General features: G+C 40.7%; 1 protein-coding gene and 1 long non-coding RNA gene across 9 annotated transcripts in view; one reads left to right on the top strand and one right to left on the bottom strand.

The window, feature by feature from the left end:
- The window catches only part of LOC126355837 (proton channel OtopLc-like), a 642,361-nt gene extending 640,722 nt beyond the window's left edge, over positions 1–1,639 (top strand). For all 7 annotated transcript variants that reach the window (XM_050006292.1, XM_050006296.1, XM_050006294.1 and 4 more), the window contains one exon: positions 1–1,639. This exon is cut by the window's left edge and continues 1,171 nt beyond it. The gene's annotated coding sequence lies outside the window, so the exon portion shown is untranslated.
- A 26,874-nt stretch (positions 1,640–28,513) lies between these two features.
- On the bottom strand, positions 28,514–102,089 carry LOC126355844 (uncharacterized). 2 transcript variants are annotated; one of them, XR_007565542.1, is made up of 3 exons: positions 101,972–102,089; positions 80,113–80,226; positions 28,514–28,719 (listed from the first exon to the last, which is right to left on the bottom strand). It is a non-coding gene; the product is annotated as an uncharacterized LOC126355844 (long non-coding RNA). The 2 variants fall into 2 exon arrangements; XR_007565543.1 differs by lacking the exon at positions 101,972–102,089 and adding an exon at positions 96,415–96,518.
- Positions 102,090–144,179: the final 42,090 nt, after the last annotated feature.

Raw genomic sequence — 144,179 nt, 5'->3', positions numbered from 1 at the left:
AGAAAACTATGTTGAATGCACATGCCTTGTTGAAATTGATGACTTTCATTTGAATATGCAATGTACGTATGTGCCAAATAATTAAAATAATATTATTGTATGGGCAGAATGAGTATATTAATGGGAAGGATAAAGTAAATATTCATTACCAGTACCACTTTGCTAAACACAACCACACCAAATGTTTCACTGTTTTTATTTCCTTTGTTGTCCGTTGTTAGTTATAATGTAAAACAACTGAAGCAGAGATCCCCTTAAATGCAGGTGCTGCCCACTTTATATTATGTAATTTTTTCTTCACTGTGTTGTGAACTTAATGGTTTCTGTGGAACATATAGTACTGAGCATGAGCTCGAGTGAAAAACACTTCCGTGACGACTTGATTGTTTTGTACCATAATACACAAAAGAAAATTTTAAAATAATAATTGGCTACAGAACAAAGGTTATACACAAAAAAATGTCATTAATGCATTACTAAACAAGAACTCTATATCCTACACTGTACAAATTTTTGCAAGCTAAATTAACAATTCTGTGAAATCACCAATGAGTAGACTTAATTAATACAGCAAAACAGATGTGCTTTGTTGGATGAGAAGTAAATGTGTGTCATAAATAGTTAAGCATCAAATATAAGAATAAATGTTTACAACTTCAAAATGTAAATAAAATGGTTGTTTTGTACATAATTTATCATTGTTCTTGATGTCTGTTCTAAGCCTGTACTCAAGTGAAATAAAAAGAAAACCATGAGAAAATTTCTATAGATCATGAAACATTGCTAAGCATGGTGCATACTAAATTAACTCTTATTGCTGTTATATATATATCTATATGTGGCTAAAGAGGCAAAAGGTTAGTAACACATTTTGTGTTGTTTCATTGCAGATACCTTCATTAGTAAGTACAAAGTGACAGACTTAGTTATGTAGTGGATGAAATAATTTGTTACTGCAGGTCTTCTCTAAAAAAAAAAAAAAAAAACATTTTGTTCCATTTTAGCAGTTTTAAACTTTGTGGGTTTTTTGGCCAGCTCTCGTCCTTTTTTCTTTCTTTCTTTTTTTTTTTTTTTTTTTTTGCCAATTGTCAGAATTTTTACACATGATGATATTGTGATAAAATTGATTATTATGTTTTCATTGTTTATTACATTTCCCTTATACATTATTTACCCATAGGACACTTTTTTTTAAGCTATGAAAATTTGTGGACCATGAAGTTCCAAAGAAACATGAAACCTGTTCAGCATTTACTATTCTACTCTTTTGCTTGACTTTAGAAAATGAAATAGTACAAAGTGGATTATAGATATCCATTACATATATTTTTTCCGATATATATCATGAGTTGTGTGTACATCTACTAATGGTTTGAAACTATATGTACATTCACTACAAATGTTTTCTAGACTCTTAATACAAAATAGCCAAATATTCTTTTAAAGTGGATTAATTAGGTTCTTTAGTATTGGTAATAACACAATGTTTACTGTACTTTACATGTGGTATGTGTGAGATTATTTGCAAGTACCAAATGTTTTTAGAGTTTTTAATGTGACCAAATTCATTTTTGGAAATTTGCTATGTATATATACACTGTCAAGATTCTCACTGCCAACTAATACAGTATGTGTGAACTGTAAGTTAATGTAACATTCATAAGCATCTTACAGTGATTCAGCAGACTAGATTAGGATCATTCATATTCCATAAGCATTTGACTGATGGCAGTGTTAAAGTTGTCATGAAATTAAAAAAAGAAAAGAAACAGTGCTTCTTCATTATCTGCATAGAAAACCATTGCCAGGTTGTGCAATTTTATAATCTCCCTCCAGTATACATTATATATATAGACATATATATTTAAAAAACAATGGAAAGTAGTAGTAATAGTTTTTAAAATTGAATATTTCCTTCTTACAAGTAAAATCAATGTTGAAAATCCTCACTTAATACATCTTGTGAATGGTCTGTTGTTGCCTCTATCTGGAATGTCAGATATGGCAAATTTTGAAAATATACATTCTGAATAGCTTCTGTTACAGTCAACTTTTGACATATCTTGCTTTATCAAAGGAAATTTATACTTACATATAGATGGGGTTTAGAGTTTTTTTACTTTTTATAAATGTCATAGAAATTTTTTGAGATTCTTCCAAGTTTATTTTATAACGTGTTTTGTACAAAATGCAAAGAATATATATTTAGCTGACAAAAATTCATTAATTCAAAATATTATTTCTGTAACTAAGAGAACTGTGAATACAGGTACTAGGTGTGTAACATGCATTATTTATTAACTTTCAGCTTCATATTCAATCCTCACATAACATATTTCCCACTCAAAGAGAATGGCTGTTGTTTTTAAATGTGGATGGACCTTTAAAAATACATAAAACTGTCTTACAAAGTTCATTATGTTTTTTTTTTAATCACTATTATTGCTACTACGGTTACATAGCTTACAACTGGATAATGGAGGCTGGTGAACACCACATAAGCCTATGCTTCATATGTGTTACTTGAGAGGAAGTTTTTTTTCTTTATTTTAATTTAATGGAAGCAGTAAATTTTTTTCACTAGGCGATTCAACACAATTTATGACTCAAAAGCTGCAACCTGACAGAAGTGGAATATTTGTGATCACTTGTTTCCTAAAAGAGAATACGGTTAAATTGGTTAGGGAAATATTGACCTGTTATTGGTTTTTAATTGAATTTTAATTAAGTTATTTTATGTATTTGAGGAATGTGTAATAGGATAATAACCTGGTGGTTAAAATCCTTCTCCAGAGTTAAACTGCAATCAGGCACACACATGAACCTCAAAGATGTTTGTATCCAATGAATATCTGTTCTTTTCCAGAAATTCAGAAGAGATAGAAAGCTCTCTCTTTCTTAGTTGCTACATGCCTATTGTGACATTTCATGTAGAATGCTCATTTGGGCTGATTAAGGTATTCATCCAGAGCTGCATTTGACATCCTCAGAGGTACTCTAGGCCCCACTGATTCTTGCTGACTGATGAGTCAGACATCTGAGAGCAAGATAAATACAATGATAAATGACTGCCTCTCTTGATCACTTTAACTCCTACCACATGGCTTTTTCACAGTATTTATGTTGCTCGGAGATGTCCAACCCTTCAGTCAGCAAGACTCCAGCAGACCTGGAGTACCTCTGAAGATGTTCAGGGCAGCTCTGCATGAAATGTAAGGAATGAAAAAGTATAATGACCTGGACTATATAACATGGAAGACTCATCTACGGCTAAGACATCTGGTTATGAACGCCTTCATTGTACGATTTTCTGTTACGTTGAGCAGCGTGTACTAGCAATGTATGGCCTAATTTCAAACTCGTGGGTGTTCATTCAAGTGGACAACACATAATGTGAACAGTGACTTCAGTCATGTCAGCAGAGGACCTAACAGTTTTCATAAATGATCAACATTCTTGTGATTTCTGGGATATAAGAGTGTGAATGTATGGAATATTTACTACACTTGGGCTATTGAGATGAGTTGAGTAAAAGCTGTGGTGATGGAGAAAGGAACAGGCATGGTACATCATTGAACAATTTCTTTTTCTCAAATTTTTCCTGGGATAAAATACTATTGTGAAGACTACTCCACACTGCAGGACTTGGGGGAAGACTTTCAGAGCTGTGGAAGACAGTAGAAGTCAGTTGTTCAAGGTGTTTAATTATGAGTGACAATTTACCACAATGAGATACAAGAAGATGTGCTGTAGGATATATGCTTGTGAATTGGACGAGATGAGTATTCCTGAACCATAGACACCTTGGTGAGAAGAGATGTTCAGTGAATTGTAAAACAGTTAGTGATTACTTGACACCAAAACTACAAAAGTTTTGGAGTGGAATAAGGAATAAGCAGGATGAAAATGTGAGCCTGAAACAGCTATAGGATATCTATCCTTTTTTTCTGGTAAATGTTGTAGCCTGAATGGATGTCCAGTAAGATACACATTCAAGTTAAACCATTGTGTAATATTAAATAGTAAGTAATTGTGTGTTTATCAGAATGAAATTAAAATACCTTTAAAGATTTTTTGGTTACCTAATGCATAGTGTCTTTTTACATAAAAAATGAGTACAAACGAAATAAAGTGTTTACCACTGTACCAGTTTCACTGTACAACAAAAGATGAGAATGTTGTTATTTTGTATTTTACAGTTTTACTTCAGTCATATTTGCTCTCATACAGTTTTGCCAAAGCATGAAAGCAATGGTTAATTAAATACAGCTTTATGCCATCAAACACAGAAAATGTTAACTGATTTAATTTCATCAAATTCAGACATCTTCATGCATGCCACACCAGCTGTGTGTGAAAATCAGCAAATAGATAGTCCATAGGATTCTACACAACAAGACTTAAGAATATCCCCCCCCCCCCCCCCCTCTCTCTCTCTCTATCGCCCCCCCCCCCCCCCCTCCCCTTCTCTCATTCAATGGAATGTTTCATCAACAAAAATGTAAATACATATTCACACTTGTCTGTCTCACCTGTGAGAAACATTATGGTCCAGCTTTCAGCCACAACATTGAGATGGAACTAGTGAGGTGGAGCTGATGTCCATTTCAACTATGAATCAGTTTACTAGAGGTATTTCATGAACCTGTTGTTATTATTTTATGATCATAATGAACAGCACTGCTAATGAATGATACAAAAGAGTTCAAGTAAGGAAATAAAGGTAATATTGTCAAAAGTATTTAACTGATCTATTAATGTAGTATCTGAATGAGGCCACCGACTCACTAGTTTTATAATTGGTTGCTTTTAGTGAACTGAAACTGAGGAACTAAAGCTAAAGCTCAATCTGCCAGCCCTGTTGGGCTATTCAGTACTTACTGCCACCATGTCATCCTCCATTTGGACGGGGTATGGTGGTTCGCGGGATCAACTGGCACCTCTCTCAGCTTCACACACCTTGGAGCCGGTACTTTTCCAATTGTTTAGCTCCCCGACTGGCATCACAAAACTGAGTGTACCCCATTACAGTTCTCCCACCAACGAAAAATACCTGACAGAGCAGGAATCGAACATGGATTTTCTGCATATCAGTCAGAGAAATGTACCACTCAGAGAAGCTTACCACTTAGCTACGGAGGTGGACTAAACCGAGGAGTGTACTCTGATCTGGTCTCCACAATAATATTAACAACAAAAGCAACTAATTGTGATTAACATAAATAATTCAAATGATTGAGACCGTTATGAACATACAAAAATTACTGAATGGTGAATGGAAATATGATTTCTATTTCCACACTATTGACAGTTACTCTTATGGGAAGAAATTGCTACAGATCCATTTCACAATGAGCAGACTTTTATCCCACAAAATTTCTTTGTCACATACAGCATATTAAGTTTCATGCTTCTATCTTGCATTTCAGAACATATACTGTTGCTGAAAAAAAAGTAATAAATTTACAGACATATTGAGTGAGCATATATATCACCTTTCCTTTTTTGTGTGCTCAGCTGACACCTCAACCTCAAAGCTTGTGCATTTCAGCAAGTGGTCTCTATCACTTCTAAAGTATTTACAGTTATCAGAAATTTCCTACTATAATATACAAAACATACACATAAACATAACATAACCAGTCTGTATGTGGCAGTTCTGGGTGTTAAGTTCAGGTGCATTGCTCCTGGGAAACTAATGAATGTCGAATAGTCTGCAGTCCTGTAGATCCTTGTTGCACAGGCCTACTTTCCTCAAGAGCATTGAATTTCAATTTAACACATTAACTGGTTACGAACTTTGCCCGAGATGGTGAAAAACTCTCGAGTTTCCAGCTGATTGGCAGTGTTAAAATATCAGTGATGAGCATGACACTCATCAAAATGTTGTCGTATTTAACACTGCCACCCTTCTGGTAACCCGAGAGCTTTTCACACTGGGAGACCTTACATTCACATTCACATTCACATTTACATTCACATTCATTTTCATTTGCCCTGTCCTGGAATCAGAGTATAGTCTTTTTAATCATTACACAATTCTCTTGAATTTTCAGCAAGCATTTCTGCAGCTCCACTAAAATGCAGATTTAATGTTGCTGACTGTAATGAGAAATGCTGCAGCCCTAGCCAATAACTCTATATATCTGGTGTTTTCATAGTCATCACTCTGTTCATGTGAAATTACGCTGATTATCTGGTGGAGCTGTGGTTTTGTGTTGATCTGGAGTCAAGATGGATATGAAGCTTTACAGAACTGTTCCAAATATCTTCAATGTTTTGCTGTTGCTTCCTCATTCAGCCCCTACAGGTCAACTGGAAATATCTGGTCTACCACCCTGCCATATGGATTCCTTCGCTGATTCACACCACCTAAACATGGCACTAGCGTATGTGCCAGTCTTCTATCCCCAATTCCCATAAGGGAACCTGCACCACCTGATGCACAGCAGAATCGCAGCAGTATTCTACCACCTGTCTATTTGTCACAGAGACTGGAATTGTGCATTCCAATTCGCATGCTACATAATGATGTGACAAATTGGAGAGACGAGGATTACCTTTATGCAGTCCTACACTGCTAAAATTCGATGCTACCAGTCAGTTTTAGGATTGTTTCAGGAGGTTTCCTCCATTCATCTCATCATATACTGCACTACACTTTACCTAACTGACACAAAAAGATATATCTTTCAAAACACATTTCATTCAACTTCAGTTGTCGCTGCAATGAAAGTAATGCAATAAATTCGTTAACGTGGACAGCTGTGAAGTTTTGCAACAAAATCAAATGCTATAGATTTCATCAAAGCTGAATAAGCCTCTTTAAAAGCTTATTCCTTGTTTCTCCACTTAAAAAGCTATTAATGTAGTATTTTTGTTGATGTCCAGCTGGGTTTCCTTAATCATTCTGCCTTTTTTTGCTGTTTCATATTTTTAATTTTCTGTTTCAACCTAACATTATGGGAGTGTGAATAAATTATTTTTATGAATATTTTCTAGCTTTCTTTCATAACTCACTGGATAGTCCAGATTTAATTATATGAAGATAAAATTTCAGTTTGTTGAACCAAAAAGCTGGCATCCACATTCACAACATAAAAAGATGTGCATTGCATATGAAAGTAATCTATCTTAAAATACTAAGTAGGGAACTATCAGCTGTTGAGATACAATAAGTTTTGTGTACTTCTTGTCAAATTTAATTCTTGGGACATGAGATGTTTTCAAACTTATACAGTCAGTTGTGAAATGCAATTTTGAGCCTTGATCCTTCTTGCAAAAATTTCTGTGGATGGTCTTGCATGTGACTGATGTTTTTGGAACCCAAAATGTTTGGCATGGAGTGGTCATTCTTTTAAGATACATCATTACATTTGAGGTCAGAATACATTCTGATATATTACAACAGATTAACAAATGGATGTCAAAGTTATTTTATTTTATTTATTTATTTATTTTAGGTTAAACTATATGTTGTGGTTAAGAGGTTGGTTGGTTGTTTTGGGGCAGGAGACCAGACAGCGAGGTCATCGGTCTCATCGGATTAGGGAAGGATGGGGAAGGAGGTCGGCCGTGCCCTTTGAAAGGAACCATCCCGGCATTTGCCTGGAACGATTTAGGGAAATCGCGGAAAACCTAAATCAGGATGGCTGGACGCGGGATTGAACCGTCGTCCTCCCGAATGCGAGTCCAGTGTCTAACCACTGTGCCACCTCGCTCGGTGTGGTTAAGAGAAGGGAGAACTCGGCTGCAAATTCCATATAAAATCTGACAGACACAAGTCTATATCATTCATCTTTGCCGTATTGCAAGAATTAATCTGGGGAAGTATCCCTGGATCTTCCTTTGTAAAGATAGCTTCAAAAATGGTGTACAGCATTTCTGCTTTTTCTTTAGTACCCTTAGTTTTAGTTCCTGTGTCATCCATGAATGTCTGGCTAGTAATGTTTGCGCCACTGACAGCCTTTACATAAGAGCAGAATTTTTTTGGGTTTTATAAGGGGAATTTTGATAAAATTCTCTACCTGGAAAAGCAGCTAAGACAGACCACATCAAACACGTTTAGAATGAGTAAAGATGTCAATGTAGTGTTAAGCAAGCTATAGTGGACAATATGGTGAATTTTCTGACTCACTCAAGTAATTTTTATTGTTTATGTCTGCCAAATCAACCCACAGTTGTTGTTTTTTTTTTTACGTAACTGTATACTTTTTCCGAGGCATTGTAAAGAGGCTTTGAAGAAAATTTCAACAAAATAATGTATGGAACTTGATTAATAGTAACAAGATAACGGTGCTGTAAATCACTGTCCTACCCTCAGGACATGATGTCTCCCAAATGTCTGCCCTGCTGTACAAAATGTGCAACTCAGGTATGGTAGATGTGTACATCATTGTTCCTGAAGCCCATCGGTCTGTGTCCCCACTGTTGACACAGATCTGTTTCCTTATTTGACTTACACTTTTAATCTGCCAGGAAGTTTCAAACGTGTACACACACTGCTGCAGAATGATTATTCGTACTAGAAATGAAGCACTGTTTACAAACTATGGGCATTTCAGTCTTCACAGTGTGCACTACTGATCAATTAAAATTCCATGCTGCCTGAGAGAAATGGATAGACAAAGAGCTTGTTCTCTCAACATGTGGTAGTGCACACTTCGCACCTCTTCAAGAAAAGTAGTAGGACAAGTATTAATAAGTATTAACCCATTTCAGTATTAAACTCACTCACCAAAAGTTTTGGAAAAGGCAATGTATTTATCAGTGGTTGACCTTATCTGCAAACATAGATTCCAAGTCAGTCACAATTTGGATTGCAGAAAGGCATACTGTACACATTTTCACTAATTGGGTATCAAAATATCTAAATTTTTACCCACCAAAATTATTTGTGATCTGAAGGCGAAGTGGACCGGGTTGGGAGGGGGGCGGGGGTGACTGATGATATCAGCTGCATTGAGACTTTATGCGCTATTGGCAGGGACAAGTGAAAGTTTGCGCTGGACTGGGACTCAAACCCTGGATCTCCTGTGTGCTATGCAGTAGTGTTAACCACTGTGCCATCCGAACATAGTGTGTGACACAAATGTACAAACTATATAAGCACACTCCCCAGCCAACCCATGTTCCCATGTAGCACCACCTATCTTTAGTTCTCGTCCATGTCCTCCATAATTTTTTAGATTCCTGCTGGAGATCAAACAATATTGTACATCCACACTGAAAGTTATGGATTCATTGCCCAGCAAAGCTTATAGCTTTTGAGGTATAATGTGTAAGTGATTCACTTTATTTAATTGATACCAAGGGAAGGGTCATGATAGGGGGAGGGAGCTCATGTAGCTCTTATGATGATTCTTCTTCTTCTTCTTCTTCTTCTTCTTCTTCTTCTGAATGGAGACAAACTACTACTGACACACAGGGCACAATTCGGGGACCACTCCTGTTTATAGTACATAGAAGTGAACTCCAACTAACACTGTAAAAGCTAAATTGTGTTCCTTTTTGATATGTCAAGCCCTACAGCTGCAAAAACATAATAAGCACCAAATGATGTATTTAAAAATATTACTAATTGAATCTTTGTGAAGGGTGTTATCACTCAACTTATAAAAACTACAGTTCATTTGAAATTGTAAAACACTCGATGTAACAGATCATTTTAGGGAAAATTATGGTTTACACTCTCTGTCCTTTTAAATGATCAAAGACAACAGTGATATATATATATATATATATATATATATATATATATATATACACACACACCTGCCGCACCCCCAGTTGTATAAGGCTTACTCAGGCTCTGTCTGAGGGGACCTTTAGTTCCCTAGCTGCTCATAGGACCGTAATGGACCCTTCGACCTCTACATTTCCCCCTACAAGTGGATTGGGTGGGCCACTGATAGGAAAACACAACCCATCGAAAAAGCGACTTCATGCTGCGAGTCCTCCAGCGCCTGGTGTTTGCTAGAGATTTATCAGACTGTCATAACACAGCACATGCTGATAATCAGAATGTGTTTTTGGTTATTAAACAGAAGGAGGTTGGCTTTGAGAGGGTTTCTCCGTTTTACATCCACAAGGGTCTTAAGAGAATTGCAGGAACACTGAAATCTCTTAAGCGACTGCGCAATGGGACTCTGTTAGTTGAGACTTCTAGTTCCCGTCAAGTCGCTGCCCTTTGGAAAGCAACCTGTCTAGGAGAGTACGATGTCGAGACTGAGCTCCACTCCACTTTGAATTATAGTAAGGGTGTTGTGATGTGTAGGGACTGTGTGGATATCCCCATAGATGTGTTAAAATCTGAGTGGACTGACGAAGGAATTGTTGACGTGCAGCATATTATGAAACGAGTCGATGGGGACCTCATCAAATCTGACTCGTTTATTCTCACGTTCAGTTGCCCGAGACTCCCAGAGCATGTTAAAGTAGGGTTCTTACGTTTGCCAGTACGGCCATATTTCCCCAACCCAATGCGCTGTTTTAAATGTCAGCGCTTTGGGCATACTACGTTGGGGTGCAATGGGATAGCCACTTGTGGTAAATGTGGTCAGCCTGCCCATGACGGAGCCGATTGTTCATCGCCTGTGAAGTGCGTGAATTGCTCTGGGAGTCACCCTGTCTGGAGCCGGATCTGCCCCATCTATCTCGAAGAACAGAAGGTACAGGAGATTAAAACATCTAAGCGCATCCCCTATGGTGAGGCCAAGAAGCTCTTTAAGGCCATGCAACCTCCTGTGTTTTCAACATCTTTCGCTTCCGCTCTCAAAAAACCGGTACAACTGGCCACTGTTGCTACGCAAACGGAGGTTGCTAGTGTTAGCACTAATACCTGCGCTTGCCAGTGCACTTGTGCTGCTGCGGTTGTTTTGCAATCTGCGGCTCTCCCAGCTACATCGGACAAGGCCGTGGTTGCTGACATTGAGGTACTTCCTGCCTCTCCCCATATGGCGCCTTCTGCCCAGGTGAGTAAACCTTCAACTGTTGACAAGGCTCTGCATTCCAAGCACCCCAAGACAAAGCCTCAGAAGGTGAAGGTTCTGCCACCTAAGGAGACTAGTCAGCGTCGGTCCGAAGACGAGGCCATCGTACTGTCTGACATCTCCCGTGGATCGTCATCGGAGCTTATGGACATTGATGTCGACCGGGGGCGATCTTCTCACCCCAGGAATAAATCTCCGGCCAGTAGGGTCTCTCCTCCAAATCACAGAGGCAGGGTGAAAGTTCAGCCACCCTGATCACTGGCTCCCATATTACAGTGGAACCTGAATGGGTTCAGGACGCATGTGGCCGAATTACAACTCCTTATACGAGAGTGCGCCTTGTGCTTATGTCTCCAAGAGACACATTTTCGGGCCACTGATGCTCCTTCTTTACAGGGCTATACCGTATATCGAAAAGATGATCTGACGGGGGAAAGGGCAAAGGGTGGTGTTGCGGTTTTTGTCCGTGACATGCACCCCTCATCTGAGCTCCCTCTCGTCAGTGACTTGCAAGCAGTTGCAGTTGACATTCTTGTGGGTCGGAGGCTCACAGTCTGTTCAGTTTATTTACCGCCTCCAGATGCGATAGACTCTGAGGCTCTCACGGACCTTATTAGCCAACTCCCCCGCCCATTTCTTCTTCTGGGGGACTTCAACGCTCATAATGTTTTATGGGGCTCTCCGACTACTTGCCCCAGGGGTCACATTCTGGAAAGCCTCATGATGTCTGAAGAACTGTGCCTCCTCAACTCTGGTGCTCCCACTCATTTCTGTACTGCTTCCGGGTCGTCATCGGCTATTGACCTTTCCTTTTGCTCTCCAGCACTCGCGGATTCTGCTCTGTGGGAGGCTGCAGCTAACCTCCATTCTAGTGACCACTTCCCCCTTTGGATTCGCCTCCTGGATGAGGCTGTGGCATTACCAGTGCCGCCCCAGTGGCACCTCTGCAGAGCTGACTGGACACTTTTCAGCCAACTGGCTGTTTTGGAACACCGTGCCAGCGTCCACGAATGGGTAGACCATGTTACAGCCTTGATCTCCCATGCTGCTGCATTGTCAATCCCACGGTCATCCGGTCATCCCAAGAGGCGTCCTGTCCCTTGGTGGACCACTGAGTGCCGCTCAGCCATCCGAGCCCGCCGTGCAGCTCTGCGCCGCTTCAAGTACCGTCCCTCAGCTGGCAATCTTGCGGCCTTTCGGGTGGCAAGGGCCAGAGAACGGCGAGTGATTAAAGAGAGCAAACGACGGTCATGGCAATCGTTCTTGAAGTCCATCTCTCGCTCCACTAGTTCTACGAAAGTATGGGAAGCCATCAGGAGGATTTCCGGGAAACTCAGCCAGCTACCTGTCACGGTATTGCTGCATCAGGGATGTCTCCTCACGGCACCGAGAGATATTGCCCAGACACTGGCCATGCATTTTGCGGACTCTACCGCCACTATTAACTGTGATCCAGATTTCTGCCACTACCGCACTACCATCGAAAGGGGTCACTTGGACTCTCTAAATTCTGAACCCTATAACTGCCCCTTCACAATGTGGAACTGGATTCTGCACTGTCTGTGGCTCATGATACTCCGCATGGTCATGATCAAATCCGGTACAGCATGCTGCGGCACTTGTTGCTGCCATCCAAGGAAGTTCTCCGGAACTGTTTCAATATGATATGGTTATCCGGCACGTACCCTGCCTCGTGGAGGGAGGCGATTTTGATTCCCCTCCTCAAACCCGGAAGGACCGAACGCATCCCAGTAGTTATCGGAGTATTGCTTTGACGAGCTGTGTTGGGAAGACGTTGGAACGCATGGTCAACCGCTGCATGGTTTGGCTGCTCGAGACCAGGCAGCTCCTTAGCCCCTCTCAGTGTGGCTTTCAGAGATGTCGTTCCACTATAGACAACTTGACCCTGCTTGAGGCTGCCATTCAGCAGGCCTTCCTACGTAACCAGCATTGTCTAGGGGTCTTCTTTGACATTAATAAGGCGTATGACACTACTTGGCGCCGCCTTATCCTCAATCAACTCCATGAGTGGGGCTTTCGTGGCCATCTCCCCATCTTCATTCGGTCCTTTCTTTCTCACCGCCTCTTTTGGTATTGGGTTGGTAATGTGCTATCTGATTTGTATGTGCAGGAGAATGGTGTTCCTCAGGGCAGCGTTTTAAGTGTCGCCCTCTTTGCCGTCGCTATTAACAGTATCACGTCCACTATCCGGAGTCCTGCCCAATGCTCCTTGTTTGTGGACGATTTTGCTGTTTTCTGTTCTTCCTCCAGTCTTGTCACTGCTAGTCGGCAGTTGCAGCTTACGATAAAGCGCTTAGAGGCATGGACTGCAAAGACGGGTTTTACCTTTTCTGCAGACAAATCTGTGTGTGTTCATTTTAATCGTTCTCGGCGTCTTTTTACCTCTCCTGAATTGTGTCTGAGGGACACCGTTCTTCCTTTTAGAGACACTGTGAGGTTCCTGGGCCTCACTTTTGATTCCAAGTTGTCGTGGTTGCCTCACCTTAAAGACCTCAAGGTGCGGGCCCTGAAGGCACTGAATATTTTGAAGTGTCTGAGCCATCCGTCCTGGGGAGCAGATCAGGCGCGTCTGCTGCAGTTTTATAGGGCTTTCATCCGATCGCGTCTTGACTATACTTGCACCGTGTATGGGTCAGCAAGGCCTTCATATCTGAAGATCCTTGACGCAGTACACCATGAGGGTATCAGGCTGGCCACTGGTGCCTTCCGTATCAGTCCCATCCCCAGCCTGTGTGATGGTGCGACGGGTGTGTCATTTCCTTGCCTGTCCTACCTCCCCTGCGTACCCTACCGTTGCCCCACCGCCTATGGAACGTCTCTTTTCCAGTCGTCCCAGGCAACGAGACCATTTGGGATTCGTGCCAAGCATTTGCTTGAGTCCCTTGGTGTGGAGCATGTGGCCCCCCAACGACAAGGTTTTACTCGCCTGCCTCCCTGGTTGCTCCAGAGGCGCAGCATCCTTCTAGACTTGTCGGAGAACTGGAGGAACTGCACTCCGGCGTTTGTTTTTACCTCCTTATTTTACGATATTTTAAACCAGCATCCGGACCATGTACCTGTATTCACAGATGGCTCTAAACAGGGGGACTCTGTTGGTTGTGCTGTTGTTTTCCCTGATCGAGTCGTCAAGTTATGGCTTCCTGCGGCGTTTACCATCCTCGATGCCGAATTGTTTGCAATCTCGTGGGCATTGGAGCAGATGAGATGTGTTCCCAGTCTTAAGTTCCTCATCTGTTCTGACTCCCTGAGTGCCCTTCAGACCATGCAACACTTGTGCCCAGCCGATATGGTCGTCCAGAACATCCATGATGCCCTACTCCACCTGCAACGGCAGGGGAAGGAGGTTACTTTCTGCTGGGTGCCGGGGCACGTGGGTATTAGGGGAAATGAACTGGCGGATGTGGCTGCCAAAGATGCATGTTCCCTCCCTCACGTTGTTGAATGTGCCGCCCCCCTCCATGCTGTAACCTCCCTTTTGCGTTTTCGTGTTATGCATCAATGGGAAGAGGAGTGGCTGGCAGTTACTGACAATAAGCTGCGTCTGGGAAAGGCCACTACGCAACCATGGCGTACGTCCTACCAGTCATACAGGTGGGATGAGGTTCTTCTCACTCGCCTCTGCATTGGGCACAGTCCCTTAATGCATGGTTTTCTACTCCGGCGGGAGGACCCCCTAATCTGCAGTGCTTGTGGTGTCCAGATTACTGTCCGCCACATTTTCCTTGACTGTCTTTTATTCTCTAACCAGAGGGCGGTGGTTTCTTTGCCACCGGATTTGCCATTTATTTTGCAAGACGACGCAGCGACTGTGGTTAAGGTCTTACGGTTTTGTGTCCTGTCCAATCTGTTGCCTCGGATTTTAGGGAGAGGGTTTTAATGTGCTGCTGGGTGACTGGCTCACCCAGGTTTTAGGTAAGAGGTCCGCCAGTCACAATTACCTCATTGTTTCCCTTCGGTTTCTGTTCTCTTTTCCTTGTGTTTCCTTTCCTTTTTTAGTGTGTTTCTTCTCCTCTTGTTTTGCCTCTGTATGTGAGCATTTGGAACTGCGTCAGGCTTGTGTCTTTTAGCTGTTCTCCTTGTGCGGTGTCCGTCTTCGTCCCTTCACTGCATGTGTTCCTGTTTCTATGCGTTTGGGCGCTGATGACCACGCTGTTTAGCGCCCAAAAAAAAAAAAAAAAACACACACACACACGCACACGCACCTGTCCTTTTTTCCCCCTAAGGTAAGTCTTGCCGCTCCCGGGATTGGAATGACTCCTTACCCTCTGCCTTAAAACCCACATCCTTTCGTCTTTCCCTCTCCTTCCCTCTTTTCTGAAGAAGCAACCGTCAGTTGCGAAAGATAGAAATTTTGTGTGTGTGTTTGTGTGTTATTTTATTGTGCCTGTCTACCGGCGCTTTCCCACTTGGTAAGTCTTGGAATATATATTGTATGGAAACATTCCACATGGGAAAAATATATCTAAAAACAAAGATGATGTGACTTATCAAACGAAAGTGCTGGCAGGTCGATAGACACAAACATACACACAAAATTCAAGCTTTCGCAACCAACGGTTGCTTCATCAGGAAAGAGGGAAGGAGAGGGAAAGACGAAAGGATGTGGGCTTTAAGGGAGAGGGTAAGGAGTCATTCCAATCCCGGGAGCAGAAAGACTTACCTTAGGGAGGAAAAAAGGACAGGTATACACTCGCACACACACCCATATCCATCCGCACATACACATACACAGACACAAGCAGACATTTGTAAAGGCCATTACATTCTCTGATGATTGATGTGTGAAATGTATTCACATTGTACGGTCTAATTAGACGAGACATCAATAATCAATTAAACAATAGTAACATGACTGTGTTATACCTATCTGGTGGGAGTTATCTGTGGCTGTAAGAAAAAGTTGAAATTTCCTTGGTCGTTACATAGTTCACCTAGCACTGAAGACACTGCACGACATAAGTAGTATGCTAAGAATAAGAAAAGTATGGTTATTCGGAACAGATTTGTAGGTTCAAATTCTAATTAATTAATGATATAGGTGACCTGAGGAACTATATTACACACCATTTACTGATCAATTAAAAATACAGATATACTTCAGTGCAAGATGTATCATCATCAATTACAATACAGCATGGGAAAAGGAAGCATGATGGGCAGCCTCAACAAGACAGTGGTAAGGTTACATTTATAAGTAATCACCACATGCATAAAGGTGTTTGTCACACAGAGAGACTCAGTCACTGCTGGATCCACAACCACAACCATTCTTGTATTTCCTCATGTGACTGAAACTAACATCAATGTGTGTCTTTCTTCAGGTCGCCAAAGATATGAAAACCACACTGCGAAGGATATGGGCTGCCTGAAGATGTTGCAGTGTTTTCCAATCAAACTGTTGAAACATAGCCTCCAATCGATTAGCAACATGGTGGTGGGCATTATCGTGCAACAGGATGGTTTCATCTGACAATATTCCTGGGTGTCATGACATTTGGCACATTGCAGTTTCTGAAAGCGTCTCCATAGCACTACACATTGATTGTGATTCCATGCTTGAGTAACTTGACAAGCATAGAAGGCATCCTGTTGCATGACAATACTATCCCCCACTCTGCTAATCAGATGGTGATTTGGTTGGGACACACTGCAACATCCACCTTAAAGCTTGGATCTTTTGCAGTATCTATGTCTCAATTACATGGCAGCAACCTTTATCAGCATTGTGTGTACTAACAAAAACCTCACAATACATTAACCCTCGTAACAAGTTGACTGCTGCACATGTAGTGATGGATGTTCCACCATCAGATAAGTCACTGCTATGGCTGCCAGTGGGCACACAGTGTCAGATGTAAGGCATTGCTGTTCATGCCGGCAGCCTGATGGCAATCAGTGGGTTAAGAAGTTTGTTGTGAATAATCAGGCTTAATTTAAAATAATAATAGCGTTCATAAATACAACACTAGGAACAAAAATTACATCCATTATCTACACCTTAAACTTACTTTTGCACAGAAAGAATCACAGTATTCAGCCATAAAAATGTATGACTCTTTGTCATGTGAAATAAAGGTGCTGGCAGACAAAGAAAGTTTTAAAAAGAGATTGAAATAATTTCTACATGACAACTCCTTCTCCATAGATGAATTTCTGAACAAATAGTGTAATAATGTAAGGAATGTTCTTGTTGAGAATTACATATTACTTAGGAATGAAGGAGATGACTCACCAAAAGGCAGAAGCACTGTCGTCAATGTGTACTCAAACAGAAGGTGCAGAACTTTCCTAGTATTTGGAATTTCAACCTTGTAGGGGTAAAAGTAAGTGCATTCCAAAAGCTAGCAAAGCTCCCTACCTTCTGTTTGTGTAACTATCAACAACACATTGCTTCTGCCTTTCAGTGAGTTGTCTCTTTTATTTCTGAATAATAAATAAATAGTACAAACGTGATTGAGTTAAATTTATCAAATTTTATTGTAGATTAAAACAAATATATCCAGTTTATTTTTAAATGCCAGTATGTTTCCACAGAGAAAATGTATCTTGTTTGTAAATCTACATGTTCCAAATGATGGCAAGTTGTCATGAGAGAGAAAGGGGGAGGGGGGGGGGGGCGCTGGGTGGTTTCCTGTTTTACTGTTTTATGGGGGGCCTCTTAATAGCCACAAGTAGCTACAGTTTGTAACAGATATGCTATCACACTTATTGGAAGACATCCAATAAGACATCAGGTTAATCAGTTGGTACCGAAACTCCGCACAGATAATTACAAACCTTAACAGATAATTTGTCCATGATTCGATCAGTTGATCAGAAAACACAAAATGACCTGAACGCTCTCCACACTTAGCTTGTTTAGACTTTTCTCGTCTATTAGTATTAGCAGTTTATTAAGACATGGTTCATTTTACAATGACGTAAGTCTTTTATACAGAAGAATCAGTCACCTCAGCCTTCAAGACTTGTTCATAAGCTCATAGGCACCTTGTTGCATATTCACAGCCAAGAGACACAGTGTAGCAGAAGCCAGCAGCTGATACTGAGTGTGTCAAGCCTGTGAGTAACAGCTGTGCTTGTGAGACTTGTACACACTAGATTGTGTCAGTTGCTAAGCTGTGACAATGAATGAGCACGTTTTAGTAATATTAGCATACAGGACATGGATTCTCAGAATAAACCAAAATAGTTCCAAATGTGATAGTTTCAAGCCACTAGTTGTTCACGTTTTGTAGGAATTTGTGTCATTTCATGTTAGCTGAGCAAGTTTCCCAAGACTATGTTATCAAGTCTACCTTGTTATTCTTTTGACTATTTTAAACAAGAGTGCTCCAGTTTTATTTTCACACGTCTTTTAGTATTTGAACTGTGGTGGATTAAAATTATAAAAAAACTGATGCATTTCTATTGGTCAATTTAAATTATACCAGCTAAATGATTAGCCACAGATGAAGAGTCAGAAAATTTTAAAAAATTAAAATGGAAACTAATTTTTGGGAATGGAATTAGAAAATTCGTTACTTCACTGTCCACCAAATTTCAGCTTCAGATCATTGTGGAAATAATAACCATAATATTTTCCTCTTTGTTTTTTTCTCTTGTCCTCTAGTTTCAGAAAAATCAGCTTCAGATCATTGTGGAAATAATAGCCATAATATTTTCCTCTTTGTTTTTTCTCTTGCCCTCTAGTTTCAGAAAAATTCAATTATTATTTTAGTGCGGTAAGAGAAAAAGATAGGAGCTGAATATGACAGAACGAATTTTTTGACAGCTGTTTCTAATTCTTGATAGTGGTTGAGAGGGGTACTTGCTCTCCTGTGGGTTATTTTCAGTGCAAAAGAGGATGATGTGAAGCAGTGTATGTATAAAAATACCTACTTTTACATTTATACTGTGCGAAGCACCATGAGGTGAATGGCGGAGGGTAATTCTCATTGTACCAGTTATTAGTGTCTCTTACTGTTCCATTCACATATAGAGCACGGGAAAAATGATTATTTGAATGCCTCTGTGCATGCAGTAATTATTCTAATCTTATCTCCATCATCCCTATGTGTGTGATATGCAGGGGCTATAGTATATTCATAAACTAATCATTTAAAGCCAGTGCTTGAAACTTTGTTAATAGGCTTTCTCAGGATACGCCTATCTATTTCAGTTCCTTCAGTATCTCTGCGACACTCTCCTGTGGATTAAACAGACATGTGACCATTAGTGCTGCCCATCTGTGTATATATTCAATAACCCCCTGTTAGCCCTATTTGGTATGGGTCCCCACACACTTGAGCAATATTCTAGAATTTGCAGTGTCCTTCATAGACTGATTGCACTTCCCCAGTATTCTACCAATAAACTGAAGTCTACCATCTGCTATATCTATGACTTAACCTATGTGATTATTCCATTTCATATCCCTACAAAGTGTTACACCCAGATATTGTACAAGTTGGCCAATTGCAACAGTGACTCATTGATATTATAGTCACAAGATACTACTTTATTTTTGTGAAATGCACAATTTCACGCTTCTGAACATTTAGAACAAGGTGCCAATCTCTGCACCACAGTGAAATCTTATCAAGATCTGACTTAATTTTACACAGCTTCTTTCAGATAGTAGTTCAATACAGGTAACTGCATAACCTGCAAAGAGCCTAATTTTACTATTAATATTGTCTGCATGGTCAGTAATATACAATATGAACAGCAAGGGTCCCAACACACTTCCATGAGGCACACCCAAAGTTACTTCTACATCTGACAATGAGTCCCCATCCAAGACAACATGTTGTGTCCTTCCTACCAAAACATCTTCAGTCCAGTCACAAATTTCACTTGATTCCCCATACTTTTACAATAAGCATAGGTGTGGTACTGAGTCAAATGCTTTTCAGAAACCAAGAAATACTGTACCTACCTAGTTGTCTTGATCCAAAGCTCACAGTATGTCATGTGAGAAAATTGTGAGTTGGGTTTCACATGGTCAGTGTTTTCAAAATCCATGCTGGTTGGCATTGATAAGGTGATTCTGTTCAAGATACCTCATTATGTTTGAACTCAGAATATTTTCTAAAATTCTGCAACAAATCGATGTCAAGGACACTGTATGGAACTTTGGTGGATTACTTGTATTAACCTTCTTGTAGATGGGTGTGACCTGTGCCTTTTTCCAAGAACTGGGCATTGTTTTTTGTTTGAGGGATGTACATTAGATTGTAGTTAGAAGAGAGACTAACTAAGCCACAAATTCAATATAGAAACTGACAGGGATTCCATCAGAGCCTTAAGCTAAGTTCAGTTTTAATGATTTCAACTGTTTCTAAACACAACTGACAATAATACTTATTTCATTCATCTTTTCAGTGGTATGAGGATTAAATTGTAGCAATTCTCCTGAGTTTCCTTTTGTAAAGGAACATTTGAAAATGAGTTCAGTGTATCAGCTTTTGTTCTGCTACCTTCATTTTCAGTTCCAGTTCCTGTCTCATTCACTAGGGACTGGACACTACATTTGTTGCCTTTACATATGACCAGAATTTGTTAGGATTCTGTGAAAAATCACTTGACAATATTCTGCTACGGTGGTCATTGAAGGCTTCACACAATGCTTTCTTGACAGCCAAACGTGTTTCATTCAGTATCTCTCTACCAATAGCACTCAGCTTTGTTTCACACCTATTATAATGTAATCTTTGTTTCTATCTAGTTTACCATATATATCTAAAAACAAAGATGATATAACTAACCAAACGAAAGCGTTGGTATGTTGATAGCGACACAAACAAACACAAACACACACACAAAATTCAAGCTTTTGCAACCCACGGTTGCTTCATCAGGAAAGAGGGAAGGAGAGGGAAAGACGAGAGGATGTGGGTTTTAAGGGAAAGGGTAAGGAGTTATTCCAATCCTGGGAGCGGAAAGACTTACCTTAGGGGGAAAAAAGAACAGGTATACACACGCACACGCACACACACACACGCACACACACACACACACACACACACGTAAAGGCAAAGAGTTTGGGCAGAGATGTCAGTTGAGGAGGAAGTACAGAGGCAAAGATGTTGTTGAATCTTGGCACAGTGTTACACTGTCCAGGTTATCTGGATACTTCCTATTAACACCAACCTATCAGAACTCCAGAGATGGGAACTTGCCCTTCAATATATCCTCTCTTCCCGTTACCCACCAGGCCTCAACCTCCGCTAATTTCAAGTTGCCGCCACTCATAAGTCACCTGTCATTCAACATCATCTTTGCCTCTGTACTTCCGCCTCGACTGACATCTCTGCCCAAACTCTTTGCTTTTGCACATGTCTGCTTGTGTCTGTATATGTGCAGATTGATATGTGTGTGTGTGCGCGCGCGCGAGTGTATATCTGTCCTTTTTTCCTCCTAAGGTAAGTCTTTCCGCTCCCAGGATTGGAATGACTCCTTACCCTCTCCCTTAAAACCCACATTTTATCGTCTTTCCCTCTCCTTCTCTCTTTCCTAATGAAGCAACCGTGAGTTGCTAAAGCTTGAATTTTGTGTGTGTCTTTGTGTTCGTTAGTGTCTCTATCAGCATACCAACGCTTTCGTTTGGTAAGTTACATCATCTTTGTTTTTAGGTATATTCTTCCCATGTGGAATGTTTCCCTCCTCGACCATCTCCAATTTTGATGAAATTTTTACAGGATGCATGGTGGGGCCACTAGACACCTTTTCATAAAGACTCATTTTTTGACGTTGCAACTGAAATGAATAAATGATCAACTTTGTTTTGCCATTGTTCAGGATCTAAGAGACCTTTCATGCTGAAACTTTGTGATCCTGTTCAACATTTTGGATACAATAGCTTAGTTGTAGTACAAAAGGTCAAACTATGGTGTGCTATCAAAGTGGCTCATAAATCTTGTCGTACCAAATTCTCGCTGTATTTTATTTTCTTGTATCTACTGAAAGAATAACTTTCTGAAGCTGATACTTAAGTTATCTGCAACCTGTCAGCATGCCATAAAGCTCTGCAAGTGGCATCCAGATTGCTCAAATAATAACTGAGATATCTGAGCTCACCTTGTTTGACCAGAAAAAGTTGTTTTTATTTTGGAGACAGATCAGTTTAGTGTCAGCAATGGAGTTTGGTAACATGCATCAAAAATCTGTCTGAAGCACACTGTTGTATAGTGAAGAGTGTTCAGATGTTGTGTGTGCCTTTTTAAATTATGTAAAGTGTGTTGTCATTACTGGATAAACATCTTTTGTTGGGAAGTAAAAATTACTTCAAGGTACAGGGTGACTATTTAGAAATGTTTATCAGGTTATTTAATTTTTTCTATTATATTCTCAAGGAAATTCCCATTATCTATGATTGTTTAATATGTTTCAGTTGGAAATATACACCACTTCTACTTTATCTAACATTGAAACGAACGGCAATTGGAAGCAAAAATTTAATTGTAGTGTAATGGATATCAACAAGGTTTCAGTACCATGGGTCATTGGTCTTGCAATTAATTTTGCTTGTCATCTGAAAACATACACACATCAACAAGGCTTCATTCCAGTCAAAGAATTTTCAGCAGAGCAACAGGAATTAATAAACCAAAGAAGTGAGATATGTCTTACTGAAAATGCACAAATATACTTTCATCACAAAGCAATGCTTGTGAACAAATATGACTTTCTACATAGACCTTGTTGTAATCCTTTTGGTGCAAAGAACCATTCTGTTAAAAAGGGTTTAGATTAGATTTATACTTGTTCCATAGATCATAAATAAGACACTTTGTAATGATGTGGAACGTGTCAGGTATGGATTGTCAATGTGGAAACAGCAAAGCAGTTACAAGCCATGAGTAAGAGCAACGTGAAACCTGGTCACAAGATCTGTCCAACTTGTAGAAAACAATTTTTAGCAAAGAAAACAGAAAAATCACAGTCAACTTCAAACCAGTCAGAAGATGAAGCATATCCAGAAATCTCAACTGATTCAAGTCTAACTACTTTTGGAGGCTCTCCCCTCTAAAATTTCAGAGAGTATCAAAAAGGGTTGGGTTGGGTTGTTTTTGGAGAAGGAGACCAGACAGCGAGGTCATCGGTCTCATCGGATTAGGGAAGGAAGTCAGCCGTGCCCTTTAAGAGGAACCATCCCGGCATTTGCCTGGAGTGATTTAGGGAAATCACGCAAAACCTAAATCAGGATGGCCGGACGCAGTATTGTACTGTCCTCCTTCCGAATGCGAGTCCAGTGTCTAACCACTGCGCCACCTCGCTTGGTATCAAAAAGGATGTGAAAGGTTATGCAAAACGAAAAATCAGCAAAGCTCAAATAGGCAGTTGCGAACAACATTGCTGCTGCTAGAGGATTCGCCCAAAAAGATCTTCAAACACCTAGTACAAGCAAAACATGTCCTGATTGTGAAAATTATAAACAGTTAATTAAATAATTGAAAGAGAAGTTACAATTGTCAAGGCAGCCAGAAAAATTGCAAATACTGACATTAGTACCATAAAGCTGGACTATAAAAGATACAATGCAAGAATGTGATGTTTCATAGAGGCAGAAAATGGTGTATTAGCTCTGCCATAGAACAAGTGTGGCAAGATTCCGGATGCGTTACAAGAAAGAGTGGTAACATTTTTTCGGAATGAAGCATTTAGCTGAATTTGTCCATGTAAAAAAAACTGTATCAATTAAAATAGAAGGAAAGAACGTTTTGTTGCAAAAATACCTCCTTTGAATAATTTGAAAGAAATGTTTGCTGCATATCGACTTCATCATGGGCCCGAAATTGGATTTTACAAATTTTGTGAATTGAGGCCATAATGTTGTGCATCACTGTGGGTGCTGCAGGAATGCACTCAGTCTGTGATTGCACTTTACACCAAAATGTGAAACTGATGTTTGCAAGAACTCCAATTAAAGAAGATCATAAGAGTCTGATTGCTAAAACAGTGTGCGATTTGGAATCCAAAGACTGCATGCTTCATCGCTGTGAAATCTGTCTGGGAAAAGAACTACTGGAACAGTGTTTAGAAAGTATTTTTGAAGACAGTGATCCAGATGAGAGCATTGAGTTCAAACAGTGGGTGCACAATGATAGAGATACATTAGAAACCAAGCAGATGTCCACTGGGGATTTTATTGAAGATCTGATTTCAAAAATTACCAAACTTTCCACTTATCATTATGTTGCAAAGCACCAGAGAAAGCACCTAAAATGCATAAAAGACAGCTGTAAGCCAACTGAACTGATCATATATGGTACAACAAGATTTATGAGCCACTTTGATAGCGCTCTAAGATGAATGTACCATAGTTTGACCTTTTGTACTACAACTAGGCTATTGTACCCAAAAAGATAAACAGGATCACAAAGTTTCAGTACGACAGGTCTCTTAGATCCTGAACAATGGTAAAACAAAGTTGAATTGTTTATTCATTTCAGTCACAATGTCAAAAAAATGTGGCCCTACCATACTATTTATGAAGCTGTAATTTGGCAGTGTTTCATGTAAGGTCTATATGTACATCCTGTAAACATTTCATCAAAATTGGAGATGGTCAAGTGGGGAGCTTGTCAAAATTTAGGCTACTTGACATGTAATGACCCTGTTGCACAACCACGCCATGCTCACTGATACCAGTTTTGATGTCAACATCTTCAAAGAGGTCAGGTGTATTTGTTGCCATTAGATCCAATATATTTCCATCATGAGACAGATTCCTAACTATTCTAGGTTGTTTTCAAAGATGGCATTTAGTAAAGTTTCACAGGATGTCTTATCATGCACACCACTAACAAAACTAATTTTCCTGTTTAATTGTTGGATGATTAACATCTCTGGTGATGATTATCGTATGACTGGGGAACTTAGGTACAAGTGAACTGAGGTTTCCTCTGAAGTTTTCAGTTACATCAAGAGATGAGTCTGGTGGCTGGTAGGTGGAGCCAATTATCATTTTATACTGTCCTCTAATACTGAGTCTTGCCCGAACAATCTCACATGCAGTTTCAGTTTCAACCTTGGCGCATTTGTTTCTCCTGTACTGCAACAAATATACCATCTCTATTTCCATTTGCCTATCCTTTCGATATACACTTAATTTTCCCCAAAAATCTCACTGCTATCAATTTAATATTTCAACCAGCTTTCTGTACCTAGTATTATGTGAGCTTCACTGTTTTTCATAAATGCTTCAAACTCTGACACTTTGTTGCGCATGCTTCACCATACATTTGACATCCACAACAGTTCTGATGAGTGATAAAAGACACAATCACTGACAAGTACATTCTAATGTTTGCATTGGATCTACAGTCCTTCAACATTGTTAGTGGAGAAGGGATATTAGTCTTTCACAAGAACTAATATGTATTAGTGCCAAATATGGTACAGTGAGTATATAAGAAATCTTGCCTAAAGCAAAGAAAGCAGTTCACCCAAACAAGTATGCTGTGATGTGCAACCTTTGGATTGACAATTAATGTAAAATACATTATCTTACATTGCATCCAGTATTACTGTAGATTCCGGTGACAGATTTGAACTGACGTAATGTGTCCATCCTAACAAAGTTTCTAGATGTCACAAAAAACAAGTGAAAATATTTTTATGGAGTTACATGAAAAAGTGTCTTGAGATAGATATAACTCATTTGCAATCAAGCAAAGTGACATTTTTATTGGACTTAGTTCTGAACATAAAATAGGTCAACACCACAAACATCTACTACATTCAGTGCATTGCATAAAACTAAGGCACGTATTGTATGAAAAGCTCCTTAGTGAAGAATTGGTAGACCTTCAAAACTTCATCCAGACGATGTGTAGAACTATAGGATGTATGAAATCTCTGGTTTCATAGCAAAAGTAGAAAAAGAAGTTACAGCAAGATATTGGGAACTAGACATAATAGCATCTACATGGTGATGAATTCATTCAATCTGTAAAAAAAGAAAAAAAAATCTGAGTTTGCTGTTTGTGAAACACAGGCAGGAAATGATATCTGCATACCAGTCTGATGCCACAGATGGGATAATTAAATTTCTGGAATTCTTTAAAGCAGCCATAGATGACCTGAAGAGTGAAACAGAAATGACACTTCATTTCATGGCCTTGCTGGCATTTGGTTTACTACATTCATGTCACAATGAATATGACAATGCAGTGCTTAAATTGCTGAAAGTACATGCAGAAATCTTCCTAAAGGAGAAATTCTATAGCAAAGTACAGCATTCTCGTTATATGGCCACATTTTTCATCAGTGTTTCAGGAAATTCTTTGTCCTGAGTGAGGAAAAGAAAGAAAATATTTATCAATCTTTCATCAGAGGTTAGACAGCACAGTTATGGAAGAGGAGGAAAGAAAGGGATCCAGCTCCCTCTCACAAAAGATGCAGGTGATCAACAACTTCTAAATGTAATATCTTAACATGGATGGTTCTCGGATGACTTCAAGAATGTTTTGTCTTTGTGGGAGGTCAATGCTTATGCCTTTCCCAAACTCTCCAAACTGGCAAAAGAAGTCCCAAGCATTCCCAAAGAAAGTGATATAAATTTTAGCAAGGTAGGCTTGGTTGTGGCCATAGCTTTATTAAAGGAATAAGTCCATCTTTTGTCTGAAGTAATTTAAGAAAACCTCAAAAAACCTAAATCAGGATGGCTGGACAAAACAAAAACCTCCATCCCTCCAAATCTGTGGCTAGTGTCTTAATAAATGCACTACATCATTTGGTTATACCTATCATACAGTTCTCTCAAGTTTGTACACGTCTGGAACAAGTTAGCTTAATAATGTAAAAAATAATTTTACAGTGTTTATCTGGTCTCTTCATGTTTTCCACTGCCCACAATCATTCACTTACAGATAACTTTAGGACTACCATCAAGCTGCCATGTATTTTGTTACATCTCCATGTCTCCCTTTGTCTGTCTGAGAAACGGGATGCTTCCTAAAGAACATTTTAACTATGTACTGTCAATTTTTGATCATAGTATAATTATTCCAGTCCTAGCAGAACTTTTGTTCAGTTTACGAACTATATAATTCTGCCCAGACTTTAACTGATTTCAGTAGGTAAATTACATATTTCATTCCTGTGGATGTTCATAGAGTTTTCGTTTCCTAGGCTAATTTTTCTGCAAATATAATTTTCCACTTACATGTCAATGTATTTTCACATCTTGACCTTACACTATGAAAATTAGTTGGTAAATAATTGACAACAAATGCTCTGAAAACACATCTTAAATCCAGACAAATCATATGTTTCTATTTATATTTTTATATTAAAAACAAAGATGCCAAGACTTACCAAGTGGGAAAGCGCCGGTAGATAGACACAATAAATAAAACACACAAACACACACACAGAATTTCTAGCTTTCGCAACCGGCGGTTGCTTATTCAGGGAAGAGGGAAGGAGAGGGAAAGGTGTGTGTGTGTGTGTGTGTATACACCTGCACCTGTCCTTTTTTCCCCCTAAGGGAAGTCTTTCTGCTCCCGGGATTGGAATGACTCCTTACCCTCTCCCTTGAAACGCTTATCCTTTTGTCTTTCCCTCTCCTTGCCTCTTTCCTGAAGAAGCAACCGCCGGTTGCGAAAACTAGAAAATCTGTGCATGTGTTTGTGTGTTTTATTTATTGTGTCCATCTACCGGCGCTTTCCCGCTTGGTAAGTCTTGGAATCTTTGTTTTTAATATATTTTTCCCATGTGGAAGTTTCTTTCTATTTTATTTACATCATTATTTATATTTTTATTTACTTTACTATCAATGTGTCATCTATATTACAACATAACTGGTAGTTTCTAAATTTTGTATTTGCAAATTTTGTAATCTTTGTTAAAAGATATTATTACTAAAAATCTTCACATAAATACATACTTTCAAGAGATGTGCAGTCTGGTTTTGTCTTATTCAAACTAGTGTATACTATTTTTACCTTGGTCTGAGTTAAAATCTAGAGAAACTCTTTGGAAATATGTAATGGAGACAGACAGTAGTAAGAATTATAATCCTTATCTTTTGGATTTTGTGAATGCAAGTGTGAGCTAATATGGAAGGATAAATAAAATTGATTTTTAACAGAAAAGCTTTTGACACAAAGTTGTGTCAACTAAGGACCCAAAACTCATATATGATATTGCACAACATGACATTACTGCTGAACACTGAAGCCTCCTCAGAGGTAAGTTAACTTTCCTATATAAATGTTTGACGCCTTATCTTCTGAACTTACAAATATATTGCTGCACAACAATTTTGTTTTTATGCACTGTCTACGATAATTATTTCTTGAAAGCTAAATCAAGGATCGTGTGTCATGTAGGGTGGCCTGATGACAATACTCTTTACCAAAAACTGCAGTCAGTGTGACTATAGACTAAAGCAAATAATTTTTTCAGTTCGTGTTGGCAACTGGTTCAAAGGACTGTATGTTGGGAATATGTAATGTGAGAAGTGACACACCATATACGTGAATATTGGTTTATTGACAATCCTGTTAGCCAGACTTGAACTCCGAAATTACATAATTTACTATCATAATGAGTTTTTCATCTCGTGGAATGTATGTTGCTGCTCCTTGCTCGTTATTATCAGGCTTTCTGGATTCAATCATGCAGTGAGCCAATAATGACAAATGTTTCCCACAGCCCAGCATACTTGCTACTTGCTCCACTGGTTGCATGCAGTTCTCTCACCAACACCCAGGAGCATCTGAAACACATTTAGAATCGGAAGAAGTAGCATCTTTATACAATGTATAAATGTTTGATATATTATATCTTTCTTTCTACCATACCTAAATGTTTGATGTACTGCACTGTTACATGACAAGTTCTGACCCATATGATGTATTTATCGCACATGACTTTCATGCCATCACAATATGATATCAAAAGGGCAGATCTGGTAAAACTAAACATGAAAAATTGCCCTGTTGGTATTTTCAGTGATCTTGCCAAAGCCTATGATTACATAGATAATAAAATTATTCTTGGAAAACCAAAAATAATACAGTACTGAGGGAAAGCCATTTGTATGGACATAACCATATCTTAACAGAGAACAGGGTTCATATTAACAAATTGTACCACAGGAAAAAGACTCAATTTGCAACAAGGAAAGATTAAATACGGTATCTAGCAAGGTTCAATACTTGGTACACTCCTGCTCTTAAACTACATAAATGATTTTCTCAGGACATTGGAGTTGTTGTTGTTCTGGTCTTCAGTTCTGAGACTGGTTTGATGCAGCTCTACATGCTACTCTATCCTGTGCAAGCTTCTTCATCTCCCAGTACCCACTGCAACCCACATCCTTCTGAATCTGCTTAGTGTAGTCATCTCTTGGTCTCCCTCTACGATTTTTACCCTCTGCGCTGCCCTCCAATACTAAATTGGTGATCCCTTGATGCCTCAGAACATGTCCTACCAACCAATCCCTTTTTCTGGTCAAGTTTGCCACAAACTTCTCTTCTCCCCAATCCTAATCAATACTTCCTCATTAGTTATGTGATCTACCCATCTAATCTTCAGCATTCTTCTGTAGCACCACATTTCGAAAGCTTCTATTCTCTTCTTGTCCAAACTATTTATCGTCCATGTTTCACTTCCATAGATGGCTACACTCCATACAAATACTTTCAGAAATGACTTCCTGACACTTAAATCTATACTCAATGTTAACAGATTTCTCTTCTTCAGAAACGCTTTCTTTGCCTTTGCCAGTCTACATTTTATATCCTCTCTACTTTGACCATAATCAGTTATTTTGCTCCCCAAGTAGCAAAACTCCTTTACTACTTTAAGTGACTCATTTCCTAATCTAATTCCTTCAGCATCACCTGACTTAATTCGACTACATTCCTTTATCCTCATTTTGCTTTTGTTGATGTTCATTTTATATCCTCCTTTCAAGACACTATCCTTTCCGTTCAACTGCTCTTCCAAGTCCTTTGCTGTCTCTGACAGAATTACAATGTCATTGGCGAACCTCAAAGTTTTTATTTCTTCTCCATGGATTTTAATACCTACTCCGAATTTTTCTTTTGTTTCCTTCACTGCTTGCTCAATATACAGATTGAATAACATCGGGGAGAGACTACAACCCTGTCTCAATACCTTCCCGACCACTGCTTCCCTTTCATGTCCCTCGACTCTTATAACTGCCATATGGTTTTTGTACAAATTGTAAATAGCCTTTCGCTCCCTGTATTTTACTCCTGCCACCCCAGAATTTGAAAGAGAGTATTCCAGTCAACATTGTCAAAAGCTTTCTCTAAGTCTACAAATGCTAGAAACGTAGGTTTGCCCTTCCTTAATCTAGCTTCTAAGATAAGTCATAGGGTCAGTATTGCCTCATGTGTTCCAACATTTCGACGGAATCCAAACTGATCTTCCCCGAGGTTGGCTTCTACTAGTTTTTCCATTCGTCTGTAAAGAATGCATGTTAGTATTTTGCAGCTGTGACTTATTAAACTGATAGTTCGGTAATTTTCACATCGGGCAACACCTGCTTTCTTTGGGATTGGAATTATTATATTCTTCTTGAAGTCTGAGGGTATTTCGCCTGTCTCGTACATCTTGCTCACCAGAGGGTAGAGTTTTGTCAGGACTAGCTCTCCCAAAGCCGTCAGTAGTTCCAATGGAATGTTGTCTACTCCGGGGACCTTGTTTCGACTTGGGTTTTTCAGTGCTCTGTCAAGCTCTACACACAGTATCGTATCTCCCATTTCATCTTCATCTACACCCTCTTCCAATTCCATAATATTGTCCTCAAGTACATCGCCTTGTATAGACCCTCTATATTCTCCTTCCACCTTCCTGCTTTCTCTTCTTTGCTTAGAACTGGGTTTCCATCTGAGCTCTTGATGTTCATGCAAGTGATTCTCTTATCTCCGAAGGTCTCTTTAATTTTCCTGTAGGCAGTATCTATCTTACCCCTAGTGAGATAAGCCTCTAATCTTTACATTTGTCCTCTAGCCATCCCTGCTTAGCCATTTTGCACTTCCTGTCAATCTCATTTTTGAGACGTCTGTATTCCTTTTTGCCTGCTTCATTTACTGCATTTTTATATTTTCTCCTTTCATCAATTCAGTTCAATATTTCTTCTGTTACCCAAGGATTTCTACTAGCCCTTGTCTTTTTACCTACTTGATCCTCTGCTGCCTTCACTACTTCATCCCTCAAAGCTACCCATTCTTCTTCTACTGTATTTCTTTCCCCCATTCCTGTCAATTGCTCCCTTATGCTCTCCCTGAAACTCTGTACAACCTCTGGTTCTTTTAGTTTATCCATGTCCCAACTCCTTAAATTTCCACCTTTTTGCAGTTTCTTCAGTTTTAATCTACAGGTCATAACCAATAGATTGTGGTCAGAGTCCACATCTGCCCCTGGAAATGTCTTACAATTTAAAACCTGGTTCCTAAATCTCTGTCTTACCATTATATAATCTATCTGATACCTTTTAGTATCTCCAGGCTTCTTCCATGTATACAGCCTTCTTTTATGATTCTTGAACCAAGTGTTACCTATGATTAAGTTGTGCTCTGTGCAAAATTCTACCAGGCAGCTTCCTCTTTCATTTCTTTGCCCCAGACCATATTCACCTACTACGTTTCCTTCTCTCCCTTTTCCTACTACCGAATTCCAGTCACCCATGACTATTAAATTTTCATCTCCCTTCACTATCTGAGTAATTTCTTTTATTTGATCATACATGTCTTCAATTTCTTCGTCATCTGCAGAGCTAGTTGGCATATAAACTTGTACTACTGTAGTAGGCGTGGGCTTCGTATCTATCTTGGCCACAATAATGCGTTCACTATGCTGTTTGTAGTAGCTTATCCGCATTCCTATTTTCCTATTCATTATTAAACCTACTCCTGCATTACCCCTATTTGATTTTGTGTTTATAACCCTGTAGCCACCTGACCAGAAGTCTTGTTCCTCCTGCCACCGAACTTCACTAATTCCCACTATATCTAACTTTAACCTATCCATTTCCCTTTTTAAATTTCTAACCTACCTGCCCGATTAAGGGATCTGACATTCCACACTCTGATCCGTATAACGCCAGTTTTCTTTCTCCTGTTAACGACATCCTCTTGAGTAGTCCCCGCCCGGGACTATTTTACCTCCGGAATATTTTACCCAAGAGTACGCCATCATCATTTAATCATACAGTAAAGCTGCATGCCTTCGGGAAAAATTACGGCCGTTGTTTCCCCTTGCTTTCAGCCGTTCGCAGTACCAGCACAGCAAGGCCGTTTTGGTTATTGTTACAAGGCCAGATCAGTCAATCATCCAGACTGTTGCCCCTGCAACTACTGAAAATGCTGCTGCCCCTCTTCAGGAACTACACATTTGTCTGGCCTCTCAACAGATACCCCTCCGTTGTGGTTGCACCTGAGGTACGGGTATCTGTATCGCTGAGGCACGCAAGCCTCCCCACACAAGCCTCCCCACCAACGGCAAGGTCCAAGGTTCATGGGGGGAGCACTTCAAAAACTGTGATGTTTGCTGATGACCCAATTGTACTTTTGAAGAGCCCACACATGTCCACACCATGCACAGACAGGAGAACAAACAAAAAGGCTTACAATTGGTTTACAGAAACCCCTTACTCTTACAGAAACTTGTGTTATACTGCTCCAAACAAATAAAAATGACTTCAGCTACAAAAAGTAGAGATCACACACAAATTTTGATCTTTGTCAGTATTTAGACATTCAGTAGTATTCTGTGTTAGCTTACACAAACACTTTGTTTGAAGTATTTGACAAAAGCAGTAACTGATTAGTTTAAGTGGCAGAGGGGAAGAGCAATGGCTTCCTTAGATTAGCTATTTTGCCTACATTCAGGATCCCTCATAAATCAGCATGTACACCATATTGTGGCAACAATGATTACCAAAGTACAAAGGACAACTAAAATAAACGCAAAGATATAAATGTTCAGTAAACCAGACAAAATAGCTGTAGTGTCATATCTCAACAAGGAATTTGAAACTTTTAACACAGGGCAGGAGCATGTAGAGGAACACTGATTCACTTTAAAAGACTAGTTAACCATGCACTGGATAGATATGAACCCAGTAGAACAGTCCATAATGAGAGGGAACCTCCTTGGCAGACATTCACAGAAAAGTAACTTCTAAATAAACAGAGATTACTGTGTAACAGGTGTAAAACAAAGTGTAGGGCTATAGACAGAGAGATGCTGTCAAGAGAGCAATGTATGATGCCTTCAATGACTACCACAGCAGAATATTGCCGAATGATCTTTCATAGATTTCAAAGAAATTAGTGGCAACAAAGTTAGTGTCCTGTCCCTTGCAAACGAGACGGGAACTGAAATTGAGTGTAGCAAAGCAAAAGCTGAAATGCTGAACTCATTTTCAAATGTTCCTTTACAAAGAAAAACCCAGGGGCATTGCCACAATTTAATCCTCGTACCACTGAAAAGGCGAATGAAATAAGTATTAGTGTCAATGGTGTTGAGAAACAGTTGAAATCATTAAAACTCAATGAAGCTTGAGGCCCTGACAGAATCCCTGTCATTTTCTATACTGAATTTGTGGGTGAGTTAGTCCCTAACTATAATCTAACGTAGATCTCTTGAATAAAAAACTTTGCTAAGTTCTTGGGAAAAGGCACAGGTCATACCCATTTACAAGAAGAGTAGTACAAGTTAGGCACAGAACTACCATCCAATATCCTTGACATAAATTTGCCACAAAATCTTGGAAAACATTCTAAGTTCAAATGTAATGAAGTATCTCGAATAGAATGACCTCCTTTATGTCAACCAGCATGGATTTCGAATAAAATTGATCACATGACACTCAACTCGCACTTTTCTCACATGACATACTGAAAGCTTTGGATCAAGACAACCAGGTAGATGCAGTATTTCTAGATTTCCAAAAAGCATTTGACTCAGGACTGTACCTATGCTTATTGTTAAAAGCACAATCATATGGGGGTATCAAGTGAAATTTGTGACTGGACTGAGGACTTTTTGGTAGGGAGGACACAGCATGTTATCTTGGATGGAGAGTCATCATCAGATGTAGAATTAACTTTGGGTGTGCCCCAGGGAAGTATGTTGGGACCCTTGCTGTTCATATTGTATATTAATGACCTTGCAGACAATGTTAATAGTAAAATCAGGCTTTGTTCAGATGACACAGTTATCCACAATGAAGTAGCATCTGAAAAAAGCTGCATATACATGCAGTCAGGTCTTGATAAGATTTCACTGTGGTGCAGAGATTGGCAACTTGCTTTAAAAGTACAGAAATGTAAAATTTTGCACTTCACAAAAGAAAAAATGTAGCATCCTATGATTATAATATCAGCAAGTCAGCCAATTCATACAAAGACCTGGGTGTAACACTTCATGGGAATATGAAATGGAATGATAACATAGGTTCAGCTGTGGATACAGCAGGTCGTATACTACAATTTATTGGTAGAATACTGGGAAGTGCAATCAACCTACAAATGAGATTGCTTACCAATCACCTATGTGACTGGTTCTAGAATATTGCTCAGCGTGTGGCACCCATACCAAATAAGATTAACAGGGATAATGAACAAATATAGAGAAGGGTAACAGATTTGTTTAATCCATGGGAAAGTGTCACAAAGATACTGAAGGAACTGATTTGGAAGACTCTTGACGGACATAAACTATCCCAAGAAAGTCTATTAATAAAGTTTCAAGAACCAGCTTTAAATGATTACTCTAGAAATATACTACAACCTCATACATATTGCTCACATAGGGATCATGAGGATAAGATTAGAATAATTACTGCATGCTTGGAGGCATTCATTCAAACAATCATTTTTCTCGCGCTCCATATATAAATGGAACAGGAAGAAATCCTGATAATTGGTAGAATGGGATGCACCCTCTGCCATGCATCTCACAGTGGTTTGCAGAGTATAGATATAGATGAAACAAAACATAATGACCATCTACTTAATAGTGTAAAGGTCCATGTTTGGAAGGTGGCACGTCATGGATTCATCAAGTTCTTAGTAGGTTTCCAGAAATATGTGATACCGAAAGTATATGCACAAGATGATGTAATTCTTGTAAATGACAGGTCAGCGGTTTTTGGGCATGGAGTTGGTGCCCCATAAGCATCCCAGATGTGCCAGAATGAGATTTTCACTCTGCAGCAGAGTGTGCGCTGATATGAAACTGCCTGCCTGATTAAAACTGGCTGCCGGACCGAGACTCGAACTCGGGACCTTTGCCTTTTGTGGGCAAGTGCTCAACCAACTGAGCTACCCAAGCACAACTCACGCCCTGTCCACACAGCTTCACTTCTGCCATTACCTCATCTCCTACCTTCCAAACTTCACAGAAGCTCTCCTGCGAACCTTGCAGAACTAGCACTCCTGAAAGAAATGATATTGTGGAGACATGGCTTAGCCACAACCTGGGGAATGTTTCCAGAATGAGATTTTCACTCTGCAGTGGAGTGTGTGCTGATATGAAACTTCCTGGCAGATTAAAACTGTGTGCCAGATCGAGACTCGAACTCGGGACCTTTGCTTTCACAGGCAAGAGCACTTGCCCGCGAAACTCAAAGGTCCCGAGTTCAAGTCTCAGTCCGGCACACAGTTTTAATGTGCCAGTAAGTTTCATTGCAGATGTGTTCCGTCAGGTTTGGATCAGGAGATTTCGGTGGCCAAGACATCAACACAAGTTCATTATCATCCTCTTCAAACAATTGCAGCACGATTCTGGCCTTGTGACATGACAGTTATCCTGCTGAAAGATGCAGCAATGTCAAACATGAAACAATAGAGGTGGCAAGCAAAATTGTTCACAGCCGTCATGGTTCCTTTGATTACAACCACAGGTATCATGGAAGCCCAGGTGAATGCCTCCCATAGCGCAATATTGTTCTCACTGCCCTCTGTCTGTGATGTGGTGGATCTTTTGAGCAGCTGTTCATCCAGATGATGGCTTGTTCAGATACAACCATCAATCTGGTGCTACAAGAAATTTAATCATCCAAGGAGGTGACAGATTTGCATTGGTCCACAGTCCAATCTCAATGAAACCCACCCTCACTGTGAGCATAACTGATGATGTCAATGGGTAGACAGTGGAACAGATAGGGGTCATCTGCTACTATTAAAGTTCTGTAGTGTGGTCAACAGAATAACACATCATGTCAAAACAAAATTAAAATCAAAGGATTGCCAAAATGTAAACAATAAACATGTAAACAATAAACATGTAAACAATAATTACAGAGGAGTGTTACTTCTGCCAGTGCCATACAAAACATTAGCAAAAGTTCTCCTAAACAGAGTTTAAGAAACTTTAGACAAACAACTAGGAGACAATGAAGGTGGTTTTCAAAAAGAAGATGATGCACAGAACAGATTTGAAACAACAAATAAAATCATTATCTAATTTCCTGTTGAACCAAAATTAGCAGATGTAACTCATAAAAAATACATAAAGTTAAATTTATGGGAAAAGTGTCTCAGACATTTAAAATAAAAATTGGAGTTAGACAAGGTGACAGCTCATCATCTTTATTGTTAATCTGAGTTTTTGAGGAAAAATGTAAGGATCTTAAATTTTGTGCAAAGTTATCACAAGACTGGACCAATGATTCTGGGAAGGAAAACAAATTGAATTAAGCTAAAGTGCCTGGTTTTTGCAGATGATTTTGCAATAATTTCATAAAAATTGGCAGAAGCAGTTACTCAGATAAATCTTCAGGAAAAACAGAAAATAAAAATGGTCTCCATATTTCAAATAAAAAAATATTTCAACTGTTTGCATAGTCCTTCCCCAACTCCTTAGGTACCCAACCCATGATGTGATGTGATCCATGCTGAGGGGTGCATGACTCGTGGGAAGGTGGGTTGTGAATGGAGCCTTAGGGTTACTGGGTGACTTCCTTGAGTAAGAAACCTTGCATTATGTGGCTTTTCATGGTGTTGACATGATAAACCCTCCATTCCAGTGAAACCAAAACGGAGAACACAAAAACAAAGGCCACGGGACTTGATGAGACTTCAAACAACCAAGCACAGGGGTTGGAACCGATGAAAGCTTTTTCTACAACTGTATTGGGTGACAGACCAGTCCAAGAATATGAAAGCATCACTGAGAAGTTGGACCAGATCAAGACCAAATCCTTGTCTGAGGCTCAGAGGATAAAGCTTCTCTGAAAATAAAAAGAGAAGGAAGGCAAAGAATGTCTTTCTAAATGTAAATGGAGGGAATTAAAAGGTCTTGAACCTACGACCTCCGAAGAAGACTGTCTCACAATGAAGAGGATATACAAACTCCTTTCACCTCCAAGACAGGGAACAAGAAAGGAACCTAATACACCCACTTCTCAGGATAATTTCACCCAGAAAAAGCCAAGGCTAGAAAGAGGAAAAACATACCTATGGTACTTCACACTCAGTTTTTAAGATGGCGGTTATCCGACAAGAGTATGCACTGGTCAACATCACCTCATAGTAGAAGCAGCTAGTTCGGATGGCTCTCTTTGGGAATGTTTGTGGGGCCGCAAGTTCAGGTCTCAAATTCAGAAGGATCTATAAAAACAAAGGTGGTCTAATCTTAGTCTATGACGAAATGGAAACAGTAGACTGGTGTAAGGAGGTGGTGCTGAAGATATCCCCATGGGAGGACATGAAGCTGATGGTTGAGACTGCAGCTGAACCCTTCAAGACTGCAAAGATATCATTTTGGATACTGAAACTTCTAAAGGATACTGCTCCAAAAACTGTTCAAGAAAGTACAGGAGGCAGAACTATAAAGTCTCGGCAGAGGACTGGAGGGTAATCAAATGAAAGGTTATATAGTTTGGCCGAACCCATGTGGTAGAAGTTTGTGATGAATCCCTGAGGACACTGCATGAACAGGACCGGAAACTATGTTTGTGAAAGAGGCATCTTGTTGAAAATATTGCATTTTGAGTTATTGTAATTTTTATTTTCAGCATTAAATTCTAATTAGTTCGTAAAGACATAGGTTTCTGTATCTACATTTAAGTAAGTTATGACAATCTGAATATTTGTGATTGAAAAGAAGTGTTTTGAGATAATGATTTTTAAAGTTTCACTTCATAACCACTGTTTAAATGGACATACTTAAGAAATAAATTCTGCATATATAGTATCCTTAAAATATCATTTGCCAAATGGCATAGAGGTTTTTAAGTTAACATTACATATTATGTTGTTAACTCCTAAAGAGCTATAGCACTTCACAGAGTACATAAATTAAAAATCAAGTAAACTGGCCCCAAACTGAGAGAAATTAGTGAAATGTGTGCTGTTTTCTTTTGGCAAAGTGTGGGTATTTTTATTCAATATTATGGCCAACTGCAAATTTGCAGCAACTGTAGGCATTTATAACTCTAATATAAAAAGGACCACTTGTCTTGTCTGACATCATTATATTCACACTGAGCTCCTTAAAAAGCGTCTAAAATTTAGGAGATGCTATTTTGTGAAGCATTGCCTACACAGCTGTGATATTTGAAAAGGGGCCTCTTGATGGGACAATGTTATTTCCCCATAATGACAAGAGATCTGTTTCCAGTACACTGACATTGATTGATTTTAATGTTGTTATTGACTTTTAATGGATAGCAAAAATGTTGAATTGGTACAGGTATTTACAGAATGAAGCAAATTATTATAGTACGCAAAAAACGAAAATTGATATTTTTGACATTATTGAACATTTTTGCTTGAAACAGAAATGTTGCATCCCTGACAAAGGATGCCTTTCTACTTTCTGTCTTGCATTTAGGGTTCTTACAGGTTTCCACCAATACAATTAAAGAAATCAGAAGTGACCATGGCAGCAAATTGAGGGCTGGCTGCATGTATTGCGGATAAATGTGCAACACAGTAAGAGGACAAGAGCCTCAGCATTTGAAGCAAACATATTTGCTCAGAAGCTGACTCTTTACAGCAATACACCACCACACTCACCTCAACCTTTAATGCACATAATTATGCCACCAACATAGTTCAAAGGCTGGTTTTCTGGGCCCTCACATCCAATCCTGGTACTGTTGATCTTTCCAAAAAAAAAACAGCTTTGGAACACACCACTTGTCACTCAGTTTCACCCTGGTTTGGAATGTGTTAATCAGCTACTTTGTTGTTGTTGTTGTTGTTGTTGTTGTTGTTGTCTTCAGTCCTGAGACTGGTTTGATGCAGCTCTCCATGCCACTCTATCCTGTGCAAGCCTCTTCATCTCCCAGTACCTACTGCAACCTACATCCTTCTGAATCTGCTTAGTGTATTTATCTCTTGGTCTCCCTCTATGATTTTTACCCTCCACGCTGCCCTCCAATGCTAAATTTGTGATCCCTTGATGCCTCAGAACATGTCCTACCAACTGATCCCTACTTCTAGTCAAGTTGTGCCACAAACTTCTCTTCTCCCCAATCCTATTCAATACCTCCTCGTTAGTTATGTGATCTACCCATCTAATCTTCAGCATTCTTCTGTAGCACCACATTTCGAAAGCTTCTATTCTCTTCTTGTCCAAACTATTTATCGTCCATGTTTCACTTCCATACATGGCTACACTCCATACAAATACTTTCAGAAACGACTTCCTGATACATAAATCTATATTCGATGTTAACAAATTTCTCTTCTTCATAAACGCTTTTCTTGCCATTGCCAGTCTACATTTTATATCCTCTCTACTTTGACCATCGTCAGTTATTTTGCTCTCCAAATAGCAAAACTCCTTTACTACTTTAAGTGTCTCATTTCCTAATCTAATTCCCTCAGCATCACCCGATTTAATTTGACTACATTCCATTATCCTCGTTTTGCTTTTGTTGCTGTTCATCTTATATCCTCCTTTCAAGACACTGTCCATTCTGTTCAACTGCTCTTCCAAGTCCTTTGCCGCCTCTGCCAGAATTACAATGTCATCGGTGAACCTCAAAGTTTTTACTTCTTCTCCATGAATTTTAATACCTTCTCCAAATTTTTCTTTTGTTTCCTTTACTGCTTGCTCAATATACAGATTGAATAACATCGGGGAGAGGCTACAATCCTGTCTCACTCCTTTCCCAACCACTGCTTCCCTTTCACGCCCCTCAACTCTTATAACTGCCATCTGGTTTCTGTACAAATTGTAAATAGCCTTTCGCTCCCTGTATTTTACCCCTGCCACCTTCAGAATTTGAAAGAGAGTATTCCAGTCAACATTGTCAAAAGCTGTCTCTAAGTCTATAAATGCTAGAAACGTAGGTTTGCCTTTTCTTAATCTTTCTTCTAAGATAAGTCGTAAGGTCAGTATTGCCTCACGTGTTCCAACATTTCTACGGAATCCAAACTGATCCTCCCCGAGGTTCGCATCGACCAGTTTTTGCATTCGTCTGTAAAGAATTCGCGTTAGTATTTTGCATCTGTGACTTATTAAACTGATAGTTCGGTAATTTTCACATCTGTCAACAGCTGCTTTCTTTGGGATTGGAATTATTATATTCTTCTTGAAGTCTGAGGGTATTTTGCCTGTCTCATACATCTTGCTCAGCAGAGAGAAATGAGATCCATTCTGTCTGAGATTTTGCCTGCCATACCTAGAATAGCTTCTCATCACACTCATCACACTCCCCCATCTCTGCAATATCCTTGTTAGACCCTTTGCTCTTTCTGCACCCATCCCCCTCACCCATGGCTCCTACGCTTGTGACCATCCCTGCTGCAAGACTTGCCCTATGCGCCCTGCTACCACCAGCCATATCAGCCCTGCAACTGGCAAAACATGTACTATCAGACAGAGAGAGCCACCTGTGAAATGACACATGTCTTGTACCAGCTGTTATGTAAACACTGTTCAGCCTTTTACATCAGCATGAGTACCACCAAATTATCAGTTAGGTTGAACAGGCATAGGCAGAGTGTGTATAATGGCAACACACAATATCCTGTTGCAGAGCATGCTCTACAACATGACAGTCGTGACATTGGTGCCTGTTTCACCACACGTGCCACCTGGATTCTTCCCCCAGACAACAGTTTCTCATAACTCCACTGGTGGGAAATAGCGCTACAATATGTCCTTGGTTCTCACTACCCACCTGGCCCTAAATTACATTAATTTCTTACGTCTCAACATTTCTTTGCAGTAACTACTCCTTTCTTCGCAGTGTTTTAGTTGTCTACATCTTTCATTTTCTTAGCTGTCTATTTTTCGCCATCCCCGTCCACCTCTATTTCATTTTTATTAACTTGTGCATGACGTTTTAGCAGTAATCTAATCTAGCAATGTAGTCGAATTAAGTCAGGTGATGCTGAGGGAATTAGATTAGGAAATGAGAAACTTAAAGTAGTAAAGGAGTTTTGCTATTTGGGGAGCAAAATAACTGATGTTGAAGTAGAGAGGATATAAAATGTAGACTGGCAATGGCAAGGAAAGCATTTCTGAAGAAGAGAAATTTGTTAACATCGAGTATAGATTTAAATGTCAGGAAGTCGTTTCTTAAAATATTTGTAAGGAGTGTAGCCATGTATGGAAATGAAACGTGGACAATAAATAGTTTCATTTCATTTCATTTTCATTTCATTTTATTATCTTCCTGTAAATCATTTACATGATGTAGGAATTGTCACAACAAAGTTATCATTCTAGTACAAGTACTCCAGACATAATAATGGAGTATCACTTTCAAGGCATTTTTTTTTAAAGTACAAGTTTAGACATATAAATTAATATTTTTGGCAATAAATTTACAGAGAATCAAAGTACTCATATATGTCATAGAAAGTTTTACTTAAAAGGTAATTTTTAAGCTCAGTTTTAAATTTTACTTCATCTATTATTTCCTTCATGTACACTGGCAGAACATTGTAAAGTTTTATTCCAAAATAACTTACATGCTTTTGGGTTTTTGTTGTCCTTACCCTTACTACATACAAATTCTTACGAGTTCTAGTATTATAATTATGGCAGTCCTCATTTGTGCGTAGATTTTTCATATGAGCTCTTGTACACAGAATGCTTTTAAAAATATACAGTGATGGTATTGTGAATATTTGCAGTTCTTTGAAAAGGGGCCTACAATGAGTTCTTGGAGAGTTATGTGTTATGATTCGTATAGCTTTTTTCTGAAGTTTGAAGATATCTGTTAAGCTTGATTTAGTTTTACCCCAGAACACTATGCCATAAGACACAATGGACTGAAAGTAAGCAAAATACACTAGTCTAGTACAGTCTGTGCTGCATACTCTAGATAATATCCTCAATGCAAAACATGCCGAATTGAGCCTGTGGGATAAGTACTTTTGATGGTCTTTCCAGCTTAAGTTTTGATCAATGTGCATCCCCAAAAACTTTGTGGTCTGTACACTCTCTATCTTCTTATCCATTAGTTTTAACTGGAGGTCCATATCTGGAGTTGCTTTGCCATTCTGTATATAATTTGTTTTATTTAGATTAAGTGTTTACTCATTAGCATTAAACCAATGTTGAATACATTTCAGGACTACATCAGTTCTGGTGGTTAATGATTTTTTATCATCACTTATAATTATGCTAGTGTCATCTGCGAACAACATTATTTTGGTAGAAATATTAGGACTTTTTATGTCATTTATATAAAGCAAGAATAATAAAGAGACCAAGAACACTGCCCTGTGGGACACCTATTTCCAATTTCTTTGCATCTGAGACCCACTTTATTTTCTGATTTTTATGTTCTGCGATGATTTCTACCACCTGAGTTCTATCTTGAAGGTAAGATTCAAACCACTGCTTCACAACTCCCCTTACACGTATTGCCTCCATCTTGTTTACCAGAATTTTGTGATTTACTGTATCAAAAGCTTTAGATAAATCTAAGTTAATTCCCACTACACATTTTTTTAGTGTCGAGACTCCTGACAATCTCTTGGGCATAGGCATGGATAGCTGATTCTGTGTTGTGGCCCGAGTGAAAGCCATGTTGATTGCAGTTTAGAAGTTTGTGAGCATCTAAGTAATTTAGGAGTCTGGTTTTCATTAATTTCTCTAGAATTTTTGAAGATTATTGGAGAACTGATATTGGTCTATAATTTTCTACCTTGTATGTATCTCCTTTTTTAAACAGAGGTCCATCCTTAGAGATTTTCAACCTCTCAGGAAACACACCTTCGCTGAAAGACAAATTGGCAAAATGTACCAGGGGCTTTATAATTTGTTGGGCAACTTTTTTTTATTATTGACACAGGCACTTCATCCACACCTGCAGACATTTTTGATTTTAGACTATTTATCACATTTAATATTTCATTATAATTTGTGGGAGTTAACAACATACTACTGTCTACTTTAGGGGCTGTTAATTTCTCATGCTTAGTAAAGTTTTTACTTAATGACACTGGTACACTTAAAAAGTAATTATTAATGTAATTTGCCAGAGTTTCATCTTTTAATTCAATATTTTCACTATTTTTGAGTACTATTTCCTGATCCTTGAGGCCCTTACCTGTTTCCTTTTTCACAATTTCCCAAATACTTTTTGAATTATTGCCTGATTTTCTTATTAATTTATCATTACTTAGTAATTTTGTTTTTGTTATTACTTTTCTATATTTTTTTGCAATATGTTACATGTTCTTTAAACTTGGGGTCAGTCCAACTTTTCAGTCTATAGTTAAGCATTTTCATGGTCCTGGAGGAATTTCTAATACCAGTTGTGATCCAGGAGTTAGCATGTGTATGCCCATATGTGTTTGTTTTGACAAGTTTCTTAGGAAAACACATTTCAAAATTCAACATAAACAGGGAAGAAAAAACATTATATGCATTGTTTGTGCTAGTTTGTAACAGTACTTCTGCCCATGATTGGTTAGTCAGTGTATTTCTGAAGTGACTGCAACTATTTGTGGAGAAGGTTCTTTTGTACATTTGGTATGAACTATTTTTGGTCACAGGGGCTATGGGAAATTTAAGGATGAGTCCATTGTGATCAGATATTCCTAGGTCTACATTTATTACATCTATATCTATGGCATCCATATTTGTGAAGATATTATCTATGAGACTTTTTGAAGAGTTTGTTATTCTTGTAGGGTTAGTTATATGTGGATACAAATTGAAGCTCTGTTAAACATTCAGGAACTGATCTTTGGATGCACATTCAGTCAATAAGTTGACATTAAAATCTCCACTTATAATTATTGTTGATTTTTTATGATGTAATATTTTGAGCAATGTCTCTAACTTATTTCTAAAAATTTCAGGATCAGCACATGGTGATCTGTACACTGACATTATTATTAATTTACTCTTTAGCATATTCAGCTGTATTGCTGCAGCCGCAAAATGTTTTCCTTCACTCAAGGATTCAGTTACAGTCATATTATTAACATTTACTCCAGGTTTTACATAAATGCAAACACCACCATGTCTTGTTTTCTTCCTGCAATAATGACTTACTAATTTGTATGGGGAAATGCTAATATTTTCTAGTTCATAACTCATGCACCAATGTTCTTGAATGTAAATACAATCTATAATAGCTTCACTGGCTGCAATCTCAAGTTCTAATATTTTATTTTTAATGCATTGTATGTTAAGGCTCATTATTTTTAAATTATTGAAATCAGATTGAGAGGAGTTTGTACTTATGTTTCCCAATGTTACCAGCTGTTCCTTGCTGAGGCTGGGTACCAGAAATCCTTAAGAATTACACGCTTCCCGCTCCTTGTATTTCTTACCCCTGGATGTGCCACCATACTTGTTGTATCTGTAGTTGTAGCTGCTGTTTCAGTGGATGCTGGAGGTGTTTCTGAAGCTGATGATTCTGTGGATATTGGGGATGCTGCCAGTTTTGATGCTGAGTCCGTTTTTGTAACTGATGTTCCAATTGATGCTGGAACTTTTGCTGAAACTGTGGACGTTGAGGCCGCATATGAAGCTGACAAATGATGCTTCGATGGTGTTGATTTTTCTTCTGTTGATGATATCTGAGTGCCATTTTGTACCACTGGTGTTGCCTCTGTTCTTCTGATTGATGGACTAGTCACAGATTCTGGACTTGATTTTGAACCTGCTGGGGAAGGTGGTACATCTGCTGCTGATGATAATGGTTCAGCTGTTTTTGACGATTTCGACACTACTGACAATTTGGCTGATGTGGCTGCTGTGCTGGACGACACTTCAGATTTTTTTACTTCTTCTAACGTCAAAGAATCTTCTGTTGCTACCAATGATTGTGGGACATCAGCTCTTCCTATTTCCACTAATGTTGACACTGTTTTCAGACAGTGTAATAGTGTTTCGTTCTACTTTAGAGTCTTTAATAGTATTTGATATTTCAGCACTCACGGCTTCTTTCCCTTTCATGTTTCTGTGAAGTCCATGCTCTGTAAAATGCTCTCTGCAGTCACTATTTATCCTAACATATGTAGCATTAGGATAACCTCGACATATCTTAGCGAAAAGTCTGTTGGTGGTAATAATCTCAGTATTCCATGAGATCATACCTATGAGGGATACTGACAACAAAAAATTTCACTTCAGGCATTTTACAAATTACTTGCTTTAAAACTGTTGTAGCACGTCTAGTTTCATTGTGGTATACATCGTTGGCACCTCCAATTATCACACATGTGCTGCCATTCGTCATAGATTGATTACAGCTATTTAAAACTTCACATAGTGGCACTCCTGGTTTGATTACGCTAGTTACCTTAAATCCTGTTTTCTTAGAACTCATAATTTCGGCTACACCTCTTCCATGGCTGTCCGCTAGAATAAGGATTTCATGTCTATTTTTCAACATGTGTTTTTTATTTTGTTTACAAACAGTAGGCCAATTTGTTTTGCTTTGTGAGCGCAATTTAGCGTTGATCACTGAACTGTCCTTGTGGATGATGGTACAATTTGATTGTTCTTTCTCCTCTGTGCTATTTTCAAGCACACTAAACCTATTACTTAGTTTTAAAGTAAGTTCTGCTGTTTTTGTTTCTGGTTGTGTGCTGCTTATTTGACTGGTATTTGAGAACTCTTGTAGGCTAGATATTGAGGAATTTCTCACACTTACTACCAGGTTTGCAAGCGTTTTTGCGTATTTTATAATATAATCGAGTTCTTTCCTAAGTTAGTTCTCTACATTCACTTGCAAACCTGCCCTGTGCATTTCACTGGCATTGTCCAGCCCGTTGCATTCCATACCGCAGTCGCACTTATTTAGAACATCCGATCGTGAGAAACAATGGGTATGGCACCACTTATGATTGAACGCACAATTTAGCGTTGTTCACTGAACTGTCCGTGTGGATGACGGTACAATTTGATTGTTCTTTCTCCTCTGTGCTATTTTCAAGCACACTAAACCTATTACTTAGTTTTAAAGTAAGTTCCACTGTTTTTGTTTTTGGTTGTGTGCTGCTTATTTGACCAGTATTTGAGAACTATTATAGGCTAGATTTTGAGGAATTTCTCACACTTATTACCAAGTTTTCTAGTGTTTTTGCGTATTTTATAATATAATCAAGTTCTTTCTTGAGTTCGTTCTCTACATTCACTTGCAAACCTGCCCTGTGCATTTCACTGGCATTGTCCAGCCCATTGCATTCCATACCGCAGTCGCACTTATTTAGAACTTCCGATCATGAGAAACAATGGGTATGGCACCATTTATGATTGAACATGCAAATTCTTAATCCATTTAACACAATTTTATGGCATATGGTACACTTCACTGACGAAATACCATCACAAATTACCGAGCGATTTGAAATTACATGTATACTCGCCGCCATCTTTAAGATGTTGCCTAAGACAAGAAGAGAATAGAAGCTTTCGAAATGTGGTGCTACAGAAGAATGCTGAAGATTAGATGGATAGATCACATAACTAATGAGGAGGTATTGAATAGAATTGGGGAGAAGAGGAGTTTGTGGTACAACTTGACTAGAAGAAGGGATCAGTTGGTAGGACATGTTCTGAGGCATCAAGGGATCACCAATTTAGTACTGGAGGGCGGCATGGAGGGTAAAAATCGTAGAGGAAGACCAAGAGATGAATACACTAAGCAAATTCAGAAGGATGTAGGCTGCAGTAGGTATTGGGAGATGAAGAAGCTTGCACAGGATAGAGTAGCATGGAGAGCTGCATCAAACCAGTCTCAGGACTGAAGACCACAACAACAACAACAACAACAACAACAACAAGAATCTGAGACCAGTCTGTCCTCCTTTCTCCAAATAATTTAGAAAAACTGATTAATGTGCACATTAGTTAAAGGAGGTACACTGATATGCTTTTACATGAAAACCAAAACAAATTTCTACAGTCAGAACTTTAATAAGAAATCCAATAGATTCTGAGAAAATGAGAGAACATGTGATGTCTGCCACTATGACCTCATACTCAGAAAATGGTACAACCACCAAGAACTGCACAAGCAGGAATGTACCTTGACGGAACAATAATACGGAATTGCAAAGAAGCAGATAACAATACTGTTCAAGGTAGCAAGAAGGAAAGCCAAACCATGTGAAACAGCACTTCAACAACTTACAAAGGAACAAAATACTAAACTTTTAGGAAATTGCTTTCTGCATCTTCCTGGCTTTTGTGGGGCTTTAACTATATGACCTTTTAATCCATGGTTAGAGTTGCAGGAGGGCATAATATTATGATCACCATATGCATGTGCATCAAGACCATGCTCAGTAAACAAAAAGTAGACAAGATGAATGAGAACATGTTGATCATCACCCCTGAAGGATGGTTGCAGAAAGGGGTTTTGTCACTACTGCTGTGGAACCTAGTGGTGAATGAACTCACTGAAGAGTTAAATAATAGAGGCTTCTCTCGCCAAGGATACACAGATGATTTGGTCATAGTAATAATTGTCAAGTTTGCTGGTACCATTAGAGCAGTGGCACAATATGCACTGAACATTGTGCAAAACTGGTGCAGGAAACAGGATCTAATGGTCAGTCCCAAGAAAACTGTTGTAAAATGACTCACAAAGAAGCATACCCAAGTCACATACTGGAATCTCAAGCTTTTTGACAAAACTTTAACAGTAAAGGGGGAGGAGAGGGGGAGGAAGACACAGTGAGGTATCTAGGAGTAATCCAGGGCCACATATTCAATGTGTGCTAGGCATGCACTACATTTGTCCAAATTTGTCCCTTTTATGAATACTTCTATATTTTCGAAATTTTTGGAAAATAATTAGAGGAAGGACAGAAAAGAGTTATGTGCTCTGCTCTGTTTTTGGACATGAGTATGACTGTGGCAGCAAATGAGCTCAGACACACACCTTATGAGACAAGGGATGACAGCCTTCCTGTGATCTGACATGGGGTTAAAGGGGAACACAGGTAATGTTGCCCACTAGCAGGTAAGCTGCACCATGTGGAAAGGGAAGCGTTCTATGGTGAGGATGCACTTGTGACTGAAAAATGTGGACAGGAGGGAGAGATTGGAGGGTCCATGCACATTCTGTTTTTGGGAGTGGGTGCAACTCAACATCACTGATGGTGTACAGTGAAAGCACCGCACTGCTTGCTTAGACCAGCGAGAACACTTTTGCATATGGGTGTTGTATATTCTATACATATTCACTATGATGTTTTTTGGTTTTTTTTTTCACTGTGGATGTTTGTAATCATTTAAAATACAGTGAATGGTTTTGTTTGAAAAAACAGACAGTTCTTAGTGTTTTTGTTTCAATTCAGTATTGACAATGGACATAAATGTAACTTTGAAACACTTGGTACAAAAAGCCATTTTCCATGAGTGCTAATCAAAAACAATTTGACAGGAAAGAAAGGCCAAAGCCAACATTACCTAATGTAGTTTGAGAGCATAAGGGCAAAAAAGAACACTACACTACACATTCTTCTATTTCACAGTATGAAAATGTTGATTGGTCATCCTGATTCAAATAAAACTTTCTTGTTGACCATGTTTGCTGATTTCCAGAACAAAATTTGCATGTAATAAACATTGTTTTTTTAGATATTTAAAACCACTATATCACATTCAGTCATTTTTACAATATTTTGGAAGGGCAGTGTTGACAAATTTTAGAAATGAGGCTACAGCAGATTCTGTGGGAGAAATGCTACTATTCAATAGAAGAATTCACAGAGGATGAATTAATAATTTGAGCAAGGGGTAATTAAGTGTTAGATTGTATTGTATGTATATATAACAAAATAGTATATAATAGAGGTAAGCATTCCACACGGGAAAAATATATCTAAAAACAAAGATGATGTAACTTACCAAACGAAAGCATTGGCATGTTGATAGACACACACACACAAAATTCAAGCTTTCGCAACCAACGGTTGCTTCATCAGGAAAGAGGGAAGGACACACACACACACACACACACACACACACACACACACACACACACACACACACACACACACACACAAGCAGACATTTGTAAAGGCAAAGAGTTTGGGCAGAGATGTCAGTCGAGGCGGAAGTTAGAGGCAAAGATGTTGTTAAATGACAGGTGAGGTATGAGTGGTGGCAACTTGAAATTAGCGGAGGTTGAGGCCTAGTGGGTAACGGGAAGAGAGGATATACTGAAGGGCAAGTTCCCATCTCTGGATTTCTGACAGGTTGGTACTGGTGGGAAGTATCCAGATAACCTGGATAATCATTATGCACTTGCAGGTTTTCATTCTTAGGGAAGAGTCGGATTATTCTTCTTTTCCATGCAGTGGGGTATATTCCATTCACGAGGGAAAAATTAAATAGGTCAGTTAACACAGGTACTTAGATATCTGCAACATTCTTAATCATGGTTATACTGATACTGTCATTATGAAAGATGGCGGCTAGTGTTGATATACATAGTGTTCGTGCGGAAAAAAGTGAAAATTACACTGATAAAAACAGCGTGTGCACGAATTGTAGTGATGAAATCAGAAAGTTAAATGATCGTTTAAGTAGTGTGCAACTAACCATTAACACTCTGATGAGCGAACTAAAAAAACTTACCACCGGAAAGTGTGAACCTACGTCAAACTTGCCTCACAGTAACCACGAAATTCCAGGCAAAGTGAAAAACAAAGTGCCTCATTCTCAACAAAGGTTATTGTATGAGCCTAATACCGCGTTTACAAGCAGATTCAGTGTGCAATCAACTGTGCAAGGTAAGAAACATTGTGCATGTGATAAAACTAACTTCCGAGCTGAATATGAAAATACAAATACACGGAGTGATACATCCAAAAGAATGCCTAACAACTCAACTACTGTTATGAAAGGAAATGAAACTGAAAGACCCGAACACTTGCGTGACACAAATATCAAGTATTTGTCCAGCGCTGATACTAAATTGTTTGGCCATAATGACGGTGCACCCTCTAAACAGGCAGAGAACCCTAAACGAAGAAAAGGAGTTTTGATGGCAGACAGTCATGGTCGTGGATTTGCTCACCTTCTGAGCGGTCAGTCCAGTTTACAAACAATCGCTTACATAAAGCCTGGTGCTTCTATGTCGGAAGTTTGCAATCATGTACGATCCACAGACGTTACTGACTTATCCTCTGAAGACTTTGTTGTGCTAATTGGTGGGTCAAATGACGTATATAAAAACGAAACCCACAAAGCAAAACAAGAACTAAAAAGGTGCTTAGGACAGTTGACACACACAAATGTTTTAGTGCTGAACATTCCACATCGGCATGACTTACCTTCTTGGTCATGCGTAAATAAAGAAATAATCAATGCCAACCAACAAATTTCATTACTTTGCAAACATTTCAGAAATGTAGAACTCATAAATGTTAATAATATTGGGCGCAGATTCCACACATTACATGGATTGCACGTTAACAACATGGGGACAGCTCGTCGGAAAAATCGAAGAAATTATCACCAAGAGGCATCAAACACTCAAAAGAAAAATCATCCTGGATTGGCCCCCCAAATATTCGAAGGAAACAACGCCAGCAAAACCTCACTCACCAACATTAACAACAAAAGAAGGAACTAGGTGCCTCCAATATCCAGGCACAGTGAATGCAGTAACAGCTCTACCAATTGCAGACCCAACTCTATCACCAGCAGCAATATTATCAACAGTAAGAGCAACAGCTGAACAACTACCAGGGGAGCCAGACACAGAAGAAAATTCTGCTGCAGATGATAATAGAAGAATATATGCAGTCGGGAAAAGAAAAGCAGTACTTCCAGCACACCTGAATGATTTTTTATTGACAGGGTAAAGGTAAGTGATCAATTAAATATGCCAAAGCCTAACAAACCCTTTAATTTCATGCTGATTCATCAAAATGTCCAATCATTGCTAAACAAATTAAGTGAAATTGAAATTTTATGTACTGATGAGCTAAAAAACGTTTCTGTAATGTGTATAACCGAACACTGGCTGCCTAAAGATGCAATGTCAGTCACAAAACTTGCAGACTTCAATCTTTCTTCATCATTTTGTAGAATTACATCCAGTCATGGAGAGTCACGTATATTTGTTAAAAGTGGCATTGATTATTTTAACATAAAACCCATTGAACTGTTAGCTGAAGAGAAAATTTTTGAAGTATCCGCAGTTGAACTCTCTGCATTAAAATTAATAATCATCTGTGTATATAGGAGCCCTGATGGGAACTTAAATGATTTCTGTCACCAACTAGAAGCAGCTTTAAACACTATAAGAAACTTCAACAAAACAGTGATCATATGTGGAGATTTTAATATAGATTTTCAAGAAATCTCAAAAGACCAGCAAAGCTTGATGACCCTACTGGAAACATATAACATAAAAACCACCATTGACTCTCCTACAAGAGTTACACCAACAACTAGTACAACAATTGATCAGATATTAATAAACACAAATGTAAATAACAATTTCTGGGGCGGACATCTTAATACTGGCTTCAGTGATCACTATGCACAGTTTATTGCTTTACACACCCCAAGTGAAACAACTGAGAAAGAAGATCTTGTAAAAGAAACAAGGAAATTCACTAACAAACAAATAAACATTTTTGTACTGAGACTAAGTGAAGAAACTTGGTATGAAGTGTATACTTGTGAAAATACTAACAAAAAGTTTGAAAAATTCATGGCAATCTTCATGTCATACTTTGAAGCTGCATTTCCATTAAAAAGACAAAAATGTCAACCTAACTTCAAAAAGAACAAATGGATTACAACAGGTATTAGAATATCTTGTGCAGAGAAAAGAAGATTATACACTATAGCAAAGACACAGAACATGCCTCCTGAATTTCATTTGTACCTGAATAATTACAAGAGGATCCTCAAAAATGTTGTAAGGAAAGCTAAAACAATGGCAAATGACAAATACATTGAAAATTCAAAAAACAAATCTAAAGCTATATGGGAAGTTATAAAAAATCAAACAACAAGTGAAACTAAACAATATAAAAATATGAACTTATGTTATGAAGGACAAATGATTTCTTGCCCAACAGAACTTGCAGGGACCTTCAACAAATATTTTGCAAATGTAAGTGAACAGTTGGTGAGTGGACTGGAAGAACACAACAAAATATCACCTCCATCATGCAATAGTGTGAGAAATGTGTCTACATCTTTGTTCCTTTCACCCACAAATTCTGAAGAAATTTTATCAGTTATAAAAACCTTGAAAACAGGGTACTCATGTGGAATTGATGGAATACCAGATGCAATTACTAAAAAATGCTGTCTTGCCTTAGCTGAACCCTTGACACATTTGTGCAACAGCTCACTGGCATCAGGAACCTTCCCCTCATGCTTGAAAACAGCAAAGCTGAAACCACTGTTCAAAAAAGGAAATCCAGAATGTGTTTCAAATTATAGACCAATAGCCCTACTGCCCGTATTTTCTAAAATTTTAGAAAAAGTTTTTTATAAGAGATTGTCTGATTTCCTAAATAAAAATAAAATTCTATCTCCTTCACAACATGGCTTCAGGAAAGGCTATTCAACTGAAAGTGCAATATTTGAATTTCTTAATGAAATCTATGCTAAACTGGATGCAAGTGAGTTTGTGACAGGCATATGTCTTGATTTATCTAACGCTTTTGACGTCATTGACCATAATGCCCTACTGCAGAAGCTTGACCAGTTAGGAATTAGAGGTATATCCAATGAGTGGCTCAAGACATACCTATGTGGTCGCAAACAGGTGGTTGAAGTGCAATATACTGACCATAACAAAATCAGCTACTTCTATTCAGGATATGAAAATGTGAAATATGGTGTCCCTCAAGGATCAGTATTAGGACCCATTCTGTTCCTCCTCTATGTCAATGATCTTATGTACAACAAGTATTGCCAAACTACCCTCCAATTTGCAGACGATACAAGCTTCCTTTCTAATGGTAAAACAGAAGAAAAACTAAAACACTCCGCTATACAAACAATGAACAGTGTAGAACAGTGGTTCAGCTACTACAAGCTAACTATAAACAAAGAAAAGACAGTAGCATTGAACTTCTATAATGTAAAAGGAAGACACCACCCAAACATAGAAATATAACTTAGGGACAGAGTTCTTGAAAGTGTTAACAGCACTAAATTTCTGGGACTCTGGCTCCAGAACAACACAAAATGGGAGGTACATATTGAATATTTGCAAAGACAACTAAGCAAAACCTGTTACATGATACGGATCTTAAAAACTTGTTGCAGCAAAGCCAGCCTGTTAAATGTATACTACTCCTATGTGCATTCTATAATTAAATATGGCATAATCTTCTGGGGCAATACAACAACAAATATTAAACTTTTCAGGATGCAAAAGAGAATACTAAGAATTATTGAAGGGGTAAACAATACGAAATCGTGCAGACCCATATTCAAAAAACTGTCAGTTCTTCCTCTTCCTTGCATTTTTATCTACAAATCATCAGTTTTCATCAAACAATATATTGATAGACACGCAGATATCTTATTAAAAAATGAAGATATACATGCACACAATACAAGGCAAAAATCTGACCTTCATGTGAAACAGGTGAGAACATCATTGTGCCAAAAAGGCACACTACATACTGGGATAAAGATTTTCAATAATCTACCTAAACATATTAAATCAATAGGTAAACTCTGTAGTTTTAAGGCTGAAGTAAAGGCATATTTAATTGATCATTGCTTTTACAGTCTGACAGAATATATAAAAGCCAAACAACAAAAATAAAGATGCATTATTAATATTCTACTTTGTATGTTGCCTGTGATGTTTGTTGTATTTAAGAATCTGTGCTAAATAACCTGACTGTCTAGTCCTTAGCATTGCAATACAAACTGTATTTTTATCTTGTAAATACCTAACCATGTCCAATATCCTGTGATGTTTGTTGTATTTAAGAATCTGTGCTAAATTACCTGACTATCTAGTCCTTAGCATTGCAATACAAACTGTATTTTTATCTTGTAAATACCTAACCATGTCCAATATCCTTGTATATATTCTATACATATAGGATTTGAAGGACTAAATAAATAAATAAATAAAAATGGTATAACACTGTGCCAAGATGTGCTGGCTGTGCACCAAGGCATGTTTAGCCACAAGGTGATCCTCATAACCAACAAACACTGTCTGCCTGTGTCCATTCATCCAAATGGACAGTTTGTTGCTGGTCATTCCAACATAGAAAGCTTCACAGTGTAGGTAGGTCAGTTGGTAAATCACGTGGGTGCTTTCACAAGTGGCTCTGCCTTTGATCGTGAACACCTTCCGCTTTACAGGACTGGAGAAGGTGGTGGTGGGAGGGTGCATGGGACAGGTTTTACAACCGCCCCCGTTGTATCCTTCTCCATTACAGCTGATGCCAGTGGAATTGCAGCTGGGCAGTTCTCCAGTGATTAGTAAGTGGACAACAGCAGTCACAGAATTTTTTCACAGAATCTTGTCTGTGCACAATGAAAATAGTCTGCATTTGACCAGAAGTTCCTAGCCTTGTATGAGGCTGTGTGGCACTTCAAAACAGATATAGAAGGCAGATTATTTACAGTTTATATCACGTACTGAACTCTCACAGAAGCTGTATGAAACCTGAGTAAAGGCTGATCTCTTGGACCTCAACTATGTTGGCCAATTCACCACCGATGTCCAACGCACCAATGGTACTAAACATTTAGTGGCAGAGTACCCGTCATACAACTATGCTTGGTCCACAACAATTAATTGTGAAGACCTGGGCTCAGCACAAGAACAAGGTCCACAAATTCACAAGCTCCTGCAAGTCAAATCGACCAGGCTAACGTCCAAACACTGCATTCTTCCTGGTTCTGACAAACGAATACGACGTGACATTTCACGAGGGAGAACCAAACTATCAGTTCCACTCCCATTGTGGAGATATATCTTCAACAGCCCCCACCACTGGTCTCACCCACGAAGTCAATCTTCTACCGAGCTAGTCACTGAGTGTTTTGTCTGGCCAAATATAAAACATGACTGTAAACAGTGGTCACAGACTTGTGAAGAATGCCAGTGCTGCAAAAAGTCCACTGTTCCAGTCCTGCATTACGAAGGCACAACATTCTGACACGGAGACTGCAACATGTGCACCTAGATCTAGTCTTTCTACTCCCAGAGTCCGGTGACAACAGATACATACTTTCCACAACTGACCACATTATGCGGTGGGTAGAAGCAGTGTCCCTACCAGATATTATGACAGAGACTGCGGTGAGTGCTTTCATGTGACTATGGGCCTCATGGTTTTGATATCCAGCTGCCATCAGTGAAATACAAAGAGATTTTAATTTTCAATCATAACACATAAAATGAAAGCCCACTTTCGATAGTCAACGAGGCCATAGATACATTTAACCTACTGACATCTCAATACCTCTGTTGTCAGCTATTGCCCATCCCTGCATTAGCCAAGACCGACTACTGTACATTTTTGGCCCTACTTGAGCTCAGTTATTATTTTGTTAATCAGTTCAGTTCTTACTTACAGCTGAATTTGGAGTAAGTGCTGATTTTTATTGTTTTTGTGTTGTTGTTGTTGTGAGAGTTTCTAATTATGAATAAGTTTGTGAAAAAAAAGAAGAGGAAAGCCAATTTTGATTCATTCACTAGCATTATGGTAAGTTAAAAATTTGTACACACTACTATAATAGGCTAATTATCTATCTATGGCAGTCTAATGTTCACACTGGAGATAGGCAGAACTTTGAGGTTGCAATATTTCAGTATTTCAGAAGGCAATAGAACGGTAAACATCATTACAAATAATATTCCATTAAAATCAGTGCAAAATGCATATTATAATTTCCCTGCGTCACTCAAAAATCACGTTGACTAACAAAACAAAAATCACAGTGACTAACAGAAACATCATCCAAATGGCAATGGTTGCGTTTCCTTTAAATCTTTGTTCAAAATTCTATCATTAGTAGCCCAAATGGCAAGACATTACCGAATCTAGTCACGTGGGAGGTATTTCATTATGAAAACTGGTTCTGGTACGGAATGGCGGGGAGGGTTTTTGCAGAGCAGAAGGGGTATGTGATGGCAGTACATTCTACAGTTCATTCATTTCTAAAAGATTTTTTTCAGTGTTTTGCTTGTATTCTTCTGAGCCAACTGTGCCTTGCACTGCCTGATCCCAGTTGAGCTAGCTTGACACAGCACAAAGGTGACATCACAGCACCTTGACAGCAAGGTCATGCTATAATGCAACTATCTCACCCACACCTCACAATGCTCCTCATGCCACAGATGGCTCACAGCCTACTGGTTTCACAATGAATTTGGACATGCCGCTTACAAATGTCTCACTCCCTGCAAGTACCAAAATGACTTCAGTGGACTCAAGTAGGCGCACTGGCCCACCACAGTGAGCAAAGTCACCCACCCCATCTACATGTAGTTCAAACTCACATCACCAGGATGATGACTATGCAATGGCATCTCTTTGGGCCCAGTCCCACTTTTTAGTGGACATGGGCTCTAACATCAGCTCCTTAGCACACAGAACCATGTCAACCTTCAAACTAACATTGGCACTGCCATTCCACACAGTGAGCAACTTAGATACTTGTCTATGTCACCAAAACTCACACTGCTCATCTGTCAACAAACCTCCTGTGCACCTGGACCTTCTACATAGCAGACATCAGTTAAGCCATCATTAGCATGAATTTTCTAGTGTTCAATCAGCTTTCATCCAACATAGTACAAGTGGCACAAATCCACCATGCTTCTGGGAAATGTATTCGGGGTCTTTTTGCTATGAACATGCCTACGGGTACTATTCATCTGACCATCTCACTGTCAATGACTCCTATGCCAAAACACTTCATGGTGTATTGGTGGACAATATTTTTGATACTCAACAACGATACATTGACTGCAAGACACAATCACAGACACTATGCACTGAAAATACAGACCTTCATTATCACATAAGAGACAGTGGCAGCACTCTCACTGGCACACGAACACTTACATGTTGTAAGGTCTCAGTAATCAGCTGTGGCACATAGGGTGCCACCTTTTGACCACACTCCCTCCACCCAGTCACACCATGGCAGTCACCTCACCACAGTGCAAGCTAACACTGGCCAGCAACAATCACAACAAGGTCACTCCACTGCAATAAGCAGTGTCTGTAAAAAGTGAAACTGACTCTTACTCAACCCGCACATGGGTGCACATACGTGCAGTGCAAGATGGAATCATGCACAAAATTGTGACATTCAATCGCCCTCCTGTTCACCATAAGCCCTGTCATTTGGCCCTGCATACCTACCGAAAAGCAGGTATTGTCCAAACTTCGGACAACCCATGAATTTCTCGCTTTGAGCTTGTACCCAAGAAACACTGTTCAATCAGACTTTGTGGAGACTATATGGTACTCAACTGCAGAACACATCTAGGACTTCATGCACACACTTGCTGGTGCAATGGTATTCAGCATAATCAAGTGTAAGAGGGCGTATTTACACATGATAATGCAACCCGATGACATTCACTTAATGGCTTTCATCATCCTGTTGGCTTGTATGAATATATTTTTGTGCTGAATGGCCTCAAGAACACTGTACAAACATGCCAACATTTTATTTATGGGCTGCCCCTTCTGTTTACATACTGCTACATCTATCTCTGTGACATACTCATCATTTCCAACATTCACAATGAACATTTGATCCGCCCAGAACAAGTTCCAGTTGTGCGACAGTGAAGTGGTGTTGTCATTAACAAAGTAAAGTCATGACTTTCACAAATGGAGGTGATGTTCTTAGGCCATACACTCAATGTGTCAAGCATCAAACCAACAGAGGACTGCATGGAGATGGTGAAAAACCTTCCACTTCCAGAAACTTCTCACAACCTGTGCCAATCAATTCCATGGGATCCTTAACCTATAACTGATGACACCTTCCTCATGCAGCCACAATGCAATCTCTTCTCATGAACACCTTAACAGGCAAAGATAAACATCACAGAAGAAAGTCACATGGTCTGCAGAGATGATTGATGCATTCCAATCGGCCGAAGAACTGTCTAGCACAAGCCATTACTTTGACACGCCCCGACTCCAAAGCACATCTCCCCCTCATGACAGATGCGAGCGAACTGTGGTTGGGGCCGTGCTACAACAAGTAATAGATAGGGTTCCCCAACAGCTTCATTTCTTCTCAAGGAAATTATCTCCCTCACAGCCAAGGTGGTCAGCTTTAGATTGTGAGCTTCTTGCAGTATATGCAGTGGTCAAGTACATCTGTGACGTATCAAGGGCCATCAAGTAACTGTGCACACAGTTCACAACCCTCTGGTGGATGCCATCAGGAACCCATCTCAAGATGCCAATCTGTGATGATCCAGACATTCAGACTGTATAGCACAGTGTGCCACTGACATACGTAAGACCCATGGCATGGACAATATCAATGCAGACTACCTTTCATGAAACCACCCATTTTCTCTCTAACATGGCTATGAGTACATGGCAGCTGAACAAATGAATGACCCAAGGGTCAACAACCTCTTCAACAGCCACAACACAAACTTTCACATCAAACATCGGCCTCTCCCCATGTCTCACACAACCCTGATATGTGATGTTTCCTAGAACAGGTGACAACTGCTAGTACTTCTTACAATGTGCCATGAAATATTCAAGCAATTATGCAATCTGAGTCAATCCGGCATCTAGGTGATTGTCTGCCTAGTGACGGACAGATACGTATGAGCAAATGTCAAATGAGACTGTCACTTTTGAACAAAAAGCTGTCTCTCATGCCAACATAGTAAGACAGGCTGTCACATCCAGCCTCAGCTCAGGCACTTTCCCATCCCAAAGACTCAGTTCCGGCATGTCCTCTTTGACATCACTGGAATCCTGCCAGAATTGGAAGGATTTATACACCTCCTATCAAAAACTGACAGGGCACCAAGATGGATAGAAGCCATACTCAAGCCTGATATCACTACCGAAACAATTGCACATTCGTTCTTCAAGATATTATTGCCTGCTGCAGCATTCCCAAACTGGTTACAGCTGATCAGGGCCACCACTTTAAATCAGTCCTCTTCAACTTCCTGTGTCACCTCTGCAGGATCACCCACTCATGAAGTACTGCATATCACCCGCATGGTAATGGCCTTGTTGAGAGGTGCCACAATAGTTCCTGGACAGAGGCACTCCAGTTTCTGCTCACATCTGCTCGTCATACATGGATGACCCAAGGGTGTCTCTTGCAGAGGTGGTTATGTTGAGCCATGTGTCATGCCTGCTGACTTTGCTCATTCGACACAAAACAGGTGGACTTACCCACATTAGTGCATCAGTTCAAGAACATATTCAGAACATTACACGTCCCTCAACTTATACAACCTCAAAAGTGCTCACACATTCGGACCTCATTTCTTGTGACTTTATCACATTGTGAGATGATATCATACAATCAGCTCTGCAACCCCATTGTTCAGTCCCATACAGGATGCTCAAATGTGATCCACAGACATTTGACATTCTAGTGTGTGACAAACCTACAACTGTCTCACTTGCTAGACTTAAAACTGCATGGGGGCTCCAAGATGACTCCACTCAAACACACCCAGACTTCGACACTCTGGAAACAAAGGATGACCAGCACAGAATGCTTATGTCACCGCCATGTAATGATTTGAACAAGATGGGCAGTACTTTGATGAGTTTCTGCCGTTACCTCCTCCATCTGTTGCACTAACTGAGTTGTAAAATGGCCATGTCAGACAACATCCACAACATCTGGCACAGTATCACACGTACAGCATCAGCATATCACATGTACAGCATCAGCACATCACACAGCACCACAACAAACGGTCTGGTCATGCCCCATGCAGCACCAGCCGCGGTATGATTGGTCGTGTGAATCTGCATACACCGACGTCTGTCACCACCACATCCCACAGTACTCCGGACTCCCATCTGGGGCTTCTGTGGGGATATCAACATCTACATGACTCCAAAACGTCACTGATCAGTGTGAGAGCAGGATCTTTGGAGAGAGGGAGAAGAAAGATGTGTGTACTCACCCAATGTTCATGTAGATCATTATAAACATTTTTCTTAAAACATTTCTTTCTTTACCTTCAAAAACTTCCTAGAAGGAGTGTTGCTTGTTTGGTTTTTTCTTAAAAATGCATAATTTTTTATCTCATATACTTCGACCCCCCCCTCCCAACCCCAACCCCCCACCACAACCCCCCCCCCCCCCCCCCACCACCCATGAACCATGGACCTTGCCGTTGGTGGGGAGGCTTGTGTGCCTCAGCGATACAGATAGCCATACCATAGGTGCAACCAAAACAGAGGGGTATCTGTTGATCTGTTGAGAGGCCAGACAAACGCATGGTTCCTGAAGAGGGGCAGCAGCCTTTTCAGTAGTTGCAGGGGCAACAGTCTGGATGATTGACTGATCTGGCCTTGCAACATTAACCAAAACGGCCTTGCTGTGCTGTTACTGCGAACGGTTGAAAGCAAGGGGAAACTACAGCCATAATTTTTCCCGAGGGCATGCAGCTTTACTGTATGGTTAGTGATGATGGCGTCCTCCTGGGTAAAATATTCCCCCATTCGGATCTCCGGGCGGGGACGGCAGGTAGGTTAGAAAATTTAAAAAGGGAAATGGATAGGTTAAAGTTACATATAGTGGGAATTAGTGAAGTTTGGTGGCAGGAGGAACAAGACTTTTTGTCAGGCGAATACAGGGTTATAAATACAAAGTCAAATAGGGGTAATGCAGGAGTAGGTTTAATAATGAATAAAAAAAATAGGAGAGGGGATAAGCTACTATAAACAGCATAGTGAACGCATTATTGTGGCCAAGATAGACACGAAGCCCACACCTACTAGCTCTGCAGTTGACGAAGAAATGTATGATGAAATAAAAGAAATTATTCAGATAGTGAAGGTAGACGAAAATTTAATAGTCATGGGTGACTGGAACTTGGTAGTAGGAAAAGGGAGAGAAGGAAATGTAGTAGGTGAATATGGATTGGGGCTAAGAAATGAAAGAGGAAGCTGCCTGGTAGAATTTTGCACAGAGCACAATTTAATCATAGCTAACACTTGGTTCAAGAACCATGAAAGAAGGTTGTATATATGGAAGAACCCTGGAGATACTAGAAGGTAACAGATTATATAATGGTAAGACAGAGATTTAGGAACCAGGTTTTAAATTGTAAGACATTTCCAGAGGCAGATGTGGACTCTGACCACAATCTATTGGTTATGAACTGTAGATTAAAACTGAAGAAACCACAAAAAGGTGAGAATTTAAGGAGATGGGACCTGGATAAACTGACTAAACCAGAGGTTGTACAGAGTTTCAGGGAGAGCATAAGGGAACAATTGACAGGAATGGAGGAAAGAAATACAGTAGAAGAAGAATGGGTAGCTTTGAGGGATGAAGTAGTGAAGGCAGCAGAGGATCAAGTAGGTAAAAAGACGAGGGTTAGTTGAAATCCTTGGGTAACAGAAGAAATATTGAACTGAATTGATGAAAGGAGAAAATATAAAAATGCAGTAAATGAAGCAGGCAAAAAGGAATACAAACATCTCAAAAATGAGATTGACAAGAAGTGCAAAATGGCTAAGCAGGGATGTCTAGAGGACAAATGTAAGGATGTAGAGACTTATCTCACTAGGGGTAAGATAGATACTGCCTACAGGAAAATTAAAGAGACCTTTGGAGAAAAGAGAACCACTTGCATGAATATCAAGAGCTCAGATGGAAACCCAGTTCTAAGCAAAGAAGGGAAAGCAGAAATGTGGAAGGAGTATATAGAGGGTCTATACAAGGGCGATGTACTTGAGGACAATATTATGGAAATGGAAGAGGATGTAGATGAAGATGAAATGGGAGATATGATACTGAGTGGAGAATTTGACAGAGCACTGAAAGACCTAAGTAGACAACATTCCATTAGAACTACTGACAGCTTGGGAGAGCCAGTCCTGACAAAACTCTACCATATGGTGAGCAAGATGTATGAGACAGGCGAAATACCCTCAGACTTCAAGAAGAATATAATAATTCCAATCCCAAAGAAAGCAGCTGTTGACAGATGTGAAAATTACCGAACTATCAGTTTAATAAGTCACAGCTGCAAAATACTAACATGCATTCTTTACAGACGAATGGAAAAACTAGTAGAAGCCGACCTTGGGGAAGATCAGTTTGGATTCCGTAGAAATACTGGAACACGTGAGGCAATACTGACCCTACGGCTTATCTTAGAAGCTAGATTAAGGAAAGGCAAACCTACATTTCTAGCATTTGAAGACTTAGAGAAAGCTTTTGACAATGTTGACTGGAATACTCTCTTTCAAATTCTGAAGGTGGCAGGAGTAAAATACAGGGAGCGAAAGGCTATTTACAATTTGTACAGAACCCAGATGGCAGTTAAGAGTCGAGGGGCTTGAAAGGGTGGTTGGGTGGGAGTGAGACAGGGTTGTAGCCTCTCCCCAATGTTATTCAATCTGTATATTGAGCAAGCAGTGAAGGAAACAAAAGAAAAATTTGGAGTAGGTATTAAAATCTATGGAGAAGAAATAAAAACTTTGAGGTTCGTTGATGACATTATAATTCTGTCAGAGACAGCAAAGGACTTGAAAGAGCAGTTGAATGGAATGGATAGTGTCTTAAAAGGAGGATATAAGATTAACATCAACAAAAGCAAAACGAGGATAATGGAATGTAGTCTAATTAAGTCGGGTGATGTTGAGGGTATTAGATTAGGAAATGAGACACTTAAAGTAGTGAAGGAGTTTTGCTATTTGGGGAGCAAAATAACTCATGATGGTAGAAGTAGAGAGGATATAAAATGTAGACTGGCAATGGAAAGGAAGGCGTTTCTGAAGAAGAGAAATTTGTTAACATCGAGTATAGATTTAAGTGTCAGGAAGTCATTTCTGAAAGTATTTGTATGGAGTGTAGCCATGTATGGAAGTGAAACATGGACGATAAATAGTTTGGACAAGAAGAGAATAGAAGCTTTCGAAATGTGGTGCTACAGAAGAATGCTGAAGATCAGATGGGTAGATCACATAACTGATGAGGAAGTATTGAATAGGATAGGGAAGAAGAGAAGTTTGTGGCACAACTTGACTAGAAGAAGGGATCGGTTGGTAGGACATGTTCTGAGGCATCAAGGTATCACCAATTTAGTATTGGAGGGCAGCGTGGAGGGTAAAAATTGTAGAGGGAGACCAAGAGATGAATACACCAAGCAGATTCAGAAGGATGTAGGTTGCAGTAGGTACTGGGAGATGAAGAAGGTTGCGCGGGGTAGAGAAGCATGGAGAGCTGCATCAAACCAGTCTCAGGACTGAAGACCGCAACAACAACAACAACAACAACAACAACAAAAACTTCAACACACATACACATACACACACACACTCCATAACTTCAACAAGAAATGATATGGCATGAAACAAGATCAGGAAATAAACATAAATAACATACCACCTTGTTCAAACAACGAAAGTGCTATAAAGTTTTAAAACTTTTTCTCTAGGAAATGTTTCTGTTCACTCTGTGTACCTATTCACTCAATTATATGGTACTGGTACAGTATTCTGATATGAGTTTTGTTTATCTGTGTTTGTAGTGGTAGATCTAAATAATTAATGGAAAATCTGATATAAAGATGTGAAACAAATACTAACAAGAGATAGAGGGGCTGGCCAGTACTTACCTCAGCTCAGTATAGCCAATAGATACACAAAAAACAACCAAAAATGTACATTCCTAGCTTTCGGAATAAATGTTCCTTCATCAGGGAGGAGAGAGGGGAAAGAAAGGGAAGAAGGGAAAGTGGATTTAGTTACTCACAACCCAGAGGGACAACCATGCCTCCATTCTTGCTATCCTCCCTGTTTTCCTTTCCCTGTTGCTTCGTATCCTGGGTTGTGAGTAACTAAATCCACATTCCCTTCTTCCCTTTCTTTCCCCTCTCTCCACCCTGATGAAGGAACAGTTATCCCAAAAGCTAGGAACATACATTTTCGGTTGTTTTTTGTGTATCTATCGGCTAGACTGAGCTTTGTAATGGTAGAGCCTATCTACTACCGAATTCTATGACTTTCAGAATAGAAAAGACTGTACTTTTCCTGCTTTCTTTCTCTATGTGTTTCCAGCTATAGCAGCAAGGAGTGATGCAATGTTTCTTAGACCATTTAAAAAACCTTTTTTAGATGATGAAATGTGTAGAAAATGCAAAAAAGTGTTGAAAACCGGCATCAGACACATGGAATGCAATCATTCTTTCCATTTACAATGTGCTAAAATCATTCCATCAGTTACAGAAAACAACAAATTCATGACAAGCTGGAACTATATCCAATACTCTCTCAGAAACACAGGTAAAATAAAAGTCACAAAAAATCATGACTGTGAGTGCATATTTTCAGCATTAGTTGAAGACTTTGCAGAATATGGGTAACGAACATGATGTTCAAGATGCGTAATGGCTGTCAACGTTACCAATTCACATACACAGTATATATACATTATATGGACACACGCAACTTAAAACACTTGACATCTCAGAACACACTGCCCAAGGTCCAGAGATACTCCTTTTGCAGCAATATTCTTGAGGACAGAAGTCCATAGAGCTTGTGCCCCCACAGGGCTCCCCCCCCCCCCCCTCCCCCCAAACACTTGTGAAGAGCTCAATTTGTGTTGCGGTGTGTTGCAGGTCGTCTCTGGAGATGCTGTCTAGCTCATACTTGTCCAGATGTCTTGGCCAGCGCAGCAGTCTGCCTGTTCGTGATGTCAGTACTGGAGGTCCTATCATTAGGTCATTCGCTGGTGCTTATCTGTGATCCTGTGATGTTGGGTGCAGACTAATCCTGTGTCCACTTTCCCATCTGGTGGACTGGGGCTGGCCCTGGATAGTGTAGATAACAATGCAGCTGTATTGATTGACTGTGGTATCAGTGTGGAGTGATACAATGACAACGACACTGTGCTGTTGCCAACCTGTTGGTTTTCATATGTGGCAGATATGGCGATTGTCGTGTCATGTAGAGATACTGTGATGCCTTCTGGAATGCGGTGTTTGACATCGACTCTGACAAAAAAAGGGGTTGTGTCATGGTGTGAGGTCAAAGTGGTGGTATTGTTCCCCAGTGTCTCCACCAGAGTCCATGCTGGCTTCAGTCTACTGGCGGACACATTAGTGGGTTTGCTGGCTAGCATGATTTCAAATGTGTTTTATCCCCATCTTAGTACTTTATACAGTCCACTGTACACTGGGTGCAGCACTGGCTTCGTGGCGTCCATGCATAGCATCATGTGAGTGCAAGTCTGTAGGTTTTTGTGCACAAATACAGTGGGTGTTGTGTGGTGCAACGGTGGTGGGACTCTGATGCTGCGTATCCATTCTTTGACCCATCATACGAGGTCCTCGTCACCTTCATCCATTGTCTGGGTGACAAATTGTGTCGGGAGGCTAATTGCTTCGCCATAGAGGATCTCGACTAGCAAGGCACTGAGGTCCTCTTTGTGGGTCCTTCTTATACCTAACAGCACCCAGGGTAGGGCCTCTGACCATTTATTATTGTAGCACACCAGTGCTGTTTTCAGCATGGGGTGGCACCATTCCACTAGGCCGTTTAACTGTGGTAAAGCTGTCGTATGGAATCAGTGGCAGCCTCAGAGGTGGCATTGTTCCATAAACAGGGTCGATTCATACTGTCTGTCCTAATTAGTTGTTAGCAGCTCAGGGAGCTAAATCTTGCTATCCATAGATTGACGAACGATCTCGCCACTGTCTCTCCTGCTATATACCAGAGCGTAGTGGCCTCCATCCACTGAATCGTTTGGTTGATGACCAATAGGATGTAACAAAATCCATTAGATTAAGGTAGTGGCCCCACTAAATCTATATGTGCATGGCATAAATGGCCCTTTGGGAGAGGGAAGCTCCCTAACGGCAGCTGGTTGTGTTATCCTGTATTCACCCGCTGGCAAGAAATGCACGCTCGTGTCCAAGTGGCACAATCTCTCTTCATATTTGGCCACACACAATGCTCTGATGGAACAACAATAGTTGGCAGGGGGCGAAACGTCATTGGCTCCCCACTGACACATCGCACCGAACCAGTTTATGGGCTGGGCACTGGGCATTGTTGTAGTTGTAATCCCATGTCACCACCTGACAAGAATTATTCCAGGTCAGTATGTGTTGCCTGTTAATCTGTGAGGTTATTGAAATCCAGTTGAGTGGTCACAGCTGCTAGGCAGACAGAAGTCTGCAACCATATTGTCCGCTCCGCACACGTGGTGAATGTCTTTTGTGAACTTTGAGATGTGGTCCAAGTGCCTAAACCTGCACGGTGTGGCATTGGCACACAGATTCTTTACTGTGTCAGCTAACGGTCGATGCTCTGTATAGATTGTAAGTGGTCTCCCTACAGTATCGTCGCGGAAGTAGTGCACCGCTTTGTACACGGCCAGTAGTACGCGGTCAGAGGTCAAACACTTCCTTTGAGAGTGTGTCAGTTTCCTTGAGAAAGAGAGAGGTTGTGTCATCCCTGGTACTTCCTACTGTAATACAGCACCTATCGTCTGGTTGCTCACGTCTCATGTAATGATACGACGAGCAATCCAGTGAAAGTAGTGCTAGTGTAACGGTGTGGGCTATTTGAGTGTTAATGTTGTCGAATGCAGTTTGCATCTCAGCTGTCCACGTTAGCTTCCTCTTCCATGATGTATTTTTCCACCTGCAGAGCTTCTGTGATGGGAAGTAGAGTTTCAGCAGAATGGGGTAGGTGTCATCTGTAGAAATAGACAAAGCCAAAATATTTACTTAGTTCTTGGTAATTTGTCGGAGGGGACCCATCAGTAATCTCCTCAATTTTGTCCTGTGTGGGCCGTATGCCTGTTGGATTGACTAGGTGGCCAACGAACTTGACGCAAGGCTGTTGCAGTTGGAATTTGTCAGTATTAATTTCCACCTCGTGTTGACAGCTTGTCGTACACTCCACATGTCCCTCATGTTCCTCTGTGGATTTTTGAGAATATAATTAAATCGTGTAAATAGCAGTAACAGTGTGGCACATTGAAAAACAACCCACCAATGAATCTTTGCCACGTCTGTGCAGCATTTTTCAGCCCAAACACAATGAATAAGAATTCATATAAACCAAATGGAGTGATAATGGCTCTTTTGTGAATGTCCCCCGTGGCCATAGGCATTTGGGAGTATGCTCTGTTACAGTCCAGTATGCTAAAGATGGTTGCCCCTGCCACCTGATGTGTGAAATCTTGGATATTCGGAACCAGGTAGCTGTCTATAATTTTTCTGGCATTGAGGTACCGCTAGTCACCGCAAAGGTGCAATGTACCATCTTTCTTTTGCTGCATAGTTACAGGTGATGCCCACACACTGTCAAAAAGTCTGAGTATACTGTCCTGGAGAAATTCTTCAATGACTGCTTTGGCCGCCTTGAGTTTGTGGGGGCTCGGCAGTGGGGGGAGGGGGCGAGGCGTAAAAGAAGTCCCGGAGTCATTAACCCTGTGGACGGTGCTGTTCATAATTATGCTAAAAGTTTTGTTTGGTAGGTGTAGTCCAGGGGATGGAATGCTGTTGTCTCATCTGTCCACAGGGGTGGCAGCCTTGTTGGTGGGTAACCTACTTGCAAGAGCAGAAACACTGTCGCTATTCGACTTGCTCATGAGAGTGTAAATACTGTCACTGTTCAAAACTCTTGCGAGAACTGTATCACCAAGTGTAATAGGCACTGTACTAACCTGCTTATCAGTTCTAGTGGTTGTACAGTTATCCTGTGACTCTCAGGTGTGCCAGGCCATCTGTAGTTGCTGGCAGATTCATTTCAGCTGGCTGTCCAGTTCATGATGGCGGCTGTGTAGCTGCTCGTTCTGTGTGCGTTTTGTTCTTCTCTTAGCAGATGATCTCTTAGGCCGTGATCTTTTCACAGAGTTTATTGCACAGTGTTGCACATTGTAATGCAAGATCCGCTGTGGTCTCCATGTCTAGTGGTGGAGGGGGAGGGTCTGTAGTGAACAGCAGACTGTTATTGGTGACACCCCCTACAGGGTGTAATCCATTGCTTTGTAATATCAGAGCCCTGCTGAGACCCGGGATGAGGTGGTAATGATGGAGGAAGTCTGTTCTGAGCACCGGTTCCACGGTTTCGGCCACAACAAAACTGCCTGGACGTGGTGTGTGGTCGTCTAGCCAGAGTGCGCAAGGGTGTCCCAATTACCAGTATGACTGGATCAGTTGCTGCTCGAAGTTGTATGATTGAGAGCTTGTGATCTCCTGTGGTGAGAAGTGGGAGTAGCATTCTTATGTCCAAGCCTGTATCAACCAGCAGGTATTTGTGTAGCCGTTGGTAATAAACAAAGAGTCGTGCACTGTCTGCACATGTGTGTGGTGTGGTATGCGATTTAGCATCTCCAGTAGAATGACGGCTTGTGGTAGGGAGATGGGCTGGTGTGTCTAGTCCAGACTGCCAATGTAATTTGGGTAGCAGCACGGCTGTCAGCATGAAACCAGCAGTAGCAACTTGTCATTTTGTTTTGGCTGGGCTATATTGTGGTGGCCTGGACATTGGCTGTCTCCCTTTCTTCCAAGTTTCCTGCAGGAGCAAGGTCCGCGTGCTGTGAGTGTCGCAGCACTGCGGCGGTCGCCGCCTGCAATGTGGCTGGTATCCAGTTACAGGTGGAGGATGAGGTTGCCTGGGATCTGCTCGCAGTATTTTGTGCTGTGTCTGCTGCTGCTGCTGCTGCTGCTGCTGCCGTTCTGTGCACCGCATAAGTCACTTGTGTGTCGGTCGCAGACAGGTGTCCTGGCACTGATCAGTGTCTGGTGGCATGCGGATGCCAGCATCCTATCAGGCATGTTTCCAATGGTGTGTCCACATGTACTACAAGTGCCTCTGTATTTGCTCTGGGAGTTTGAGTAAGCATAATGACCATAGGGCCCAGTCTGGTAGTAGGTTGTTATCAATGTTTGTGACAACGCTGATGGTGTGTCGTCATCCAGTGTCATTTCATTTATAGTGAGGTGCAGTTGTTGCTCCAGCGTGCATGATAATCACTGCAATATTAGTGACTTCACCATCTCATCCTTGTGCACAGTATGTAGAGGTGGATCGCTGATGAGATCTGCTTGTTCACTGATATGGTTGAGAAGTATTAACAGCTTGATCGGGTTGTCCTCAATCCCTGCTGTCCTCGTCATACATTCGCATACAGCAAAGCACACTTCTGGTGAGTCTGTTTGAATGGACAGCAGGTGGAGTTTGATAGGCATTGAGTGATTCCCGTAGTGATAATTTCGTGTTGGTCCCACTGAGTTGTCGTGCAATAGTAGCATATCGTTGCTCAGACCAACTGTGATGGCCTGATAAGGTGTGCCGGCATGATGTGGTGTGATATTCCCATTGGAGCTGTGGCCCGGCATGTGGCGCGGCCGGCCGGGTGGTGACATCACGCACATGGAGTGGTTAGTCGGGGCATGGCTGATATCTCTCTGCCGCCACCCGTGTGACGTATAGAGGCATCAGCGGACTCTGGAGAAATATATTTCTGTTGAATATCACAGTTTTCTGGTGGAGTTTGTCCGCATGTCCACTGTGCACACTGTTCCGTTAGTTGTGTCACAGTTGCTGTGGTGGCATTAGTGCAATGAAACGTAGTGCACAATGTGGGTGTTGTAGCAAATAAGTCCACATTGATGGCATCTCACCCCTCAGTTGTAATGCATGTTGCAGTAGATGGGGTGAAATCATGGTCAGTCAGAGGCCATCATGACACAGGAGATCCATATGGCGTGCCCATAGGATCGGTGGTGTGTCACGTAATCATCAGCTGAATAAATTCGTGGTAGATCATCGACCCACTTAGTATGGGTTCACTGTAGGTGTGGCAGAGATGCCTGGCTCAAACTTAAAACACTTCGTTGTCAGTGCTGGTGGTGTAGCAGTCAGGCTGTAATTCGGATAACCATCTTGTGGTCGTAGGGCTGTTGATGCACCTTTTTCAGCATCCTGATAGCTGTTGATGTATGGCCATGGTAAAATGGTCACATTGTGCATCCATTCCCGCATGCAGCAGGCATCAGCATATCCTAGTGTTAGCTGGGGTGTGGGGAGTGGTGCGGCCAGCAGGGCCATGACGTCACGCCTGAGGTGTACGGCGGCACGCGGCGCAGCTGCCGTGGCGTCACCCACATGACGTGTGAGAGCAAAAGCAGTCTGCAGAAATGTGCCATTCTATTCAAAATCACTGTTAACCAGCACTATCTGTCCCTGAGACCACCAAGTACACTGACCTACATATTTGTTTGTTGTCACTGATTCTTTGGCATTTATTACGTCACTGTGGTTGGTGTCCGTAATTAACCTGTCAATGCCTGACACCTCAATAATGGTAGAGTCACTTAGCTGATAGGAAGACTTGCAAGCAGCATTAGCACTAGCTGAATGTATATCAATTAGAATATTGCACTCGAGAATGGCAGGGGCAGCAGAGTATTGCCCTTGTTCATTACCGCCGATCATCAAGGTTAGTGTCCACATAACCACTCGTAACCTTATTTTCAGTGTTTGTTAAAGGCACTGTGATCGACGGAAGTTCAATATTGTAGTCCTTATACGTGCGCTGATGTGACAATGGTTGCATTGTCATGGAAGTATTAAACACAGAAGTATTGTAATTTCTGTATTGTAGTGATGAAAAGTTGTTAGATAAACACTTGCTGTCATTAACTGTAGCTGGCTGACCATCAGTGTGTGCAGGATACATGTCGGTGTCGGCATGGTGTTGGATTCTCACATCGGGTGGAGGTGGAGCAATGTGTCACACAAAAATGTCACCGTGTGATTGTCGAAAAACTCAGAGTCACCAATGTAGCACTTTGCAATAAACACAATGTTCATGATGCATAATAACTGCCAATGTTGCTGATTCACATACACAATATTTGTTTTTTACACATTATATGGACGCACACAACTTAAAACACCTGACGACTCACAACACACTGCCCGAGGACCGGAGTAGTTTTGCAGTGATAGTCTTGGGGACATAAGTCCATAGAGCTTGTGTCCCCACTACGTAACAAGTCAAATTCAGTGTCTAAAGACTGAGGTTTCTCTGCTAAATAAAAAGGTTAGCAGAAGGGACTGCTGAACAACTGTAGGCTTAAATAAAAAAAAACTGGAAAGATTTCTGGCCTTCATTACTAAAAGCATGTATCAGGTTTTTGATGAAATAGTGGAAGGTATAGCATTTTAATCTGTGCGAACAAAAAGCGACCTTTCAAACTGCAAAAAACTTCCAATAATAAGTTCAAATAAACTGTCCTAACCTTGAAAGCTTACCTAAGTGCACATAAACAAACTGACCAAAATAACAGAAGTGAAATCCGTGAAAATGTATGGAAAAAACTGGCCCAAGAGAACAATAAAAAAATTGAGGTGACCAGAAACACAAGAAGGGATCCCACTTATCCATGAGGCAAACAGAAAACCTGGCAACAGCAAAACATGTTTGGATAATATGACATCAAACATGACCCATCTTCCCCACAGTGCATCTGTTCTAAAACTAGCCATCTCTGATTGCCATGCGGTACAGCATTAGGTGGACGCAAATGAGATATCCTCTGACACTAAAAAGAAACTATATGTAAGCAAAAGAAATGACAACATCGACAGACTGAACTGCATGTTAGCACACATGCCATGGTTTGAGAATCATGACTTTTTCCTATGATAGCTTTGCTGCTGACTTTGGATTCTGTTTTGATGCCACATGCCCAGTTGTAGCCACAAAAGTTAAACAAACAAAACTATCTGGATAATAATAATGTCATTGAAGCAAAGGAACAATTAAAATTACTCCATAGTGCAATGCTGTGTAACAGAAATTCTCACACTAAAGGAGGCTTTCAAAATTTGTCAAGAATACTTAAAGGACCTATTAAGACAGACCAGTAGCAATTATGTTGCAAACAAGCTTCATTCTTAACGCAGTGTTACAGTTGGTGTATGAGAAGTGATAAATAGCTTTAGAACAGGCAGGGACAAATGCTGTATGGATTTTATTATTGACCAACTTGAAATTTTAGATATTTTCAATGAATATTTTTCTTCAGTGCGGAAGCTGTCAATGACACACATAATAACCTGCAGTATAATTTTAAAGACAATTAATTTGAGCATAGTATAAATCTAGCCCTGACAAACTGCAAAGAAATAATGAACATAATTAGCTCTTTAAAATCTTCCAGTTCTGCAGGGCATGATGACCTCAGTATTAATGTATAAAAACTGTGTAGAGAAAATGTCCCTGTTCCTTTGTCGGTAGAAGTAAGTAATGTATCAGAATCAGGCATCTTCCCAGACAGACTAAAAATAGTCCAGATAACACTGATCTTTAAAACAGTGAAAAATACAAAACTGAGAACTACAGTTTTTCCGTCTTTCTCAAAGTATTTCAAAAGTCTTTGTTGTTGTTGTTGTTGTTGTGATCTTCAGTCCTGAGACTGGTTTGATGTATCTCTCCATGCTACTCTATCCTGTGCAAGCTTCTTCATCTCCCAATACCTACTGCAGCCTACATCCTTCTGAATTTGCTTAGTGTATTCATCTCTTGGTTTCCCTCTACGATTTTTACCCTCCATGTTGCCCTCCAATACTAAATTGGTGATACCTTGATGCCTCAGAACATGTCGTACCAACCAATCCCTTCTTGTAGTCAAGTTGTGCCACAAACTCCTCTTCTCCCCAATTCTGTTCAGTACCTCCTCATTAGTTTTGTGATCTAACCATCTAATCTCCAACCTTCTTCTGTGGCACCACATTTCAAAAGCTTCTATTCTCTTCCTTCCAAACTATTTACCATCCATGTTTCACTTCCATACTTGGCTGCACTCCACTCAAATACTTTCAGAAATGACTTCCTGACACTTAAATCTATACTTGATGTTAACATGTGAAATTATGCTGATTCCCTGGTGGAGCTGTGGTTTTGTGCTGATCTGGAGTCAAGGTGGATATGAAGCTTTACAGAACTGTTCCAAATGTCTTCTTCAGAAACGGTTTCCTTGCCATTGCCAGTCTACATTTTATATCCTCTCTATTTCGACCATCATTAGTTATTTTGCTCCCCAAATAGCAAAACTCCTTTACTACTTTAAGTGACTCATTTCCTAATCAAATACCCTCAACATCACCCGACTTAATTAGACTACATTCCATTATCCTCGTTTTGCTTTTGTTGATGTTAATCTTATATCCTCCTTTCAAGACACGGTCTATTCTGTTCAACTGCTCTTCCAAGTCCTTTGCTGTCTCTGACAGAATTATAATGTCATCGGCGAACCTCAAAGTTTTTATTTCTCCTCCATGGATTGTAATACCTACTCTGAATTTTTCTTTTGTTTCCTTTATTGCTTGCTCAATATACAGATCATCAGGGAGAGGCTATAACCCTGTCTCACTCCCTTCCCAACCACTGCTTCCCTTTCATGCCCATCGACTCCTATAACTGCCATCTGATTTCTGTACAAATTCTAAATAGACTTTCGCTTCCTGTATTTTACCCCTGCCACCTTCATAATTTGAAAAAGAGTATTCCAGTCAACATTGTCAAAAGCTTTCTCTAAGTCCACAAATGCTAGAAATGTAGGTTTGCCTTTCCTTGACCTATCTTCGAAGATAAGTCGTAGGGTCAGTGTTGCCTCATGTGTTCCAATATTTCTATGTAATCCAAACTGATCTTCCCAGAGGTTGGCTTCTGCCAGTTTTTCCATTCATCTGTAAAGAATTCACAGTAGTATTTTGCAGCTGTGACTTATTAAACTGATAGTTTGGAAATTTTCACATCTGTCAACACCTGCTTTCTTTGGGACTGGAATTATTATATTCGTCTTGAAGTCAGAGGGTATTTCGCCTATCTAATACATCTTGCTCACTAGATGTTAGAGTTTTGTCAGGACTGGCTCTCCCAAGGCTGTCAGTAGTTCTAATGGAATTTTGTCTACTCCCGGGGCCCTGTTTCGACTTAGGTCTTTCAGTGCTCTGTCAAACTCTTCACACAGTATCATTTCTCCCATTTCATCTTCATCTACATCCTCTTCCATTTCCATAATGTTGTCCTCAAGTACATCGCCCTTGTATAGACCCTCTATATACTCCTTCCACCTTCCTGCTTTCTCTTCTTTGCTTAGAACTGGGTTTCCATCTGAGCTCTTGATGTTCATACAAGAGGTTCTCTTATCTCCAAAGGTCTCTTTAATTTTCCTGTAGGCAGTATCTATCTTACTCCTAGTGATATATGCCTCTACATCCTTACATGTGTCCTCTAGCCATCCCTGCTTAACCACTTTGCACTTCTACATCCTCATCTACATCTATACTCTGCAAGCCACCTGACGGTGTGTGGTGGAGGGTACTTTGAGTACCTCAATCGGTTCTCCCTTCTATACCAGCCTTGTACTGTTCGTGGAAAGAAAGATTGTTGGTATGCCTCTGTGTGGGCTCTAATCTCTCTGATTTTATCCTCATGGTCTCTTCACGAGATATACGTAGGAGGGATCAATATACTGCTTGACTCCTCAATGAAGTTATGTTCTTGAAACTTCAACAAAAGCCTGTACCGAGGTACTGAGTATCTCTCCTGCAGAGTCTTCCACTGGAGTTCATGTATCATCTTCATAACGATTTCGCGATTACTAAATGATCCTGTAACGAAGAATGCTGCTCTCTGTTGGATCCTCTCTATCTCTTCTATCAACCCTAACTGGTACGGATCCCACACTGGTGAGCAATATTCAAACAGTGGGCGAACAAATGTACTGTAACCTACTTCCTTTGTTTTTAGATTGCATTTCCTTAGGATTCTTCCAATGAATCTCAGTCTGGCATCTGCTTTACCGACAATCAACTTTATATGATCGTTCCATTTTAAATCACTCCTAATGCCTACTGATGGCGGGGTGGCCGAGCGATTCTAGGCACTACAGTCTGGAACCGCGTGACCGCTACGCACACAGGTTTGAATCCTACCTCAGGCATGGATGTGTGTGCTGTCCTTAGGTTAGTTAGGCTTAAGTAGTTCCAAGTTCTAGAGGACTGACGACCTTAGAAGTTGAGTTCCATAGTGCTCAGAGCCATTTGAACCAATGCCTACTCCCAGATAATTTATGGAATTAACTGCTTCCAGTCGCTGATCTACTATATTGTAGCTAAATGATAAATGATCTTTCTTTCGATATATTCGCAGCACATTACACTTGTCTACATTGAGATTCATTTGCCATTTCCTGCACCATTTATCAATTCGTTGCAGATCCTCCTGCATTTCAGTACAATTTTCCATATTTTTTACAACCTCTCAATATACTACAGCATCATCCGCAAAAAGCCTCAGTGAGCTTCTGATGTTATCGACAAGGTCATTTATGTATGTTGTGAATAGCAACAGTCCTACTACACTCTGCTGCTAGAAGGGGGGCAATTTCCTTTGCGTACTCTGTGTAAAATCGAACTGGTATCCCATCAGGTCCAGCGGCCTTTCCTCTTTTGAGCGATTTTAATTATTTTTCTATCCCTCTGTCATCTATTGCAATATCTACCATTTTGTCATCTGTGCGACAATCTAGAGAACGAACTACAGTGTAGTCTTCCTCTGTGGAAACAGCTTTGGAAAAAGACATTTAGTATTTCGGTCTTTAGTCTGTCATCCTCTGTTTCAGTACCATTTTGGTCACAGAGTGTCTGGATATTTTGTTTTGATCCACCTACTGCTTTGACATAAGACCAAAATTTCTTAGGATTTTCTGCCAAGTGAGTACATAGAACTTTACTTTCGAATTCACTGAACACCTCTCGCATGGCCCTCCTCACACTACATTTCGCTTCGCGTAATTTTTGTTTGTCTGCAAGGCTTTGGCTATGTTTATGTTTGCTGTGAAGTTCCCTTTGCTTCCACAGCAGTTTTCTGACGCAGTTGTTGTACCATGGTGTCTCTTTTCCATCTCTTATGATCTTGGCTGGCACATACTCATCTAATGCATATTGTACGATTGTTTTGAACTTTGTCCAATGATCCTCAGCACTGTGATGTTTAAAGCTTTACCGACATACTGATTGTTCCATAAAACAATGAGACTTTCATCAATCGAGATAGTGGTTATCAGCTAAATTCTGCTTGGAACCCTGTTATAGAGAAACTTCGTAGTCAACGTAGTTATCTGCATAAAGATGAAAATCAGCCTGATATCAATACGCCAAGCTTTCACCGTGCAAGGACCGAGACACAGCGCATGGAGTTGTTATGAAAGCGCACGCTGAGCAGCACATGCGCAATGTCACCTCAGTATGGCCTTGAATAGTGGAGCTCAGCGCATTACTTGCTAGTACCACTACAGTGGCACTCACCTGAAGATGGCCAGAAAACTCTGCGCCAAAATATCGTGGCAGGACGTTTCTGATATCCGGCAGTTCTCCCGTCTTTTTATGGAACAATCAGTAGGCCGTGAAAGCTTTAAAAATCACATCAAGCAACTCTACGGGGAGGAAGTGATGGAATGTATCCAAAGATTCGACAAGTTACATGAAAGAAGAGCGAGGCTGTAGAGCTCACTGATATTCTTATTAAGTTGCAGAGACAAGGGCACTATTCCAACATTTGTCAAAATTGTGCATTTCATAAATACCGCTGCTGCAAACAGCATCAAACGTAAAGCAAGCATGGCTTTGGTGAGAGAAAGGATTCGCTTTAGTTGGCATGAATTGGATTGTGTGTCACAGGACATGTTCCACATACATTTGGAATTGGCAGAAAGACTATCTTCTCTGTCGTGGGACTGGGTGGATGGTGTGACATGGGCTAAAGCAAACTGGAGCCACAATAAATCTGTGACGAGGCAAACTGCCAAGATTGACGGACTTTATACACAGATGCGGCAGGAAGTTCCAGCTCGATGATCTGTTGTTAATTTGACAGAGAAAACTTTAGATGACATGACTGTATCTGTGCCAGCAAAAGGACTGAATTTTGCTCCCACATCTGGTTCACCACCGGTAGTGGATTTCATCAGTGCCATCAAAGAAGCTGTACGCCGTCTTGATACAGATGAAGCGGAGGAAGTTCGTCGAGAGTCTTCCCATGTGTTGACCAGAGGTGCGCTAATGAAGAGTAACATCTCACCCATGGAGAGGATAGCCCTCTGTAACTTACAAGCAGACATGGATACAGTAGTCTTAAAATCTGATAAAGGAAACACTACTGTCCTCATACCAAGGGATGATTATATTAATAAGGTCAATGTTTTATTATGTGACTCAACATATCCCAAAATCGATAAGGATCCCACGAGCTGAGTGGTGCGAAAAACAGCAGAACTGTTATCAAATAGTTCTCTACTGAAGGAGGTCATCAAGAGACTGAAACTAAACAGTTCAGTTCCACCTAGGCTATATGGACTGCCTAAGATCCACAAGGAAAATGTGCCATTACGTCCAATTGTGAGTAACATTGGAGCAGCCACCTGCGACATAGCAAAATTCTTGGCATCTTTGCTCAAACCAATGATAGGCAAGTGTGCACATCACATAAGGAATTCTGGTGATATTATCAGCCGACTTCAGTCACTACAAGTGCAAAGTAACAACTTATTGGTCAGTCTTGATGTGGTTTCACTTTTCACAAAGGTGCTTCTGGTGGACTCACAACTTCTCTTTGGCAATTTTTTTTGGTGCAGACATTACAGCGTTGTTTGGGCACACTCTCTCCTCTACATATTTTATATTTAACAATGAATTTTACGAACAATCTGACAGTGTCGCCATGGGGAGTCCTTTGTCTCCCCTGGTGGCCAATCTTTTTATGGAAGATTCTGAGGAGAGAGCACTCGACTCTGCCACTTTTAAACTGACTGTATTTAGGCGATACGTTGACGACACTTTTATAGTGTGGCCTCATGGTCTGGACCGTCTCCAAGAATTTTTACATCACATGAACTCCATACATGAAAACATAAAGTTTACCATGGAGGTAGAGAAAGATGTTTGTCTGCCATTTTTAGACATCTTGGTGTGACAGAAGAGTGGTGGCACACTTGGTCACTCGGTGTACAGAAAGCCCACTCATACAGATCTGTATCTACAAGCTACTAGTTGCCACCATCCAGCACAAACAATGGGCATTCTCAAAACCTTGATCCATCGTGCAAGTACTATCTCTGACGCCGACAGTCTTCAAGCAGAACTGGAACACCTGCAAAACGTATTTCTGAAGAATGGCTTTTCACCTCGGCATGTGTACAGAGTAAAGAAGACCTACAAATGATGGAACAAGGAAGAGGAAGAGACCTTCAGGTTGACTGCTTATCTACCATTTATTGGGAATATTTCTTCACAGATCGGAAGAATATTGAGATAGTATCAAGTGAGAGTCATTTTTCGCCCTCTTTCCAAAATTTCATCACTGGTGGGATCCATTAAAGACGACCTGGGCCTGCATAAATCAGGTGTTTACAAGATTCCGTGTGAATGCGGCAAATCATATATAGGGCAAACAACAAGAACTGTGCAGGAACGCATTGTGGAACACCAACGACATACTCGCCTTCTCCAACCAACCAAGTCTGCAATCGCAGAACATTGTATTTCCACAGCCCATTCCATGAATTACGACGACACAAAAATTTTGGCCCATACATCAAACTTTTGGAGCTCGATTATCAATGAATCTATGGCAATAAGATTGTCTGACAATGAGACTCTCATCGATCGAGATAGCCATTATCAGCCAAACTCTACTTTGAATCCTGTTACAGAGAAACTTCGTAGTCGACGTAGTTATCTGCATAAAGATGAAAATCGACCTGATATCGATACGCCAAGCTTTAACCGTGGAGAGCACGAGATCTTCGACCATAGATACTAGTAGACTGGCCTTGCTGTGCAGAAGCTATACAGCTGGTGTGGCTCCAACATAAAACACGTGACTGTTGGCAAAACGTGGCGGGATTTCAAATCAGTGGTCTGCCATCCTATGTTTGTATCGTATTATACCCACATTCCTCAACTGACTGCTGAACGCTTCCGACAAAAATTCCTTTTTTTTATTTGCGAAAAATTATGCCAGAACTACATTTGACCTGGATTTGTTCACAGTACCATTTCTAAAATCTAACAAAGACACATTTGGTGGGCAGCAGGACGAAATTACTATAAACTATCAATTAAAGTAAAATGTTTAAATTCTTTTAAACACTAAGGGGGGCTCGTGTCAAAACTTTAAACATTGGATACGCCGCATTTTGAGCTCTAGTCACTTATAAAAGAAAATGGGATATGGGAATTATGTCAACTATAGGTGCCAAAACTGTCGACTTTAGGAGCAGGTCCATTTTAGAATATCAATTTTAGGTGCTTTTCAAAGGTTCAGTTCCTACTATTTTTACAAAAGTTTAAACTATCAGTTTAAAAAAAATGATATTTTAGATGAAAGGTGAAACTTTGAAGTTTCAGAAAATAATTTTGGAGCCTATATTTATTTAATAGTATTAGAAGCTAGAAAAAAATTCTCTTCATGTGTCGACTATAGGTGCTCTTACCTTATTATAATCTCACTTGTATATACAAAATGGCGCGTATGTGCAGATGGCTTAAAGTTGTTCCATTTCAGGGCCTGTATCCAAAGCTGCCTTCGGTTTTCATCCTTAGCGAACCTATGAGAAGGAACGAGAAACAGTTATACTTACTTCTGTAACTGAATTATGACAGATACTTTCCAAAATGTAATATGAGTCTGACTTTACAGGCATGACTTTCAACATTTTAATTTACATGATACTCTATTTCAAGTGTAAGAAACATATAAAAGGCACTTCAGCAGACTTCAATAAATGCATCTGCACTATCATAGAAACACTTACATGTGAAATGTAATGCCATGTTGTTGTTGTTGTTGTTGTTGTTGTTGTTGTTCTGGTCTTCAGTGCTGAGACTGGTTTGATGCACCTCTCCATGCTACTCTATCCTGTGCAAGCTTCTTCATCTCCCAGTACCTACTGCAACCTACATAATTCTGAATCTGCTTGGTGTATTCATCTCTTGGTCTCCCTCTACGATTTTTACCCTCCACGCTGCCCTCCAATACTAAATTGGTGATCCCTTGATGCCTCAGAACATGTCCTACTAATCGATCCCTTCTTCTAGTCAAGTTGTGCCACAACACCTCCTCATTAGTTACGTGATCTACCCATCTAATCTCCAGCCTTCTCCTGTAGCACCACATTTCTAAAGCTTCTATTCTCTTCTTGTCCAAACTATTTATCGTCTGTTTCACTTCCATACATGGCTACACTCCATACAAATACTTTCAGAAACGACTTCCGTTAACAAATTTCTCTTCTTCAGAAACGCTTTCCTTCCCATTGCCAGTCTACATTTTATATCCTCTCTACTTCAACCATCATCAGTTAGTTTGCTCCCCAAATAGAAAAATTCCATTTCCCCCAGCAGAACGCTGAGTACAGCCATAAGCGCAACACGAAACAACCATGTTTTGCCAACATTCAAGTTACTTCAGCCCAGAGATGTTGGAGCCACGAAAATGATGTTAGGGCCAGTCTATTATATTTATGGTCGAAGCACGAGACACAGCGCACAGAGCTTTTATGAATGTGCACGCTGAGCAGCGCATGCACAATGTCACCTCAGTATGGTTTTAAATAGCGGATCTCAGCACATACTCGCCAGTACTACTACAGTGGCACTCACCTGTAGATGGCCAGAAGACTCTGCGCTGAAATATCATGGCAGGACGTTACTGATATCCGTTCTCTTATGTTTTTATGGAACAATCCTCAACACTCTCTGTACATGAGACAAAACTTTTGTGTCTGTTTTTTGTCACTTTTGCTAAACAGAAAAATCTTCCGACCTTTTTTAATATTTCTATTTACGGCTGAAATCATTGATGCAGTAACCACTTTATGCTCTGATTCCCTGTTCTGCGTTAACTGTTGATCTCGTTTTTGAGACGTTTGTATTCCTTTTTGCCTGCTTCATTTACTGTATTTTTATATTTTCTCCTTTCATCAATTAAATTCAATATCTCTTCTGTTACCCATGGATTTCTACTAGCCCTTGTCTTTTTACCAATGTGATCCTCTGCTACCTTCACTATTTCATCTGTCAAAGCTACCCATTCTTCTTGTACTGTATTTCTTTCTCCCGTTCTTGTCAATCATTCCCTAATGCTCTCCCTGAAACTCTCTACAAACTCTGGTTCTTTCAATTTATCCAGGTCCCATCTCCTCAAATTCCCACATGTTTGCAGTTTCTTCAGTTTTAATGTACAGTTCATAACCAATAGATTGTGGTCAGAATCCACACCTGCCCCTGCAAATGTCTTACAATTTAAAACCTGGTTCCTAAATCTCTGTCTTATCATTATATAATCGATCTGATACCTTCTAGGATCTCCACGCTTCTTCCAGGTATACAACCTTCTTTCATGATTCTTGAACCAAGTGTCAGCTATGATTAAGTTATGCTCTGTGCAAAATTCTACCGGGCAGCTTCCTCTTTCATTTCTTACCCAGAATCAATATTCACCTACTACATTTCCTTTCTCCCTTTTCCTACTCTTGAATTCCATTCACCCATGAATATTAAATTTTCGTCTCCTTTACTAATATTTCTTTTATCTCATCATACATTTCATCAATTTCTTTGTCATCTGCAGAGCTAGTTGGCATATAAAATTGTGCTACTGTAGTAGGCTTGGGCTTCGTGTCTATCTTGGCCACAATAATGCGTTCACTGTGCTGTTTGTAGTACCTTACCTACACTCCTATTTTTTTATTCATTATTAAACCTACTCCTGCATTACCCCTATTTGATTTTGTGTTTAAACCCTGTATTCACTTCACCAAAACTCTTGTTCCTCCTGCCACCGAACTTCACTAATTCCCACAATTTACTGAAAAGTCTTATATAACAGAATTCTTGACAAGCACAACCTAATGTTCGAAAAACAAAATGGATTCTTAAAATGTAAATCAACTAGCACAGCAGTTGCTCAGTAAATTGAAGAGGTAGTAAGTGGCATTGAGCACAAGCAACATGTTCCAAGTATTTACCTTGAGAAAGCTTTTGATTGTGTGACCACTGCTATCCTGTTAGATACATTAGCATCAGAGGTGCTGCTCATGACCTAACATTAGTAACTGAAAACAGTTTGTACTGCTTAAAACTGAAGTGGTTTTCACAAATCCAAACTCACTCATACAAAATACTGAGTGCCCCAGGGCTTGGTATTGGGTCCTCTTCCATTTCTGGTTTATGTAAATGACATAAAATATTGCACTGAAACCTCTAAAGTAGTTTGGGTCATTCCATGTCAAGTGGCCTAAATTTAGACAAGCACCCCACTGAACCATCTTCAATTTTGATGAAATTTTTACAGGATGTACATGTAGACCTTACATGAAGCACTGCCAAATTACATCTTCATAAGTAATATGGTTGGGCTACTAGCCACCTTTTCATAAAGGCTTGTTTTTTGACATTGCAACTGAACTGAATAAATGATCAACTTTGTTCCATTGTTTAGGATCTAAGACACCTATCATGTTGAAACTTTGTGATCCTGTTCAAGTTTCTGGGTGCAATAGCTTAATTGTAGTACAAAAGGTCAAACTATGGTAAATTCATCATAGTGTGCTATCAAAGTGGCCCATAAATATTGTCATACCAAATAAACTTATAAATAAAATAGAAAGAAACTTCCACATGGGAAAAATATATTAAAAACAAACATTCCAAGACTTACCAAGCGGGAAAGCACCGGCAGACAGGCACAATGAACAAAACACACAAACACACACACAGAATTACTAGCTTTCGCAACCGATGGTTGCTTCTTCAGGAAAGAGGGAAGGAGAGGGAAAGACGAAAGGATGTGTGTTTTAAGGGAGAGGGTAAGGAGTCATTTCAATCCCGGGAGTGGAAAGACTTCCCTTAGGGGGAAAAAAGGACAGGTGTACACTTGCGCACACACACACATATCCATCCGCACATACACAGACACAAGCAGACATATTTAAAGGCAAAGAGTAAGGGCAGAGATGTCAGTTGAGGCGGAAGTACAGAGGCAAAGAAGTTGTTGAAAGACAGGTGAGGTATGAGCGGCGGCAACTTGAAATTAGCGGAGGTTGAGGCCTGGCGGATATCGAGAAGAGAGGATATACTGAAGGGTGAGTTCCCATCTCCGGAGTTCAGATAGGTTGGTGTTGGTGGGAAGTATCCAGATAACTCAGACGGCGTAACACTGTGTCAAGATGTGTTGGCCGTGCACCAAGGCATGTTCAGCCACAGGGTGATCCTCATTACCAACAAACACTGTCTGCCTGTGTCCATTCATGCCAATGGACAGTTTGTTGCTGGTCATTCCCACATAGAAAGCATCACAGTGTAGGCAGGTCAGTTGGTAAATCACGTGGGTGCTTTCACACGTGGCTCTCCCTTTGATCATGTACACCTTCCGGGTTACAGGACTGGAGTAGGTGGTGGTGGGAGGGTGCATAGGACAGGTTTTACACCGGGGGCGGTTGCAAGGGTAGGAGCCAGAGGGTAGGGAAGGTGGTTTGGGGATTTCATAGGGATGAACCAAGAGGTTACGAAGGTTAGGTGGACGGTGGAAAGACACTATTGGTGGAGTGGGGAGGATTTCATGAAGGATGGATCTCATTTCGGGGCAGGATTTTAGGAAGTCGTATCCCTGCTGGAGAGCCACATTCAGAGTCTGATCCAGTCCCGGGAAGTATCCTGTCACAAGTGGGGCACTTTTGGGGTTCTTCTGTGAGAGGTTCTGGGTTTGAGTGGATGAGGAAGTGGCTCTGGTTATCTGCTTCTGTACCAGGTCGGGAGGGTAGTTGCGGGATGCGAAAGCTGTTTTCAGGTTGTTGGTGTAATGGTCGAGGGATTCAGGACTGGAGCAGATTTGTTTGCCACGGAGGCCTAGGCTGTAGGGAAGGGACCGTTTGATATGGAATGGGTGGCAGCTGTCATAATGTCCACCAACAAGCAACAGTACCTCCATTTTGGTGTAGACTCCGTATAATTTCAAGTTGCCGCCACTCATACCTCACCTGTCTTTCAACAACTTCTTTGCCTCTGTACTTCCGCCTCGACTGACATCTCTGCCCTTACTCTTTGCTTTAAATATGTCTGCTTGTGTCTGTATATGTGCGGATGGATATGTGTGTGTGTGCAAGTGTACACCTGTCCTTTTTTCCCCCTAAGGGAAGTCTTTCCGCTCCCAGTATTGGAATGACTCCTTACCCTCTCCCTTAAAACACACATCCTTTCGTCTTTCCCTCTCCTTCCCTCTTTCCTGAAGAAGCAACCATCGGTTGCGAAAGCTAGTAATTCTGTGTGTGTGTTTGTGTGTTTTGTTCATTGTGCATGTCTGCCGGTGCTTTCCCGCTTGGTAAGTCTCGGAATGTTTGTTTTTAGCAAATAAACTTATATTTATATTACATTAAAAAATACATGTACTGGTCATACTCTTTATGGTTCCCAAGCCTAATACTTCAATACTTATTAATTCATTTGCTGAAATTTGTTACTAATAGCAATTACAGTTGATTCTAACTAGCTATAATGTCAGACCATTATTGTTGCTGATGGAGCTGGTATGACAGAAACAAAGTGATGGTTTGGAATCCAACAAGCATCCTGCCTAGCTGACCAATAGAATGAATGTGCAGGTCTATAGGGGTGCATGAAACTGACTAAAACATAACTTTCCTCTTCTGAAACTTCAGACACATTACCAATCCACCATTTTCCGTCATATATACAGGGAATGTATTGGCCCATTTGTAAGGCTGTAATATTTCTGAAGTAAACTGTTGCTTGGCCTTGGTCAACATCTGCCACAAAAAATTTGTATCATTTGATATTCTTCTAATAAAAACTTGCTTTTCATTTAATGGCACAAAATGGCGATTCTCTCTAATACTATCTCAGTTTTTAATGTTTCAATTTCTTCTTTTGAAACAAAAATCAATTGAATTCCTGTGATATTCTTTGTACAGTATTTAAAAATTTAGTTTGTGTCAAAATCTGGTCCTCAGTTGGTCTCTCTGAAGGCTTGCTCTTGCTGCCAGATGCTTTACAGTATCTCCAATCCCATCACATGGAGATTTTCCATGGCTTTTAGCAAAAAAGTTCCATTCAGCTGAGATTCCAAAGTTATTTTGATGGTGGCAGAGATTTAGAAAATTTTTGAAGTTTTTGTCTGCGCTGCTGACCCATCACTGAAGTAGTAACTGTGAGTGATTTTTCCAAGGAGACACTTCAGATCTTCTATTAAGTTCACTATAAAAGCATGTACAGTGATTGCATCATGTTTCAGGCTGTTGCTTATATTGCAATAGCTGATACTGCTAATGTCCAAATTATTTCTGAAGTACACAACAAAGGGGTGTAAAGTTGCTTGGCTGTTGTTCCAGTGAAAACCTTGAGCTGCATCCTGGACAATGAAGGAATAATTTTCAGTAAAGTCCATTAATATGATCAGTTCAGTTGGCTTACAGCTTTCTTTTATGCATTTTAGGTGGTTGCTCTTGTGCTTTGCAACATAATGATGAGTGGAAAGTTTGTCAATTTTTGAAATCAGACCTTCAATAATATCCTCAGTGGACATCCACTTGGTTTCTAATGTATCTCTATCAGTGTGCGCCTACTGTTTGAACTCTATGGTATCATCTGGATCACTCTCTTCAAAACTACTTTCTAAAAACTGTCCCAGTAGTTGTTTTCCCGGACAGATTTCACAGAAATGAAGCATGCAGTCTTTGGATTCCAAATCATACACTGTTTTAGCAATCAGACTCTTATAATCTTCTTTAATGGGAGTGCTTGTGAGCATCAGTTTCACAATTTGGAGTAAAGTGTAAACACAGACTGAGTTAGTTCCTGCAGCACCCACAGTGATGCACCATTGTGGCCTCAATTTGCAAAATTTGGAAACTCCAATGCTGACATTGATATGCAGCAAACATTTCTATCAAATTATTCGGAAGAAGGTATTATTGCATCAAAACTTTCTTTCCTTCTATTCTAATTGATACAGTCTTTTTTTACATGGACAAATTCGGCTAAATTCTTCATACTGAAAAAATGTTACCACTCTTTATTTTATGGCATCTGGAATCTTCTTGCCACACATTGCATCTTTTATAGTCCAGCCTTGTGGTACTAATGTCAGTATTTGCAATTTTTCTGGCTGCATTGACAATTGCTACTTCTCTATCAATTCTTTAATCACCTGCTTATAATCTTCACAATTAGGACATTTCTTGCTTGTACTAGGTGTTTGAAGATCTTTTGGGGTGAATCCTTCAGCAGCAGGTATGTTATTCGCAGTTGCCTCTTGAGCTTCGTTTATTTTTCGTTTTGCATAACCTTTCACATTCCCATTTGATACTCTCTGAAATTTTAGAGGGAAGACCCCAAAAGCAGTTAGACAATTGAGACTTCTGGATTGCTTCATCTTCTGAAGTTTGAAGTTGACTGTGATTTTTCTGCTTTCTTTGCTAAAAATTGTTTTCTGAAAGTTGGACAGATCTTCTGACCAGGTTTCACATTGCTCTTAGTCATGGCTTGAAATTATTTTGCTGTTTCCATATACACAATCCATAAACCCTTTTTCACAGAATGGTTCTTTGTGCTGAAAGGATTACAACAAGATCTCTATAGAAAGTCATATTTGTCCACAAGTATTGCTTTGTAATAAAAGCATATTTGTGCATTTTCAATAAGACATATCTCACTTCTTTGGTTTATTAATTCCTGTTACTCTACTGAAAATTCTTTGATTGGAATGAAGCCTTGTTGATGTGTGTATGTTTTCAGATGACATCCCAAATTAATTGCAAGGCCAATGACCCATGGTACTGAAACCTTGTTGACATCCATTACACTAGTATTAAATTTATGCTTCCAATTGCCATTCATTTCAATATTAGATAAAGTAGAAGTAATTTTTACTTACCGAAAAAAGATGTTTATCCTGTAATGACAACACACTTTACATCATTTTAAAAGGCACATACAACATATGAACACACTTCACTACACAAGAATGTGCTTCACACTGATTTTTTAAGCATGTTACTAAACTCCACTGTTGACACTAAACATTTTTGACACTAAACTGGTCTGCCCCAAAATAAAAACAACTTTTTCTGAACAAACATGGTGAGCACTTTTCAGTGGTGCTGAGAAACATTTGAGTGATACCTTTCGAAATATGACCTTTTGAAAGTGATCAAAATTGACTGATTAAATTTTTTAGCACACTTTGAACTTAAATAACTCCGTTATTATTTGAGCAATCTGGTTGACACTTGCAGAGCTTTATGAGATGCTGGCAGGATGCAGATAACTAAAGTATTAGCTTCAGAAAGTTACTCTTTCAGTAGATACAAGGCAATAAAGTATAGCCAAAATTTTGTATGACAAGATTTATGAGCCATTTTGATAGCATACTATGATTAATTTACCATAATTTGACCTTTTGTACGACAACTAAGCTATTGTACCAAAAACATTGAACTGGATCACAAAGTTTCAGCATGACAGGTCTTTTAGACCCTGAACAATGATAAAACAAAGTTGATCATTTATTTATTTCAGTCGGAATTTTAAAAAAAGGGGCCTTTATGTAAAGGTGGCTAGTGGCCCCACCATACTGCTTACGAAGCTGTCATTTGGCAGTTCTTCATGTAAGGTCTGACTCATTTCATTTAAAATCACTCAAAACAAAGAAATCCCATTGCCATCATGTCAAGATATTTGTACAAATTTTGTGTAAGAAAGTACATAAATAGAAAGTGAAACAATAATTTTTTCAGATTTTTTAGAGGAAAACTATAGTCAGGGGACAATTTTGAAATATCTAGCATTTTCTCCATCTGGCATCGGTACGAAAGGTACATTGAAAGTTTTCACTACTATAACTCCCTTATTTATAAATCAATTTTATTCAATTTGGTGTCATTAGAAAGATAAAATGACCAACTATATCACTAAACTATAAAAATGCTGCAACTGTGCATGTAAATACGTGCAAATCTGTAATTTATGTCATTTTTCAAAAAACATTTTATGAACTTCATGAATTTTTTTCATCAAAATCACAACTTTCACCATTTTAAATTTTGTCTCAAAGAATTCCTACTGTCATACATTTCAACATAAAAAATCAGAAAGGAAATTTTTCAATGGACAATATTATGTCTGATTCAAAAGTATATAAACAACCAGTACTTGTGCTTGCACTAGGAGCAGGCAAAATAATTAAAATGTTTTCATAAAGTATTCAGCAAACATCAGTGTGAAGTGGCCATGAATAAGTTGGGGAAAGGCCACTTGGACTCATGAACTTGACTTTTGCATCTTCGTGTTCAGTTATCTCTTGATTTTTTCCAAGCCACCACTGGTTATTGTAGATAGCTGTGACAAATGTTTCTTTTTAATTGTGTTAGAGGCAGTGTTTCGAATCCCATGAGAAACTTGAATGAATTTAGTAGGTGATGAAACATGCTTTATCAGCAACTTCTTTTCATTCAGTGGTTTGAAAAAATGATTCAGTCTTGTCCCAGGAATGGAAGAACCAGTCTCATATCGTTTTTGTAACATGTTTGTAAACTTTGTTATCTTCTCTGTTGTCACATAAAGGTTTCTATTCCTGGAACACGAGTTTTGACAATTGTAAACAGATCTTTTGGACTTTAAATGTGCCTGTCATATGGATGCTGTAAACTTGCTCTTGTTGCTAAACAGTACCACCAACTCCATCACATGCATTTTTGCCATGAGTAGTGGCAAAAAATGCCATCCTGCAGTTACTCCATGATCTTGTGATGGCACAAATTAAAAAAGTTCTTCAAGTTTTTATATTGTGCAGAACTGCCATCACTGAAGTACATTGCATGCTGGATGTTTAGTAATTGTTCCAGTACATAAGTGAGAGCAGCTTTCTGGAAAACATAGAATGTGTTTGTATCATGCTGCAAACAGTCACTTATACAACACAATGACATTGACTTAATGCAATCATCTGTTTTAAAGTATGCCACAAAAGGATGAAGGGTGACTTGAATGTTCTGCCAGTGAAGTCCTTGTGCAGAATCCTGAAGTAAACAGGTATAGTTATCTGCAAAATCCACTATGATGATGCATGTAGTATCAGAGAGGGTTTCTTTGCTCAATTGGAAGTAGTGACTCTGAGATTTTGATATATAATGATGTTGTGTTAAGTTCTGAAGTTTTTTCATGAGATACTCAACAAATTAATCAGTCGTCTTCATTAATGTCTCCAGTTTAGGTCGATCAGTTAGCATCCATTGTTTGAATACAACATTTTCACAATCTTGTAAGGACTCCAGCTCAAAAAAAAAAAAAAAAAAAAGAAAAGAAACAAAAAATGCACAGTTCATATTAGTCAGGACACTGAGAAGAGCACTCCTCGTTTTCCAGATTGCAAACAAGTTTCTGTAGAAGTTCAATGTACAGTTCTTTCACATGTGCAGCATGCATTAATAGTTTTACATTTTGGTGATACATGCATAAACATACATTATGCATTCCACAAGTGTTTACAGTAACACATTCTTTTGGCCTAAGTTCACAAAATTTAGTAAAACCAATTTTATCTTCAGGGTATTTTTCTCTGATAGCTAAGTATACATCTTTCAGATTATGTAAAATTAGTCTTTTTGTCTTATACACTCTTTTGCCATTTTCTGAAGGGACAGACAGACAGTTTTTTTTATTAGCAGAAATGCGATTTATATCATCTTCACAGTAAAAATTCTGGACACGTTTTTCCACATCCTTATGTATTGTTTCCCACTTTATAACTCCCTTTTGATAAAATACCATCTTCTTTTAGCAATACTCTCGATTTCTTTACCATGTATTCGGTAGTGTTAAAAACATTTGGATTTTTTCTTTACCCCATGAAGTTGGTGCTATGGTAAGTATTTGTAGTTTTTCTTTAACAGAACTTCTGCTGAATTTCTCTTTTAAGTTTTTACATTAAAATATTACAGTCTTTACATTCAGCACTGCCAGTTTTTTTTCAGAACCATTGATCACTGGATAATGTTGCACTTCTGATGCTCTTTGCTGGAATTTTAAAGCTAAGCGACAAGACTTGGATCAAATGTATTCTGGACGCCTGTCTTGTGGCCTCTTGGTAGCTTTAAATGGTGAAATTTAAAGTAATTAACAACTTTCATTAAGTTTTTGAAGAGCTGTAGACAGATCTGCTGTATATTATTGATGTTCAACTTATCCCCCATAGAAGATAAAATGTCCTTACGGCATGTTACGCACAGCTTGGCACCTGGGATGAGTCCAAGGGTTTTATATTTCCTTACCATGGTTAAAGAAATAGGTTTAAAAGATTTATTAGCAGTCTTTCTACCATGCTTCTTAAAAGGGTCACAGAAAATTCTTTGTCTGTCTTCAAATGTTTCCAAATAGAGCCTTTTGTGAGAAGAACAAACACACTCAATATTTTCGCAGGTGCTTCTTAGCTTCAATAATTCAATATCAGCTTGATTCAGCTTTGACATATCTATTAAATCAAACTCTTCACTGCTACCACTTTTCTTCTGACACACAACTGCTGACACAAAACCTAAAGAACATTTGTTTTCCACTGTGATTTTTAACCAACTGTGTATGTTGCAGAAAAGAACTGGATGTTTTGAAACTATTCCTTGTTCTCTAATTACCAGACAGAATGGCTGCTTATGTAAGAAGAACAAAATCAAGACAAAAAAGTCCTTTAGATATAGAAAGTGAACAGACACACAAAAATCTAAAACACACAGTCTGTGATGCATGTGAGTGTTGCTGCTAGACTGAATTTTTCATTGTTGTTTCTTGCATTGTTGATTAGCTATTTGAAGTAATTAATTATTACAGCATTATTGAAAAACGATAAGATCTAATAATAGAGGACAAATACCCATCTGATTTTTTATGTTGAAAAATATGGCAGTAGGAATTATTTGAAACAAAAATTCAGATGGTGAAACTTGTGATTCTGCTGAAAAAAATTCCTGAAATTAGCAAAAATATTGATGACAAATTACATTAATTACAAATTTTCAAACATTTTTGCACTTTAATAATTCTTTATTATAGCTCTATTGTTTTACTTTCCAATGACACCAAATTGAATAAAATTGATTCATAAATAAAAAAGTTATAGTGGTTACAAATTTACAAGGCACTTTGTTTCTCAATGCCAGTTGGTAGAAGGGGCCCACATTTCAAAATAGTCTCCTAATTACAATTTTGGTCAAAAAATTCCAGAAAAAATAGTTTAACCCCACTCATTATGTACATTCTCACACCAAATTTTCAGAAAAATTCTGTGACATAAGGGCAATGGCCACTGAGTGATTTCACGTGAAATTGCCAGTCTATGTGTACATCCTGTAGAAATTTCATCGAAACTGGAGATGGTTTAGTGGGGCCCCTAGGCGACTTGACACGGAATGACCCATACGATACATGTATCATGTGTAACGTGGAATCATTTAACAAACTAGAGTAATAATATGAAAAATGAAATTGTTCAATGCTTTAATGAAAGCCTCTTAAATGTAACCATCAGTGAAACATGTCTCATGGAGCTCAACAAGTGTCGTTTTCATGATGAAATTAAACCATAAATAGGCCATGTATTAGTAAAAAAAAGAGTATAGTGCAAAATCCCTTGGTTGAACAATTCAAAGCAATCTAAAACGGGACAAACATGTTGACACTCCAGCATGTAAGTTGCCTTAGAATATATTTGCAAACAATATAAGCTAATTCTGCAAAGACACTGTTGTCCTAAAACTGCATACCACACCTTATTTTTCTCTTGGCTGATTAATGGAATAGAAATTTGGAGTACAAAAACCACAACAAATCTAAGTAAGCTATTGCTACATTAGAAAAAGGCCATAAGAATCATTTGTGGAGCAAAATACAAGGAATCTGGCATGCTTCCAAGAACTGGTGTACTAACTGTAGTAAACAAGTACATTTTAAAAAGTCATATTATTTGTGAAAAGACTGCAGCCCGTGAAGATCAAAATAAACTGTAAAACTATTTAGAAAAATTTAAGAGAAATTTAGAAAAAAATATGGTGCGAAATAATTTTGAGTAGGAATTAAAATCCACGGAGAAGAAACTAAAACTTTGAGGTTCGCCAATGACATTGAAATTCTGTCAGAGACAGCAAAGGACCTGGAAGAGCAGCTGAACAGAATGGACAGTGTCTTGAAAGGAGGATATCAGATGAACATCAATAAAAGCAAAATGAGGATAATGGAATGTAGTCGAATTAAATCGGGTGATACTGATGGTATCAGACGAGGAAATGAGATGCTTAAAGCAGTAAATGAGTTTTGCTATTTGGGGAGCAAAATAACTGATGATAGTCGAAGTTGAGAGGATATAAAATGTAGACTGGCAATGGCAAGGAAAGCGTTTCTGAAGAAGAGAAATTTGTTTACGTTGTGTATAGATTTAAGTGTCAGGAAGTCATGTCTGAAAGTATTTGTATGGAGTGTAGCCATGTATGGAAGTGAAACATGGACGATAATTAGTTTAGACAAGAAGAGAATAGAAGCTTTCGAAATGTGGTGCTACAAAAGAAGGCTGAAGATTAGATGGGCAGATCACATAACTAATTAGGAGGTATTGAACAGAATTGGAGAGAAAGGAAATTTGTGGCACAACTTGACTAGAAGAAGGGATCGGTTGGTAGGGCATATTCTGAGGCATCAAGGGATCACCAATTTAGTATTGGAGGGCAGTGTGGAGGGTGAAAATCATAGAGGGAGACCAAGAGATGAATACACTACACAGATTCAGAAGGATGTAGGTTGCAGTAGGTACTGGGAGACGAAGAAGCTTGCACAGGATAGAGTAGCATGGAGAGCTGCATCAGACCAGCCTCAGGACTGAAGACAACAACAAAAACAACATGATTACGACGCATCTGATGTTCAGCAACATACTCGCCGCTTGGAGGGTTAGTGTCGCTCCATCTGTCAAACGATAACAACTTTTACGGCACTGAGAGTCGCGAATGTTATGTTAGACTGTGGCATCTATAATAGACATTCATCACCTCTTGTTGGAGCATGGTATTTTCTGGCGCTGAAGTGTTGTGCCATCATCAGGTATTGTGAACAAGTGTTTTGTGTTGTATATGTATTAATAAAAACTGTGCACCACGTCTGAAAACATAAGATTCACAATGAAAGCGGAAAGAACACATTATATGGCTTTGCTGCTGCAAAATATTCCTCCAAATTCGACTACAATAATGAACATTGCGCCATACCACTCTGTTGTGATGGATACAGCTAAAACAATCTTGTGGATGAAAGCGGATATTTCGCTCTGGGTACAAAGAACTGTTCAAGTGGATAAAGTTGATCGTAGCATGTATAAGGCGGCGTTAATAGACCAGGTCAACAAACTGGCTGACGCTAAAGGATATAGTTTAATCAGGCTTAGTCCATGTCACCATAATTTAAATCCGACGGAGTCTACGCCAAAATGCTGAAAAAAAAGAAGTTATTTGAAATGTTGTACCACAGCGCAGGTCTCTAGCTATCAGCCATGCCGAGGAGGTAGTTAAGGAGAGGTGAATTCACGAGGGACTATCAGCAGTTTTGCGTAACACATTACTTCTCTTGTTGTCATGCTAAAATCTGCTTCTTTTCTGAAAACACAGCACAGTTAGCAAATATTCATCTCATTAACATTCTAACACAGTTAAAAATGCGACAGAATCATGAAATGGTGTGCCATTAAACTAGTAAATGAGGCCAATTCAGGTCAGTAGTTTATGGAACAGCCCATTCTCAGAATAAAGTAAACGCGTAACTTCGCTTATAGTGTCACAAAACTCACAGCAATTCTCATTTCACCAGCCATCGATGGTCCTTAAAAATTACATTATTTCTCTGGAAAAAATCTGTAGTTGCTCGATTATCACTACGGATAGGAAAGTTTCGCGTATTAATCATATTGCAAAATACTCTGCATTTTGTGTGCTGCTATCATTTACCAAAATCTGGTTTGGGAGACCTCTAATGGTTTATCTGATAAGTGGCATTTATAACTATTTCTTTCTGGCTTTTTCGCTGGTGCGTGCTTTCATGACGGAGTCGTGTATATAGGCTACATTCCATTTTCTCGAGACTGCAGACAGATCCCTCCAACTTTAAATAATAATTCAGTTTGTTTTTATATTTCATATGAGGCAAGATATAACATAATATGCATGAAATGCAAATTCATAGCGACCCTTATTTCTTGCTGCAAACTTAAAGAATTTCTAGAATGAGATTTTCACTCTGCAGTGGAGTGTGCGCTGATATGAAACTTCCTGGCAGATTAAAACTGTGTGCCCGAAGGAGACTCGAACTCGGGACCTTTGCCTTTCGCGGGCAAGTTCTCTACCATCTGAGCTACCGAAGCACGACTCACGTCCGGTACTCACAGCTTTACTTCTGCCAGTATCCGTCTCCTACCTTCCAAACTTTACAGAAGCTCTCATGCAAAACTTGCAGAACTAGCACTCCTGAAAGAAAGTTTCGCAGGAGAGCTTCTGTAAAGTTTGGAAGGTAGGAGACGGATACTGGCAGAAGTAAAGCTGTGAGTACCAGGCGTGAGTCGTGCTTCGGTAGCTCACATGGTAGAGCACTTGCCCGCGAAAGGCAAAGGTCCCGAGTTCGAGTCTCGGTCGGGCACACAGTTTTAAAGAATTTCTTGCAGTAATATCGAAATATCACATTAACTATGAGCATTAACAAAGCTGACGAATTAACCTACAAGATATGCGAGCATCAGATGCCTAAGACTGATATGTAGCTTGGCACCCAAAGCTCACTGTAGGCCAAGCTTTAAGAAATTACAGATTGTGACACTGCCATCAATATTTATACTACAGTGTGCAATGCATATTAAAGAAAACTATCTGAGTTATCATCAGTATGAAATGCGACATAATTATAACACAAGAAAGAAGCAGGACCTAGTTTCTTTCCAATGTAACTATAAAAAAACACAAAAGTGCTTCTTATAGAAGTCCATAAAATTTTTTAATGCCATACCTCAACATATCAGGGATCTTCCAATTCAACAATTCAAAAAAAGAGTAAAAGAATTTCTTCTTGAGCTCAGCATTTATGAAACTGATCAATTTTTAAGGGAGGCAAAGAATATGGTATGACTACACTTTGTCATCAGTTTTTATATGCTTCAATATATGAGTAAGTCTGTAATTGGCTAAATTTACTATGCAATATCAATCTGTACCAGACGTTTCTCTGTTTTGTATTTGTGTGAAGGTACCGTAATTATTTGTGTAATATTTATATTGTGTAATATTTTTCTTGTTTTTGTAATTATTTGTGTAACATTTAGACTGTGTAATATTGACTTTTGTAATGACTCAGAGGATCTCTGAGGTCTCTACAACAATAAAAATCAATCAATCAATCTTTAACTGATAGTTTCCTTGCAGTCTTCTGAGAAAGATCGCAGACGTCAGCTTGCCCAACTTTCTATTCATGCTGTCAGATGCAGACGAGGCCAGCTCAGGCTGGCAACTACGCTTTCGGTAATTTCCAAGAATGATTGCCTATTGAAGTTGTGTTGTCCAAATGATACATATCGAACGTGCGATCGCAAATCGATCATGTGACTCTGGTGGCAGGCGTTATGAGTTAGTTTACGCCGGTCGCTACAGCAACAACAAATGAAGACCGTTACAAAAATACTTGTAATTGAAAAGTAGACGAGTTACCTTATTCGTCGTTGATGTTGTCATCATGTGAAAGTCCATTACAGTGGTCTGGATGGATAGTCTGGAAGAACCATGTATTCTTCCTTATGCTCGTTTGTTTCCCACACTGTCCACAATGAAACTGTAAATGGTATTTCAGCATCGAAACTGTTCTTACTGAGTTTTACACACTTTGCACCACCACAGTCTACACAGTCCCTTCTTTCCTCATCCAATAGTAATCTATATTTGCGACAAAAATTCGAACAATTTTCTACGCTGGATAAACATGGAATTAGATTTTTCCATGTGAGAGAATCCTTCGAACAATCCTCAAGAACAGCAGACATCCCCCCATGAATCATGGACCTTGCCGTTGGTGGGGAGGCTTGGGTGCCTAAGTGATACAGATGGTCGTACCGTAGGTGCAACAACAGCAGAGGGGTATCTGTTGAGAGGCCAGACAAATGTATGGTTGATGAAGAGGGACAGCAGCCTTTTCAGTAGTTACAGGGGCAACAGTCTGGATGACTGACTGATCTGGCCTTGTAACAATAATCAAAATGGCCTTGCTGTGCCGGTACTGCAAATGGCTGAAAGCTAGGGGAAACCACAACCGTAATTTTTCCCGAGGGCATGCAGCTTTACTGTATGGTTAAATGATGGTGGCATCCTCTTGGGTAAAATATTCTGGAGGTAAAATAGTCCCCCATTAGGATCTCCGGGCGTTGACTACTCAACAGGACGTTGTTATCAGGAGAAAGAAAACGCGTTCTATGGATTGGAGCGAGGAATGTCAGATCGCTTAATCGAGTAGGTAGGTTAGAAAATTTGAAAAGGGAAATGGATAGGTTAAAGTTAGATATAGTGGGAATTAGTGACGATAGGTGGCAGGAGGAACAAGACTTTTGGTCAGGTGAATATAGGGTTATAAATACAAAATCTAATAGAGGTAATACAGGAGTGGGTTTAATAATGAATAAAAAAAATAGGCGTGCGGGTAAGCTACTACAAAAAGCATAGTGAATGCATTATTGTGGCCAAGATAGACGCAAAGCCCATGCCTACTACAGTAGTACACGTTTATATGCCAACTAGCTCGGCAGATGATGAAGAAATTGATGAAATGTATGATGAGATAAAAGAAATTATTCAGATAGTGAAGGGAGACGAAAATTTGATAGTCATGGGTGACTGGAATTCGAGTGTAGGAAAAGGGAGAGAAGGAAGCATAGTAGGTGGATATGGATTGGGGATAAGAAATGAAAGAGGAAGCCGCCTGGTAGAATTTAGCACAGAGCACAACTTAATCATAGCTAACACTTGGTTTAAGAATCATGAAAGAAGGTTGTATACATGGAAGAACCCTGCAGATACTAAAAGGTATCAGATAGATTATATAATGGTAAGACAGAGATTTAGGAATTTAGGAACCAGTTTTTAAATTGTAAGACATTTCCAGTGGCAGATGTGGAATCTGACCATAATCTATTGGTTATGAACTGCAGGCTAAAATTGAAGAAACTGCAAAAAGGTGGGAATTTAAGGAGATAGGGCCTGGATAAACTGACTAAACCAGAGGTTGCACAGAGTTTCAGGGAGAGCATAAGGGAACAATTGACAGCAGTGGGGGAAAGAAGTACAATAGAAGAAGAATGGGTAGCTTTGAGGCATGAAGTAGTGAAGGCAGCAGGGGATCAAGTAGGGCTAGTAGAAATCCTTGGGTAACAGAAGAAATATTGAATTTAATTGATGAAATGAGAAAATATAAAAATGCAGTAAATGAAGCAGGCAAAAAGGAATACAAACGTCTAAAAAATGAGATCGACAGGAAGTGCAAAATGGCTAAGCAGGGATGTCTAGAGGACAAATGTAAGGATGTAGAGACTTATCTCACTAGGGGTAAGATAGATACTGCCTACAGGAAAATTAAAGAGACCTTTGGAGATGAGAGAACCACTTGTATGAACATCAAGAGCTCAGATGGAAACCCAGTTCTAAGCAAAGAAGGGAAAGCAGAAAGGTGGAAGGAGTATATAGAGGGTCTATACAAGGGCGATGTACTTGAGGACAATATTATGGAAATGGAAGAGGATGTAGATGAAGATGAAATGGGAGATACGATACTGCATGTAGAGTTTGACAGAGCACTGAAAGACCTGAGTCAAAACAAGGCCCCCGGAGTAGACAACATTCCATTGCAACTACTGACGGCCTTGGGAGAGCCAGTCCTGACAAAACTCTACCATCTGATGAGCAAGATGTATGAGACAGACGAAATACCCTCAGACTTCAAGAAGAACATAATAACTCCAATCCCAAAGAAAGCAGGTGTTGACAGATGTGAAAATTACCGAACTATCAGTTTAATAAGTCACAGCTGCAAAATACTAATGCGAATTCTTTACAGACGAATGGAAAAACTGGTATAAGCCGACCTCGGGGAAGATCAGTTTGGATTCCGTAGAAATATTGGAACACGTGAGGCAATACTGACCTTACAACTTACCTTAGAAGAAAGATCAAGGAAAGGCAAACCTACATTTCTAGCATTTGTAGACTTAGAGAAAGCTTTTGAAAATGCTGACTGGAATACTCTCTTCCAAATTCTAAAGGTTGCAGGGGTAAAATACAGGGAGCAAAAGGCTATTTACAATCTGTACAGAAACCAGATGGCAGTTATGAGTCGAGGATCATGAAAGGGAATCAGTGGTTGGGAAGGGAGTGAGACAGGGTTGTAGCCTCTCCCCGATGTTATTCAATCTGTATATTGAGCAAGCAGTGATGGAAACAAAAGAAAAATTCGGAGTAGGTATTAAAATCCATGGAGAAGAAATAAAAACTTAGAGGTTCGCCGATGACATTGTAATTCTGTCAGAGACAGCAAAGGACCTGGAAGAGCAGGTGAACGGAATGGACATTGTCTTGAAAGGAGGATATAAGATGAACATCAACAAAAGCAAAACGAGGATAAAGGAATGTAGTCGAATTAAGTCGGGTGATGCTGAGGGAATTAGATTAGGAAATGAGACACTTAAAGTAGTAAAGGTGTTTTGCTATTTGGGGAGCAAAATAACTGATGATGGTCGAAGTAGAGAAGATATAAATTGTAGACTGGCAATAGCAAGGAAAGCGTTTCTGAAGAAGAGAAATTTGTTAACATCGATTATAGATTTAAGTGTCAGGAAGTCGTTTCTGAAAGTATTTTTATGGAGTATAGCCATGATGGCACTTTCATAATTGTAACAGTGTATAGGTCCCCCTCAGGGAATTTCCAGCTATTTCTAGAAAACTTGGATGCTTTGTTGTGCTATCTGTCAGACAGGGGGAAGCAAATTATCATTTGGGGGGATTTCAATGTTGATTCCCTGAAAGAGTGTAATAGGAAGAATGACCTTTTAGTATTACTCAGTTCTTTCAATTTGAGCTCCGTCATTGATTTTCCTACTCGGATAACAAAGAACAGCAGTACATTGATAGATAACTTTTTTATAGACCAAGATAAGTTTAAGGACATAAATGCTTATCCTGTTGAGAATGGTCTTTCAGATCATAGTGCACAGCTTGTTACAGTACATGACATAGCTCCATGCAGTATAATAAATCAGACTTTCAAAGCAGTGCGTTCAATTAACATTATAAATATTGCAAACTTTAGGGAAAGCCTACAGCAGCTAGACTGGGATGAAGTGTATAAGGAACCCGATGCAAACTTGAAATATAACTTATTTCACAATACATTTTTAAGGGTATTTGAAAATTGTTTTCCCAAGAAAATAGTTAAACATAATTCCAAGAAAACATATAAAAAACCTTGCCTAACTAAAGGAATAAGAATATCTTGCAACCGTAAAAGAGAACTGTATCTAACAGCAAGAGGGAGTACTGACCCCGAAATTGTTCAATATTATAAAAACTATTGTGCGGTACTAAGAAAAGTTATTAAAAAGTCTAGAAGCATGTGTATCATGTCTGAGATCAGTAACTCTGATAATAAAATTAAAGCAATTTGGAATATTATTGAAAGGGAAACAGGGCAACCAAGAGCACAGGAAGACTTTAGTGCAATAAAACTGAATGACAAGTGCACTAACAAACAATCAGAAATTGAAAATATTTTGAATAATCATTTTTTAAATGTTGTGGAGAAAATAGGATCTAGATCTTCACTAGAAGAGGCAAGGCTATTAATAGAAGAGGCCATACCTGCGCAGTTTGAAACAACTGTAATTCCACCAACCTCTCCCTCTGAAATCAGTAAAATAATAAACTCACTGAAAAGTAAAAGCTCTTACGGAATTGATGGCATTTCCAGCAAAGTACTTAAAGCTTGTTCCCCACAGATAAGTAGGATTCTCAGCCACGTATGTAATAGCTCTTTGGAGCAGGGTGTTTTCCCTGATAGACTGAAATATGCCATTGTAAAACCATTGCATAAAAAGGGGGATACGTCGGATGTCAACAACTACCGCCCAATCTCTCTTCTCACAGCTCTATCAAAAATTTTTGAGAAAGTAATGTATTCAAGAGTAGCCTCCCATATTTGTAAAAATAAAGTACTAACAAAATGTCAGTTTGGTTTTCAGAAAGGCTTTTCAACAGAAAATGCTATATATGCTTTCACTGATCAAATATTAAATGCTCTGAATAACCGGACATCACCCATTGGTATTTTTTGTGATCTCTCAAAGGCCTTTGATTGTGTAAATCATGGAATTCTTTTAGATAAGCTAAATCATTACGGTTTGAGTGGGGCAGTGCACAAATGGTTTAATTCATACTTAACTGGAAGAATGCAGAAAGTTGAAATAAGTGGTTCGTGTAATGTTAAAACAACAGCTGATTCCTCAAACTGGGGTGCTATCAAGCACGGGGTCCCACAGGGTTTGGTCTTAGGTCCTTTACTGTTCTTGATATACATTAATGACTTACCATTCCACATTGATGAAGATGCAAAGTTAGTTCTTTTTGCTGATGATACAAGTATAGTAATAACATCCAAAAACCAAGAACTAAGTGATGTAATTGTAAATGATGTTTTTCACAAAATTATTAAGTGGTTCTCAGCAAACGGACTCTCTTTAAATTTTGATAAAACACAGTATATACAGTTCCGTACAGTAAATGGCACAACTCCAGTAATAAATATAGAATTTGAACAGAAGTCTGTAGCTAAGGTAGAATTTTCAAAATTTTTAGGTGTGTCCATTGATGCGAGGTTAAACTGGAAGCAACACATTGATGGTCTGCTGAAACGTCTGAGTTCAGCTACGTATGCTATTAGGGTTATTGCAAATTTTGGTGATAAGAATCTCAGTAAATTAGCTTACTATGCCTACTTTCATTCACTGCTTTCGTATGGCATCATATTCTGGGGTAATTCATCGTTGAGTAGAAAAGTATTCATTGCACAAAAACGTGTAATCAGAATAATTTCTGGAGCCCACCCACGGTCATCCTGCAGACATCTATTTAAGGATCTAGGGATCCTCACAGTAACCTCACAGTATATATATTCCCTTATGAAATTTGTTGATAATAATCCAACCCAATTCAAAAGTAATAGCAGTGTGCATACCTATAACACCAGGAGAAAGGATGATCTTCACTATGCAGGGTTAAATCTGACTTTGGCACAGAAAGGGGTAAATTATGCTGCCACAAAAGTCTTTGGGCACCTACCAAACAGCATCAAAAGCCTGACAGATAGCCAACTAACATTTAAAAATAAATTAAAAGAATTTCTAGATGACAACTCCTTCTACTCATTGGCTGAATTTTTAGATATAAACTAAGTAAAAAAAAAAAAAATACAAACTTAATCATTAGTGTCATGCAATATTTTGTGTAATGTAATTTCTTGTACAGACATCTATTATTAACCTGACACGTTCCACATCATTACGAAGTGTCGTATTCATGATCTATGGAACAAGTATTAATCTAATCTAATCTATGGAAGTGAAACATCGACGATAAATAGTTTGGACAGCAAGAGAATAGAAGCTTTCGAAATCTGGTGCTACAGAAGAATGCTGAAGATTAGATGGGTAAATCACATAACTATTGAGCAGGTATTGCATAGAACTGAGGAGAAGAGGAGTTTGTGGCACAACTTGACGAGAAGAAGGGACCGGTTGGTAGGACATGTTCTGAGGCATCGCGGGATCACAAATTTAGCATTGGAGGGCAGCGTGGAGGGTAAAAATCGTACAGGGAGACCAAGAGACGAATACACTAAGCCGAGACAGAAGGATGTAGGTTGCAGTAGGTACTGGGAGGTGATGAAACTTGCACAGGATAGGGTAGCATGGAGAGCTGCATCAAACCAGTCTCAGGACGAAGACCCCAACAACAACACAACGACATAAATCGTCTGGGATTCCCTAGCACCTCATAAATAATTTGCGGAGGTGTGTAATTTTGAGCAAGTAAGGGAACGACAGAAAACAGATAAAAATGGCGATCAAAAATAATTGATCACAACGCCCGCCACAGAGTCGCATGATCGATTTACGATCGCATGTTCGATATGTATCGTTTGGACAACGCAACTTCGACAGGCAATCATTCTTGGAAATTACCGGTCATGTCATACGTCGTGTGTGTCTTTTGGAAGGGTGTGCTTCGATGTATATGTACAGCAGTTTAGGCAGGAGAATTTGTGTGTTGTACTATGAAATTTGGCCAAACGTGTATTTGAAGCATCCGCCATTGAAGTTATTTATATTGACCAATTATAGTGCGTAAAAATAAGTTGCAGCTGTTGACGGTTCAGCATGGAACGAGTGGAGGAAAGCGTGGTAATTTCCAAGAATGGTTGCCTATCGAAGGGGCGGGGTCCAAACGATAGATATCGTACGTGCGGTCTTAAATCGATGAAGCGACTCTGGTGGCGTGCGTTATGATCAGTTATTTGGGACCGTCATTTATATCTGTTTTCCGTCATTCCTGTTGAAAGAAAAGAAAAAATTCCTTGACGTCTATATTCATGTGCTGCTCCATGACTCTGCTGTCAATATCTTTATTCTTGGCTTGTATGTAGCTTCTGTGTTTTTTCAGTAAATGTGTTTTTTCGTATCCAAGGTGTAATTATAAAGCTAATAAAATGTTTTCTTGCCTTTAAAATAATATTTTTCATCGTGTTATGGACCCAGCACACGTGTAAAGGCTAACAACAGAGTGTAATTAAAACAATATTTGAAATGAGCCTATGTCTGTAAAGAAACATGATTGCTAGCGGCGATTATAAGGTCAGCATTGATAAGCTTGAAGGACCTGAGGACTGGGCCAAATGGAAATGGCATACTTCTATGGTGCTGCGTTCATATGGACTAGAAGATATTATTAACGGTACACGTGAACGTGTGGAAATGCCGCAAGATGCGACAAGTGCACAAAAAGAAGCGTATGTAGAATGGCATAAGGACGACGCAAAGCTAGCAAGTCTTATAACAAGTGCACTAAGTAAACCTGTTGCAAAACTCGTCTTAATGTGCAAGAATGCTAAAGAAATATGGGACAAATTACGCGCCCGATTTGAACGTAGCAGTACTCAGCGTTTGAATATGTTGATTGTAACATTTTTCCGTGTTAAACGTGATGAAACGGAAGATATTGGTGCACATGTGGCCAAACTGCAAAAGTTATTTGTGGACCTGAACGACGAATTAGCAAAACATGAAGAAAATACGCCATCTGAAATGGTCGAAATTTGTCTACACTGGGAAAAGCCTACGACAATTTTAAGGATCTCTGGGATACAATATCGACAGAAAAGCAAAGTTTGAATTTATTGATAGTAAAACTCTGCACTATTGAACTGCGTGAACAAGACATTAATGGTAGTACAGCTTTTGTCGTTTCTAAAACAAGAAAACGGCAAACAAGTAATCAGAAAGTAAAGATGACGAAGTCACAATTAAAATAGAAGTTTCCGTGTAATATATGAAAACAATTAGGTCACTGGGCAGCAGAGAGTCCACAGAACACCCGTGACAGCAATAAAATAAAAGAGAAGAAGCGAGAAAGTGAACACATTGCATTTACTTCATACATTATAGGTGTGTACCAGTAATCACAGTGACCCAAATAAATGGTATTGTGACAGTGGCGCTACACATCTTATTACTCCCAACAAACAGTATTTTGTTTCATATAGTGAATTTGATGCTCCTCAAGTAATTTCATTTGGAAAACAAGATGTCAAAATCTGTGCAAATGGTCAAGGAACCGTTTACATCCAAATTCGACGAAACAATAAATGGAACAATGCTAGAATGGACAATGTTTTGTACGCACCTGATGCAAGTGCTAATCTGTTCTCTGTGAGATCATTTGCCAGCAGAGGCTACAGTACTAATTTTAGTTATAATTATGTCTGTGTTCGATAACAAGTCAATGGCAATATTGTTATGACAGGTTATGTGAAAATGGACTTTATGGTTTGAACATGTGTGTTGTTAGAAATGCAAAAATGAATCATGTGAACTTGATGACTTCATCCGAAACATTGCAAGAGTACCATGAAAGGTTTGGTCATCAAAATAAACATTTGAAGAATATTTGAAAAGGAATGAACATTAATGTGGAAGATGCCAAAAGTGAATTTTGTGACGGCTGTGTGATTGGAAAGATGCATAGGCTGCCATTCAAAACACAAGCAATACGCTCTACCAGTGCTGGTGAATTAATCCACGCAGATGTCAATGGACCAATCTTTCAAAGACGATTTTAGTAAATTTCGTGGAATTTTCTTTTTAAGACACAAAAGTGAAGTGTGTATTGTGCTTAAGCAGTTTTTAAATGAAGCAGGAACTAATGGACATTTTGTCAAACAATTTAGATGTGATGGTGGCAAAGAATTTAACAATAAGAATGTCAGTGAACTGCTTGCAGACAGGGGAATAGAGTTACTGATTCCTCCTCCTTACGCTCCTGAAGAAAATGGTGTGGCTGAATGCGAAAATAGGACCATTGTTGAAGCTGAATGATCAATGCTAAATCCGAGTAAATTACCTAAAGGGTTGTGGGCAGAGGCATGTAACACAGCAGTCTACCTAATAAATCGCACTGGAAAATCTTCAGTTGAAAATAAAACCCCTTATGAACTGTGGTTTAATCGACCAGTAGGGCGACTTGATCATCTCAGAATTTTTGGCACAGGCTGCTATGTTCACATTAACAAACAATTCCGTTCCAAGTTTGATGATAAGGCAGTTTTTGGGCGACTTGTTGTATATGTTAATGACAAGGATGGGTTTAGAGTTTGGTGTTGAGTCACGATGTGAAATTTAAACCAGAAATTGTTTGTGATTTACATAGTGATCATGTTGAATGTAGCGATCATGTTGAATTTTAAGTTCCCCAGGAAGAATTTAATGATCTGAATTCATCTAAAGATGACAAATGTAAATCTCCTAAGCTGTACACTTCTGGAGGAAGTCAAACTCAAGAAAAAATTGGCATTCTCGATTCTAGAGAAAGTCAAGAGTCGAGTGAATCTGATGAAAATAAAGAATTAACAGAAGTTCTAAAAGCAGAAGCTGCTGAATCTTCTAATGAAGAGAACCAGAAGAATAAAAGACAATGAAGAAAACCAACCTGGATGGAAAGTGGTGAATTTTGTATGGCAACAAAAGTTGATGCACTTGAATACAAAGATCCAAACTGTTTTTTCAGAAATATTGCAGTCAAACGAAAAGGAAGAATGGATGAAAGCTATTAGTGAAGAACTTCAGTCATTAAAGAAAAACAATACCTGAGTGCTGGTTGACCGTCCGAAGAATACCTAAGTATTGCAAAACCGAAGAAGAGTTATGCAGATTTCGCAGGTGATAACCAGACAAGGCGCTCAACAACTGGAATTCTTGCAAAGTACTCAGGTGGTGCAGTGTCATGGACAAGTCAGTTGCAGGAAGTAGTGGCCACATCCACAACCGAGGTGGAAATAATTGCAGCTAGTGAAGGAGCGAAAGAGTTAGTTTGGTTACATCGTCTGCTATCAGAATTAGTGGAAATGTTGGGGCAGCCTCCAGTTCTTTACATTGACAATGCTAGTGCATTAAAGTTAGCAAAAAATCCAGAATATCATCGACGATCTAAACATATAGAGGTCTGATATTTCTGTGTTCGTGAACGATATCTGAACAGTGAGATTTTCTTGGAACACATTGATGGACACAACCAGTTGGCGGATATTTTGACGAAACCCCTTGAACGAGTTCGATTTAATTTTCTATGTTCAGAAATTGGTATAAAAGAGACAAATCAATAATTTCATGATTTTTCCTTTGGAGGAAGTGTTAAAAGAAAAGAAAACATTCCTTGATGTCTATATTTATGTGCTGCTCCATGATACTGCTGTCAATATCTTTATTCTTGGCTTGTATGTAACTTCTGTGTTTTTTCAGTAAATGTGTTTTTTCGTATCCAGGGTGTGATTATAAAGTTAATAAAATGTTTTCTTGCCTTCAAAATAATATTTTCATCAGTTCCCTTAGTTGCTATAGGTTACACACCTCCGCGAATTAATGGCAAGAAGGGAATTGTTCCTGTAGCGTACACATCACATGGAATTTCACATGACGACAACACCAACAAATATGGTAAGTCGTCTCCTTTGTGATTACAAGTATTTTTGTAACGCTCTTCTTTTGTCGTTGCTGTAGTGACCACCGTAAACATACTCATAACATCTGTCACCTGAGTCGCATGATTGATTTAGGATCACACATTCGATATGTATCGTTTGGACCCACAACTTCGAGAGGCAATCATTCTTGGAAATTATCGCATTCTGTTTCACACAATACATTTAATAAAACCATTTGAAAGATAATCAGAAAAAATCTAAATTTTTACATAGAATTCAAACAGAAAACAGTAAAGAAAACATAGTGACTCCTTATGTTCTACACTATATAACCAAATGAAAAATATTCTACATCATCGGAAATATACCTATGAAGTACAAGGAAGTAAAAGAAAGGAAAAAAATCTTGTTATTAGTCAGGGTATCACATGTGCCCCCCATTTTATGATGAAGTTATCAAAATGGTTCAAATGGCGCTGAGCACTATGGGACTTAACATCTGAGGTCATAAGTCCCCTAGAACTTAGAACTACTTAAACCTAACTAGCCTAAGGACATCACACACATCCATGCCCGACGCAGGATTCGAACCTGCGACCGTAGCAGTGGTGCGGTTCCAAACTGAAGCGCCTTGAACCACTCGGCCACTCCGGCTGGCGATGAAGTTCTCCCAAGAACTTCTCAAGATAAAATGTCCTTGATACAAGCAATTCCTGTCTACCTAAAATTAGTTATGATCCTTGATTATGTCAATTTAAATTTCAAACTTTCACAAGATATGACCTTAATAATCCAATATATCACGAGAAACTCTCAACTTTATCCAATAATAGTGAGAGAGTATATTACAAATGTCTTATTGAAGAATATCAAAAGTTTCACAATTAAATATCACCTGGTTTATGACCCCAAAAACAGTAACAAGAAATGTATGCATTGGTACAAATAGTCAAGCAAAAGAATTAATTGCCATAAATTGACATTCTGATATTGAAACTTATAATACATATTACACAATGCATCACACCTTTTATTGTCTTCATTGCTGCATCACACTAATGTCGCTATATCAGTGAGTCCCATTTACAGCATTTGTTTTTGGATACTTGAATGTTGTCAGTCATTAAATTATTTTATAAATAGTCATTACATGTGTTTTTCACATAATATGTCATATCTCTAGGAAGTTATTGCTTCTCATCATATGTTGTAACAACTCAAACATGGTTATCAAATTACTAATTTAAATATCTCCTCATATTTAAAAACATCGCACCTCACTTGTCAGCTTACTTTTCCATTATTTCAAATCACAATACTACAAAATCTCACATGCAGGAACTCCTCTTTAAGCATTTCTGTCAATTAAGTCATCAAAATTGTCATTAAGTCGTCCACCTCGATGCTGAGTGCTACCTTCAACTGCCCATTCATCAAATTTACCTTCTTGTCTTTTAAAGCAAAATTATAAGCTCTACCTCAGCTCATTCCTTTAGGATCCCAAATATTACTGTCAACAACAATTCCCAGCTTCATCATTATTCCGTATTTCATTGTTATTCTGATACCTTCTCTTGTACTTACAGATACCTACTATTTTCTTTTCTCCAGGAACTACCTTTATGTAGAACAATTTAACATATTCCTCACGTACTTCCTGTCATGCTTCTCCAGCTTCTCCCAATGGTAACTTTCATAGAGCGTCTGTTACTTTAACGTATTTTATTTCAAACTCAAATTATTGCATTAACACTGTCCACATCGTCAGTCGTGTTTGCATCAACCAAAATTTCTTAAAAAATAAAAGAGCTCTGTGATCAGTGTAACTTACAGTTTTGTTGCCCCACAGGTAGTCTCTGAATTTTTTAATACCCAGATTGTCGCCAGAGGTTATCTTTTAGTCACATTGTAATTTCTTTCATACCTTGTTAATGATCTGCTTGCTAAATTAATTGTTCTATAATTTTCCTTTTCATCATATCCAAAACTTCGAAATAATTCAAAATCAATACCGCAACTACTAGAATCAGTTCCCAGACAAAAAATTCGACTACAGTCTGGACGGCGCAAAATCCTATCCTCTTTAATGGCTTCTTTATAACGGTTAAATCCTTCTTCACATTCACGTGTCCAAACAAAAGACGTTTTAAGACTTAACAATTTGTTTAAACATGGGTTGTTGAACCATTTTCCAGACACAAAATTACTATAAAAATTTCACAAACCTAGGAACAACTTCAACTGCTTCTGAGTCTTTGGAGATGGACACTCCTTAATTGCTTTTATCCGTTCACCCATTTCTTTTACTTCTGCTGACAACCCATAGTCACCGGCACGAAAATAGGGCTTCAAGGTCATCTTGCCATCTTAGAGCATTGCCAGCTTTTTATAGCGATAATTTCAAATGTTTGTAAAAATTTTAAACAGTATTGGGAAACTCTATTTTTAGTCTAGAATATGATGGAGTACTTTCCAAAAGAAAATTCTCAGTAGCTGCCACGAAAAAATGAAAACTAACATTAAAAGAAATTTTGGAGGAAAATAATTTTTTACTTCAACCTGTGGTAGTAACAGAATCACTAGTGTGGTTGGAGTGAAAAAAATATATGGACATCCTCAAAGCTTACAGTTGCATATGCTGAGTCGTTTATTCCGGAAACATATAAGTATTCTGAGATAAAAAAAAATATTATAAGAGATGTGAAACTGTGCCACCTGCGTAGCAGAAAATGTAGTCGCTGATGAATTTTCGATCTGTAGGACTGCGAAGAAACTTCCTGGGAGAAAGTTGTTAAGAAAACTACAAATAGTCCAGTGAAACGGTCAGAAAAAAAGCCTGTACCGTGCAAAAAGTGGGGTAGAAGATTTTATTTTTTTAACTCATTCATATTGTTGGAAAGGTTACAAAACCAAGTTTTGCCAACAAAATTTCTCTTGGGAAAACTTTCTGCAGTCAAAAAACTTCGAAAATTTCGGACTTTTTTCAGTTTTTTCAAAATATCTATTTTCCTTTTTAAAGAGCACAGAATTCTCTACAAATTTGATTGTTACCATTTTTTCTACTGCCAGTATCTAAGGTGCTACAGCGCGTCAAAAAATACCAATTTTTCAAATTTCGAGCAAAGTGGCAAATTACCTAATTTTTGAACACTTATTTCAGTTTCCATTTGTGTAGTATAAACATATTACACATTATGTTATTCATTGGAATTTACAATCTCACTCTGCTGCAGGGCCAGGACAACCAGCATCATATTCAGTAACTACGAACACATTCACGTCGGATTGCGTGAAGTTTATTTATGTTACAATATGTAATATGATTGCATGCAGGTGCCGTACATTTTCTACAGTTGATTGACGTTAATGATCAGTTATAAGAAAAAGTATGTAGGAATTGTTCTTTAGCAGACAAAAGCGTATTTATTCTTTAGCTCATACCTGTCTCAAGTGCGCTAATGTGCGATATTACAAGTATCACACACCGAGAACTTTCAACATTTTTTAGTAACTGACAATGCATTTTAATTGTAATAAAGCTACTTATTTTTAATGTTAACTGTGTGGCCTTTATACACAAGTATAATTACCTACCTAATTAGGTTGCCTATTGCACTAATAATAATTCAGTTTCCTGAGACAGTTTATTTTGTGTGTGTGCGTGTGTGTGTGTGTGTGTGTGTGTGTGTCTCCTAATGATATATTTTTATATTTATAGTTTTACAAATACCAGGGCCGGGGTGGCCCATAGTGAACTTCAGGTAGTGATGTAAGAATCACAATAGTTGGGTGCCCAGCAATTCTCATGTTGCATACAGACGAATTGAATACCTGAAATTGGGGTGGTAAATTCCAACATATAGCATGATGTATAATGTATTTATACTACACAAACAGAAACTGAAAAAATAGTGTTCAAAAATAAGGTATCTTGCCACTATGAAGAGCACAGGGTGCAGCCAGCTGCAGGTGGTGGCACATGTCGGCACTAATGACGTGTGTCGCTTTGGATCTGAGGAAATTCTCTCTAGATTCCAGCGGCTATCTGATTTGGTGAAGGCTGCCGGTCTTGCTTACGAGATGAAGGCAGAGCTTACCATCTGCAGCATCGTCGACAGAACCGACTGCGGATCTTTGGTGCAAGCCGGGTGGAGGGTCTGAATCAGAGGCTCAGACGGTTTTGCGACCGTGTTGGCTGCAGATTCCTTGACTTGCGCCATAGGGTGGTGGGGTTTCGGGTTCCGCTGAATAGGTCAGGAGTTCACTACATTCAGCTGGCGGCTACAAGGGTAGCGGAGGCTGTGTGGCGTGGACTGGGCGGTTTTTTTAGGTTAGAAGGACTCAGGAAAGTACGGGGTGGGCTGCAATGTCAAAGGGTGCATGGCAAATACAGGACGTGCTTGGATCAAGGAACAGTCGGAATTATAGTTGTAAATTGTTGTAGTTGCGCTGGAAAAGTCACTGAGCTTCAAGCGCTAATAGAAAGCACAGAAGTTGATATCGTTATAGGTACAGAAAGCTGGCTAAAGCCTGAAATAAGTTCTGCAGAAATTTTTACGAAGTCTCAGACGGTGTTCAGGAAAGATAGATTAGGCAGAATTGGTGGTGGAGTGTTTGTGTCTGTCAGTAGTGCTTTATCTTGTAGTGAAGTCGAAGTAGATACTCCGTGCGAATTGGTATGGGTGGAGGTTATACTTAACAGCCGAATTAAGTTAATAATTGGCTCCTTCTACCGACCCCCAGACTCCGATGATACAGTTGCGGAACAGTTCAGAGAAAGTTTGAGTCTCGTAACAAATAAATACCCCACTCATACGGTTATAGTTGGTGGGGACTTCAACCTACCCTTGATATGTTGGCAAAAATACTTGTTCAAAACCGGTGGTAGGCGGAAAACATCTTCCGAGATTGTCCTAAATGCTTTCTCCGAAAATTATTTCGAGCAGTTAGTCCACGAACCCACGCGAATTGTAAATGGTTGCGAAAACACACTTGACCTCTTAGCCACAAACAATCCAGAGCTGATAGAGAGCATCATGACTGATACAGGGATTAGTGATAACAAGGTCGTTGTAGCTAGGTTCAATACAGTTTCTTCCAAATCCATCAGAAACAAACGCAAAATAATTTTATTTAAAAAAGCGGAGAAAGTGTCACTAGAAGCCTTCCTAAAAGACAGTTTCCATTCCTTCCGAACTGACTATGCAAATGTAGACGAGATGTGGCTCAAATTCAAAGATATAGTAGCAACAGCAATTGAGAGACTCATACCTCATAAACTGGTAAGAGATGGAACGGATCCCCCGTGGTACACAAAAAAGGTCCGAACGCTGTTGCAGAGGCAACGGAAAAGGCATGCGAAGTTCAGAAGAACGCGAAATCCCGAAGATGGACTAAAATTTACAGACGCGCGAAATTTGGCACGGACTTCGATGCGAGATGCCTTTAATAGGTTCCACAACGAAACATTGTCTCGAAATTTGGTAGAAAATCCGAAGAAATTCTGGTCGTATGTAAAGTACACAAGCGGCAAGACGCAGTCAATACCTTTGCTGCGCAGTGCCGATGGCACTGTTACCGACGACTGTGCTGCTAAAGCGGAGTTATTGAACGCAGTTTTCCGAAATTCCTTCACCAGGGAAGACGAATGGAATATTCCAGAATTTGAAACACGAACATCTGCTAGCATGAGTTTCTTAGAAGTAGATATCTTAGGGGTTGCGAAGCAACTCAAATCGCTTGATACGGGCAAGTCTTCAGGTACAGATTGTATACCGATTAGGTTCCTTTCAGATTACGCTGATACTATAGCTCCCTACTTAGCACTCATATACAACCGCTCGCTCACCGATATATCTGTACCTACAGATTGGAAAATTGCGCAGGTCGCACCAGTGTTTAAGAATGGTAGTAGGAGTAATCCATTTAACTACAGACCTATAACATTGACGTCGGTTTTGCAGTAGGGTTTTGGAGCATATACTGTATTCAAACATTATGAATCACCTCGAAGGGAACGATCTATTGACACGTAATCAGCATGGCTTCAGAAAACATCGCTCTTGTGCAACGCAGCTAGCTCTTTATTCGCACGAAGTAATGGCCGCTATCGACAGGGGATCTCAAGTTGATTCCGTATTTCTAGATTTCCGGAAAGCTTTTGACACCGTTCCTCACAAGCGACTTCTAATCAAGCTGCGGAGCTATGGGGTATTGTCTCAGTTGTGCGACTGGATTCGTGATTTGCTGTCAGGAAGGTCGCAGTTCGTAGTAATAGACGGCAAATCATCGAGCAAAACTAAGTGATATCAGGTGTTCGCAGGGAAGCGTCCTGGGACCTCTGCTGTTCCTGATCTATATAAATTACCTGGGTGACAATCTGAACAGTTATCTTAGATTGTTCGCAGATGATGCTGTAATTTACCGTCTAGTAAGGTCATCCGAAGACCAGTATCAGCTGCAAAGCGATTTAGAAAAGATTGCTGTATGGTGTGGCATGTGGCAGTTGACGCTAAATAAAGAAAAGTGTGAGGTGATCCATATGAGTTCCAAAAGAAATCCGTTGGAATTCGATTACTCGATAAGTAGTGCAATTCTCAAGGCTGTCAATTCAACTAAGTACCTGGGTGTTAAAATTACGAACAACTTCAGTTGGAAGGACCACATAGATAATATTGTGGGGAAGGCGAGCCAAAGGTTGCGTTTCATTGGCAGGACACTTAGAAGATGCAACAAGTCCACTAAAGAGACAGCTTACACTACACTCGTTCGTCCTCTGTTAGAATATTGTTGCGCGGTGTGGGATCCTTACCAGGTGGGATTGACGGAGGACATCGAAAGGGTGCAAAAAAGGAGAGCTCGTTTTGTATTATCACGTAATAGGGGAGAGAGTGTGGCAGATGTGATACACGAGTTGGGATGGAAGTCATTACAGCAAAGACGTTTTTCGTCGCGGCGAGACCTTTTTACGAAATTTCAGTCACCAACTTTCTCTTCCGATTGCGAAAATATTTTGTTGAGCCCTACCTACATAGGTAGGAATGATCATCAAAATAAAATAAGAGAAATCAGAGCTCGAACAGAAAGGTTTAGGTGTTCGTTTTTCCCGCTCGCTGTTCGGGAGTGGAATGGTAGAGAGATAGTATGATTGTGGTTCGATGAACCCTCTGCCAAGCACTTAAATGTGAATTGCAGAGTAGTCATGTAGATGTAGATGTAGATGCGCAAAATTCGAAAAATTGGTACTTTTTGACGCGCTGTAGCGCCTTAGATACTGGGCGTAGAAAAAATGGTAACAATCAAATTTGTAGAGAATTTTGTGCTCTTTAAAAAGGAAAATAGATATTTTGAAAAAACTGAAAAAAGTCCGAAATTTTCGAAGTTTTTTGACTGCAGAAGGTTTTCCCAAGAGAAATTATGTTGGCAAAACTTGGTTTTGTAACCTTTCCAATAATATGAACGAGTTAAAAAAATAAAATCTTCTACCCCCACCTTTTGCAAGGTATATCTGCAATTTGACTGGACTAAATGTTATATTTGGTAACATTTCAGACATCATTATTGTATCGTATCACGTACAGAGGCAAATTACTTCCGCGATATTCCGTGCTCAGCAGCTCGCGAGTTGTAGGCCGTCGGCAAGAGTTTTTTCGGCGGTTCGCTTTAATATGACTGAGAATATTCCCTAGTTCCCAAAAATATTTTACTGGCTGTTAATACATATCCTTCTTCTTTGCATCCATCACTCAAAACGCCAATATACGCTACGCAAAAGTAACTGTAGTGATTTTTCACTAAAGTCGAGCAAAATATTTGTTCGATAGATTTTTTGAAAGTTTTATCTAAATTTGTGTAAGCCTATTATTATCAGCACACAATACGTGCTTGGTACACAAAAATCTCGTTCTTCCTACTGCAATGTCCCTGACTTGTGTTACAAATTTCGTCCATCATTACAGTTTCTGAATTAAAAACCAAGTGGGTGGAGAAGACAGTGCATAGAAGTGACTGGCCAGAATAACCAATTTAATCACTGACATTACCCTTTATTTTTTTATCCGTCGGATACTATCCTCTGTTAAACTAAAGTAATACAATTCTACATTCTAGCTTTTTGTAAAAGTCGTTAAATATCGTAGATTTCTATGCTCTTCTCAGAGAATCAGAATAGGTGCTGGGACTGTTCTGATGTTACTGCGCTGTTTATATATATACAGTCGATACAGAAGCACCACAAAGTTTTGTCATTTTATGAACTGCATTACCCTTATTACGACACAGCCAGTAACCCTTCTATGAAAAAAAAGGAGTTGAATTTCGAATGTACAAGTAAACTCAATGCAGTAAGATTATATCCGAATGTAAAGACATTTGACACAGGTTTTTAGGAAAAACCATTGTCAATTAATGCATTATTATTTTAATTGACAGTTACTGTCGAGTAAACTAATCGCCACCACTTGTGATAAATTTATGAGACGTCTACTGTAAGGGAGAAACATTCACAGTATGTCCTCTATAACTGAAATTAATAGAGCAACATTTAAATCATGTCAGCTTTTTACACACACGGCACTTACCTAAACTGAAGGATCCTCTGGCTTCGTGTCTTCAGATTCACTGACGCTTGTTTCAGCCAGGTGTGTCATCATAGATTCCACTATGGTGTCTCTTAAACCTTGGTCCAAGAAATCAGTTTCTTGCAATGCTTCTGTGTGTTTTATGCACCTCTCCCAGGCCTCTTGAGTAGCATTGTCAAGAGCTTCGTGTGTTAGCTTCTCGACGTCAGCAAGTTTCAAAGTAGCATCTCTTTTCGCTACTTCTCGCTTTACTTGGGCCCACATTAATTAGATGGGGTTATCTAATTCGTAAGTCTTTTTGGTACCTACGATTTCTTCCTTAGACAGGAGTTCAGCCTTCGTTTCATCGACTAAAAATGAAACATCCTTGTTCTTTAACCACTTCATTTATCTGCTTTGCGCCAATAGGAAACGCAAGTGGCAGACTCTGCAAGACTGGCGCTCTGCATCTTGGTGTAGCTTGCTGTCTAGGTTTCGAGAGGGTGCTTTTCTGGATGAGGTATCGAATATATTGCTTTCCCCTACTTATAACTCCCGAGGAGATCACGAATGTAAAATCAGAGAGATTTGAACGCGCACGGAGGCTTTCCAGCAGTCATTCTTCCCGTGAACCATACGCGACTGGAACAGGAAAGGGAGGTAATGCAGTGGCACGTAAAGTGCCCTCCACCACACACCGTTGGGTGGCTTGCGGAGTATAAATGTACATCTAGATTTGAACATGGCTGCTTTTTTCTATCTGACTTGAGTGGTAGCTGGCGTTATCCATCACGATAATTGACTCTTCTTCCAGCGAAGACAACAGCCGAATAAACCAATTCTTCAAAACTTCTCCAATCATTTCTGAATGGAAATCGGATTGGCAAGAACTTTTCCGACCACGAAAAACAAGTTTGGTCTCTGGTATGAAGCCTGTGGTTAATGAACCAGCGTGGGCGATGATTAATCGGACATCTCTACCAGTAGGCACTTTCAAACCGCCGTTTCCTTTGGGGTTTGGAGTCATGCCATATACACTCCTGGAAATTGAAATAAGAACACCGTGAATTCATTGTCCCAGGAAGGGGAAACTTTATTGACACATTCCTGGGGTCAGATACATCACATGATCACACTGACAGAACCACAGGCACATAGACATAGGCAACAGAGCATGCTCAATGTCGGCACTAGTACAGTGTATATCCACCTTTCGCAGCAATGCAGGCTGCTATTCTCCCATGGAGAAGATCGCAGAGATGCTGGATGTAGTCCTGTGGAACGGCTTGCCATGCCATTTCCACCTGGCGCCTCAGTTGGACCAGCGTTCGTGCTGGACGTGCAGACCGCGTGAGACGACGCTTCATCCAGTCCCAAACATGCTCAATGGGGGACAGATCCGAAGATCTTGCTGGCCAGGGTAGTTGACTTACACCTTCTAGAGCACGTTGGGTGGCACGGGATACATGCGGACGTGTATTGTCCTGTTGGAACAGCAAGTTCCCTTGCCGGTCTAGGAATGGTAGAACGATGGGTTCGATGACGGTTTGGATGTACCGTGCACTATTCAGTGTCCCCTCGACGATCACCAGAGGTGTACGGCCAGTGTAGGAGATCGCTCCCCACACCATGATGCCGGGTTTTGGCCCTGTGTGCCTCGGTCGTATGCAGTCCTGATTGTGGCGCTCATCTGCACGGCGCCAAACACGCATACGACCATTATTGGCACCAAGGCAGAAGCGACTCTTCCACTCTGCTCTGCTTGACCTTTAATATTTGGTCCTTTACCCCCTTTTTCTGTAACAAATTCTGCTTCTTCCTTTTTCCCTTGGTCATCTCCCCACACCTTGAAACTAGCAACTCGTTCATTCTCTTTTATCGTCATATTGTTATTGCTGTATAGACAATACCAACAAACAAATATCTCCTATTGCCAAAATTTCTAAATTTCAAACCGAATTCTGCAGATTCGAATAGACAGCACCCACATAATAGTATCCTGTCACTAAACAGTCGACATATGTGAAGAAAATGGTTCCTGGAGATTTACTATGACCGTGATTTGCAAACAGAAAATGTTTAAAGAAAAATTGAAAGAAGTAAATTAATATTGCATAAACGTCCAAGAAACCATTTTACTTCTGGAAAGTTCAAAATTAAACCTCTATATGAGAACTTTCCTAATCCTGTTAAAATTCAGATAATAAAATCCTTTGATAGTGAAAACAGTAAAACAATCTCAAGCTAATTTGGTAAATAAGGACACAGTAAACTGGAATTTTGCTTACCAGTAACAGATAAACTTGCATCATCAGAAATATATCTATGTAGTACTAGGTAGTAAAAGAAAGGGAAAAAATATATCTCGTTATTAGTGATGGCATCACAAGCCCAACATTCATTCCTGATTTGCAGAAACACGAGAAATAAAGAAAAATTTTTCATCATCAGCCACAGAACAGCACTCTGTGAAAAGATTCCACAATATGCATGTTTAAAATTAGCTAATGCACTGCCAGTACAATTATGACCCTTCATCCAATGAAGCTCAAATTAAAGCCAAAGAAATTCCTGTTACAAAATCCCTTTTACACTTTAGAAGACTATCATACATATATGTAATATAAGAAGTCCTTTGTAAAAAATGTCAAGCAAATCCTTTTATTTGTAATCTAACCATTCTGTTAATCAAGGATGTATTCAGAAGAATGTATTATTGTGTTATGTATCATGAATTGTAACCTGGTTTTTTACATATGCAATGAATGATTTGGCGTTGAATAAAGTGTTATTATTATTATTATTATTATTATTATTATTATTATTATAGAATTCAGAATTCTGGCTGACTGGTGACTGGTTGACTGTCTGGCTAATATTTCGTCACACACGACAATATCTCTCTCTCTCTCTCTCTCTCTCTCTCTCACACACACACACACACACACACACACACACACACACACACACACACACACACAATGCTAACAAAATCAACAAATTTCATACAAAGCACTAAGCAAATTCTACTGGATACGTCCAAAAAGATGTGGTTTAGCATCACATGTACAGTCACTATAATCACAGAGGTCATCTTACATTAGATAAACTTCACATGACATTGCTTGATTGCAAGTTTTGGGAGCTGTAATAATCATTGTGACTAGGTCATCAGAATCATAAATAGAACTATATTATGCAGTGTAAAGGTCTAGCATAGTGGTTAGAATATAAACTGGAGATGTGGAAGATTGTAGGTTCAAACCCTCGTGAAATGCATTGAATATTTTTATTTTTCTGAACGTAATAAAAAGACTTTGATTGTCATTTAATTGGTTTTACGAGAAATATGGTACTGGTGAGATGATAGCAGAATAGTGAATCAGTATAGAGCTATGATTTCCACACTATTTATTGGGAAGCACAATATAGGTAACTTTTGTAACTGTTATGACATACAAGAGCAAAGTAACTCACAGTTTCTCATGGGGCACTGACACTCCTTTTACCAAGGCGGAGATATTACGTGCCACAGAGCCTCTCCCCACCCCTCCACCACCACTGTAGTGCGTAGCATGTGAGGAGAGGCTGTGGCAGGACCTCATCTGTTGGAAGTGATGTAGGTGTGTGTGTGACGTGTGTAAAAATGGCGCCATTAGCAGATGAGTACATAGTCCCGGCGGCGCCTTTAACTTTTGCTGGCTTGTGGGTGGTATTTGAAGAGAGCATGTTGACAGCTTTGCCTTGCATTGTTACGTCCATAGGAGGCCCTGTGGCAGTGGTGACAGTAAGTGTAATATCTGCTGAAAAGTGGGAGGTAAATCCTGCCATGTAAACTTCTGTTGGGACAGGAATGGTGTGCACAAAAATGTGTGACAGTGCTTGCACCCAACCACCTGTACCATAGTGGTAATCACAGGGTTGGTATCACGTAACATGATGGACATGTTGTTAGGCAGAAAATCGTGGAGATTCACACCCACTTGGAAATTGACTGACAGGTGCATAGGAAGCAGTGGGGCAGGAAGTGTCTGTTGTGACAGGTCTCCTAAGATCCACACTGGTTTAAGCCAGATCACTGACAACGATATTTGGTTTCCAGCAATTCGATATCAAAAATGTCTGTATTGCGTTTCAACACTCGATATTGTCCTGTCAGTGGCAGCTGTAGGGCATGTTTCACTGCATCATTTGTACCTAGCATCACAAGAGAACATGTGGCCAGATCTTAATGAATAAAATTTTGTTGTGTCTCGTGTGATGAGAGGGAGCGGGAGGGGGGGGAGGGGTAAGTCTGCTATGTTCTGCACTATGAATTCAGCTGATAGAGTGAGGGGCTCATCATATAGCATATTGGTGAGTGACATGCCAAGGTCATATTTTTATGCTATGCAAATGCCCAGGAGAACCTTTGGAAGAGCCTCCATCCAAGATTCTGAGTGGCACACAAGAGCAGCTTTCATCATCTGAGGCCACCTTTCCATGAGGCCATTGGACTGTGGTTGGTAGGCGGCCGTGTGGAACCACTGCCATCCCGATAAATGACATAAGTCATTGAATATTTGGGATTCGAACTGCTGATCCTACACCAGTGTTAAGGAGGCTAGGCAGCCGAATTTGACAATCCAATTGTTGATGAAAGTTTTTTCTACCGTCTCTCCTGATACACTATATGATCAAAAGTATTTGAAGACTCACAAACACACGTTTTTCATATTAGGTGCATTGTGCTGCCACCAGGTATGCCATATCAGCGACCTCGGCAGTCATTAGACATCATGAGAGAGCAGAATGGGGAACTCCACAGAACTCACGGATTTCGATTGTGGTCAGATGATTGGGTGTCAATTTGTCATACATCTGTACGCAGGATTTCCACACTCCTAAACATTTCTAGGTCCACTGTTTTCGATGTGATAGTGAAGTGGGAAAGAGAAGGGATACGTACAGCACAAAAGCATACAGGCCGACCTCATCTGTTGACTGACAGAGACCGCCGATATTTGAAGAGGGTCGTAATGTGTAATAGGCAGACATCCATCCAGACCATCACACAGGAATTCCAAACTGCATCAGGATCCACTGCAAGTACTATAACAGTTAGGCAGGTGAGAAAACTTGGATTTCATGGTCGAGAAGCTGCTGATAAGCCACGCATCACGCTGATAAATGCCGAACGACGCCTCGCTTGGTGTAAGAAGCGTAAACATTGGATGATTGAACACAGAAAAAACGTTGTGTGGACAGACGAATCACGGTACACAATGTGGTGATGCGATGGCAGGGTGTGGGTGTGGTGAATGCCCAGTGAATGTCATCTGCCAGTGTGTGTAGTGCGAACAGTATAATTTGGAGGCGGTGGTGTTAAGGTGTGGCCGTGTTTCTCATGGAGGGTGTTTGCACCCCTTGTTTTTTTGAGTTACACTATCACAGCACAGGCCTACATTGATGTTTTAAGCACTTTCTTGCTTCCCACTGTTGAAGGGCAATTCAGGGATGGTGATTACATCTACCAAGACGATCGAGCACTTGTTCATAATTAACGGCCTGTGAGGGAGTAATTTCACGACAATAACATTCCTGTAATGGACTGGCCTGCAGAGAGTCCTGACGTGAATCCTAAGAACAGCTTTGGGACGTTTTGTAACGCCGACTTCATGCCAGGCCTTACCGACTGTCATCAATACCTCTCCTCAGTGCAGCACTCTGTGAAGAATGCGCTGCCATTCCTCAAGAAACCTTCCAGCACCTGATTGAACATATGCCTGCGAAAGCGGAAGCTATCATTAAGGCTAAGGGTGGGCCAACACTGGATTGAATTCCAGCATTACCGATGGAGGGCACCACGAACTTGTAAGTCATTTTCAGCCAGGTGTCCAGATACTTTTGATCACATAGTGTATGTAAGAAATGGGCATAGCCTCCACCCATCATGTCTGTTACATTCCGTCGTTCGACATACCACTTTGTAACATCTCTTCTGCAGAATAACAAACCCTAACTTATAACATACTGGCCTCCTTGGACTGTCTGGTACAGTAATTGGCAGATTTACTGGGCTGTATGGGAGGTCCTCTTTGTGACCTGTAATCTTACCTGCCCTTACCTGCAGTTCGGCATCCTGTGGATTCTGGACTTAGCAGAGACATAGGACTAAGATTGGGAGAGGAATTTCGTTGCTAATAAATAATGCAACACAGCTGTAATAAAAGCAGTTATATTCTAGAGTCACGTTGGCCTCAAAATCCTTTGATACAATTTATTACCAAAAAAATCCAAAATTGTGGTTTACATGCCAAAATCCAGCCAGATAGTGGTCAGACGGATATGCCCCTCTAAGTGGGTTCAAGACCACTATCGGATACTGATTGCATTTGGCTGTTGTTTGAATCAGGCTAATACCATTTGTGATCGTATTAATATAATTTACTCGGTTGCCACGTGGGACTTTTGATACACAAGGCCAGGATTTTATATTACCAGATGCCATGAAACTCAGTCTTTACTTACACTTGCTACTCCACATAAAAATATGCATGATCATAACCAATTTGTCGTAATGATCATTGGCAGAAAACAAAAACAGAATTCCAAAAGCAGGAGCGAGCACAGTTGCTGACTTCCCGGTTTCAGTGTCTGTTGTGTTTTTGCATACAATAAGCTTTGCTGAGTTAACTATTTGCATCTATGCCTCAATAATTGTCACATATTAAGGTAAACATTCATTCACAGTCGAAATAACCTCACCACTTGGGAACGAAGTTCTCCGCGGCGGCACTTATGTATAAAACATTCTCGGTATTCTTGCCGCGTCAGTTCTAGATAAAATCTCGAGCTTTCGACGATTACCTCCATCGTCATCGCCAGGAGCTGACTGTCTTCACTGTTGCCCGTGGACGGCTTCTGATTGGTGGGCTTATGAATGGTCGGCGATTACGTGCTGCTGCCTCAGACGGTGTCACTGTGTGCGCCGGTGGCGCCACCGCTTCCGTTGGAACGTAAACCTTGGAAGGAACGTCTCTGCTGCTTCTCTGCATCAAGCACTTATTTCCACGGACAGCTCAGATGGTATCCGCTATCGCGGTTAAAGTTCTTTTGGCTCATTCCTATTTCCACAGCCTCCTTAATAACAGAATCCCAGTACGTGGAGGCATGGGACAGAATTTTAGTTTCATCGAACAATATCGTCGGAAGCTCGAGCTTTTATCTAGAACTGACGCGGAAAGAATACCGAGAATGTTTTATACATAAGTGCCGCCTTGAAAAACTTCGTTCACATATTACTTTCCTCTATGGGGAGGACATCGCACGCCAAGTTCGTCAACTGGAGAAGCTGCGAGTGAAATATGCACAGTTGCGGAGTAATTTGGCATTTCTGCACCGCTGTCGCAATAAGGAGATTGTGCCCAGGTTTGCTGTGGTTAAACACCATATCAAGTCGGTAGGACTTGAAAGACAAGCCGGGCGATCATCAGAGAAAGATTACAACACACAGGGTACCAGGGTACCCCCCCCCCCCCCCCCCCCATGAACCATGGACCTTGCCGCTGGTGGGGAGGATTGTGTGCCTCAGCGATACAGATGGCCGTACCGTAGGTGCAACCACAACGAAGGGGATCTGTTGAGAGGCCAGACAAACGTGTGGTTCCTGAAGAGGGGCAGCAGCCTTTTCAGTAGTTGCAGGGTAACAGTCTGGATGATTGTCTAATCTGGCCTTATAACAATAACCAAAACGGCCTTGCTTGTGCTGGTACTGCGAACGGCTGAAAGCAAGGGGAAACTACAGCCGTCAATTTTCCCGAGGGCATGCAGGTTTACTGTATGGTTAAATGATGGTGGCATCCTCTTGGGTAAAATATTCCGGAGGTAAAATAGTCCCCCATTCGGATCTCCGGACGTTGACTACTCAAGAGGACATTGTTATCAGGTGAAAGAAAACTGGCGTTCTACGGATCGGAGCGTGGAATGTCAGATCCCTTAATCGAGCAGGTAGGTTAGAAAATTTAAAAAGGGAAATGGATAGGTTAAAGTTAGATATAGTGGGAAGGAGGAACAAGACTTTTGGTCAGGTCAATACAGGGTTATAAATACAAAATCAAATAGGGGTATTGCAGGAGTAGGTTTAATAATGAATAAAAAAATAGGAGTGCAGGTAAGCTACTACAAACAGCATACTGAAAGTATTATTGTGGCCAAGATAGATGCGAAGCCCATGCCTGCTACAGTAGTACAAGTTTATATGCTAACTAGCTCTGCAGATGATGAAGGAATTGATGAAATGTGTAATGAGATACAAGAAATTATTCAGATAGTGAAGAGAGACGAAAATTTAATAGTAATGGGTGACTTGAATTCGAGTGTAGGAAAAGGGAGAGAAGGAAACGTAGTAGGTGAATATTGATTTGGGGTAAGAAATGAAAGAGGAAGCCGTCTGGTAGAATTTTGCACAGAGCGTAACTTAATCATAGCTAACACATGGTTCAAGAATCATAAAAAGGTTATATACATGGAAGAATCCCAGAGATACTAAAAGGTATCAGATACATTATATAACGGTCAGACAGAGATTTAGGAACCAGGTTTTAAATTGTAAGACATTTCCAGGGGCAGATGTGGACTCTGACCACAATTTATTGGTTATGAACTGCAGATTAAAATTGAAGAAACTGAAAAAGGTGGGAATTAAAGGAGATGGGACCTGGATAAACTGACTAAACCAGAGGTTGTGCAGAGTTTCAGGGAAAGCATAAGGGAACAATTGACAGCAGTGGGGGAAAAAAGTACAGTAGAAGAAGAATGGGTAGCTCTGAGGGATGAAGTATTGAAGGCAACAGAGGATCAAGTAGGTAAAAAGACAAGGGCTAGTAGAAATCCTTGGGTAACAGAAGAAATATTGAATTTCATTGATGAAAGGAGGAAACATAAAGACGCAGTAAATGAAGCAGGCAAAAAGGAATACAAACGTCTCAAAAATGAGATCAACAGGAAGTGCAAAATGGCTAAGCAAGGATGGCTAGAGGACAAATGTAGGGATGTAGAGGCTTATCTCACTAGGGGTAAGATAGATACTGCCTACAGGAAAATTAAAGAGACCTTTGGAGAGAAGAGAACCACTTGTATGAACATCAAGAGCTCAGATGGAAACCCAGTCCTAACCATAGAAGGGAAAGCAGAAAGATGGAAGGAGCATATAGAGGGTCTATACAAGGGCGATGTACTTGAGGACAATGTTATGGAAATGGAAGAGGATGTAGATGACGATGAAATGGGAAATATGATACTGCGTGAAGAGTTTGAAAGAGCACTGAAAGACCTAACTCGAAACAAGGCCCGGGGAGTAGACAACATTCCATTATAACTACTGACGGCCTTGGGAGAGCCAGTCCTGACATTCTGGTGAGCAAGATGTACGAGACAGGCGAAGTACCCTCAGACTTCAAGAAGAATATAATAATTCCAATCCCAAAGAAAGCAGGTGTTGACAGATGTGAAAATTATTCAACTATCAGTTTAATAAGTCACAGCTGCAAAATACTAATGCGAATTCTTTACAGACGAATGGAAAAACTGGTATAAGCCGACCTCGGGGAAGATCAGTTTGGATTCCGTAGAAATATTGGAACACGTGAGGCAATACTGACCTTACAACTTACCTTAGAAGAAAGATTAAGGATAGGCAAACCTACATTTCTAGCATTTGTAGACTTAGAGAAAGCTTTTGAAAATGCTGACTGGAATACTCTCTTCCAAATTCTAAAGGTGGCAGGGGTAAAATACAGGGAGCAAAAGGCTGTTTACAATCTGTACAGAAACCAAATGGCAGTTATGAGTCGAGGGACATGAAAGGGAATCAGTGGTTAGGAAGAGAGTGAGACAGGGTTGTAGCCTCTCCCCGATGTTATTCAATCTGTATATTGAACAAGCAGTAAAGGAAACAAAAGAAAAATTCGGAGTAGGTATTAAAATCCATGGAGAAGAAATAAAAACTTTGAGGTTCGCCGAAGACATTGTAATTCTGTCAGAGACAGCAAAGGACCTGGAAGAGCAGTTGAACGGAATGGACATTGTCTTGAAAGGAGGATATAAGATGAACATCAACAAAAGCAAAACGAGGATAATGGAATGTAGTCGAATTAAGTCGGGTGATGCTGAGGGAATTAGATTAGGAAATGAGACACTTAAAGTAGTTAAGGAGTTATGCTATTTGGGGAGCAAAGTAACTGATGATGGTAGAAATAGAGAGTATATAAAATGTAGACTGGCAATGGCAAGGAAAGCGTTTCTGAAGAAGAGAAATTTGTTAACATCGAGTATAGATTTAAGTGTCAGGAAGTCGTTTCTGAAAGTATTTGTATGGAGTGTAGCCATGTATGGAAGTGAAACATGGACAGTAAATAGTTTGGACAGGAAGAGAATGGAAGCTTTCGAAATGTGGTGCTACAGAAGAATGTTGAAGATTAGATGGGTAGATCACATAACTAATGAGGAGGTATTGAATAGAATTGGGGAGAAGAGGAGTTTGTGGCACAACTTGACGAGAAGAAGGGACCGGTGGTAGGACATGTTCTGAGGCATCAAGGGATCACAAATTTAGCATTGGAGGGCAGCGTGGAGGGTAAAAATCATAGAGGGAGTCCAAGAGATGAATACAGTAAGCAGATTCAGAAGGATCTAGGTTGCAGTAGGTACTGGGAGATGAAGAAACTTGCACAGGATAGGGTAACATGGAGAGCTGCATCAAACCAGTCTCAGGACTGAAGACCACAACAACAACAACAAAGGTACGAACTGGATCTTAATGCACGAACCTTATATAGTTGTCATCTTTGGTTATCTACAGTTCTCTCGCCGTTTGACTGGGAGTGGGTCGATACGACGACGGCTGCTCATCAAAGAGCTCATCTTAGAAATACATCTGCTAGACAAGTAAAGAAATTTGAGTGTCTTGCAGCTGTGCAAAGATCAGAGTCATCGTACGAAACATCACGCACTGTCGTCAACCTGTCAGGCAAGAACCTGAACAAAGGAGCCACCTCGGCCCTTAATAAAGGTTTGAATTTTGCTCCTACACCACGTACTATACCCATCGTGGATCTTATCAGTGGAGTAGAACAGCCAGTGCGGCATCTTGCACAGGACGACGCCGACGAAGTGGGACTTGAAACTTCCTGGCAGATTAAAACTGTGTGCCCGACCGAGACTCGAACTCGGGACCTTTGCCTTTCGCGGGCAAGTGCTCTACCAACTGAGCTACCGAAGCACGACTCACGTCCGGTACTCACAGCTTTACTTCTGCCAGTATCCGTCTCCTACCTTCCAAACTTTACAGAAGCTCTTCTGCGAAACTTGCAGAACTAGCACTCCTGAAAGAAAGGATACTGCGGAGACATGGCTTAGCCACAGCCTGGGGGATGTTTCCAGAATGAGATTTTCACTCTGCAGCGGAGTGTGCGCTGATATGAAACTTCCTGGCAGATTAAAACTGTGTGCCCGACCGAGACTCGAACTCGGGACCTTTGCCTTTCGCGGGCAAGTGCTCTACCAACTGAGCTACCGAAGCACGACTCACGTCCGGTACTCACAGCTTTACTTCTGCCAGTATCCGTCTCCTACCTTCCAAACTTTACAGAAGCTCTTCTGCGAAACTTGCAGAACTAGCACTCCTGAAAGAAAGGATACTGCGGAGACATGGCTTAGCCACAGCCTGGGGGATGTTTCCAGAATGAGATTTTCACTCTGCAGCGGAGTGTGCGCTGATATGAAACTTCCTGGCAGATTAAAACTGTGTGCCCGACCGAGACTCGAACTCGGGACCTTTGCCTTTCGCGGGCAAGTGCTCTACCAACTGAGCTACCGAAGCACGACTCACGTCCGGTACTCACAGCTTTACTTCTGCCAGTATCCGTCTCCTACCTTCCAAACTTTACAGAAGCTCTTCTGCGAAACTTGCAGAACTAGCACTCCTGAAAGAAAGGATACTGCGGAGACATGGCTTAGCCACAGCCTGGGGGATGTTTCCAGAATGAGATTTTCACTCTGCAGCGGAGTGTGCGCTGATATGAAACTTCCTGGCAGATTAAAACTGTGTGCCCGACCGAGACTCGAACTCGGGACCTTTGCCTTTCGCGGGCAAGTGCTCTACCAACTGAGCTACCGAAGCACGACTCACGTCCGGTACTCACAGCTTTACTTCTGCCAGTATCCGTCTCCTACCTTCCAAACTTTACAGAAGCTCTTCTGCGAAACTTGCAGAACTAGCACTCCTGAAAGAAAGGATACTGCGGAGACATGGCTTAGCCACAGCCTGGGGGATGTTTCCAGAATGAGATTTTCACTCTGCAGCGGAGTGTGCGCTGATATGAAACTTCCTGGCAGATTAAAACTGTGTGCCCGACCGAGACTCGAACTCGGGAACTTTGCCTTTCGCGGGCAAGAGCTCTACCAACTGAGCTACCGAAGCACGACTCACGTCCGGTACTCACAGCTTTACTTCTGCCAGTATCCGTCTCCTACCTTCCAAACTTTACAGAAGCTCTTCTGCGAAACTTGCAGAACTAGCACTCCTGAAAGAAAGGATACTGCGGAGACATGGCTTAGCCACAGCCTGGGGGATGTTTCCAGAATGAGATTTTCACTCTGCAGCGGAGTGTGCGCTGATATGAAACTTCCTGGCAGATTAAAACTGTGTGCCCGACCGAGACTCGAACTCGGGACCTTTGCCTTTCGCGGGCAAGTGCTCTACCAACTGAGCTACCGAAGCACGACTCACGTCCGGTACTCACAGCTTTACTTCTGCCAGTATCCGTCTCCTACCTTCCAAACTTTACAGAAGCTCTTCTGCGAAACTTGCAGAACTAGCACTCCTGAAAGAAAGGATACTGCGGAGACATGGCTTAGCCACAGCCTGGGGGATGTTTCCAGAATGAGATTTTCACTCTGCAGCGGAGTGTGCGCTGATATGAAACTTCCTGGCAGATTAAAACTGTGTGCCCGACCGAGACTCGAACTCGGGACCTTTGCCTTTCGCGGGCAAGTGCTCTACCAACTGAGCTACCGAAGCACGACTCACGTCCGGTACTCACAGCTTTACTTCTGCCAGTATCCGTCTCCTACCTTCCAAACTTTACAGAAGCTCTTCTGCGAAACTTGCAGAACTAGCACTCCTGAAAGAAAGGATACTGCGGAGACATGGCTTAGCCACAGCCTGGGGGATGTTTCCAGAATGAGATTTTCACTCTGCAGCGGAGTGTGCGCTGATATGAAACTTCCTGGCAGATTAAAACTGTGTGCCCGACCGAGACTCGAACTCGGGAACTTTGCCTTTCGCGGGCAAGAGCTCTACCAACTGAGCTACCGAAGCACGACTCACGTCCGGTACTCACAGCTTTACTTCTGCCAGTATCCGTCTCCTACCTTCCAAACTTTACAGAAGCTCTTCTGCGAAACTTGCAGAACTAGCACTCCTGAAAGAAAGGATACTGCGGAGACATGGCTTAGCCACAGCCTGGGGGATGTTTCCAGAATGAGATTTTCACTCTGCAGCGGAGTGTGCGCTGATATGAAACTTCCTGGCAGATTAAAACTGTGTGCCCGACCGAGACTCGAACTCGGGACCTTTGCCTTTCGCGGGCAAGTGCTCTACCAACTGAGCTACCGAAGCACGACTCACGTCCGGTACTCACAGCTTTACTTCTGCCAGTATCCGTCTCCTACCTTCCAAACTTTACAGAAGCTCTTCTGCGAAACTTGCAGAACTAGCACTCCTGAAAGAAAGGATACTGCGGAGACATGGCTTAGCCACAGCCTGGGGGATGTTTCCAGAATGAGATTTTCACTCTGCAGCGGAGTGTGCGCTGATATGAAACTTCCTGGCAGATTAAAACTGTGTGCCCGACCGAGACTCGAACTCGGGACCTTTGCCTTTCGCGGGCAAGTGCTCTACCAACTGAGCTACCGAAGCACGACTCACGTCCGGTACTCACAGCTTTACTTCTGCCAGTATCCGTCTCCTACCTTCCAAACTTTACAGAAGCTCTTCTGCGAAACTTGCAGAACTAGCACTCCTGAAAGAAAGGATACTGCGGAGACATGGCTTAGCCACAGCCTGGGGGATGTTTCCAGAATGAGATTTTCACTCTGCAGCGGAGTGTGCGCTGATATGAAACTTCCTGGCAGATTAAAACTGTGTGCCCGACCGAGACTCGAACTCGGGACCTTTGCCTTTCGCGGGCAAGTGCTCTACCAACTGAGCTACCGAAGCACGACTCACGTCCGGTACTCACAGCTTTACTTCTGCCAGTATCCGTCTCCTACCTTCCAAACTTTACAGAAGCTCTTCTGCGAAACTTGCAGAACTAGCACTCCTGAAAGAAAGGATACTGCGGAGACATGGCTTAGCCACAGCCTGGGGGATGTTTCCAGAATGAGATTTTCACTCTGCAGCGGAGTGTGCGCTGATATGAAACTTCCTGGCAGATTAAAACTGTGTGCCCGACCGAGACTCGAACTCGGGACCTTTGCCTTTCGCGGGCAAGTGCTCTACCAACTGAGCTACCGAAGCACGACTCACGTCCGGTACTCACAGCTTTACTTCTGCCAGTATCCGTCTCCTACCTTCCAAACTTTACAGAAGCTCTTCTGCGAAACTTGCAGAACTAGCACTCCTGAAAGAAAGGATACTGCGGAGACATGGCTTAGCCACAGCCTGGGGGATGTTTCCAGAATGAGATTTTCACTCTGCAGCGGAGTGTGCGCTGATATGAAACTTCCTGGCAGATTAAAACTGTGTGCCCGACCGAGACTCGAACTCGGGACCTTTGCCTTTCGCGGGCAAGTGCTCTACCAACTGAGCTACCGAAGCACGACTCACGTCCGGTACTCACAGCTTTACTTCTGCCAGTATCCGTCTCCTACCTTCCAAACTTTACAGAAGCTCTTCTGCGAAACTTGCAGAACTAGCACTCCTGAAAGAAAGGATACTGCGGAGACATGGCTTAGCCACAGCCTGGGGGATGTTTCCAGAATGAGATTTTCACTCTGCAGCGGAGTGTGCGCTGATATGAAACTTCCTGGCAGATTAAAACTGTGTGCCCGACCGAGACTCGAACTCGGGACCTTTGCCTTTCGCGGGCAAGTGCTCTACCAACTGAGCTACCGAAGCACGACTCACGTCCGGTACTCACAGCTTTACTTCTGCCAGTATCCGTCTCCTACCTTCCAAACTTTACAGAAGCTCTTCTGCGAAACTTGCAGAACTAGCACTCCTGAAAGAAAGGATACTGCGGAGACATGGCTTAGCCACAGCCTGGGGGATGTTTCCAGAATGAGATTTTCACTCTGCAGCGGAGTGTGCGCTGATATGAAACTTCCTGGCAGATTAAAACTGTGTGCCCGACCGAGACTCGAACTCGGGACCTTTGCCTTTCGCGGGCAAGTGCTCTACCAACTGAGCTACCGAAGCACGACTCACGTCCGGTACTCACAGCTTTACTTCTGCCAGTATCCGTCTCCTACCTTCCAAACTTTACAGAAGCTCTTCTGCGAAACTTGCAGAACTAGCACTCCTGAAAGAAAGGATACTGCGGAGACATGGCTTAGCCACAGCCTGGGGGATGTTTCCAGAATGAGATTTTCACTCTGCAGCGGAGTGTGCGCTGATATGAAACTTCCTGGCAGATTAAAACTGTGTGCCCGACCGAGACTCGAACTCGGGACCTTTGCCTTTCGCGGGCAAGTGCTCTACCAACTGAGCTACCGAAGCACGACTCACGTCCGGTACTCACAGCTTTACTTCTGCCAGTATCCGTCTCCTACCTTCCAAACTTTACAGAAGCTCTTCTGCGAAACTTGCAGAACTAGCACTCCTGAAAGAAAGGATACTGCGGAGACATGGCTTAGCCACAGCCTGGGGGATGTTTCCAGAATGAGATTTTCACTCTGCAGCGGAGTGTGCGCTGATATGAAACTTCCTGGCAGATTAAAACTGTGTGCCCGACCGAGACTCGAACTCGGGACCTTTGCCTTTCGCGGGCAAGTGCTCTACCAACTGAGCTACCGAAGCACGACTCACGTCCGGTACTCACAGCTTTACTTCTGCCAGTATCCGTCTCCTACCTTCCAAACTTTACAGAAGCTCTTCTGCGAAACTTGCAGAACTAGCACTCCTGAAAGAAAGGATACTGCGGAGACATGGCTTAGCCACAGCCTGGGGGATGTTTCCAGAATGAGATTTTCACTCTGCAGCGGAGTGTGCGCTGATATGAAACTTCCTGGCAGATTAAAACTGTGTGCCCGACCGAGACTCGAACTCGGGACCTTTGCCTTTCGCGGGCAAGTGCTCTACCAACTGAGCTACCGAAGCACGACTCACGTCCGGTACTCACAGCTTTACTTCTCATTCTGGAAACATCCCCCAGGCTGTGGCTAAGCCATGTCTCCGCAGTATCCTTTCTTTCAGGAGTGCTAGTTCTGCAAGTTTCGCAGAAGAGCTTCTGTAAAGTTTGGAAGGTAGGAGACGGATACTGGCAGAAGTAAAGCTGTGAGTACCGGACGTGAGTCGTGCTTCGGTAGCTCAGTTGGTAGAGCACTTGCCCGCGAAAGGCAAAGGTCCCGAGTTCGAGTCTCGGTCGGGCACACAGTTTTAATCTGCCAGGAAGTTTCATATCAGCGCACACTCCGCTGCAGAGTGAAAATCTCATTCTGGAAACATCCCCCAGGCTGTGGCTAAGCCATGTCTCCGCAGTATCCTTTCTTTCAGGAGTGCTAGTTCTGCAAGTTTCGCAGAAGAGCTTCTGTAAAGTTTGGAAGGTAGGAGACGGATACTGGCAGAAGTAAAGCTGTGAGTACCGGACGTGAGTCGTGCTTCGGTAGCTCAGTTGGTAGAGCACTTGCCCGCGAAAGGCAAAGGTCCCGAGTTCGAGTCTCGGTCGGGCACACAGTTTTAATCTGCCAGGAAGTTTCATATCAGCGCACACTCCGCTGCAGAGTGAAAATCTCATTCTGGAAACATCCCCCAGGCTGTGGCTAAGCCATGTCTCCGCTGTATCCTTTCTTTCAGGAGTGCTAGTTCTGCAAGTTTCGCAGAAGAGCTTCTGTAAAGTTTGGAAGGTAGGAGACGGATACTGGCAGAAGTAAAGCTGTGAGTACCGGACGTGAGTCGTGCTTCGGTAGCTCAGTTGGTAGAGCTCTTGCCCGCGAAAGGCAAAGGTCCCGAGTTCGAGTCTCGGTCGGGCACACAGTTTTAATCTGCCAGGAAGTTTCATATCAGCGCACACTCCGCTGCAGAGTGAAAATCTCATTCTGGAAACATCCCCCAGGCTGTGGCTAAGCCATGTCTCCGCAGTATCCTTTCTTTCAGGAGTGCTAGTTCTGCAAGTTTCGCAGAAGAGCTTCTGTAAAGTTTGGAAGGTAGGAGACGGATACTGGCAGAAGTAAAGCTGTGAGTACCGGACGTGAGTCGTGCTTCGGTAGCTCAGTTGGTAGAGCACTTGCCCGCGAAAGGCAAAGGTCCCGAGTTCGAGTCTCGGTCGGGCACACAGTTTTAATCTGCCAGGAAGTTTCATATCAGCGCACACTCCGCTGCAGAGTGAAAATCTCATTCTGGAAACATCCCCCAGGCTGTGGCTAAGCCATGTCTCCGCAGTATCCTTTCTTTCAGGAGTGCTAGTTCTGCAAGTTTCGCAGAAGAGCTTCTGTAAAGTTTGGAAGGTAGGAGACGGATACTGGCAGAAGTAAAGCTGTGAGTACCGGACGTGAGTCGTGCTTCGGTAGCTCAGTTGGTAGAGCACTTGCCCGCGAAAGGCAAAGGTCCCGAGTTCGAGTCTCGGTCGGGCACACAGTTTTAATCTGCCAGGAAGTTTCATATCAGCGCACACTCCGCTGCAGAGTGAAAATCTCATTCTGGAAACATCCCCCAGGCTGTGGCTAAGCCATGTCTCTGCAGTATCCTTTCTTTCAGGAGTGCTAGTTCTGCAAGTTTCGCAGAAGAGCTTCTGTAAAGTTTGGAAGGTAGGAGACGGATACTGGCAGAAGTAAAGCTGTGAGTACCGGACGTGAGTCGTGCTTCGGTAGCTCAGTTGGTAGAGCACTTGCCCGCGAAAGGCAAAGGTCCCGAGTTCGAGTCTCGGTCGGGCACACAGTTTTAATCTGCCAGGAAGTTTCATATCAGCGCACACTCCGCTGCAGAGTGAAAATCTCATTCTGGAAACATCCCCCAGGCTGTGGCTAAGCCATGTCTCCGCAGTATCCTTTCTTTCAGGAGTGCTAGTTCTGCAAGTTTCGCAGAAGAGCTTCTGTAAAGTTTGGAAGGTAGGAGACGGATACTGGCAGAAGTAAAGCTGTGAGTACCGGACGTGAGTCGTGCTTCGGTAGCTCAGTTGGTAGAGCACTTGCCCGCGAAAGGCAAAGGTCCCGAGTTCGAGTCTCGGTCGGGCACACAGTTTTAATCTGCCAGGAAGTTTCATATCAGCGCACACTCCGCTGCAGAGTGAAAATCTCATTCTGAAGTGGGACTTGTTACCAGTCGCTTTTTGGCCTCAGCTAAGCCTCCCAGATCCAATATCAGTAGAGAGGAGAGTGAGGGGCTCCGTTGACTTCGGAAGGATGAAGATCTTGTCATATAACCAGCCGACAAAGGAGGTGCCACCGTGGTCCTTAATACTACCGAATATCATAGAAAAATAAATATCTTAAACGGGACCCAACTTTGACGACAGCAGAAAAACCATGAAGTTACTGAAGAATTCCGGGCTGCCAGACGATATTACAAAAAATCTCAGAGTCCGAGATCCTAGACCGCCCAGGTTGTACGGACTACCGAAGCTCCATAAGAATAATGTTCCCATGAGACCTATTTTCAGTGCAATTGGTTCTCCTACTTATAAGCTGGCGATATACCTAAAAAAGTTGATGTCTCCTATAGTCGGCCGGTGTGAACATCACATCAAAAACTCCCGGATGTTCATTGAGAAAATCAAAGAGATTAGAGTTGGCCCTAATGACATTTTAGTCAGCCTGGATGTGGTGTCGCTGTTCACAAAAGTTGCTGTGGAGGACACTTTGAAAATGCTGGCGGATCTTTTTCCTCCTGAAACTATAAAGTTGTTCCAGCACGTGATGACGACCACCTACTTCTTGTATGGTAATAAATTTTATGAAATGACAGACGGTAAGGCAATGGGATCTCCGTTGTCTCCATCACTGGCTAACTTTTTTATGGAGAATTTTGAAGAACGTGTATTAAATTCGGCTCGCCTCCGTCCATCCTTATTTTATCGTTACGTTGACGATACATTTATGATCTGGCCACACGGCACAGAAGCTCTCGAACAATTCATGGAACACAAGAACAGCATCCATTCGAACATCCAGTTCACTGTTGAGATGGAGAAGGAAGGGAGGCCTTAGTACAATGACAGGTGGACGGGCGCCTTGGCCACTCTATATACCGTAAGCCGACGCATACCGATTTATACCTGAATGCACAGAGTTTCTATCATCGTGCTCAGAAGAGAGCCGTTTTGAACACGTTGGTATATAGAGCCAAAGATGTTCCTGACGAGGACCACTTAAGGTCCGAGATTAACCACCTGAAGAACGTGTTCCGAAAGAATGGCTATAGTGCACGCGATATAAAGGCAGCGTTCTCCAAAAGACGGAAACGTGAAAATGCTGCAACCTCACAGGATGAAACACCGATTGCGGTTCTTCCTTTTTGTGGCGCGATTTCCAGCAAAATAGGAAAAGTCCTGCGTAGACGTGGTATAAGACCGATTTTTGGTCCTCCGAAGAAAATTAAGGAGATGATGCGCCCTGTTAAGGACAAACTCGGCCTCAGGGTCCCTGGAGTTTATAGTACACCGTGTGAGTGAGGAAGCAATTATATAGGTCAGACGATTCGTACCGTTTCCGACCGCTGTGCAGAACACCAACGCCATATTAAAAATAGAGAATTGGAGAAATCGGAAATTGCGGAGCATTGTCTCAAGAACAAACATAAAACACTGTTCGATGACTCTAAAATCCTGTCCCATGCCTCCACGTACTGGAATTCTGTTATTAAGGAGGCTGTGGAAATAAGAATGAGCCAAAAGAACTTTAACCGCGATAGCGGATACCATCTGAGCTGTGTGTGGAAACGAGTGCTTGATGCAGGGAGAAGCAGCAGAGGTTTCCAAGGTTTACGTTCCAACGGAAGCGGTGGCGCAATCGGCGCACACAGTGACACCGTCTGAGAGAGCAGTACGTAATCGCCGACCAATCATAAGGCGACCAATCAGAAGCCGTCTTCGGGCTATATAGAGGCTACCATAGCAGCAGTGGAGACAGTCAGCTCCTGACGATGACGATGGAGGTAATCGTCGAAAGCTCGAGATTTTATCTAGAACTGACGCAGAAAGAATACCGAGAATGTTTTATACAATTTCACCACTTACGCGAACGTTACTTTGTCACAGTCTTAATCAGTTTTAGCCAAAAAGCAAATATACGTTTGTAATGTTGAGGGAGTGCAATTGCCACCCATCCTTACTGCTCGCCGGTAGAACAGCTAGCTCTCAACAATGGCGCGCTGTGCGTCCTTCTCCCCCACTCAACTGCTCGTGACATCAGCCACCAACTTTTCGCTGAAAAGAGACACATTTTACGTTATACTTTCCCTGTTGCTTTCTGCGCATATACTATTTTGATTTACACTCTTCTGCCAATTTTACTCTGGCCCTCTGCTCTAGTTTAAGTTTTTTTTTCAAATGAACTACTTTTTTACTCTTTGGCAGCCTCTTGTTGGACCAGTCCATCTTCTCTGTCCCCAAGAGGTGTGCACCTGTGGATACTGTGTTGTATTTCTAAGCTACCCCTGGCTTTTCTGCGTCCTTCTACCTTCACATTCATCCAAGTCACAGTGGCGGCCTACCGCACCTAACTCTTCTCTTATCGTAACACTTCTGCTATCCCACTGCATTCTACTCAGCTCTTGCTTAATGAAAAAGGCTATAACTTTAGTTTCATTCCCTGTACAACAACTGTGTTTCTTTCTGAAGCCATCTCATATTCTTAGCTATCGAATAAAGTTCTTAAAGCTATTGCTTCTCTGACACATGGTCATTCGTAGACAGCACAGTGGCATCTTTCATGTCATGCAGTCTATCACTGACAGAATAAAATGGTAGCCGTGCGACTCGGAGCGGTCCTACAGCGCCAATGTTGACATGCTGGAACTTCCCCTCTGGAATTGTGGGGTGGGGGCAGGGATGTGTGTGGTGGCTAGTTTTCGATTGCTGGCAAGGAATGCAAGTGCTGGCCCACATGACACAATCCTTTTTAATGTCGGGCCGACAAACCATTCCGTGATGAGGTGTACGGTAGGGCGCACACCTGGGATGTGGAGAAGGTCAAAAATTGTCCTGCGATACAGCTCTGGGATGAATGGTCAGACTGGTCATTCAAAATGTCACGCCAAACTTGCTTCATTGTGCCAGGTAGCGTGCTTCGTTGCACTTGGAGTTTGGTGTCTCGTTTATTAAACAAGATGTATTGCTTATGCACCTGCAATGCTATCAAAGTCCAACTGGGTGGAGGTAGCTGGTAGTCAGCCACAATATTGTCAGCACTGTTAACATTTTGCCTGTCAATAGTGTACCGTGCTACAAAATCTAGGTGACAGAATCTTCTGGGTGCAGTGCAGAATCCGCCAACGGGTTGTAGAATGCGTCTGTCAGTGGGTAATAATCTGTGTATACGGTAAGAGGTCTCCACTCGACATCATTTTGAAAGTGACGAACTGTTTCATATATGGCTAGTAGTTTGCACTCAAAAGTGAATCATTTTTTCTGGGTGTCTGTGAGTTTGCGCGAGAAAAATCAGAGAGGCTGAGTGATTCCAGCAACCTCTTGCCGTAAAGCAGCCCTGACGAACGCTAGCTTTAGATGTGTTATTTAAATGTGCATCAGGTTATGCATAGGTGGGGGTCAACGTGTGCAACAGGTGTTCTTCTTCTTGTCAAAGACTGCCTGCATTTATGATATCCAATTGAGGCTCGCTTGCCTGATGTATTCTTGCCCTACAATGCTTGGGTGAGTGATAGCATAGTCTCAGCGGCATGTGGCAATTGGTTCCTATAGAAATTTATGACTCCAAAAAACCTGCACAGCTCTTGGGAGTTGTTGACAGGTGGGAGGGGGCATATCTGGTCATTTTCCTCAAGAGTAGGACACACCCCAAATGCATCAATATGGTATTTCACAAAGGTCACATGGGGTTGCTGAAGTTGGCACACATTGTATGTGGTGTAATGGGGGAGCACAGAGTGAGACCTGGAGGGGGGGGGGGTGCAACATGATTCAGTCACTGTTAATGACACACAGAATTGTCTCAGGAGCGCACACGAGTGGGGCTTGTGAAGATTCACTAACTTGAGCAGTGTCTGAACTAGAAGTGCCACGGTTGTGGTCGCTGTCAAGATGGTGAAGGTCATTGAGATACTGTGGAGCTACATGTGGTGATGCGGTGGCGTGCACAATTCGTCTCTGTAGTTGTTCATTGTTGAGGCATTTGATGTCATTGTCATGATGTAATGTGGAGCACTTGACTGCCTTTAAGTGCAGTTCGTTGAAAAGTGCTTCACTTTGTAGCTTCATGTCAGGTGGTGTGTCAAGTGGCAGCAGCATCACCAAGGGTGTTGCAGTGCCAGTAGGTGGTGTATCACTAAAAACACCACGATCAACTGCTAACCATCCTGTCATAATAAATCTAGCAGTACATGGTGGTGCCAGAGAAAGTCAGCTCTCAGGACTGTTTCAACTCTCTCTGCTACTAAGAATGTCCAAGGAATTTGGGTATCTGTGCCGAGTCGAGCGTGATGTATGCAGTTGCAGAAACTGTGATTACAGTGTCACTGGCCATGCACAGCTGAGCACCGCCGTCAGTGTAACAGGTGTGAGACCAAGTTGTAGAGTGCTCACATAAGCCCCAGCATCAAGAAAGAGATACATGTGCATGTACCTGTTATAAACGAATAGTCAGGAACTGTCTGCCCATTTAAATGCTGCATCGGTGCCATTTTGTTGTGGTGTTAATGATGAGCGACTTGGTACACTTACATCAGGGCGCTGTTCTAATTTACTTAGGTACAGGTTGCCTTTAGTGCTGTGTGATCTGCCCAAATCTGGTGTGAAAGTGGCGATAGCATTGCTATGTGTTGGGCATGGAAACAGTTGATGCACTTGGTCAACGCGGCTTTCATTTATGCACAGAGTTTGGGCAGTGGTCAGCTGTGGGGGATGATAACCTCGGCTGTCACTGTGGACAACTGTTGTCCGCTGGAGCCATGACAGGGGCTCGGGGTGGTAGAGCCAGGGGGCACAGCCCAGTTCGGGTTGGTCTGGCCATTGGTGGGCAGTCCGTGGCTGTGCAGAACGTCGTTGTAGCTCGGCCAGGATTGTGAAAAATCGGTTTCGGCGCAGGCATCATCTGCAGCATGGCGTTGTTCACTGTTGATTAGAACGTGGTGTTGTGATAGTGGCCCTATTCTGTCCAGCGAGTCGAAGTTTTAAGTCCAGTGGTATCTCCACATGCACTAGCATCACTGTGTGGATGATCTCTGGCAGTTTTAGGAGACAATGTGTCCATAACATACGGCCAGGCAGGAGCGTTGGGTCAATACAACACACAGGCGGCGCGCTGTTGCCCAAAGTAGTCTTGTTGATGACGAGATGTAGCTGCTTCTCAGGTGTGCGTGATAGCCATTGGGAGTTTAGTATTTGTGAGAAGCTGGAATGTCCAAAAGCAAGTCACTAATAAGGTCCACACCGTCTTCGACGTGCTTCAGAAGAGTAGTAAAATCCTCATCATCCCCAATGATGCCACTGGCTAACATCAAACATTCACTGCGGGTAAACACCATCGCGGGAGAATCGATGTGAAACAATGTGAGTTTCAGCTGGTGGTGGACAATATGATGGCAAGCAGTGATTTGATTGTAAGGCACCATTCCAGAGTTGGCGTGGCATGGGGTGGGAGAAGCAGGAGGCACAGCAGCATCGGTGCACAAGATGGGCAGGAAATGTGGCTCGATGTAGGGAGGCATGTGATGAGGCGAGTTACGTCATGGCACAGGTGGCATCAGTGTCACACAGCAGTGTGCATAGAACTAAGGTGGCTATTCGAAGAATGGCGCCGTGTGTGAGTGAAGTTCTGAGGCCAACATGGTAGGAACAACTTTCCCAGTGTCAGATGTCTGTGATGCTGGAAAATGTATGTGAGGGTGCACATGAGGTTCTGACACCGTAAAGAAGGAAGGCGTGGTCCACTTACTATCCAGTGGCACAGTCCATGCCTCAGAGAGTTCATGTGGATGTGCAGTCGTTCACAACTCGGCCGACTTCATTCGAACCAGGAGGCAGTGATATCTAACCTTTCCGAGGTGAGGTTGTGAAAAGAAAACATTCTCAGAGTCCATAGTTGGTTTTGGTCCTGGGTGTGGGTGGTACAAATGCGAAGCACAGTGCATGACTGGAAGCGAGTCAGTTGTGATGCATGGTGTAGCTGGGATATGAGTGACGCCATAGTCTCTCTCGCGGAACTTGGTTTTAGTCACAATGGTCAGAACCGGATTTCGAAAACCGAAAAGCAAAGCCAATTGAAAGGTCCATTGGCAAACGGATGACGAAACAGAACAATGGAGTCGTCTGGCGTGGGCTATTGTTCAACTGTAATGGCACTGTGGGAAGTGTCCGTATGGTTCAGGTCGTCAATGTGAGTGTCATAACGCTCATAATCACTAGCACTGAAAAACGCGATGTTTTGTCCTGTGCGAAATTTGAAGGCACTTAGACCAACTTTTGTTACAGGAGCGTGCGGCCATTATTTATTGTGATTCCCTGCTGCTCTTTTGTCTGAAGTACCAGGAACAGATTCACTTGGTGTCAAATCTGGAATGTTTATGGTGAAGTCACTTTCTAAATTCGACACTCGTCGTGGCACAGTTCGCTGATTGGCGTCGGTAGTGATGCGAGCTTGGTCTGAAGATGTGGCGAACAATGAATTCATTGTAGTTACGTTGTTCGGCACTCTAATACCGTGCAAGCCTTGGCATTTATTTAGCGATTTTACACGCGGAATGTTCGCGGAATTCACGAGCACTTTTTGAGAGATGTTGGCGCTGTCAAAGAAACAGTTTGTAACAGCATGATTCTCGATGGCATAACCAACGCGACAGATTTTCGACTTAACAGCAAAATCGCGGCGCGATGCAGAAGTTTGGGGTCACCTCTGTGGGAAACGAAGTACCAGTGGTGTGACAGCAGAATAGTCACACAGCATAGAGATACAATTTCCACAGTATTTATTGGTACACACAATATACTAGTATAGTCGTTACGAACGTACAGAGCATACTAGCTCCCTCCACTACCTCGCGGGGCAACAATGCTACTTTCACCGAGTTAGAAAAGATAGACCTTCACAGTTAAAATGTATTTTTTTTTTAATTTGTGAAGCTTTACAGCTTAATTTTCATTATTGTATTGAGTTCTTTATATTCGTTTATTTTTCTTCCTATTATTCTTCTGCCGTTTGGATTCTGTTTCTGTCGCCAATAACTGTAAAATTTGCCAACCAGGACTGCTCATCAGTTGGTAATGCCCGCGTCTGATGAAGCCTATGCGAGGATAGTTTCAGATAACTAATGACGATGAGAAATTTCACTATGTTTTTACCACTGAAATTGAAATTATTTTGCAGAAGATTGCTGTGCAAACAAAAATAATTTGAATTTTTTTGTCTTGAGTTTGCTAATACCGGTTAGCTTTGAACTCCATGAACAAAGATCTCATGATTTTAGTTCTGCCACATATACGTTTTTCAGATACATTGTATATCACAATGTAATGGTTAGGTTAGGACATGAGTTTAAATTGAAGACTACAAAACGAATCTTCTGCTGTTGTTTAATTATTGGTCACTTAAAATCATTTGTCGACATAGCATCTACCATTTCTGTCATATGTCTGCTGCTTGTGGTCTAGTAGCTAGTGTTGCTGCCTCTGAAACATGTGGTCCCAGGTTCGATTTCCGGCCAGGTTGGGGATTTTATCCGTCCGACTAATGGATGTTTGTGTTGTCTTCATCATTTCATCACCATTCAGGACAGTAGCGAGACTGGATAATGAAACGACTGGGGCTTTGTATGGGCGCTGATAACAGTGCAGTTGAGTGGTGCACAACCAAACATCACAAACATCACAACCGAAGATGGGCTAAAATTTACAGACGCGCGAAATTTGGCACGGACTTCGATGCGAGATGCCTTTAATAGGTTCCACAACGAAACATTGTCTCGAAATTTGGTAGAAAATCCGAAGAAATTCTGGTCGTATGTAAAGTACACAAGCGGCAAGACGCAGTCAATACCTTCGCTGCGCAGTGCCAATGGTACTGTTATCGACGACTGTGCCGCTAAAGCGGAGTTATTGAACGCAGTTTTCCGAAATTCCTTCACCAGGGAAGACGAATGGAATATTCCAGAATTTGAAACACGAACATCTGCTAGCATGAGTTTCTTAGAAGTAGATATCTTAGGGGTTGCGAAGCAACTCAAATCGCTTGATACGGGCAAGTCTTCAGGTCCAGATTGTATACCGATTAGGTTCCTTTCAGATTACGCTGATACTATAGCTCCCTACTTAGCACTCATATACAACCGCTCGCTCACCGATAGATCTGTACCTACAGATTGGAAAATTGCGCAAGTCGCACCAGTGTTCAAGAAGGGTAGTAGGAGTAATCCATTTAACTACAGACCTATATCATTGACGTCGGTTTGCAGTAGGGTTTTGGAGCATATACTGTATTCAAACATTATGAATCACCTCGAAGGGAACGATCTATTGACACGTAATCAGCATGGCTTCAGAAAACATCGCTCTTGTGCAACGCAGCTAGCTCTTTATTCGCACGAAGTAATGGCCGCTATCGACAGGGGATCTCAAGTTGATTCCGTATTTCTAGATTTCCGGAAAGCTTTTGACACCGTTCCTTACAAGCGACTTCTAATCAAGCTGCGGGGCTATGGGGTATCGTCTCAGTTGTGCGACTGGATTCGTGATTTCCTGTCAGGAAGGTCGCAGTTCGTAGTAATAGACGGCAAATCATCGAGTAAAACTGAAGTGATATCAGGTGTTCCCCAGGGAAGCGTCCTGGGACCTCTACTGTTCCTGATCTATATAAATGACCTGGGTGACAATCTGAGCAGTTCTCTTAGACTGTTCGCAGATGATGCTGTAATTTACCGTCTAGTAAGGTCATCCGAAGACCAGTATCAGCTGCAAAGCGATTTAGAAAAGATTGCTGTATGGTGTGTCAGGTGGCAGTTGACGCTAAATAACGAAAAGTGTGAGACGATCCACATGAGTTCCAAAAGAAATCCGTTGGAATTCGATTACTCGATAAGTAGTACAATTCTCAAGGCTGTCAATTCAACTAAGTACCTGGGTGTTAAAATTACGAACAACTTCAGTTGGAAGGACCACATAGATAATATTGTCGGGAAGGCGAGCCAAAGGTTGCGTTTCATTGGCAGGACACTTAGAAGATGCAACAAGTCCACTAAAGAGACAGCTTACACTACACTCGTTCGTCCTCTGTTAGAATATTGCTGCGCGGTGTGGGATCCTTACCAGGTGGGATTGACGGAGGACATCGAAAGGGTGCAAAAAAGGGCAGCTCGTTTTGTATTATCGCGTTATAGGGGAGAGAGTGTGGCAGATATGATACACGAGTTGGGATGGAAGTCATTACAGCATAGACGTTTTTCGTCGCGGCGAGACCTTTTTACGAAATTTCAGTCACCAACTTTCTCTTCCGAATGCGAAAATATTTTGTTGAGCCCAACCTACATAGGTAGGAATGATCATCAAAATAAAATAAGAGAAATCAGAGCTCGAACAGAAAGGTTTAGGTGTTCGTTTTTCCCGCTCGCTGTTCGGGAGTGGAATAGTAGAGAGATAGTATGATTGTGGTTCGATGAACCCCCTGCCAAGCACTTAAATGTGAATTGCAGAATAGTCATGTAGATGTAGATGTAGATGTAGATTATCATCATTTCTGACACACCTCACAGGGGCCACTTCGAATATTGCTCCGCATTACACAATAATAGCATTTAGTGTGTGAAATAGCGAACCATGTTTGTGTGTTACCTATAACCAAGTGGTAGGTGGTTGTGGGTGTTGCAACACTGTAGCACCAAGTGACAGATGTCAACTATCAAGTAATTTTAAGTGGACTACATTTTCTCTACTCCGAAGTTATTACAGTCTGGAATTTTTTAATGTAAATATACATTTGCAGTTGTTATACTGCTTTTAACTTTGCTCAGACGAAACCATTCCCTATTTTCCCCATGCAGACTCCGTGTTTTTCTCCAGACGCCTGAAAATTAGAACAAACTTGAGTGTGAAAAGATGGTCGTTTGAAAAGAGCACGTTAATGGGTCTGCAGTCAGTTTTCTGGAAGACTGAAGAGAGTACAAGGAGCACAGTACCATATTCGTAATCCTGCAGTCACCTTGGATATCCATAACAAGTGCACGAATATTGCAGAGAAATGTGAAGAAACAAACTATGGTTTTTTTTTTTTTTTTT

Source organism: Schistocerca gregaria, chromosome 3 (genome assembly GCF_023897955.1).
Source record: "Schistocerca gregaria isolate iqSchGreg1 chromosome 3, iqSchGreg1.2, whole genome shotgun sequence".
In the NCBI taxonomy this organism is placed as follows: domain Eukaryota; kingdom Metazoa; phylum Arthropoda; class Insecta; order Orthoptera; family Acrididae; genus Schistocerca; species Schistocerca gregaria.
The sequence above is the reverse complement of the archived record's forward strand: the minus strand, read 5'-3'. Positions and strand labels throughout refer to the sequence as shown.